We start from the raw sequence: 144179 nt of genomic DNA, 5'->3' as shown, positions 1-144179 counted from the left end.
GTTTAGTTTTCTGCTAGAATCTGTCAATAAAAGCAAATCAATAAAAAAAGAAACATACATATAAATACACACCATACACATGCATATAGGGGCTTCAGATCAGCCCTATTGTGCCGCTGGTCTGTTTGAGTATCATTGTAACTGCTTTCATCTATGACAACAAGGGGCAATGGTTCATCCCACTTCAACCATTAGCTCTAATGTCCTTACAGTTAGTGCATTGTGCTTGATCATGTGTGCAACTTTGCCAGAAAACAAGTGCACTTAAGTGTATTTGCCTATGTTCCCTAGAGGCTGAGTGATTGTACCGGGCACAATCTACTTTTCTCCAGCCACCAAAAATCTTTCCAGGAGCGCGCATGCCAGAACGCAGCAAGAGACGGACTTCACTTGTGTTCATTTAAAAAGAGGATGCTTTGTGGCAGTCTTGTTTTTATTTTCTTTGTGGGTGTTTACTTAAAACGTGGCGTATCTTCATAGAAGCTCATTGCAAAATGTACATGTTTGCCTCGCACTGGGCCTCAAATGACACACTGGCCCTTTTGCCATAGGTTATCATTGGTGCACAGAGCCTTGGTAACGAGGCACAGAGACCTTTCATTGCTGCACACAGAAAAGAAGAATTAGAGGGATCATTGTTCACAACCGCTGAACTATTACTTCAGTTTTCCGTTTTGTCTTTTTATACGCCCTGTTCATTTATTTCCTTCTCGTTTATTATTTTGTTATTGTTTTAGAGATTGTGGTTCTTTTTATCTGCAGTGTGCTGCATCCTGTGCAGTCACTGCTTATAAACTAGGCAGTTATCTTGGAATAGTACTGCCAATAGACTATCATTGTGTATCACTCTAAGATGGCCAACACGTTTCTCCTAAACATGGTGCTCATGTTATAACTTTAAAAAAACAATGCAGTTTGTACAATACATGGCAGGACCTGCTGCGATTTTTGATTTTGTTATTGAAAGCATACTGTTTAGCTTTTGTTCTAAATTATCTTGTATAGGCTTGTTTAGTTTTGTGTGTATCTTGGTGTGGCTTGGTAAATCGGTGAATGCCCAAATGAGGCGGAAATACTCCATGTGTGCAAGGATGAGTATCAGAGTGCAGTAATTAAGACATATTGAGAAACTAAACTCAGCACTGACTGACGAGGCACTTTCAGTTATAAACTGGACCTGCTGACACTGTCAATACTTGTTTATATCTCTTTGCTTTCAATATGGAGTGCTATCATAATTCCAGTGTGAACATTAAGGATAAGAGAGAGACAAAAACCCCACTTTACCTGGTGCACAGAGAAGAAACCACAGAGCTGGAATGGGCTGAAACCCAAAATGAGAAAGAAAGGGATCCGGAGGGCAAATGGGATTAGACTTCATCTTAAAGTACACAAACGTATCAACAAGGTTAGTGAGAAGTCAAAAAGGGGTTTCTCTCAGCTTCCTGTTTTAATAACAAAAACATTCAACAGGAGTGAACGACACCATTCTTAAAACTGGAGTCTCACAGAAAATTATAGTGAGACCCTCATCAGCTAGTTTTCTTCAGAGATATGTTGTCTCCACTGGTGTACTAGTAGCCGGTAGCTTCATCATCGGGTCTTCTCTCCGCCAGGACGGAGAGTCTGTTGGTGTAGGGACATGGTGGGATCTGTGAAAGGTGCAGTGAAATAAAATTACTTCATATCCCTGAAAGGTGCTGCATATTAAAACTGGGATAGGGGTAAGCTTAAAAAACAGTGAGATATGTTTTGGAATAAGTCATATATCCTTCACATCTATCATTATGGTTGATAGGCATGTTTCAGCCTGCTTGTGCCTGGATAGGTCGTCGCCTTTCTTCGGGACCTCAAAATACCAGATCCCAATAGTACCAGATAGGACGATACCCACAGGAACTCAATAGTAAGTGAATTGACTCACTAAGACTGCGAAGAGAAATGCCATTCCCTTGCTGAGGGGTCAGCTGTGCCCCATAGGACATGGGGAGGAGGCAGGAAAAGGGGAAGCTTTGTTAGGCTTCTCGTCTGTACTCAGCTAGCGGCATCCTCCCCAAACTAAAGTAGCTAGGAGTTGAACACAACAATAGAAACAAGTGTTTTCCTCCTTAAAGTAGTCTGTCAACACCTAACTGCACCAGCCCAATATATGGTCATCACAGCAAACAGAAGCAAGCCCGGCAAAAAGAAAACATGCCTGCCGTCTTGACATCCTCATAACTACTAGATGGGACGTGGAGTGTCGACATCTGGATGTTCAGTGTGCTCCATTTTGGCAGAGGAATATGCCTCTGAACAGAAACATCAAACAATGGATGGATTAGCCTCTAGCTAAAAATATTTGATCCCAAAATTCTGGAAATGTTATCTGCCAGATAGAAACCAGACTTCCGTTCGAGTTATTTCACTAGTCTAGTTTGATTTTGTATATTATTTGTTTCTAATACTTTATTAACATTTTATAACACTACAAACTGAAGAAAAATATACCTAAATGTTTATTTATAATTTACGTTAGCCTGATATTTTAATCTATACAACAATATGTTATACTTCAGTTTGATTAAACGTGGTCATTGTTAGAATGTGTTTGTGGTTGTGAGATTTGTAAGACTCATAATGCCTTCCTGGTCAATGTTCCATCCATCAAGAACAATTGATTTGAAGACAGGACCTCCTTGACCAATAAAGTTTTCAACTATTCAAACAGTATGCGTTTGACAGAAGTGTATATATGTATTTAATTTACTGTTTTTTGTTCAGCAACATGGGTTGTTGTATGGTTCTTACAAATATAGCAAGGCTGTGTATTAGACCAACATGAACTTTCCAATATAGCGACTTATTCCATATAAACCACCAGTAAGTCGTGTATCTCAGCTTGCTCACAGTCCCACATCCAAACCCTAAACGGTTTAGGGTAGAGGTGTTGTTGGCAACCTCGAATTTGACACTCTATCCCCAAGGAATCCATGGAAACAGGTTTAACACTTTTGTTAAACACTCTTGTACACTCAAGGTAAACACAAGAAAGATACAAAAAACATTTTCAAAACATTTATTGAAATGATCATATTCTCATGTGCTGTGATTATTAGAAAGATGATACATACTATGGTAATCAGCATATTTAGAATGGTGAGTAATATAAACAGTTCAGCCATGAGAATGCCAACATTTGCATACTCCGATCTGTGTCTAATACTATACTAAAGAAAGCATAGCGGGAGTACCCTCTGCCAGATCAGTTAGGATTGTCTAAACTCCATACCTTGGTATTAGTTGTCTGAAAGCCATTATAGGTTATCCTCCTTGACAGGATGGAGGTAAGAGTTAGCAGGGCTACATCTCAGTCACAGCTCATAGAGATTCTGTGAAAGTCCCAGCGTAGAAGTGCTCCTCCCACTGAATAATAGCACGGGAGCTGTTTATATAATAAAGGAGTACTCTTGTCACACTGTGAAAGAGACATAGAGCAGCTCATTCATATTGTCTAGCTAAAATGAGTTGTCTCCTAACAAGCACACTAAGAAAGCAAACAAGTGACATTATTTTCTAAAATGTGTGATCCCCCCAACTAGCTGTACAGAGTACAGGGGGTCAATGCCTATTAGAAATGCACATACAGCACATTCACTCACTAAGTGTGGCAAAGGTTACTATGGAAAAGAGATGTCAACTAAAGGAGCTGAATCTAAAATGGCAACTGAATGTAAGCCACGTGACAGGGTCCACTTTTCATAACCTCGGAACACTGGTGATATAAATAAGTGATGTAATAAGTGTGTAGGGAGAAATGAGTAAGTTGAAGTCCTTTTGGTGGCTCATACCTTATGCTGGAATGCCCCTCTTGCATTGGGTCGCCCTGTTTCTCCCTTATTTGTTATTTGCAAAGTGGTGGTAACTCTGCATTTCTGTTTCTTGCATGGCAAACACAGCATATTTAGGAGTTGTCTGGCTCCTTCTAGCATCACCACAATTTTGGTACAATTTGCAGGTACTTTTAGGGCATTTTTTTTCTGATTTTATGTGTTTTCTTTCACACCTTTATTTTAGTTAAACTTGACTTTGCCACTATATTCACAGTGAAGCAAAGCCTGAACTTCTGGATAGATTTTACTGGACTCTAATTCATTATTTGTATTGCCCCCATTTTTATGGGTGCTATCCTCAGCATTCGCCCCACCCCCTTCAAGGCTTGGATGCTGGCATGTCCACAGGGCACATGCATGCTGCGGGCGTGCCTCTGGCACATGAAAGGCAAGTCCATCTGCGCCCGTCCATGCCTGGACGGTACCACAGGTGCTGCAAGTTTCAAATCAAACCCTACTTGCATGTTACTCTCACGCTCAGCCTATAGATCTCTATTCCACAGGTATTAAGAGGGACTGTATGACAAAGCTTAATCTGCACAATATTACAGTCAGTGACTGTCCCAGTTGCAACTTTCATTTCAACATGCTTTGTGCTCCTAGGACACCCCTTTTCATTAAAAAAGGGAGAACACAAAGCCATAGAAAAGGACCCCAAGAAGCGTAAAAACATCTTGGTGCTCTAATTAACACCCACTCACTTATTAAACATTAAACTGAAATTGATGATCTGATTCTGTCTTCGCTGCTGGATTGTTGGTTTATAACGGAAACATGGGCCAAAGAAGACTCTGGAGCTGATCTGGTTGAGGCGATCCCATCAGGATATGTCATTTCCAGGATCAATCATCAGGGCCGTAGAAGAAGCGGGCTAGCAATCATAGCATGTGATGCCTTTATTTCTCTGAGCTAGCTCAAACCTCCATCAGTACCACTTTCTCCGGTCTCCTAGTGTATTGTCCTCAGGACCCACAATCTAAATTCACTGCAGCTTGGTGTCAGGCTTTGGAACCTTTTCTTGTGCACACAAAAGTGACTATTCTTGGTGATTTAAACTTTCATTTTTATGATTCCACTTGTAAAGACTTGTTCAGCCTACTTGAACTTATGCAAAATTTTGGATTTTTCCTCTTGGTAAAATCCCCAACCCATTTGGCAGGTGATACCCTGGATGGTATATTCACAAGTCATCTTGTCTTGATTGTTGATAACGTCCTCCCCCTTAGCTGGGTAGATCATCAGGTGATCTCATTTAGAGTTAACTTCTTGCAACCTATAGCAGGGGTGGGTCCTACTTCTTCCAAATCTATATCTTGCAGGAACCTGAATAAGATCACCTCAGATGGCCTGGAGCCAGCGCTTAATTTCCCGACAGCTAGCTCTGACTGCTCTTTTACTTATGCAGCAGAAGACATTCAAGACTGGATTAATGCAGCTCTAGACATTGCGGCTCTTTTGAAAATCAAAATCTTTACTAGAAACAACCCCACAGCTACTTGGTTTCTCATATGAATTCAAGACCTTAAAACAGCAATGTCATAGACAGCAGCGTAAATGGATGGCAAACATAGGCCCTCATTATGAGTCTGGCGGTCTTAAAACAGCCAGACTCGCAGTGGCAGTCGGACTGCGTGGTCATGGTGGTCCGATCGCCCCATTAGGACTTTGGAGGAGCCGCCATGGTCCGACTGCTGACACCACCAGGTTGCCACCAGTTGACAGCCTGGCGGTCTCGGCCGTTGTAATCTGCCAGGGTGGCGCTGCATGCCCTGGGGATTATGACTCCGAATCCACCAGCCTTTTCATGGTGGCTGACCCGTCGCACTGCCACATTGCCGCCGGCTCAATTACGAGCCAGCGTCAATGTTAAGGACCCCTTTCCGGCTGGGCTGGCAGGTATAAACGATGTTTTCACCCGCCGGCCCAGGGTGCCCAGCATGAGGCCAGAGGTGTGCTGGCTGCACTGGCGGTCAGATGGCGGTACGGGTATGGCAGGCACCTCCGCCACCCGCCAAACTCATAATGAGGGCCAAAGTCCCTGCAAAAAAAAAGAAGCACAAGATTCTCTTATTCTTCCATTGTCTTGGCTAAAGCACCCTTCTAGACTGAGAACATTAGGTCAGCTAACAACGCTTCTAGCAACTTTTGAAAGTAGTGAAGGAATTGTCCAATCCTCCTGTTCACTGCTCACTTAACTCATCTCCAGAGTTGTGTGATAGAGTAGCACTCTACTTTCATGGTAAAATTCTCATCATCTATTCTGAATTCAACTCACAACTTTACAGCTGGTCCCTGACCGCATTGCTGATTTTTTGCAGAGAGTGTTCAATCTCACATTACAATCAGGAATTTTCCCTACTTCCTTGAAGGAAGCGATCCTCACTCCGAAGAAGCCCAATGGGGACTTGGATGATTTGAAAAACCTTTGCTCTATATTCTTACTACCTGACCCCGCCAAGATGCTGGAAAAATACATCAATCAGAAACTTGTAAAATGTATTGATACCCATGATATGCCGACCCATCAAAGAATGTGTTTAGGAGTGGCCGTAGTACAGAGATGGCATGTATCATGTCTGCGGATAATATCCGTCGCCAGGTTGATAAGGGTAAGGCAGCTATCTTGATGCTGCTCGACTTGTCTGCAGCATTTGACACCGTCTCAGCCTTGTGTATGGTCCAATAACTACAGAAAGTTGGTGTTAGTTGGACTGCCCTTAAACTTCTCCACTCTTTGCTATCTAATAGAGTGCACATTGTCAGCTGTGGTGCTTTCTGCCTCTCTTGTGGGGTGCCCCAAGGCTCATCTCTTAATCCAACTCTTTTTAATCTGTATGTTGCCTCTCTTGCTGTTCTGTTGCGTTCTTTTGGTTTCCACGTTTTATCCTATGCAGATAACACACAAGTTATTTTATCTATCTACGACAATCTTGCTGTTATGCAGTTCACACTTTGGTAAGAGGACTGCGTGTTTTCACCGAGCATGAGAGACTGAGTGCAACCCACGTTGCTTGGTAGCTGTCAGCCCAACTCCTGGCTAGCTCACAGTGCCTCACACAAACATCCAAACATGTTGGGGTGAAAGGTTATTAAGGCAACCTCAACATTACACTCTGAATCCTCAGGGATGTCATGGAAACAGATCATACCCACTTCACTAGATTACTCACACATGCTAAAGCAAAACACAAAATGCGTACTGGATTTCAATGCCTTAATTGAAGCAATCACATTCTGGTATAAAATGCATGTGGTGCGATAATTAGGCAGATGAAAGAAAGCAAGGTGACCAACGTGACAGTCAAAGTGAAGAAGATGAATAACCCCACCATGTTGTGTGTTTCTAGATGGTCTAGAGGTTCTGACCAAAGCCCTATGTCTAGATCTGAGAGCATAGTGCTTGTAACCCTCTGTCTGGCCCGACTTAAGGAATTAGGTCCGGACCCATATCTGAATCGAATAGCAGGGGTCTGCCAGTTTATGGTTTGCAATCCTCTTGGAAGGCTGAGAAGTCAGTACCCTTAAAGTTGTCCATCATGTAGTATGCATCCCAGGATGATCATGATCAGAATGCCGTCTACCCTCCTTGGGCCTATGTGTAGTTTCTATAATGTCCATACATTGTTTGGACAACAGTTTTGATGTAATGCAATGACTCGGCGATAGAAGCTGGGTCCTGGGCTGGCAACATGAGTTAGCTAATGATGCACTGCATGTAACAGCCTTGGACAACAAGTACAGATGATATGCGGTACAAATGTTGATTAAATGTGCAGCATGAAGCTTCCCTTCCTAGAATGAAGCAGCTGATAACATATGTAAAAATTTATAAATGCAAGTGCTGAAAAGCAGGTTCTCTAAACATCAATAAAAAAGTGTATTAAATTAAAAAGGACACTGCAGAGCAGATTAAAGACCCGTCCTGCAAACACAAGTTGTTGAGGGCACGCTTTGCGCTTAAGCCAGGATCAATTCAAAGCAACTGGGTGTATTACCAACTAGGGACTATCTAACTCAAACCCCAGGCTTGCGGCAGGATCAGAGCCCTGTGATTGCAGTTTCGGAGGGACAGACAACCTAGCCCACTTACCCCTGTTTTGCAAAAAATCTACTCAGTGGCGGTGGCTCCCACCCATTTTGAAGTCTTGCTGGGTAAAGTGTACTAAAGCTGCATTCACGCCCTGTACTAGGCCTGGTGACATTAGTGCACACAATCCTGTAGCGTCTTATATATGGGCCCCATGCCCCTGCTGGAGAGAACTGCCAACTAAGCTCAGTCTGGCTGAACGATAACAACACCTTGAGCCATTGGCGCCTTGCATTTGGGCTAAGCGATTACATAAGATAAAACCTGGCACTTCTTTTCTCTATTGAGCAACTTACTGCAGATCTCACAACGTGCGTCACCAGCCAGCCTTTTTTTTCCAAAGCCTTCAAAGCACAACCACTTTGTTACAACCTGGACTTGCACTGGTAATCCATTTGGCTGACTACTGTGAACAGAATAAGGCATTCAACGTATTGTGCTGCTGTAATGTTTAGATGATCATGCTGTATGTGTATTTTAATTAATTTTGTTGTGCCCATGAATTACATGAGGGACTTAACATGATTGTGCATAGTTGTGAAGTTATTAGCTGACCATCTTGCACATGATTTTATGATGTATTTTTATCTTTCATTATTTGTTTTTTTACCTTATTCCTTATTATATTTATAATTGTTCTGTCTATTGCAACACCGACAGCTCAAACAATAAAGAAATAAATAAAAAAGGGTACAAGCCATGGAACTAAGCTAAGACAGGGGTGCCTAACCCAGTAACTAAAAGGTTCCTTCTTTGTGGGGTGCCCCAGCGCTTGTCCCTTAGTCCAACTATTTTTAATCTGTATGTTGCCCCTCTTGCTGAGCAGGTGCGCTTTTTTGGTTACCAAGTGTTATCCTATGCAGATAACACACAAGTTATTGTATCTATCTTGCCTTCGTGGTTGAGCGATTCAGCCAGTGCCTGTCCAGCATCTGTAGCTGGATAAGAGATAACTTTTTTAAAACTTAATGCAGACAAAACTGAGGTGTTACTGTTCAGAACTCAGGATTCCATCTGGTCTGACATCTGGTGGCCACAGGCCTGTGGCCCGCTACCCACTCCAATGGGTCAGCTAAAAATCTTGGTGTTATCTTCGATAATGCTCTTAGCTTTAACACACAGGTCAGTTTTACCACCTGCACATGTTTCTTTATCATGAGGAATCTGAGGGAAATGTTTCCTTTCATTCCCCTGGAAATGCGGCAATCAGTTATCATCGCTCTTGTCACCACTCGTTTGGATTATTGCAACACTTTTTATCTCAACATCAACAGCCCTTCTTTGCCTAAACTTCGAATGCCTCAGAATGTGCCTGGCCACCTCAGTCTTAACATTCCTAAGTGTCTCTCATTCATAGATAGGTTTCATTCCCTTTGCTGGCTCACAGTCAGAACACTTATTATGCTCATGGCGCTTTGGTAACTGGGCGTAGCATTGCAATATACAGGGCCTTGTAAGGGTGTAATGGAGTATGTCTTTTAAGATATCAAGGACCTTTCTTCCAGTAGGCTTTAAACTTGATGATAGCCGATTCAGACTTAGGCCCTCATTCCGACCTCGGCGGTCTTTTTGAAAGACCGCCGAGGTCCCTCCAGGCCGAAGACCGCCAGTGTTGGCGGTCTTCCACCAACCATATTATAACTGGTGGCGACCCTCCACCATTTTTTGGACGGAGAGACGCCAGCAGCCATACTGGCGGTTGGCAGTGTAGTGGAGGCTGCTCCTCTGTCACCGCCACGTCATCAGAACACCGCCCACCGAATTACGTTCCAGTATTTGGTGTGGCGGTGTTCTGGTAACAGGGTGCTGGTGGCGGAGCAGCCCCCATGGATCCTGTTCCCTCCTGGAGGACCACCGAAGCAGGTAAGGTGATCGTCTGACAGGGGAGAGGGTTGGGGGGGTGTTGTGTGGTGTGTGCGTGAATGGGGGGGTGAGTGTGAGTGTTTAGAGGGGGGGTGTGGGTGCGTGTATGTTTGCGAAGGGGTGTGATGTGTGTAGTGGGGATGTAACGTGCATGTATGTGTGCATGTGTGCTTGTAAGTGCGCATGTATGTGTGTGAGTGGTGTGTGCGTGCGTGCGTGCGTGCGTGAGTGGAAGGATGGGGGGGTATGTTTGGGAGGGCCTATGGGGGTCAGGGAGTGGGGTGGGGTGGGGGCCCGACCACCTTTGGGAGATGTAGGGGGGTCGTGGTTGTTAGGGGTGAACTCCTGAGAGGGGGAACGGAAAAGGGGGAGACCCCTGTCAGTGCCAGGGAATGAATTCCCTGGCACTGATAGTGCCTACTGCCATGGATTTGGCGGTTCAAAATCCACGAAATCCATGGCGGTATGCGAGGTCATGATCACGCAGGCAGGCTGGTGATGGCTGCCGGGCTGGAGACTGTTGTCTCCAGCCTGGCAGTTGTTATCGCCGTGGTGGACGGTTTGGTACATTGGCAGTTTGGCATGTGCCAAACCACCAATGTCATAATGGGGCAGTAATTACCGCCTGCCTGTTTGCACTCCTACCGCCAAGATTGCACCGTCCGCCACGGTTGTAATGAGGGCCTTAGTATCCTTCACTGCTGGGCAATGAACCTTTTTGGGAGCCTTTTCTACACAGTGCTGCAGTAGTCTAACCATACCATTACCAAAGGTCTGGTCAACTCCCCCATGTGGCTTTGTCAGCAGTTTGGGATGATACGCTGAAGAAGGGGGAGTTGTCGGTTGATTTCCCTGACCATTGTTTCACTTGGCACACAAAAGAGAATTCAGATTTCAAAAATGACTCCACGATTTCTTGCCTTCGATGCTTTACTTTTATTTATTTGTTTGATATAGTGCCGACACGGCAACACAAACAAAACAAAATACAATATACAGTTTATAGTTTACGTTTCTATAGTAGCCCGACTCCCACATACAAAAACATTTCAGCAAAACATTAATATAACAATAACGTATTCAGCGGTAATTCAATCTTTTATAATCATTCCAATCAATACAAAGTCAAACAAAAGTTAGTCTAAAATCATTTCAGTTTGCTTAATTGCGTTTGGTAAAATATTTTCCAATCCCATAACATAATTTTGTTTTATTACATTACAAACTTATTTGTAAGGGATCGCAAATATGGTGAACACTTAAAACTCTAAAAATTACGAGTAGTAGACTTTTCCATCCCACAAGAAAAGTTCTACAGAAGACAATTAGATGACCCAGAGTTCACGGAAAGGGATTAAAAAAAGGACAAATAACAGTTTCCATTCCTGATGATTCGGTGACCCACATTTTATAAAAGCTGACACCTGCCAAGCCTAATCATAAGTGACCACCTTCTAACCATAGAGCCCTTAATGTCACCGGACTAAGGTTGTAAATTATTGCCATAATTAGTAGCTAATAAATGAAACAACTTATTTCTCGTACCTACATCCTCTAAATTACAGTGTCTAGATTTATCCTCAACTACTGGCTTTAAGACACTCTTTTGTTGGACTGCAGATGTACCCCGTGTGTCAAAAGAGGGTGTGAACCCAAGTCTGTCCTTAATACTCTGTAAATTTCTCATTCAGGATGCTGATGTAGTGATCTGTAAATTATCTTTAATCAACAGCCTTAACCAGCACTCTGATGCATTCCACAAACCAGGCACAGTAATTGAGAATACTTTTCTGGTACTTATTTATTATATTTGTCAAGCCCAATTCCAATCTCTATTTACTATTTACTGTAACCCTGGGGAGATTTAACCATCTTTTCCAAACGTTCATTTTTGATATCCTAAAGTTGTTAATGTGTTTCTCCAAGAGAACTTCACTACCACGCAGGAGCACGTTTATTAATTTAGTATTATAAGTTTCTTCAATCACATCTGCAGATATATGCCCCAGTTTGTATCCATTTTAAGCAATGCCCTGCAATTCAATCAATCAATCAAACATTTATAGCATGTGGCAAATCATCCGTGAGGGTCTCGAGGCGCTGGAGCTGTATGCTGCTGCATGGATGTATGATCATTGAACATCCAGGTCTTTAGTTCTCTTCTGGATCACTGGGGTGACTGTGTAGTCCTTAGGTGCAGGAGAAGGTTGTTCCACGCCTTGGCTGTCAGGTGTGAGAAGGAGGTGTCTGGTCGGTTGGTGGAAGGTCTGCTGGTCCTTCGTTGTGCAGGGCCTTGTAGGCTTGGGTCAGCACCTTCAACTGGCATCACTTCTGAATCAAGAGCCAGTGTAGTTTCTTGAGAGGGGGTGTAATGTGGGTCCTTTGGGGATATTGAGTATGAGTCTTGCCGCTGAGTTCTGTATTGTCTGGAGTCTCTTCAGGAGACGTAGTGATTTCTTCGTACAGCATGTTTCCGTAGTACAGTCTGCTGGTGATGAGGGCCTGTGTGATGGTCTTTTTGGTGTTTGCTGGGAGCACCTGAAGAGCTTGTGGAGCATGCGAAGGGTGTAGAAGCAGACGGTTGAGACTGCATCAACTTGTTTCTTCTTGGATAGCTTGCTAAACAGAATGATGCATAGGTTGCAGGCATGGTCTGTTGAGGAGGGGGTGTGCCGAGTTCTGTGGGCCACCATGCATCAGTCCATGGCAAGGTGTTGTTCTCAAAGATGAGGACTTCTATATTTTTTGGTGTTGAGTTTGGGGCAGTTGTCCTTTATCCAGTCAGCTATATTCATCATGCATCTGTAGAATTTAGCTTTAGTGGTGGAGGGATCGTCAGACAGTAAGAGGATGAGCTGTGTGTTGTCGGCATAGGAGATAATGTTGAGTCCGTGTGATCTGACGGTGATGGCCAGAGGGGTGTTGTAGGTGTTGAAAAGGGTCGGGCTGAGGGACGATCCCAGTGGGTCTCCACAGATGATCTTCTTGAGGCCTGAGGTGAACGGTGGGAGACGGATCCTTTCAGTTCTGCCAGTGAGGGACAAGGCGATTCATTTGAGCGTGTTTTCATTGAATCCCAATGTGGTGGAGTCTGTTGATCAAGATGTGGTGGAAGGCGGTGTCAAACATGTCCAGGAGGTTGAGGGCTGCTGTTTCTCCACAGTCCAGGAGGGCTCTGATGTCATCTGTGGCTGCAATGAGGGCTGTTTTAGTGCTACATGTAGCTCAAAATACGGGTTTGGAGGGGCCAAGGAGGAAAAGTGGCCTTCTAGGTGTTGTATGAGTTGCTGGTTGGTTTTCTTGAGGAATGTTGCTGGATAGAGGAGCAGAGAGATGGACCAATAGTTCTTCAATTCGGCTGGTTCAGCATATGTTTTTTCAGGAGGGCCCTCACTTCAGCATGTTTCCAGACCTCTGCAAAAGAGGCCATGATGATGGAGGTAATCAGGGCCTTCCTTAGCTTGTTGACGATTGTCTTGCTTTCATGGTTGAAGATGCGGTGGGGGCAAGGGTCCGTTGCTGCTCCCAAGTGTACGGAGTTCATGATGGAGATAGTGCCTTGTGTGGTGAGGAGTTCTTAGTGGATGAGAAGGTATTCTGGGTTCATGTTTGTGCATGTGAGCTGGTTGATGCTGTCTGCGGCGAAAGGTTGGCATGCAACGTTTTCGTAGATGGCTGAGATCTTGTCATGGAAGCAGTCCGCAAGGTTGTCGCACAGTTCCTGGGAGGCAACAATGTCATTCTCAATGACTACGGGATTGGTGAACTCTTTCATGATGGCAAAGAGCTCTTTGCTGTGGTTTGTGCTGGCTTTGATGAAGTCTGCTAGTGCATTCTTCTTGGTTTCTTTCAGAAGGCAGTGGAACTAGGTGAGATTGGTCCTGAAGGCAGCGCAGTCCTCTGTTTTTTTTTCTGACACACCACTTCCTTTTAAGTTGTCAGCAGTTGCATTTGATGATTTGATGGAGTGCAGCTCCTCGCTTGCTCTTTTGCATCATTCTTTGACCTTGGCTGCCTTGGTGGGGGCAATGGCATTGGCACATTCTGTGATCCACTGGGAGAAGCTCTTTGCTGCTTGTTCAGGGTCGTGTGTAGAGTCTGGGAGGTGGGAGCGGAGAGTGCAGTTCCACTCGTCTTCTGATACCTTTTTCCAGTTTCTTCACATGGATCTGGGGGGCACAGTGCTGGGATATGTTGGTCCTGAGATGGTGAAATATATGCTGTGGTGGTCGGACCAGGTGAGTGGTGTGGTGTGGATGTACCTGACTCTGTTGCTAGAGGTGAGGATGTGGTCGACCATGTGTCCTGCGATTTGGTAGGATCAGTGATGAGCTGCTTGAGGCCGATGTTGTTCAAGCTTTTCAGGAGTTCGGTGGAGTCAGCCTTGCAGGGTTTGTTGAGGTGGAAGTTGAGGTCCCCTAGAAATATGTAGTGCTTGGAGCTGATTGCTTGCAGGGCAGTGAGTTGTAGGATATTGTTACAGAAGCTGGGGCATGGTCCTCGTGATCTGTAGGCAAGGGTGCCTTTGATGGTGATTTTTCCATCTGTGTGGAGTTGCAAGTTGAGGAGTTCCATTACTGATGTCGGGTCATCCGGGGATGTCGTGCAATGGATGGTGTCCCTGTAAAGGATGGTGATTCCACCTCTGTGGTTGTTGGTTCTGTCCTGGTGTGTTATCTTGTCATTTCTGGGATGGTGGTCGCGATGCCTGCTGCAGAGGCGGGGTTAAGCCATGTTTCTGTGAGGAAGGTGATGTTGAGTGAGGGAGGAGATCGTGTCCCAGACTTCAGTGGTGTGTTTAACTAGTGAATGTGCGTTGAGTAGGATGCAATGGAGTTGTGCCATGGTGGTCTCAGGCAATGTGCTGGGTGTATTGGTTGCTTCGTTGCTGAAGGTGAGGCAGCAGTGTTAGCAGAAGAAGGGTCCTCTGGTGGTATATGGGGATGTGCGGCAACAGTGGCTGTCGGTGTGTCCGAGGTCCAGGGCTCAGAGGTCAGTGGCAGTGTATCTTCGTGGGATGGAAGAGCTAGGGGTCCTGACACTGGGCACAGTCTAGGCTCCTGCAGATCGACTTGCTTTTGGCATGCCGGCAGAGTGCCCACGCTGAGGCCTCCATTAAGTAGGAGGAGGGAGGGGTGCTCAGAGGCAGTGGGCGGGGCTAGGTTGAAAAACAGGTGGAAGGCGGAGATGGCGATGGGGAAAAAAAGGAATGAACAGTGAAAAAAAGGAGGCAAAAAGCAGGATAAAGGCCCTCATTATGACATTGGCGGTAAATCTCACTTACTGCCATGCTGACTGCCGCCAACATACCGCCGCCGCTGCGGATACCTGCTTACCATATGATACACACATATCAATCCGTCACTATACAGCCACAGACACAAGTCCGCCACACCAAAGGTCAGTGATAAACTGGCGGTATCAAAACCCACACCGTTCTCCAACAGAACAATGCCCACAACATTATTACCCACGAATCACCACAGCGGACATTCAATGGCGGTAAACCATTGGCGGTACATACCGCCGTACTCAAAATACACACACTCAAACAAAACAGCACCACATTGGACAATTCAAACTACACACACCTGACACACATACACACATACACACACCACACCCACACCACTATAAAACACACACCTACATTACCCACAACCCTTTATGACTACACACAATTGCCAACAGAGAGAGACAGCAAGACCACCCACACAACCAGAGCCACATACCACCATCACACACCCCAACACATCACCCTAGACACCCTCACCCACACCACTCTCACTACACCCATGGAAACCACAACAACACCCCACATTCTCTGAGGAGGAGCTAAGAGTCATGGTGGAGTAAATCATCTAGGTAGAGCCACAGCTATTTGGAGCACAGGTGCAGCAGATAACCATTGCTAGGCATATGCAGCTATGGCGGAGGATTGTGGGCAGGGTCAACGCTGTGGGACAGCACCCCAGAACAAGGGCTCAGGAAGAGGCGGAATGACCTATGGGAGAAGGTGCGTTCCATAGGAGCAAGATACCGACTCGCTGTACAGAGGATGGGCGGTGGACCCCCACCTCCCTCCCCCCCAACTAACAGCATGGGAGGAGCAAGTCTTGGCAATCATGCATCCTGAGGGCCTGGCATGTCAACTCTGTACTACTACAAACCCTCTACCTGCATGCCATCACATACCCCCATCCTCACCCTCACTCCCATCACTCCACCACCTCCCACACACCCCACCATCACATCCCATCCATCCATCCCAATCCCAAGCCCTGCATGCTATACCAATGCATGGACACCACTCACAGACCTGCATGGACACCTATCACTAAAGCATGCACACCAGAGGGACACAGCTAGCCCACAAAATAACAACTCACACAAGGCAAAGCTGCCGGGGCAATAACACCATAGAGGGCAACCTCCACCCATGCACAATATGTCACACACAGAAACAATAACACTGCATTTACATCCCCAGGTATCCCAGCCAATGTCACTGGAGAAGAGGTGACAGCAACATCCAGTCCCCCCTCAGAAGAGGCCCACAGTGGTGACAGCAGCTCTGCTCGCCTGGATCTGAATGACCAACCTGGCCAATCAGGGACCTCCAGACAGTCGGTTACTCAGGCACAGTCTCACACCACCACAGAGCCTTCCCCCCTCAGGAAACACCACCACAGCACCCACCCAGCGGGCACATGCCTCTGTCCCCAGGTCATTTAGCAGTGTGTCTACCACTACAGGGACCCCAGGGCACCCCACAAACCCAGGACAATCAGGAACCTGAGGTCAGTGGCAGTGGGGACACGGTTCAGGGGACCGACGCACAGGACAACAGGGAAGCTGGGAGGACTGCTGTGTGCCAGGGGCAGCACAGGCCCAGAGAACCGACTCTCCAGGAGGCACTCATTGCGATCCTGGGAGCATACCAACATTCCCAGGATACGCCGGGCCAGATCCTGGACAAGTTGCAGGAGAACATGTGGCTGCAGGAGGGAGAGTAACTGGGGATCAGGAAGGACTTGAAGTCCATTAACACCGCCCTGGGTCCCATTGTAGGGGCGCTGGCAGACATGGCCAACAGTATGAGGGAGGCAGTATCACACCAGCGGGCCCCTGCCACTAGCCAGACTACTGAACAACCCTACACCTCTGCTGCCGCTAGTGGACAGGAGGCCCCTCCACAGGACCAACAGGCCACCAGCACCCCTCTCCCTGCAGAAGGAGAACCATCCCGCTATTGCATAGGCTCTCATTATTCTAATGAGACTACTGGATTTTGAGTGGCAGAATCGCCTGCGGTGTGGAGACTAAGGCCCTCATTACAACATTGGCGGCAAAAGCCGTTTACCGCCGTGCAGAAGACCGCAAACACACCGCCGCAGCAGCAAAATTCCGCCACAGTCATTATGACCCACTGCTCGGAATCCGCCAAAATTCAGACACCCACACAAGTCCGCCACACCAAAGGTCAGTGATAAACTGGTGAAAACAAAACCTCCACCGTCACGCCAACAGAAATACACCCACACTATCACGACACACAAATCCACGTGGCGGTCTTTCAACCGCGGTATTCCATTGGCGGTACACACCGCCGTGCTCAAAATACACACACTCTTACAAAACACAGCCACATTGGACAAATCGAAATACACACACTTGATAAACTTACACACACCACTCCCACACACCCATTACAATATAAAACACACACCCACATCACCCACAAACCCTTATGACAAAATTACCCAGAGAAGGCCAGAGAGAGACACTACAAACAACTACCAAGCATCCACAGGCACACAATACCATCACCCACATAACTTCCACGCACCGCACACAACACACCACTAAATATCACCCCACTTATAACTACACACACCACCCCACACATCTCCCACACCCCCCATGGCACGACACCCCAGGTTCTCTGAGGAGGAGCTCAGGGTCATGGTGGAGAAAATCGTCCAGGTAGAGCCACAGCTATTCGGATCACAGGTGCAGCACACCTCCATAACTAGGAAGATGGAGCTATGGTGCAGAATAGTGGACAAGGTCAAAGCAGTGGGACAGCACCCAAGAAATAGGGATGACATCAGGAAAAGGTGGAACGACCTACGGGGGAAGGTCCGTTCCGTGGTCTCCAGACACCACCTTGCGGTACAGAGTACTAGCGGCAGACCCCCACCTCCTCCCCCACAATTAACAACATGGGAGGAGCAGGTCTTGGTGATTCTGCATCCTGAGGGCCTTGCAGGAGTAGATGGAGGAATGGACTCTGGTAAGTCAAATCTTAACTATTACATCCCCTACTCTACTTGCATGCAATCACATACCCCCACCCTCACCCCCATCACTCCAACTCCTCACAAATGTCCCAACATCACAAACCACACATCCTAACACCAAGCCCTGCATGCAGCAACAAAGCATGGACACCCATCACCAAAGCATGGCCACTGCACATACCCATTTACACCCCTAAACCACCATCACACAAGGACCCACACAGGAATGCAAGCACTGGGGTACACGGTCACCCACCCATTGCACACCATGGCACACACAGATGTAATAAACATCCTTTTATACCCCTACCCAATGTCACCAGACAGGAGGGTCCACACATGTCCACACCACCAACAGAAGAGGCCCACAGTGATGACAGCAGCTCTGTCCAACTGGATCTTGATAACCAGCCCGGCCCATCTGGGACCTCAGGACAGTCGGTTCCCCTCACACAGTCACAGGCCACCACAGAGCTTCCCCCCTCTGGAAACACCAACACAGCACCCACCCAGCAGGCCCATACCTCAGTCCCCAGGACATGTCAATCAGCAGTGTGTCCACCACTACAGGGAACCCAGGCTAACCCACCACCCCAACAACAACAGCAACCTGGGGGCAGTGGCAGTGGGCACACGGTCCAGGGGACGGAGGCCCAGGAACACAGGGGAACTGGGAGGGCCGCTGTGTGACAGAGGGAGGACAGGCCAAGGGAACCCACTCTCCACGAGGCCCTCTCTAAAATCATGGGAGCCTACCACCATTCCCAGGAGACGATGGCAACGGTACTGGCCAAGTTTCAGGAGACCCAGCGCCTGCAGGAGGAACAGTATATGGGCTTCAGGAAGGAACTCAGATCCATCAATTCCACCCTGGGCACCATCGTAGGGGTGCTGAAGGAAGTCCTCAACACCAGGAGGGACACTGGCACAACAAGGGGCCCCTGACACTAGCCTGGACGATGAACTGCCCACCACCTCCGCCGGCGCTAGTGGACTGGAGGCACCGCCACAGGACCACAACACCAGCACCCCACCCCCTGCAGATGGAGAACTACCCCGCAAGCGGTCCCTGACATCCAGGACAAAGACAGAGAACAGTGCCAAGACCCCCGCCAAGAATTGAGACCACTCTGATTGTCATCCTTTTGTCCCACCTTGTCACCCTGTCCATCCTCAAACTGCCCCAGCTCCACTTCCTATGCCCATTTGGGCTATGCACCTGTGAGACTAATAGACTGGACTCTGCCATGGACATTCCTCCACCATCACCCCTCACCATTTCACAACCCCCTCCAATATTGAGCACAGAAATAAACACCCTTAAATCACAAAACAATCTGGAGTCCGTATGTGATTTCGAAAGTCTGTGAAATCGTAAGGGAAAGTTAAAACTCAGTGACCATACACAGGGTGAAAAGGACAGACAGTAGAGAGGTAGTAGTGTTAAAGTACATGTAGTAGGCATGTTTGTATTCTTACCTGTGTGTCACTGGAAGTATTGCAGGATAACCGAGTTCCTGTTGTCGATGTCCTCTTCTTCTGCTTCCTCAACTTCACTGTCCACAGGCTCCACAGCTGCCACAACACAGCCATCTGCACCATCCTCCTGCAGAAAAGGCACCTGTCGTCGCAAAGCTAAGTTGTGAAGCATACAGCAGGCAACGATGATCTGGCACACCTCCTATGGTGAGTAGAATAGGGATCCACTTGTCATATGGAGGCACCAGAACCTGGCCTTCAGGAGGCCGAAGGTGTTCTGCCTTCCTACTTATCTCCTATCGGAGCTTACAGAACCTCTCTGGAATGCACTTCTGAGTTCAAAGAAGACCTTTATTGTTGTTAATTCTTCCCCACCCACAAGTTCTTGAGAGACGAATTAGTAGATTTCAAGCACAAAGTAGTTGCAGCAAGAAAACAAAATATATCACAGTACTTCTCAGTTGCAATGTACACAGCAGATATCTATTATATGATTATAGTAGCAAAGCATAAAAGTCAAAATTCATCACTGTATGAGCAAGTAGGACCTATCTTCAGCTTCATCTTTCTGGGGTCTGCAAGTTGATGACTCCGGTCAACTGCGAGAAAGAGATTATCTACCCACACGGGAGACTGGCAACTGACGTCTAGCTCCAGCCTGAAGTCAAGCAGATTCGAATCTAACTCACTGTAGCCCAGAGTCATCCTTACAAAAGTGTGCCCCCTCCTCTCAGACTGGGGAAAACTACACAAGCCTTTGGCGACTGGCCAGATTTCCTAGACTTCGCCTATTCCCAAGCCTGAGCAGAAAGGAAAACACCAAATGTACTCTCCCTTATCAGGTCTAGTCTGGTGTGAAGAAAACAGCTTGGTCCATCTTGTGGAAAAACGTAGCTTGGAAGAATACAGACATCTGCGATGTTTCAACTGCAATGTCTAACTCCACGTTAAAGCCAATAGGCAGCTAACCTAAATATCAAATGTAATGTCTAATGTCATGTCAAAGCCAATAGGCAGCTAACCTAAATATCAAATGTAATGTCTAATATCATGTCAAAGCCAATAGGCAGATGAACTGAATACAAAATGTAATGTCTAATATCATGTCAAAGCCAATAGGCAGCTGAACTGAATACAACATGTCAAAGCCAATAGGCAGAATACAGAATGTAATGGCTAATGCCATGTCAAAGCCAATAGGCAGCTAAACTGAATACAGCATGTCAAAGCCAATAGGGAGAATACAGAATGTAATGGCTAATGCAATGTCAAAGCCAATAGGTGGCTAAACTGAATACAAAATGTAATGGCTAATGCCATGTGAAAGCTAATAGGCGGCTAAGCTGAACAAAACATACAGGGGGTCATTCTGACCTTGGCGGTCCATGACCGCCATGGGGGAGTGCGGCGGAAGCACCGCCAACCGGCTGGCGGTGCTTCCTGGGCGATTCTGACCGCAGCGGTAAAGCCGCGGTCGGAAAAGGGGAGCCGGCGGTTTCCCGACGGTTTCCCGCTGGCCCAGGGAACCCGCCATGGCGGCGCTGCTTGCAGCACCGCCATGGGGATTCCGACCCCCTTCCCGCCAGCCTGTTTCTGGCGGTGTCCACCGCCAGAACCAGGATGGCGGGAACGGGTGCCGTGGGGCCCCTGGGGGCCCCTGCACTGCCCATGCCACTGGCATGGGCAGTGCAGGGGCCCCCTAACAGGGCCCCACAAAGATTTTCACTGTCTGCTTAGCAGACAGTGAAAATCGCGACGGGTGCCACTGCACCCGTCACACCCCTTCAACTCCGCCGGCTCCATTCCGAGCCGGCTTCATTGTTGAAGGGGCTGTCCCTCTGGGCCGGCCGGCGGTCTTCTGGCGGTCGCCCGCCGGCCCAGCGGGAAAGCCAGAATGGCCGCCGCGGTCTTTCGGCAAGAACCGCTTGGCGGGCGGCGACCGCCGCGGTCAGAATGACCGCCACAATGTGCTACTGGTGAACATTGAGCAACTAATATGCGCAGTGGTGAAACACAAAGTCATTGGTCAAACACAATTAATAGCATCACATTCCACCCTATGACCAATGAATTCTGTTTCACATATCTCATGTTTAAAAAAAAAAAAAAAAAAAATCAGCACAAAAAAACATTATCAGCAAATCAGATTTGAATGATCAAAGCAATCACTGTAAAGCAATGGAAGTGGATTAACATAAAGATCTCAAAACCTTTCACATCAGATACATCTACACAGAAAAGACTGAAACTTATATACTCTGATTTAGATAATAGTGTCTCTAAAATAGCAACTTGATGTAGCATGAGTTCTACTCTTGTAAAGGAGCACGGTCCACCTGAAAGCTTTGCTGGAAGGTAAGTGAAAGTCAGAGTTCCACACGAAAAAACACAGACAGTTAACTGTTAAGGTTGCTTAGTTCCCGTGGAAGAATGTAGTCAAACAAGTTGAACTTGAACTGAAGGCGCCATTTGCGCAAAATGGATCCATGGTGCTTGCACTTTACTCAATCAGGTTCAGGTTGGGGGTTCGGTCCCTTACCCGACCCCACACGCACACACCCGAAGGGGGACCACACAGCACACTCAGGGACAGTGGCAAAACATGGTAGGATCTGCACAAGAAAAAAGTATGTATTTTCTTGCAAATAACATTTGTCATTTGAAATGTACCCTTCCTCTCCCTGTTTTATAATCAGCAGGACGTTTTTGGGGCCCTTCGTTATGATTTCTGCAGGTTCTGGAGGGTCATCTGGGGCTTCAACCCACACCTCAGCACTGAGGTTTTTATCTGCTGCACCACAGCTTCCCTTTTCTTGCACTGTCAGAAGGGCTGGGGCAGACTCCTTCTTTACCAAACCTCCATTCACTGCATTTTTGACAAGTTGGGCCATTCTGTCTCCAATTTGTATGAATGAATCAGATTCTTTGCTAGTTATCATCATAATTTTGATTTCTCCTTGGTACTCTGCAGCAATCACTCCCCCTAAAACCGGATCAATTTGCCATAACTTTCCTGGTAACTTTCCTCTCTCCAACTGCTCTGTGACTGCTTGTGGGACAGATTTCTCTTGTGCGTGCTGCACAGTTTTTATCAAATCTAGGGGAATGTGCATCTCTCTCATCTCTGCCCACCTGTAAGTGGCTTTTTCTCCCAGCTGTTCACATTTCTGGTGCACCCACTTAGCCATCCCCACTAAGTCAGAATTCTGGGTGAACACTTCAGACTCTGAATTTTTCTCTTTAACATCTGCAAGGGAATTGAACCAGTTATGTACAGTGTAAAAATGACACATCTCAAGCAGCTCTTGCTTTAAAATCTGACACACATTGTACAACACTGTTCCTTCTCTTGTGCTAGAAAACAACATTTCAGTCAATGAATCATTAGTCAAACAAACAGGCTTTTTATCCTCAGGAGACACGAATTCAAATGGTACACTCAATTTCACTGGTGACTCTTTTACCTGTGGTACTCTAGCCCTGTCTTGCAGGCACCAGATCCAGTGTATGATCCTAGCTAGGGGCACTCTTTTCTTCCCCTGTTCCTGATTTACATGTAAATCAGTGTTTCCCTCTTGCACTGCGCAGAAACCTAAAGTCTGCATTATTTAATTTGCCAAATCACAAGCGCGCAGCTGCATATAATTTTTCCTAGTGACCATATACCAAAGTGTTAGGATTTCACTAAGATGAGGGCTATTCTGTTTCCAAAAATCAAACAAGCTAATGAAACTTGGTGTCTCTTGCTTAGTGCAAACAGTAAGAAACTCTAAAATGTTTTGTTTTACTTGTGCATTTTGCGACTGTACCTCGTAAATCACATTCTGAGCTCTGTTCTCTGTGTTATCAGTTAAGGAATGCTCTTCGACTGCCAAAAAACCTGGCTCACACGGAGGCTCAGACTGGCTCACAGCTGTCTTAACCCCCTCATTACTGGAATGGGAAAAGACAGATTCTTCTAAAACAGCAGTTTTATAGATTTCAGCATTATCTTGCATTAATGTATTCTGGCTAATTTGCTCACGTAAATTCTTATTTTCATGTTCCAACTGCCTACATCTCTCCTGCATTTTTCTGTAAGCAGATAAAAGTATCCAAACCCTTCTGTCAAAAACAAAAGGAACATCATTTCTTTCAAAAGGCACATTTTCTAAATATGCTTTATCACAGAAAGAAAACATGTTTCTCACAGCACCATCAGGCAGTTTAACTACACATGCATTTTCAAACATGGTCTGCCGTGCTTCTGTAATTCTCTAAACAACAAAAAACAATTACACTTTTAAATTGTGCACCTAGAAATCTATAATTCGACTTTCAAGACTGACGGCTACGCCAAAATGTTCTGCCTTCCTACTTATCTCCTATCGGCGCTTACAGAACCTCTCTGGAATGCACTTCTGAGTTCAAAGAAGACCTTTATTGTTGTTAATTCTTCCCCACCCACAAGTTCTTGAGAGACGAATTAGTGGATTTCAAGCACAAAGTAGTCGCAGCAAGAAAACAAAATATATCACAGTACTTCTCAGTTGCAATGTACACAGCAGATATATATTATATGATTATAGTAGCAAAGCATAAAAGTCAAAATTCATCACCGCATGAGCAAGTAGGACCTATCTTCAGCCTCATCTTTCTGGGGTCTGCAAGTTGATGACTCCAGTCAACTGCGAGAAAGAGATTATCTACCCACACGGGAGACTGGCAACTGACGTCTAGCTCCAGCCTGAAGTCAAGCAGATTCGAATCTAACTCACTGTAGCCCAGAGTCATCCTTACAAAAGCGTGCCCCCTCCTCTCAGACTGGGGAAAACTACACAAGCCTTTGGAGACTGGCCAGATCTCCTATACTTCTCCTATTCCCAAGCCTGAGCAGAAAGGAAAACACCAAATGTACTCTCTCTTATCAGGTCTAATCTGGTGTGAAGAAAACAGCTTGGTCCATCTTGTGGAAAAACATAGTTTGGAAGAATACAGACATCTGCGATGTTTCAACTGCAATGTCTAACTCCACATTAAAGCCAATAGGCAGCTAACCTAAATATCAAATGTAATGTCTAATGTCATGTCAAAGCCAATAGGCAGCTAACCTAAATATCAAATGTAATGTCTAATATCATGTCAAAGCCAATAGGCAGCTGAGCTGAATACAAAATGTAATGTCTAATATCATGTCAAAGCCAATAGGCAGCTGAACTGAATACAAAATGTAATGTCTAATATCATGTCAAAGCCAATAGGCAGCTGAACTGAATACAACATGTCAAAGCCAATAGGCAGAATACAGAATGTAATGGCTAATGCAATGTCAAAGCCAATAGGTGGCTAAACTGAATACAAAATGTAATGGCTAATGCCATGTGAAAGCTAATAGGCGGCTAAGCTGAACAAAACATACAATGTGCTACTGGTGAACATTGAGCAGCTAATATGCGCAGTGGTGAAACACAAAGTCATTGGTCAAACACAATTATTAGCATCACAGAAGGTCCGCTCTATAATCCTCCTAGTTCGCCCATGGGCCTCATTATAGCGTTCCTCTGCCCTTGTCCCGGGATTTCTCACTGGGGTCAGTAGCCATGACAGGCTGGGGTAACCAGAGTCACCTGCAAATGGCGAGGGCAACTGTTAGACACACACTAACCTGTAGGGATATCCCCAGACCCAGATAACCATTCCCACTGACTTGCTTCCAGGTGCTCACCTAATAGCCACACACGGTGCCTCTGGAGTTGACCCATCACATAAGGGATGCTGCTATTCCGCAGGATGTAAGCGTCATGCACTGAGCCAGGGAATTTTGCATGAACATGGGAGATGTACTGGTCTGCCAAACACACCATCTGCACATTCATGGAATGATAACTCTTCCAGTTTCTGTACACCTGTTCCCTCCTGCGAGGGGGTACCAAGGCCACATGTGTCCCATCAATGGCACCTATGATGTTGGGGATATGTCCCAGGGCATAGAAGTCACCTTTCACTGTAGGCAAATCCTCCACCTGAGGGAAAACGATGTAGCTCCGCATGTGTTTCAGCAGGGTAGACAACACTCTGGACAACACGTTGGAAAACATAGGCTGGGACATCCCTGATGCTATGGCCACTGTTGTTTGAAATGACCCACTTGCAAGGAAATGGAGTACTGACAGCACCTGCACTAGAGGGGGGATTCCTGTGGGATGGCGGATAGCTGACATCAGGTCTGGCTCCAGCTGGGCACACAGTTCCAGGATTGTGGCACGATCAAGCCTGTAGGTGATGATCACATGTCTTTCCTCCATTGTCGACAGGTCCACCAGCGGTCTGTACACCGGAGGATGCCGCCATCTCCTCACATGTCCCAGTGGACGGTGCCTATGAAGGACAACAGAGAGCACAGAGTCAACCAACTCAGAGGTACGTACCCACAGCATACACAGAACAGGAATCATAATCCAAAATTTGGCCTTTATGAGTGTTGAGGCAGGGCCTAGGTATGTGTGACGCAGTTAAAAATTAAGCCATGTGGGCCCTTGAAATGGCGGCTGCCTGACCTGTAAAGTGGGACAATGGGATGTGAGGTAACTGCGCTGCCGTTGTACACCGTCGCGGTAGGCGGTCGAAGACCGCAGCGCAATTCTGCATTGGTTAACATTGGACCCTATGGATCCCAGGAGCCAATGACGATGTCGCAAATGTGACCGCCATTTTCTATCTTTTCAATCACTCGATACCTGATCTTCGACAGGAGAGGACCTACACTGCAAGTGCTGCTGTGACCTCGGTCTGGAAGAGACAATGGCTTGTGTGTCTGGGGAAAGGGCCCCTGCCTTCACATCGGAGGAGTTGGAGAAACTCGTGGATGGGGTCCTCCCCCAGTACACGCTACTCTACGGTCCTCCAGACAAACAGGTAAGTACACTGGCAGCATGCTGTATGGGCTATGCCTGTGTGGAGTGGGGTGGATGAAAGATGGGGGGGAGATTGAGGCGTGCATGAAACGACGGTGAGTGCATGTGCCACATGGCAAGGGTAGGGATGGGGGCCAATGACTGTGACGGTGCAGTTGGTAATAACTTTTCTTTTCCCCCTGTACAATTCATGTAGGTCAGAGCCCACCAGAAAAAGGATATTTGGTGTGCCATTGCCAAGGACATCCGGACCCTGGGGGTCTACCACAGGTGGAGCACCCACTGCCATAAGCGATGGGAGGACATTCGCCACTGGAGCAAGAAGACGGCGGAGGCCCAGCTGGGGATTGCCTCCAAACGTGGGAAGGGTGCCCGTCGCACCATGACTCCCCTGATGATCAGGATCCTGGCGGTGGCGTACCCGGAGTTGGATGGGCGCTTGAGGGCATCACAGCAGCCACAAGTGGGTGAGTACAGTCACATTCTGCTGGTTTTGCACGCAGTGGAGGTGTCTGTGTGGGGAGGTGGGCTGTGGGTTTCCCTAGGCCAGGGCGAGTGTGCTAGTTAGGTCCCCTTGTTCTGGCAGACCCTGTGGCACCCCACCCCACCTGTGTACAGTGCCAAGTACACCTAGTCAGGCTCCAGTGACATCCATGTGTGCAGATGTGGGGCATAGCCTTGTAGGACATGTCCCAGGGATTGAACAGTGGAGCCCAAGTGTGCGGCATAGTGCAGGGGGCTTCTGTGTCTGTCATATCCGCCAACGGTAGCGGTAATGCATGCACTCAACATGTCTTTCTTCTGTCGTTCTCCCCCTTTTTGTGGTCTCCCTGTTCGTGTGTGCATTAGCATCATCAGACGGAGGAGCAGTGTGGTTCTAAAAATTCTGGACCCATGTAATTTACTTTGCCACAGCAGTACGATTTTAGTATCAAAAGACCGATAATGACTAGTACACTAAGCATGAGCATTTTCGCTCAATTCCAGCAGCGTTTTCACCTCGAAATCGCCATTTTCGTCCTGCACTCGTGACTCCCATTTTATACACGCCAGCCATTTTTAAAAGTTGCCCTCACATAGGCTTATAATACAGTCAGATTTGATTCCAAGGACACGTACACCTTGATTGACTTTTCTCTGACCTGGGCAAGCTGGAACCATTGCCTCAGGCCAAACCTGTTTGGTCAGTCCCTCTCCCAGTGGCCGAATCAGATAGCATCAAGGCACACCATGCCATAAAACCCTTATTATCGCTCACACACCCTGCCTAATCTTGCTCACACCAGCACCTGCTCTTTTCTTCTTCTTACTTTACGAGGGGGAGGTGCCCGTTTTTATTGGGGGTCCACACTTATCTGATGTAAAATACTAGGCCTTGCCGGGTAATTTATTATGGGTTGGATGACATGAAATATGAGGTTTCATCATGACACTGTTTTTTCCTTTGTAGTGAAAACATGTGAATGACCAACCAAAATGTCAAGAATGTTTGCCTGAAGCTTAAAAAACTGTATATAAGGAAACCTGACTTTGCATTGAAACACAGTCTCCTGAGAACATACAAACCGTGCTGTTGTACTTCTAGGACGCTTGTCACTTGGTTGCAGCCAATAAATTCGATCTTTGACTTCACTTAGAAGACTCTGAGTTTCTGTGGTCTGAATCAGGAAAGTACCCGAGGTCTTTGGGTGTACCCTGGCACCACTGGGTTACCGGATCAGTACCGGTTCTGAAAAACCCAGTACCTCCGTTGGCGCCCAACGTGGGGCGATACCAGCGGTACCGGTCCAAGCCTGAGGTCTGTGGGGAGCTTCGTGTGAAAATTCTGGAGGAAGGCCGCCACTTCATTGACCCCTGCATGTCGACGTGGTCCGAAAGTCTTTGCTGCAAGGTTCTCCGCTTCCCGACGGCTACGAAGGACTGCTGCCCTGGCTATCGCCCTGATTTGGACCCTTGATGTTTGGTAGAGCGAAACGATAAGACGAGTCTTCTGGTGACGTCATCGATATTTTCAGTTAAGTATAAGTGGAGCGTCTCCCAGTCCTTAGTTGGACACTTGGTTTGGTCCTTAGTTGGACATTTGGTTTGGTATCCCTTCGGGATCACTTTGATTTGGAACTTGCAAGTACCAAAGCCGAAGGACTCGTGTATTCACGAGACTATCGTAAACGATAATCCTTTGAAGTTTGAAGCTAGACTAGTGAGCGAAGATGCCTGGTCTTAGCAGACTTGGAAATTTGTTTTGTCTTGGTTGTAAAAGGGACTCCCGGTTAGAGGACTCATGTCCGGTTCCTCCGATTGGAACTCCAACCTATGAACTATATGTGAAGCACGGAGTGGGCCTCATCACGTTTAATAAAGTATGGGTCCGCTATTCTTGGAAATAAATGTCTGTGAGGCTGTTTTTGCAGTTTTTTGGAACACTATTGAGAAAAGTTTTCTTTTCTCTTGTAAATATGACTTACAACTAGGATCTGCAAACGGTTCTGTAAGTAAATTGCGACGGCGCTATTTATGAAAAATGGCTAAAGCGCGCTGTATTGTGTGTCCTGAGTGTTTTCTGTTTATATCTGAAATGAGCTCAATGTGTGTTTGTGGGTCTTCTTGATGTTTTCAGTTTGTTAAGTAAAATGTTGGTTAATTAATATTAAGTAGAAACTTAGAAAAAATTCAGAAATTAACCATGAGATGTGCTAACATAGCTATATGTTGCTCTTTAATTTATAGAATGAGCAATTTTGCACATATACAAAACTGCCGTTAAATGCTTAATAAATTAGAAAACACATTCAATAGATATAAATAGGGCCCCAAAAAAAAACGAAATTATCTATTTTTGCAAAAAAATAAATACATTTACAGCATTTTTCTTAGATGCATTGTATTAGATGTTCACAGGCAAACTTTTCAGCTGCAGTATATTTGATAGGAATGTTCAATTCAGCCAGCACTTTCCCAGTTAAACACGGGTGGAATTTTGCATAACCTTCCTTTTAAATGAAAGTGGCGCAAAAATGTGACGCATTTCAAGTTAGGCTTATGCGCTTAGGCTTGTGAGTTAATGTATCCCAAATAATAGGCAAGGGATGCAGCTTGCTTTTATATGTGGAATTATCACAAAAAAAAGAATAATTGGGTTTTTTTTTTTAAAAAGAAAATTATTAATTATGGAAAAATTATTTAAAAAATAAGTGCCTTTCAAAATCGTTTTTTAATATTTATAAAGCTTAATACCTATACTATGACCTCCTAGCATTAAAATTTAATTTAAGTTATGTTGCACCGCTAAAATGACATTTGTATGTGCAATTTTCCCTTGGCGCAGGAGCAAACAAGCTCATTTCTATAAAGTATAAGTTAATATTTTCAATGGCTGACTCATGGATTGTAATAATAGACATTCTGGTAATGCATATTATGCCAGAAAATTGTAGGATATTGATTTTTAATGCCTAAAATATCAAAGTCGATTTTGGGCAAAAGCACTGTTTAAACTGCATTTTCTTTCATTCAGAGTACTTTTTAAAGTGTCTCAGGCTTCAGTAAATGCATACATTTAGGTTTGATATATATTTGCAGGTTGTGCCTTCTTATGATTCAATGAGTCAATGTGCCAGTACAAAGGCTTGTTTTAATATCGAGGTTGAAGGTTCTAACTTCAGCTGGGCCTACTGAGACGTTCATTCATTCGAGGTTGATGAAATATGTACCATTGCATGGGATTGCAACAAGCATTTATTCTAACAACTGGTATGTGTGTTATTAAGGTTTGTGAATTATTCACAGTAAATGTAGTTTAATAATCTGGAAATAGAGATAATTTTTTTTAGCGCCTAAAAAGGAATTTTTTTTTTTTTTAAATAGAGTGAATTATTGTAGGTTAGAAGGAAAACAGGAAGGCCTACTGTCTTTGACAGATTCAGAGTGGCAGAAGCTAGGAGAGCTACAGAGGCTGGCTCAAGTCACGCTGCTGAGATGCTATCTTTAGTTTTCCCATAAACAATGGAGGAGGCTGTCATGTTGACACTTGTGACCTTTTAAATTAGGGCCTTGTCTCTGTGAAATGCAGAATGACCCTACAGGCCTCTAAAAGTAGGATTTCTGGTTTCTCCAGAAGAACATCAATACAATTAAAGAACTTAATTCCAAAGGGAAAATATAAAAAAAAAAGGGGTTTCTTCGAAAGTCCCAACATCATGTTAAATGCTCTGCAGAACTGATACATTTGTGTCTCCACTCTAAAAAAATAAAATGATGCCTGCTAGTTGCTTTTATTTGACAGAAAACGAAGTGTTGCATTAAGTCTTAGACAGAAAATAAGATGCAGCCCTTTTCTAAAATTTTGAAGGCTACATGCCTTAATGAGAACGATTTACCAATTAAGACTTATTTTTCACAGTGGAAATTGTAGGTGCCAAATTAATATTGAGTGTCAGTGTAACAATTTTTACTTTTAGAAAGGTAAAACTAAGGTGGCTTGATGTTGCGAAGTAACTGACAAGAGGGTAACAGTTAAGTAATGGAAATTTATTTTCGTGTATTTGGTCCTATCATGAATTGTTCTTGCTGGTCCTGTATGTTAGAAGAGAAACAGTAAAGTTATATTTGACAGCAGATTTCCATTGCCTGGTGATCTACTGTCAAAAGGAGGGTAATGATTTTAAACCTGACAAATTAAACAGGCCCAAATATTGGGTTTTGGGCTGCAGGTTTACAGTGCATAAAGTACATGACATGGTGTTGTGTGTCACCGCTTATTCACACATGCTATTGTTTTGTCTATGCTTTTTGTGCTTGATACACAGCAAGTATATCTGATAGCTTGACGTTTTGTGCATTTTTATTTGGTTTTTTTTTGCATGTTTGTTGCTGCTTTTTTATACTATTACAAGCTCCCCTGTGTTGTGAGGGGATGGTCATGACGATGCCCATCGCTACGCAACAGTTGGTTGAACTTGTTCTAGTTACTAAATTCCACAGATAATGATATTTCATGCTGTGAACATAAGAGACAACACTTCACCAGAGCATGTCTATTTGGCTATAATGGTATTGAAGGAAAATAAAAAGAGATATACAGGATCAAAGTGTGTCACCTGCAGTTAGTCACGTTACTGCCCCTTCCCTTAAAGGAACAGGCAGCCCTACATTTATGTAGCCTTGATTGGACCTAAGGATGAAATTATAGATCTGTGACTCAAGGTGGCCTAATTTCTATATTACATTAGTTAAGGTTGTTCTGTTTCCTAAGTAGCATATGGCTTTTGTTCCTTAAAAGAAAACCAGGTTTTCATTTTTTCCTGAAGAAGGAACTGAAACATTAGCTAGGAGTACCGTATATGGTGTAGTCACCAACGGTAGGGTTAAAATTTGTGTAACTTTGGCCTTTGTGTATCACCTGTACTCTCGGTGTTGTGTCACATGCCTGACTATCACCCAAATAATTTTTTTGTTCTTCCTATAGATTTTTTCTTTTGTTACTTCCCCTGACCAATGTCGCATCATGCTTAGTTATTGAGATTTTAGCTATGTCCTAGTCCCATTTCTCTTTTTCAAATTCCTTTCAGCAGTCAGACCTTTTATTATTATTGATGTATTGTTCAGGTTCACATTTCCAGACTGCAGTGATGTACCAGGGACCCCCATGTTATCTATAATTCCCTTTGGTATGACCAGACTGGTTTTCAAGAATTTGCATTAGGCCTGCTTCAATGTTTTCCAGCCTGACTGTCAGGGTAGCGATAGACTGGTTAACTGACTCAATATTATAGTAAGACAAGTTTTCCATCTCAATAGGAGATATCTTATGTTTACCTTTTTGAACATGACAAATTTTTCAATGTCTATTTTAATTTGGTTTTCGGTTCCCTTCTGTTCCTGCTACTTTAATTTTTGGTGGGATCAGATGTGTCCTAATCATGCAAATATCAGGACCCTCTAGTTCTTGTCTTTTTGTTTGCACATTTGACTATTAGCCTGTGTATTGCATAGTGCACCTGATGCACAGTTTTTAAAGGAAGGTTTCTACATGTCCCTGATAATCGGTATCATGTGATTTCTCTATTGAGATGTTCTAAGATAAGGAGGAACACCTAGACTTAATCATTGAGGAAAATATGTGTTTACCCCATTAGACAATGCCACTGTGTGAGGAAATCCATTCAGATAGAATTCTCATGTATCTATAGATGGCAGAGAATAATGGAGAGAACCCAATTAAAGATGCTAGAGACCCTGTTTTGCCCTTCTGCCTTTGTCTTTGTATTTTATGCCCATGGTGTATGGCTACTCCTTTGAAGATTGCAGACCACCTGCTTGCAGTCCCCTTGTTAAAAACCATGAACAGTTTTTGTACTAAATTGAAGGGAACTAACAACTGTGGCACATTTCCTACGTCACTAGATTCTGCAGGTATCAAGTCATAATAACCTGCAGGACATTGATTTAAGCCTAATTCCCATCAGTGACAGCTACAGATGAAAGACGGACGTTTTGGCCCTACAGTCTCAGCACCCAGAAAGTAGCAAAGCTGGACAGCGATCGCCAGCGCATGGTATCGTACTTGCTCCATCAGACGGCGTTGGACATCACAAAACCAAAGTTTCAGTGTAAAATAGCTAAAGAGAAGGATTCCTGTTGTTGATGGCAGAGCTGTTTTGAGGTTTCATTTCTCTACCTGTCATGTGCTGGTAACCTCTGACAGTGTGCAATCCCTTGAGCCCCTTGGCCTGAGTTTTGGCCACACCCCCCCTTTTCTTTGCTCCAACGGAAGAAGGGCAGTGCACCAGAGATTTCAAGTTTGGAAAAAGGCACTATATTGTGGTGCCCATGAAAGAGCAGCTTGAGCGTCCTCTGACACTAAATAATGAATGTTGGAGTCTGAAAGTGCTGCTGAGCTTGAGCTATTTCCCAATTAATGGTGCTTGGGTCTGCACAAGATGATTTGTGCCCTTGATCAATGAAGAGCACATTGTTTGTAGTGTCTGCCACAGAGGAGAGACACTGGTGCATTGCTTTAAGACATTGAGACTTTCGAGTGAGCTGTGGGTGTTTGCCAGGAGGGCACTCCAACTAAGCAGTACTTTTCTCACGAAGAGGCCTGAATTGAGAGGCCCATGCGAAAGAAAACAACAAAAGAAAATTTGATGGACAATAGAAGCCTGCCAGAGAGGCTTTTTGAACGGACTCTGGGCATAATTGGTTTCACAAGAGGTTTCCGTGTGATTGTATAGACTAGGTGTTAGGAGACTGATTGTTTTGCTGGCATTGTTTTAAAGTACTATTCTGTTTAGTAAAAGCAGAATAAAGTCCATTTTCTGTGGAAAGAGTACCCCCTTTTCACCTTAGAGCATTGATGAGAGTCACCACTGTTCCACCTGAACATACCAAAATTACTGAAATGCAGAGGAGCCCTACAAATGTTATTAGATAATTTTAGGATTTGCTTTTTGGTTAGGGTTGTGAAAAATTATTATTTCATTTGTAATAGTGGTCACTACTTTCTCCCGTTGTCTATATGTTCTTAATAACGTGTTTTCTAGTGTCTTTTAAGCATGACGTTGTCATTTATGGGTGGGATTGTTTTTCTCTACTCAATTGACTTCTGCACCCACTTCCCAACCTATGTCTTTTCCTACTATTGTTTCTTTGCACCCTTTTCACCCTTTTCCTGAACATGAGCAGGTTAGAAGATCAGAATTCGTAAGCAATTATTTTGTACAGCTTCTGCATCAACACTAGTTAGTAGTGAACATCACTAATTGTTGGGTGTGTGATCTTATGCCACCTACTGCAGATAGAGGTATTCCTTACTTTGTCCTGCCATATGTGGCCTCTGTGTTACATCATGCATAAGGAAACCTGCACCAAGAGACGAGCTAAATACTAGGATGATGTTACAGCAACATCTCAACGACTTTAGAAACATAGACCTGGACTCAGATTAGCATGAGAATAGGTTTATTGCCTATGTAAGGGCAAAAGGAGGGTTTGTGGTTCTAAAAATTCTGGACCCATGTAATTTACTTTGCCACAGCAGTACGATTTTAGTATCAAAAGACCGATAATGACTAGTACACTAAGCATGAGCATTTTCGTTCAATTCCAGCAGCGTTTTCACCTCGAAATCACCATTTTCGTCCTGCACTCGTGGCTCCCATTTTATACACGCCAGCCATTTTTAAAAGTTGCCCTCACATAGGCTTATAATACAGTCAGATTTGATTCCAAGGACACGTACACCTTGATTGACTTTTCTCTGACCTGGGCAAGCTGGAACCATTGCCTCAGGCCAAACCTGTTTGGTCAGTCCCTCTCCCACTGGCCGAATCAGATAGCATCAAGGCACACCATGCCATAAAACCCTTATTATCGCTCACACACCCTGCCTAATCTTGCTCACACCTGCATCTGCTCTTTTCTTCTTCTTACTTTACGAGGGGGAGGTGCCCGTTTTTATTGGGGGTCCACACTTATCTGATGTAAAATACTAGGCCTTGCCGGGTAATTTATTATGGGTTGGATGACATGAAATATGAGGTTTCATCATGACACTGTTTTTTCCTTTGTAGTGAAAACATGTGAATGACCAACCAAAATGTCAAGAATGTTTGCCTGAAGCTTAAAAAACTGTATATAAGGAAACCTGACTTTGCATTGAAACACAGTCTCCTGAGAACATACAAACCGTGCTGTTGTACTTCTAGGACGCTTGTCACTTGGTTGCAGCCAATAAATTTGATCTTTGACTTCACCTAGAAGACTCTGAGTTTCTGTGGTCTGAATCAGGAAAGTACCCGAGGTCTTTGGGTGTACCCTGGCACCACTGGGTTACCAGATCAGTACCGGTTCTGAAAAACCCAGTACCTCAGCAGTGGCACTGGAGCAGGAGGGAGCTGCATCCCACATGGCCCTGGAGGGCGAGACTACGGACTCGGAGTTCACCAGTGGGACGGAGGGCGAGGGGAGCTCCTCGGCGGGGACAGGAGCTGAGACCAGTGATACGGACTCGTCCTCTGATGGGAGCTCCCTTGTGGTGGCGGCCACATTTGTGCCCCCGCATCTACAGGTGCAGCCGCCACACCCCCTACCGGAACCGCCCTCCCAGCAGCCCCTCAGCCTTTGCCCCGTGCCCGGTCACCCAGGAGGGTGGGCATCAGGCCCTGCCCCAGTCACCCCTGTTGCCCTCAGTGAGGAGGCCATTGACCTCCTCAGGTCCCTCACTGTTGGGCAGTCTACCATTTTGAATGCCATCCAGGGTGTAGAAAGGCAGTTGCAACAAACAAATGCATTCCTGGAGGGCATTCATTCTGGTCAGGCGGCCCTTCAGCGAGCTTTTCAGACTCTGGTCTCAGCACTGATGGCAGCTATTGTCCCTGTCTCTAGCCTCCCCCCTCCAACTTCCTCCACCCAAGCCCAATCCCCTCTACCTCAGCCTATCCCAAGCACACCTTCAGACCAGCATGCACACACGTCAACACACAAGGGAAGCTTTGGCAAACATAAGCACCACACATCCCACAGGCACTCACGCAAGCATCACACACATGCAGACACACCAACATCCACTGCCTCCACTGTGTCCCCTTCCTCCTCGTCTCCCTCCTCCCTCCCAGTCTCGTCTCCACCCACACCTGCATGCACTACATCTACAGCCACTACTTCCATCACCAGCACACACACCACCACACCCCGCTCACGTGCACTCACCACCCCCACTACCATTCACACTTCCCTTGTGTCCTCTCCCAGTGTGTCTGTGACGCCACCTCCCAAGATACACAAATGCAGGCACACACCCACCCAACAGCCATCCACCTCACGACAGCCTCCAGCGCATGCACCTTCACCCAAAGTCACCAAACGAACACCTCCTACAACCACAACCTCTTCCTCCACTCCCAAACCCCCTCCAGCTACCCATCCCAGTGTTCCCAAGAAACTTTTCCTGTCCAACCTTGACCTTTTTCCCTCACCTCTCCCACCCCGTCAGTCTCCTAGGGCTCGCCTCTCTAGGTCCCAACCTAGCACCTCAGCCACAACATCTCCGGGACCAGTGGTGCCTGAAGTCACCGGAATCTGGAGTGCACCGGGCAGCAGGGCAGCCAGTGTGGCACGGAGCCACAGCACGGACAGTCCCCCACCTGTGAAGCATCAAAAGTAGGCCAGTGCCCGGAGGGAGAGGGGGAAGACTCCAGCCACCAAAGCCGCTCCCAGGGGTACAGGTGGGAGTGTGGAGTCAGCTGCGACACCTTCCAAGGTGGGGAAGGGCCACAAGAAACTCAGCAAGTCTGGGAAGAGTAGCACGACGGAGAAGACTGCCATCATCCCCGCTGCCCAGGAGGCCACTGCCATCATCCCCGCTGCCCAGGAGGCCACCGCCATCATCCCCGCTGCCAAGGAGGCCACCGCCATCATCCCCGCTGCCAAGGAGGGCACCGCCATCATCCCGCTGCCCAGGAGGCCACCGCCAGCACCAGCCCAACTGGCTATCGCCAGCACCAGCCCTGCTGCCCAGGAGGCCACCGCCAGCACTAGCCCTGCTGCCCAGGACAGGACCGCCAGCACCAGCCCAGCTGCCCAGGAGGCCACCGCCAGCACCAGCCCAGCTGCCCAGGACAGGACCGCCAGCACCAGCTCAGCTGCCCAGGAGGCCACCACCAGCACCAGCCCAGCTGCCTAGGAGGCCACCACCAGCACCAGCCCAGCTGCCCAGGACAGGACCGCCAGCACCAGCCCCCTGGGCCATAAAGGACCACCAGCACCAGCCCCGCTGGGCCATAAAGGACCACCAGCACCAGCCCCTCTGGGCCACAAAGGACTGCCATAAAGGACCGCCAGCACCAGCCCCACTGGGCCAGACAGGACCGCCAGCACTAGCCCCGCTGGGCCAGACAGGACAGCCAGCAGCTGAGTCACTGCCAAGGACCCCGCCGCCACAAGCACCGCTGAACAGAACACTGCCACCACAAGCACAGCTGAACAGGACACTGCCGCCACAAGCACCGCTGCCAAGGACACCGCCGCAAATGAGCGCAAATGAGCCCATGAGCGCCAAGGTCACTGACGCTACTGAGTCCGTCACGAGCAGAATGAAGCACTCTGGGCACAAGGCCCCCTCCAGAACCAGTGGAGAGATACATCCACTACCTCTGTCCTTGGCAGGATGAAGCACTCGGGGCACAAGGCCCCCTCCAGAACCAGTGGAGAGATACATCCACTACCTCAGTCCTTGGCAGGATGAAGCACTCTGGGCACAAGGCCCCCTCCAGAACCAGTGGAGAGATACATCCACTACCTCAGTCCTTGGCAGGATGAAGCACTCTGGGCATAAAGCCCCCTCCAGAACCAGTGGAGAGATACATCCACTACCTCTGTCCTTGGCAGGATGAAGCTCTCTGGGCACCATGCCCCCTCCAGAACCAGTGGAGACTGTTATCCACTTGAGAGACTGTGGCTTTGCACTCCCCAGGATGAAGCAGTGGGCAACCCACCCACTGTAGAGACTTAAGAGACTGTGGCTTTGCACTCCCCAGGATAAAGCAGTGGGCAAACCACCCACTGTAGAGACTTGAGAGACTGTGGCTTTGCACTCCCCAGGATGGAACAGTGGGCAACCCACCCACTGTAGAGACTTGAGAGACTGTGGCTTTGTACTCCACAGGATAAAGCAGTGGGCAAACCACCCACTGGAGAGACTTGAGAGACTGTGACTTTGCACTCCCCAGGATGGAACAGTGGGCAACCCACCCACTGTAGAGACTTGAGAGACTGTGGCTTTGCACTCCCCAGGATTGAGCAGTGGGCATGTGGCACCCTCGTGGATTTGGCGTTGTGCACTCAACCGGCTGAGGTGCCCCCCCTTTCCCTTCCCCCTGAGGTGCCTCTTTTATTGCTATCTGATGCCCCTGCAGTGTTCTCTCCGTCATGTTCGGGGATTGAGTGTGGGCCTCGCCCATGCCGTGTAGGGCCAGTGTTCCACGGACTTCAATGGAGCACTACCTGGACTACTATTCTTGGTGTATATATTTGTTTATAGTGTATATATATTTTATATATATATGGATTTTAATATATTTCAATGGTTACACTCATTTGCTTTTGTCTTTGCATTCTTCTGGGGGGTTTGGGGGGTGTAACTGTAATGTAGCATGCTGTATTAGTGTGTGTGTTGTGGTGGGTGAGGGTGGGGTTGGGGGTGTTGCGTGTGTGTTTCCCAGTTTTTTCCCTCCCCCTCCCCTGTGTCGTAGGTGCAGTACTCACCGTGGTCTTCGCCACCGGCATTCGTGCTCCTGGTAGAGGAGCAAGAAGATAAGGGCTGGCAGGATCTGGAGCTCGGGTTCCATGGTGTCCGGATTCCTCGTGGGGTATGTAGAGGTGAGCGTTTTCCCTTCGAAGTCCTGTTTCCGCCGTGTTTTTGTTCGCAGTGAATCCACCCCGGAAAATGTGGCGGATTGGTAGGCTGTGATGCTGTGGGCGGTATATTGTCCTCCGCCTGTCGGTTGGCGGTGACCGCCGTGCTGTTTGTTTGTACCGCCGTGGCGGTCGGAGTGTTAAAGTGGCTGTCTTTGTTGGCGGTCTTACCGCCGCTTTAACACCGACCGCCAGGGTTGTGATAACCACCTAAGTCTAACCCACTACAGGTGACACCTGTCGTTCCAATCCGGGTTCTTCTCCGGCTAACTAGCAGTGCCTCATCTCTACCCAAGGGCAGGGATGATTGGGCAGCAGAGCGCATGACATAACTGGTTTCTCAGGGAAGCCGTGGTCACTCAGGTCTCATCCGTTTATCTCAGTTACATTAGTCTCACATACACAATGACAAACAGAGGCAGTATATATTTCAATAATGCTTTAATAAAGCGGTTGCATCTTAGATAGCAAAGCGTGGACTGCAAAAACCAGGACGATACAGCATCACAAGATTAAAATTGTGACAAGGAGAGTAAAACATAAAGATAATGCTACCATATTGTCACTTGAGTCAACAGACTAATTCCTACCTAGGCTACGATAGAGCACAGTGTGTTAAGCTCTAATTCTGCCCTTCAGGTTCCCCTAGGAAGACATCATCCCATACCTGAGCAAAGGCCTGAAGTCTGCAAAACAGCTGTAGCAAAGCATTCGGCAATCAGCATACAGTCGTGGTTCACTGTATGGAATCTCCTCTAACGTGTAAGGGTCAGGGAAGTGTTTTTATAATAAAACAGCTGGTGTTCTAAGATAATGTCCCTACATAAGAATGTGTATTTTCTATGAATGTCTGAGAGTAAACTTATACCACGTTCACCGGCAACCTATCCTCCTGTAGCCTTGAAAGAAGCACAGAGTGAGCAAGAATGTCTTGTTTGAGAGCAGAGTGCTGGCCTAGGCAAAACAGTCAGATAGAGAGAAAATAAAACAAGACCATAAAAGTGGCTACTGCAACAATAATAAAGCAAAGCCGAATAAAATACATCTAGGTTAAAGTGCACAGCGGCAGGCCTAGTATGTTAAAATAATGTGCATGGAGCTATAACTAAAATGGCTACACAACACCGCAAACGTTCCCTACGATCCAGGCAGTAGCCAGAGACTATTCCCTAGACCCCCACCAGGAAATGAGACTCTCCTGATTGTCACCCTTGTGTCCCACTCTGTCACCCTGTTCACCTTGAACTGCTATTGGTCCCCTTCCTATGCCTCCTTGGACAATGCACCTGTGCTACCAATAGACTGGACTCTACCTTGGACTTGCCTCCATCATCCCCCCAGCCCATTGCACTTCTCCCTTTTCATCATAGCACAGTAATAAACACACTTTGAAAAAATACAAGTATGGAGTATGTCAAATGATTTAAGTATGTATTCGTGTAACAAGGTTTAAACATTGAAATCCAACTGTACAGCAATGGTTACATAGGAAACACCTGTAGTTGGCTGCAGTGAACACACCAGGAGTGAGAGTGGGGCACCAACATCTGCAAAAAGAAATGCCAAAGGGTACAGTGAGTGGCCACAGAAGTAGGAATTCACAGCCTGCCAGTGACAATGTCAATCATTAATCTGTCAATGAAATGTGAAGTTACACTGTCTTACCTGTGTGTCATTGGAAGTATTGACGAATCACTGCAGTTCTGTTGTCTTCATTCTCATCCTCTGCCTCCTCATCTTCACTGTCCACAGGGTCCACTGCTTCCAAACGTCCATCTCCAGCCTCCTCCTCCTGCAGAAAAAGCACATGGGGTCTCAAGGCAAGGTTGTGCAACATACAGCATGCCACGATGATCTGGCAGACCTTTTTGGGTGAATAGCACAGGGATCCACCTGTTAGATGGAGGCACCAAAACCTCGCCTTCAGGAGGCCAAATGCACGTTCAATTATCCTTTCTTGTTCACCCATGTGCCTCATTGTAACATTCCTCTGCCCTTGAATTCCTCTCACGGGTCAGTAGCCATGAGAGTTTGGGGTAACCAGAGTCACCTGCAAATATAGAGGGACAACTGTTAGCCACACACTAACCCTTATGGCCCACACCATACCCATACACCAACATCCACTGGGTGGGAACCAGGGCTCACCTATTAGCCACACCCTGTGTCTCTGGAGTTGGGTCATCACATTTGGGATGCTGCTATTCCTCAGGATAAAAGCATTATGCACCGACCCAGGATACTTAGCATTGACATGGGAGATGTACGAGTCCACCATACACACCATCTGCACATTCATCAGTGGTTGCAATCTATGGGGCAAAAGAGTGAGTAGCCGGTCATTATCTGTACATTGTAACCTCTTGAGTTCAATGCATGATGTGATTTTTATAATTTATTAGTAGCATATGTCCTGAATGTATAATTGTGAACTGTGACACAGTTAGGATCCATGGCCTGCTCCCCCCCCCTCCGAAATGGCGTCCGCCTGTCCTGTATGTAGGGACAGGTGGAAGTGAGGTAATTCCGCTGACGTTGTGTGCCGTTGCGGGGGAGGTCAGAAACTGCTGTGCAACTCCTCATTGGTTATCATTGGGCCCTGTGGGGTATAGTAGCCAATGGTGATGTACGCCGGTGGTGACGGTATGCACCGCTGCAGACGTCACCACCATTTTCTATCTGTTCACTCACTTGCTACCTGACCTTCAACAGGAGAGGACCTACACTGCATGTGCTGCTGTGACCTGTGTCTGGAACCTACCATGGTTCATGTGACTGGGGAAAGGGCCCCTGCCTTCACCTCGGCGGAGTTGGAGAGGCTGGTGGATGGGGTCCTACCCCAGTACCGACTGCTGTACAGGCCTCCAGACCAACAGGTGAGTACACTCTGAGCACGATGCATGTGGCATGAATGCGTGGAGTGCTGTGTGTGAAGGCCTCGTGTTGGGGAGGGTGGGTGCAGGGACCCTGGGCAGCATGTAGCATGTATGCTGGGCCATGTCTGTGCATAAGGGGATGGGAAGGGATAATTTGGGCCATGAGTGTAACAGGCAGGATGGTCTGACTAATACCTTGCCCTGTGTATATTTCTGCTGCAGGTCAGCACCCATCAAAAGAAGGGTATATGGCATACCATTGCCAAGGACGTGCGGACCCTGGGGATCTACGGCAGGTGGAGCACCCACTGTCGGAAACGGTGGGAGGACCTGAGACGCTGGGCACGGAAGACGGCAGAGGCCCAGCTGGAGACGGCCTCCCAATGAGGAAGGGGTGCCCATCGAACCCTGACCCCCCAGATGGCTGGCATACTGGCAGTGGCCTATCCAGAGCTGGATGGGCGCTTGGGGACATCACAGCAGCCATAAGTGGGTGAGTACAGTGCCCATCATCACTACTTATGCCTGGTGGGTTTGTATCCGGGTGGGGGATGTGTGCCTGTGGGTGCCCCTAGGCCAGGCCTGACACTGCAGAGTAGGTTCCATGTTGGGCAGGGTTCTGATGTGAATTTCCTCGAAACTAGCTAGTAGGCATCCACTACTGGGCAGGGCTGTGTGGGTCCTAGGTATGCTGCAGTTAGCGGTATGTGTCCCTCCTCATGCCCTGGTGACTAGCATTGCTACTGGTAGTGCATTGCTTAGTGCGTAGGGCTGTTCCCTGTGTGTGAGTGTGTTGTGTATGCCAACGGTGTTGTTGGTGCAGCAATTGACCAAGTGTATCCTTTGTCTCTCCCCTCCCTTTTTGTTTTGTCACCCTCCCTTATGTGCATTAGCATCATCTGGCAGAAGAGCAGTGGCACCAGCGACGGAGGGAGCTGCATCCCACAGAACACAGGAGGCAGACGTCACTGACGGTGAGGGCACCAGTGGGATGGAGGGCGAGGGGAGCACCACGGCAGAGATTGGAGGGGACAGTTCGGACACGGATACCTCCTCCGATGGAAGCTCCCTGGCGGTGGCGGACACCTCTGTGCCCACCCCAGCTATAGGTACAGCCACCACCCCAGTACTAGCACCGCCCTCCCAGCAGCCCCTCATCGAGTTGCCCATGCCCGCTCACCCAGGATGGTGGGCATCTCATTTGCTCCAGGAACCTCAGGCCCTGCCCCAGTGAGCCCTCTGCCCTGAGTGAGGAGGCTATTGACCTCCTGCGATCCATCTCTTTTGGGCAGTCAACCACTGTGAATGCCATCCAGGGGCTGGCAGCCCAAACGCAACAGTCCAATGCATTTCTGGAGGGCATTCACACTGGCTTGGCGGACCAACAGAGATCAATCCAGGCTCTGGCCTCCTCTCTGATGGCAGCCATTGTCCCTATATCCACCCCCCTCCAACTTCCTCTACCCAATCCCATTCCCCTCAACCCCAACCTATCCCAAGCACACAGGCAGACGAGCATGCACACATGGCAACACACAAGAGTGGCACAGGCAAACACGAGCACCACACATCATCCCACAGGCACTCACACAAACACCATCCAGATGCAGACATAGCAACATCCACTGCCTCCACTGTGTCCCCCTCCTCCTCGTCCTCCACCTCACTCCTGCATGCACTACATCCTTATCCACTACCACCATTAAAGCACACCTATCAGAGCACACACCTCACTGGCAGTCACCACCCCCACATCCATGCACACGTCCCCTGTGTCCTCTCCCACTGTGTCTGTGCCCCCTTCTCCCAAAGTACACAAACGCAAGCACTCAGACAGCCAACAGCCATCCACCTCACAACAGCATCCAGCCCATGCACCTGCACCCAAACACAGCAGAAAGACACCTCCCACAACCACTCCCTCTTCCTCCACTCCCTAACCTTCTCCCTCTTCCCACCCCAATGTCCCTAAGAAGCTTTTACTCTCCGCTGTGGACCTCTTCCCTACCCCTGCTCCCCCCGATCCTTCACGTCTGGCCATGGTGTGTAAAACCCAGGCAAGCACCTCAGCCACCCAGTCCAGGGGCCAGTAGTGTCCACAGCAACTCCTGGTGGGAAAGAATAATCCCGGGCACCAGGCAGCCACCCGGAAAGGGTGCCTGCCCCTAGTCCTGCCAGGAAGGGCAAGGAGCCACCCCAGCTGCTGAAAGGAAGGGAAAGGTGCCACCCACAGCTGCTGTAAGGAAGGGAAAGGTGCCACCCCAGCTGCTGAAAGGAAGGGAAAGGTGCCACCCCCAGATGCTGTAAGGAAGGGCAAGGAGCAATGTCCAGCTGCTGCCAGGAAAGGGAAGGAGGAATCCCCAGCTGCTGCCAGGAAGGGCAAGGGGCTTGCACCAGCAGGCAGAAAGGACAAGGGGCCTGGTGGTGGGACTCAGTCGAAGCCCACACCACCAGCCATGGTGGTGCAGCCGTCCAAGGCTGCAGGGGATGGGCTGGAGCCTCCCGCCCACCACCACCAGCTCCACCAGCAGCACCGCCCCCAGCACCACCACCAGCAGCAGCAGCACCAGTGGGCAGCCATCAGAGGCTGCAGGGGATGGGCTGGATCCTCTCCCCACCACACCACCACGTCCACCAGCAGCACCGTCCCCAGCACCACCACCAGCAGCAGCATCATCAGTGGGCAGCCATCCAAGGCTGCAGGGAATGGGCTGGAGTCTCCCCCCACCACCACCTCCACCAGCACCACCACCAGGAGCGGCAGCACCAGTGGACAGCCATCCGAGGCTGCAGGGGATGGGCTGGGGCCTCCCCCCATCTTTCCAGCAGCACCACCACCACTGCCACCACTGAGCAGCCGTCACCGCCGGCGGACAGTGTGTATTCCTGCATCCATGAGCTGTTGTGCGGGCTGCCCCTGCAAATCCTGTGGGTATGACACCCAGCTGAGAGACTGCGACCTTGCACTCCCAAAGATCAGCATAACAGGGCACAATGCCCCCTCCAGAACCAGTGGAGTAGCCATCCACTCACCCCATCCTCCCCAGGATGAAGATAACAGAGCACGATGCCCCCTCCAGAACCAGTGGGGTAAAAATCCACTCACCCCATCCTCCCCAGGATGAAGATCACAGGGCACAATGCCCCCTCCAGAACCAGTGGGGTAGCCATCCACTCACCCCACCCTTCCCTGGATGAAGATCACAGGGCACAATGCACCCTCCAGATCCAGTGGGCAAGTCACCCACTTGAGAGACTGTGGCCTTGCACTCCCCAGGACCAAGCACAGGGCACGTTGCCCCCTCCAGGACCTGTGGATTTGTTCCATCTTCCGGCTGAGGTGCCCCCGTACCCTGTCCCCCTGAGGTGCCTGCCTATTTTCGAACTGATGCCCCTGCAGTGTTCTCTCCGTGTTGTTGCAGTTGACAAGTGGTGACTAATGTTTATCCTTCAATGAACCTATTTTTACTGGGACAGATTCTGTTACCAGGTTGGACAATTGTGTATTTGCTATGCCTACAACCTGAATTACTAGAGCCTCTCAAATGGGAATTGAAAGTACCTGCCTCAATTGGCTTTCCTCATATCTGAGTCAAAGAACTTTTCAAGTCCTGGGTCAATCCCACTATTCTGATACCTTCACGCTGACCTGTGGGGTTCCACAGGGTTCTTCATTAAGCCCTACGCTCTTTAATATTTATATGGTCCACTTGGCAAAGATCGTGGAACCCCATAGATTGTCTATTGTATCTTATACCGATGACACTAAATTGTTTTTTTCTTTTTCTACTGGGACCGGCTCAGATTTCGCCTCTCTCTGTTCATGCCTATCTGTTGTCGCTTAATGGATGTCAAATAGCAACTCAAGTTAAATGAGGAAAAAACAGAGGTTATGTTGGTAGGAAATGTTTCATGTTTGAAGCCCCCTGCCTTAGTCTCAGCTGGACTAAATGACCTTCCCTTGCCCAAAGATAATATAAACAGTCTCGGTTTTTGGCTGGACTCTCGCCTCACAATGGAATGCCACTCAAAGAAATTAGCGGCTACTTGCTTTTACTTACTGAGGACCTGTAGGAAGATTTTCACATTTCTTCCCTTTGTAGCTAAAATGCTCATTGTCCAGGCCCTGATACTGTCTTGCCTAGACTATGGGAATGTTTTGTTCTTCAGTTCTACTTCCTATGTGCTAAAGAGACTACAGGTGGTGCAGAATGCTGCTGCCGGCCTTCTAACGGGTACCCCGAGACACCACTCGGCTAAATCTGCTCTGTGTTCCCTTCACTGGCCCCCCATTGAACAGCGCATTAACTTTAAAGCCGCCTGCTACGTGCATCGTGCACTCCACAATAGGGGTCCGGCCTTTCTCATGCATATTATAACTCCTTACAACCACCAGAGATCACTCAGATCTTCCTCCGCTTCTTTGATCAATATATTTCAGTTTAATAAAGTAAGATGGGGAGGCAGGTTGTTTGCCTTCCACTCAGGTCACCTATGGAATTCTGTACCACTGGAGCTTCGATCAGAAAACTCAGATCTTCACTTTCGTAAAAAGCACAAGACCTCTCTTTTTCCTTTATAGCCTGTCAGCTTTATCTGTTCAATGGTCCTGCATTAGCGCTCGGAGGCCTGCGGGTAGCCATGTGCTCTACAAATATCTAATAATACTACTACTACTACTAATAATAATAATAATAATAATAATTTTCCTTCCTGAAAGGGGGAAATTTACTTCTGCTGTTCTTACAGTGTAACGTGGAGCCCCACTATCAACCAGAAATGACACCTGGGGGCCCATTACATCAGCATTTACCTAGGGACCACATTAATCTACTTCTAAGGCAGCACCTTGCATGCAATCCTTTTCATCTGAATAATCCACTTGGAGAATGTCTGAAAAATCCTCATCACTCAGATCCATTAGGGAAACTGTGATTCATGTCCACATTTGCAACCTGATTTAAATTCTTCAGAGGAACATTTATCCGCTGTTGAGTCATCGGAGCTTGTGGTAGCTGCATCTGCTGTCTTTGGGGCACATTTACATTCTGCACTCGGGGTCTTGGAACTCTCTATATTTGAACCTGACTACTGCCTTGTACTTGAACAGCTCCTTTATGCAGTACCTGACTATTAATGTTATTAAGGGGACACTCCATTCTCCAATGTCCCAAATTTCCAAAAGCTTTTTCTGCTTCAATTCCAATTGATCACTGAAGTATTTAACATACCACAGGATTTCTTTTACCGGTTTGTTCTGCTAACAAATCAAATGCTGCTGAATCATTACACTTATTTCTGGTTTCAATCCTTGCACAAATCTGAACACAAAATGACCCATATCTGTATCTCCTATGGTTTCTGTACCACTGTAATGTTTGAAAGCCTGCAACAATCTCTCATAATAGGAATGAATCGACTCCTTTGATTCCTGAGTCGTTCAGTCAATTCTCACCCATTCAAACTATTTCAAAAACACCTTGGCCCTCATTACAACCCTAGAGGTCGGTGATAAAGCGGCGGTAACACCGCCAACAGGCTAGCGGTGAAAAAATCGGAATCATGACCACGGCGGAAACCACCAACACAAACAGCCACTTTAACAAACCGACCATCACGGCGGTAGAAACAAACACCGTGGCGGTAACCGCCAACAGTTAGACGGAAGACAATGTACCACCCACTGCATCACAACACGCCTGTTCGCCATCTTTTCCGGGGCGGTACCAACGCCATCAAAAGCACAGCGAAAACAGTACTCTGAAGGGAAACAACTCACCTCTCGACACTCAAGGAAGAACCACAACACCATGGAGCCCAAGCTGCACTTCTTCCCAATGCTGGTGTACCTTCTCATACACCTGGAACACAAACGCCGGCGAAGACGACCACGGTGAGTACTGTACCTAGCACACAAGGGAGGAGCGGAGTAAAAAGAGAGTGACACACACACGCAACACGCAACACGCTACACCCCTACCCCTACCCCCACCCTCATCCACAACACCATAGATACAAACAGATGCAACATTACATACATACCCCGTAACCCTCAGAAATAATGCAAGGAGAAAAGGAATGGAGTAAAATGAGTGTAATAGTACAGTCTTAGAAAAATATGTACTTAAATCAAAAAACAGTATGTACAATTTATACAATATATACAAAAGGAGGGACAATGCCCACTCCAAAATGTCCGTGGCCCGCTGGGCCACAACACATAGGCCAAGGCCACACTTGGCTCCTGCCTCAATACGGAGAGAACACTGCAGGGGTATCAGGTCGAAAACACATAGGCACCTCAGGGGGACCGGGAATGGGGGGGGCCCCTGAGCCAGAAGATGGTACAACGTCACTGGCCTAGAGGGGGCTCCATGCCCACTGCTTGGTCCTGGGGAGTGTAAGGCCACAGTCTCTCTAGTGTGTGGTTTGCCCACTGCTTGGTCCTGGGGAGTGTAAAGCCACAGTCTCTCAAGTGGGTGGTTTACCCACTGCTTGGTCCTGGAGTGCAAGGCCATAGTCTCTCTAGTGGGTGGTTTGCCCACTGCTTGGTCCTGGGGAGTGCAAGGCCACAGTCTCTCAAGTGGGTGGTTTGCCCACTGCTTGGTCCTGGGGAGTGCAAAGCCACAGTCACTCTAGTGGATGGTTTCTTCCACTGGTTCTGGAGGGGGCCTTGTCCCCAGTGTGCTTCATCCTGGCAAGGAGGGGCTGAGTGGATGTCTTCTTCCACTGTTTCTGGAGGGGGCCTTGTGCCCAGTGTGCTTCATACTGGCAAGGAGGTGCTGAGTGGATGGCTTTTTCCACTGGTCCTGGAGAGGGCCTTGTGCCCAGTGTGCTTCATCCTGGTAAGGAGGGGCTGAGTGGATGGCTTCTTCCACTGGTTTTGGAGGGGGCCTTGTGGCCAGTATGCTTCATCCTGGCAAGGAGGGGCTGAGTGGATGGCTTTTTCCACTGGTTCTGGAGGGGGTCTTGTCCCCAGTGTGCTTCATCCTGGATGGTGCAAGGGCACAGTCTCTCTCCTGTGTGGCACACCGAAAGGTGGTGTTACAGGGGCCAGGACACACTGCAGCCCATGTAGTCACCACCACACACTGCTCGCCGGCTGTGACGGCTGCTCAGTGGATGCCAGTTGTGCTGCAGGTGGCGGTGCTGTCAGTGGTGGTGGTAGTTTCCAGGCCTTCACCTGCAGCCTCGGACGGCTGCCCAGTGGAGCTGCTGCTGCTGGCAGTGGTGCTGCTGGCAGCGGTGCATGTGGCGGTGCTGGCCACGGTGCAGGTGGTGGTGCCGGCCACGCTGCAGGTGGCGGTGCTGGCAGTGGTGGTGGTAGCCTCCAGGCCTTCACCTGCAGCCTCGGACGGCTGCCCACGGGGGCTGCTGCTGCTGGCAGTGGTGCTGCTGGCGGCGGTGCATGTGGCGGTACTGGCCACGGTGCATGTGGCGGTCCTGGCCGCGGTGCAGGTGGCGGTGCTGGCAGTGGTGGTGGTAGCCTCCAGGCCTTCACCTGCAGCCTCGTACAGCTGAAGTGCCATGGCTTGTGTTGTGTGCCCCTTCCTGCCCCTGGCAGATGGTGGTGCCTCCTTGCCTCTGCCACCTGGTGACTTTTTCTTGCTGGCTGGTGGTGCCTCCTTCCTTTTCTGGCTGGTGTCCCCTTCTTGCCCTTGCTAGGTGGCAGACCCTTCTTGGCCTTGGCAGGTGGTGCTGGCACACTGGCTGGCCTGACGGGTCCCTCCTTGGAGCCTCTCACACCTGCAGTAACTGCAGAAACCACAGTGGCCGTGGACTGGGTGGCTGAGGTGCTTGGCTGGGTTCTGGCCACCCTGGCCCAAAGTGAAGGACAGGGGGGAGGGGTAGGGAATAGGTCAAGTATAGCGAGGAAAAGCTTCTTAGGGACACTGGGGCGGGAAGAGGGTGAAGGTTTGGGAGTGGAGGAAGAGGGAGTGGTTGTAGGTGATGTCAGTCTTCTGTGTTTGGGTGCAGGTGCATGGGCTGGATGCTGTTGTGAGGTGGATGGCTGCTGGGTGTCTGTGTGCTTGCGTTTGTGTACTTTGGGAGGAGGGATCACGGATACAGTGGGAGAGGACACAGGGCACGTGTGCATGGATGTGGGGGTGGTGACTGCCAGTGAGGGGCGTCTAGTGATAGGCGTGCTGGTGATGGAGGTAGTGGATGAGGATGTAGTGCATGCAGGTGCGAGTCGAGACGTTACTGGGAGGGAGGTTGATCAGTATAGGGAAAGGTGCGGAAGACATTGTGACGCGAAGGGTTAATTTGCTTGAGCAGTGTAGATGAGTGTAATGCCTGTTGAAACCCCCCCAAACATCGTGAAAAAGTTCATGATATTATTTTCAAGCTTGTTTGTGTAGAAGACTCCGTCTCAACCTTGAGAACGAGAGTACAGGGAGAAGATGGAATGAAAACAAAGGCTGGAGAAGGGCAGAGCAGCCAAGTCCTGATAACATAGCTAGAAAATGCCAGAATGAGATAGAATCCAAGTTTCGAGTTATTTAAGCACTGAAGTGTGGGTGAGGGATTTCAAGCTCGCAGATGGAGTTGTGAAACCTGCCATGGCTCAGTGCTGCCTCCCTGTTTGCTGACCGTGATGCCTTAGGGGGAGAGAGGTCCAAGCAGGCGGTAGAGGGCTTCCCAGCATTTCGTGGACTAAGTTAAGTTCCACACAGGGATGAAAGGCCTTTGTTTCTCTGCTCTATTATTATGACTGATTATTTATGCTTGCACTGTGTTTATAACCTGAAGTATTCAGCTCGTTTATATCTTGCGTAGTGTGAACCTGCTATTATAACTGAAACATGCATTTTGGTGTGCAGTAAATCAAAGCTTATCTGAAGTATTCAGTTTGTTTATATTTTGCCTCCTGAACATCGTAGTGAGAGCCTGCTGCAGTAATTGAAACATGAATTTTGGTGTGCAGTAAATCAAAGCTTATCTGAAGTATTCAACTCATTTATATTCTGCTTCCTGAATATCGTAGTGTGATGCATTTTGGTATACAGTTAATCAAAACGTATATCTGTCAATGAACTCTTTGTTTATATATATATGCATAGATGCTCTTTGTAGTGTACTTATACATAAATAGATGCTTTTCATTGCTATTCTTATTCTACTATTGTTAATGTGCTAAATGCCTACATTTACCTGCAATTCTAGTAAAGCTAAATTGTATTTATAATTGGCGTGTGGTCCTTCATTGAGCGTCCTTATTGACTTATACCGAACAGGTGTCAACCAGTCACCTGGATAAGACATTTGGTACCAGAAGTGGGGCATAAGTCAATAATGCCTCTTTGGGGACGTAAGAAAAGTGAGGCAGAGACCGGAAGGCAGCATGGGGCAGAAGCCAGATCCATTCCCGGGTGATTAGCAACTGACCCATTCTCTGGTGTGGCAGGATTCCTGAACCGGTGGGCAGCGCCGGTGTTATGGGAGGCATTAGATGAGAAAGTGACTCCTCTCTTAGTGGAAAATGCGGTTGAGAGAGTCAAGCTGAGAGGGGCGAAGCTGGAGCTGAAAGCAGCAGGGCAAGTGGGATGGCTTTTCCTGTCTGCGCTCCGTACGGTATACAGGAAAACATTAACACAAGATGCAGAGATAAGAAAACTGCGGGTTGAGGTTGCAGCCTTGCAGGAAAGGCAGTTACTTATGAAAGAGACCATAGAAAGTGCAGTGACTCAGGGTGATCAAATGGAGGCAAGGTGCACCGCATTAGTAGTACGAGTAGCAAAACAGAAGAGTAGGCAGAAGACTAAAATGCCCTCAACTGTGCAAGTGAGGGCACTGATACGCAAACAGAAGAGTAGGCAGAAGCCTAAAATACCCTCAACTGTGCAAGTGAGGGCATTGGTACGCAAAGAAAATTGGGATCCAGATACTTGGGATGGAACAGTCTCTGATAATGATGACTGGAATTGGGAGGATGAGGTGGAAGTACGTGTAACAGAACTAGGTGGAGTTGAAAGTGGAGAAGGACGTGTAGGTGAAATTGAAGGTGAAAAGGGAGTGAATGGTGGGCAAATACAGAATTCTCATTTGGTAAGAGATTATACGCAGAGTGAGTTGTTGGAAAAAACCTGTATGTTTAGGCAGATGCCTGCAGAGCCTTTGTTTAAATGGTTGGTGAGATCGTGGGACACTGGAGCAAAAGATGCACTACAGAATCCTTTTACGTTAGGTCCCATCACAGAAGGAGACCCATTTGAGCTGGACATGATAGTACAGGATGATGTAGATGATGTAGTGATGTGGAGCCTATGGCAGACGCAGGGAAAAAAGAGGGTGCCACAAGATTGGGCCTTAGTGGAAATAGAACGCATAACTGATGATTGGCCGTTCACTTTAAAAACATGGGTCTCCTTACTAGGTTGGACAAGAGAAGGAGGGGTTGGCAATAAAGTAGACAGAGCGCAGGAGTTTGCCATCGTGAAGTGGAAATGGTATCTGCAGCAGAGGGCAAAACCGGGACCAGCAGGAGTGTCAAAGTTACAAGAAGATAAGCTAGGGGCAGTGGACTTGCAGGCAATGGCCCCTGCGTCAGAGCCCTCTGAAATGGAATCCTCACCATTTAAGACAGCCCCGCCTTTTGAACAACTCACCGAAGAAGAACGGCAAAATGCATGGTTCACAGATGGTACCGCCCGGTACTATCAAGGAAAAAGACAATGGCAAACAGTTGCATTCCAGCCTGCTACAGAAACGATGTTTCTGCGAGGAGGGGATAATGAATCAAGCCAGCTTGCAGAACTGCAGGGGGTAGCAGCAGTGATCGAACAAGCCCCCATCGGAGAGAAAACATTTGTGTGCACTGACAGTCGGGCCACTTACCAAGGACTAGTAAGCTGGGCCCGACTTGGCGCAAGGATGGATGGAAAATTAAAGGCACCCCCATTTCGGGAGGCGAGGAGCTATGGGAAGAGATGTGGGAGAAAGGGCAAAAATGTCAAATCTATGTGGGACATGTGGATGCCCATTGCCCATCGGACACCTCACTTGCATCTCTATTCGACAACACCGCAGATCAGATGGCCAAAACACGAACAGTGGTCATCAATGAGGAGGCTTAAGCTCCTCTAGCAAACTGGGCCCATGCAACATCTGGACATCTAGGAGAGAATGGCACTTATGCATGGGCACAGCAACAACTGATTCCAGTTACTAAAGAACGGGTACAACAAGCAGTAAAAGAGTGCCCCACATGCAACCAGATAAGACAAATGCCCCTGCAAAAGAAGCCTAGCAGCCATATCAGAAGAGGAACCGCAGCTGCTACAGTGTGGCAATTGGACTATATTGGGCCGCTACCAAAGGAAGGAGGAAACAACTACGTATTGACCATGGTGGACACCTACTCTGGCCTTATGTTGGGTATGCCCTGTAAGTCTGCAGACCAAAAGTCCACTTTGCGAGGCATAAACTACCTGATAAAACATTATGGGGTACCTGATGAAATCCAAACAGATAGGGGCACACACTTTTCAGATAAAACAGTGCAGGATTGGGTGCAGGAACAGAGAATTCGGTGGATTTTACACCTTAGTTGGTATCCACAAGCTGCAGGCATGATTGAGAGATATAACGGATTGTTGAAAGAACAGCTAACAAAGTTATCAGCACATCAGACTCTAAAAGGATGGAGTAGTAATTTAGACAAAGCCTTGTTCGAATTGAACAGCGAGTTGGGCAGCAGACTCCTTTCATTCGGATGACAGGGCATGATAAAGAAATCACCCACACAATGATTGTCTGGAAAACAGACCCTCGAGCTCGATTACCTTTACAGGCTACTTCTGGCAGTATAGGACTGGACCTGTTTGCTCCAGAGGATGGAGAAATACCCGTAGGGCAGGTGAAAACTGTTCCCTTAGGAATAGGAGGAATAGTACCACCTGGAACATATGGTAGAATTGCCCCTCGATCCAGCCGAGCCATCAAGGGAGTGTCGGTGCTAGGGGGAGTCATAGACCCAGATTTTAGAGGAGAGGTTAGAGTAGTATTACTGAACCAAGGAGATGCTACTGTATCGTATCAAGCACATGACAGACTTGCTCAATTGATTTGTGAACAAGCGTATACCCCCCACATTGAAGAAAGATCTGCCCCCGATAACACCCAGAGAGGTGAGGGAGGATTTGGAAGCACAGGAAGAAGACTATGGGTGCATCATCCAGGGAAAAAGCCAGAGGCAGAAGAGATATTGAATCAAGGGGTGGGGAGTACGTATATTGTACTTTTAAAGAACTCTAATGTACCTGTATTTGTACCTGCAGTGAGACTTACCCCACGGTCATAAACGATGACATCTGAGTTGATGATAGCATAGAATGCCGTTATGGACCTTCATGTCACTTGTGCACCTCAAGCCGCTAACGTAACTGATGACCAGGGAAATGTTTCACTTTGCAACGTGGAGGTACCTAGAGGCAAGTGGATGGCTGCCAAAGCTGTGACCTGGAAGGTAACTGGACAACAAATCCGACATGCCAACGGACTGAACAAGGTGAAGGGGACGCCAGCAACAGTACAGGCTTTGAGTTATATGCTAAACATGATATGTAAATATTGTGATACCAGGACACATGGTGGTTGTTACAATGAACAATAGAACATCAGCCTTCATGTTTTATGTAACCGAAAGACGCATGGTTAACAACTTAAGCAACGTTTCCATAGTGCGATATAGAGTAGGATGTAAGCAAGTTCTGCATGCAAGCATAATTAATCGTATTGTGTTACAGATAAATATTGCCAAGGGGAATGTCTCAAAGTATGATCCATTATGTGCACCATGGACACCACAGTTATGGCCCTTGCCAAAGTTACGCAATAGAAGAGATCTAGGGTCCTTGATAGCTGGGACCACCGGCATCGAGGTAGGGCCACTGAATTCTTTTGATGTTGAAGACATTAGGAATAAGCTATCTTCTACAGGATATAGTACAGGAGAGGCCATAAAAGTAATTTCTCAATGGGGCCCACACACTCACAAGAAGCATGGAAATTACTGTGTGGGTTGTATCGCGATTGGCAATGGCATAATTTCACTTAAGAACAATTCAGAAAAAAAAAAAGCTTTTAAAACCGACAAGCAGGGTCCAAGGGCATCCAGTGCATACTATGGCAAAGCATTGTTAATCTACAGTATGCTGACTTTAACGTAGAATAGGGACAGCCTCAGGGTGAATATTGGAGACAACAATTGCAGTTGCCTGAAGAAATATGGGTAAAGCCCATACAGTTTCATGGTGAGGAAGAAATGTGTTATGCTCTTTTTGATATAGTAAGAAGTGATTTTCCTCGTGACATATGGTGCCCCTTTATATTGATCCCCGTAGTGATAAGTAAAAGAATAGTGGATACCTCACACTGACAAAAAGTAGATTGATTCAATAAATCACACTGTAGATCCCACTAGATGTGCAGATTGGTCTAAGGGGTGGGTATGTACCCACACTGGACGGGTGCTAGATCCATGTCTTCACACAATACCGGGAGAATGTGAATGGTTACCTTATCCTATTAAATGGCACAGACTTATATCAGATAGGGACAGAGAGTATATGTTATGTCATTATTCATCCCTTACTTATTAACTGATTTATACAAACCACCGGAGAGCAAGTAATGTGTATGCACAATATTACCAGCATTATTGACATAAGCACTCACATCTTGTACCGATCGACTAAGTACACCATAACCACATTACAGACGCAAATGAGTGCGCAGTTAGAGTGGAACATCTCGCTTGTTGTTAAGCTACCCAGATTAGAGGCAATCAGGCACTACGCACAAGTTACCTTTGCTAAATTTGATATGGCAGCTAAATACACCAAGGATACAGCCATGCTGATGACCATAAACGCTAAACAGCTTATGCACACTGCTTCATGCATCCAGCAAATAACTGAGCATCATAGGTATTACATCTTCTTAGGCTGGGCACTAGGAGCTATGAAGACGCTAAATATAGTGTAACAACAGCTAATTTGGTTATTGATTGTTTGTGTTACGCTAATGACTATACTATGTAGACTATATGTATGCACAAAAAAGCTTCATACTAAAGATGCAGGCGCTTAGAATAACGCTGACCAGTATTAGTAGCAACCTAGCTAGCGGAATGTCAAAGTAAATGATATCCATTTCAACATGCATCACGCTCATCTACGGGGTGGAGTGATCAGTATAGGGAAAGGTGAGGAAGACATTGTGACGCGAAGGGTTAATTAGCTTGAGCAGTGTAGATGAGTGTAATGCCTGTTGAAACACCCCCCCAAACATTGTGGAAAAGTTCATGAAATTATTTTCAAGCTTGTTTTTGTAGAAGACTCCGTCTCAATCTTGAGAACGAGAGTACAAGGAGAAGATGGAATGAAAACAAAGGCTGGAGAAGGGCAGAGCAGCCAAGTACTGATAACATAGCTAGAAAATGCCAGAATGAGATAGAATCCAAGGTTTGAGTTATTTAAGCACTGAAGTGTGGGTGAGGGATTTGAAGCTCGCAGATGGAGTTCTGAAAGCTGCCATGGCCCAGTGCTGCCTCCCTGTTTGCTGACCGTGATGCCTTAGGGGGAGAGAGGTCCAAGCAGGCGGTAGAGGGCTTCCCAGCATTTCGTGGACTAAGTTAAGTTCCACACAGGGATGAAAGGCCTTTGTTTCTCTGCTCTATTATTATGACTGATTATTTATGCTTACACTGTGTTTATAACCTGAAGTATTCAGCTCATTTATATTTTGCTTTCTAAACCTCGTAGTGTGAACCTGCTATAATAACTGAAACATGCATTTTGGTGTGCAGTAAATCAAAGCTTATCTGAAGTATTCAGTTCGTTTATATTTTGCCTCCTGAACATCGTAGTGAGAGTCTGCTGCAGTAATTGAAACATGCATTTTGGTGTGCAGTAAATAAAAAGCTTATCTGAAGTATTCAACTCATTTATATTCTGTTTCCTGAATATCGTAGTGTGGTGCATTTTGGTATACAGTTAATCAAAACTTATATCTGTCAATGAGCTCTTTGTTTATATATATATGCATAGATGCTCTTTGTAGTGTAGTTATGTATGAATAGATGCTTTTCATTGCTATTCTTATTCTACTATTGTTAAGGTGCTAAATGCCTACATTTACCTGCAATTCTAGTAAAGCTAAATTGTATTTATAATTGGCGTGTGGTCCTTCATTGAGCGTCCTTATTGACTTATACCGAACAGGTGTTAACCAGTCACCTGGATAAGACAGAGGTGGGTGACGAGGAGGAGGGGGACCCAGAGGAGGCAGTGGATGTTGGTGTGTCTGTATGTGAATGGTGCTTTTGTGAGTGCTTGTGAGATGAAGTGTGGTGCTTGTGTTTGCCTGAGCCACTTCTGTGTGTTGATATGGGTGATTGCTGGTCTGAAGGTGTGCTTGGGATAGGCTGGGGTTGAGGGGATTGGGACTGGGTAGAGGAAGTTGGAGGGGGGAGGCTAGAGACAGGGACAGTGGCTGCCATCAGTGCGTTGGCCAGAGCCTGGAATGCTCTCTGTTGGGCCACCACGCCAGAGTGAATGCCCTCCAGGTATGCATTTGTTTGTTGCAAATGCTCTGCTACACCCTGGATGGCATTCAGTATGGTTGACTGCCCAAAAGAGAGGGATCTCAGAAGGTCAATAGCCTCCTCACTGAGGGCAGCAGGGCTGACTGGGGCAGGGCCTGAGGTGCCTGGGGCAAAGGAGATGCCCACCCTCCTGGGTGAGCGGCACGGGAAACACACTGAGGGGCTGCTGGGAGGGCAGTGCTGGTACGGGGTGGTGGTTGTACCTGTAGTTGGGGTGGCCACAGAGGTGTCCGCCACCGCCACGGAGCTGCCTTCGGAGGAGGTGTCGCTGTCGGTAGTGTCCCCTCCTGTCTCCGTCGTGGTGCTCCCCTCTCCCTCCGTCCCACTGGTGCCCTCACTGTAGGAAAGTACCATCTTGCCTGGCATGTTACCCCCATTTTTCACTGTATATATGTTGTTTTAGTTGTATGTGTCACTGGGACCCTGGTAACCCAGGGCCCCAGTGCTCATAAGTGTGCCTGTATGTGTTACCTGTGTAGTGACTAACTGTCTCACTGAGGCTCTGCTAATCAGAACCTCAGTGGTTATGCTCTCTCATTTCTTTCCAAATTGTCACTGACAGGCTAGTGACCATTTTTACCAATTTACATTGGCTTACTGGAACACCCTTATAATCCCCTAGTATATGGTACTGAGGTACCCAGGGTATTGGGGTTCCAGGAGATCCCTATGGGCTGCAGCATTTCTTTTGCCACCCATAGGGAGCTCTGACAATTCTTACACAGGCCTGCCACTGCAGCCTGAGTGAAATAACGTCCACGTTATTTCACAGCCATTTTACACTGCACTTAAGTAACTTATAAGTCACCTATATGTCTAACCTTTACCTGGTAAAGGTTAGGTGCAAAGTTACTTAGTGTGAGGGCACCCTGGCACTAGCCAAGGTGCCCCCACATTGTTCAGAGCCAATTCACTGAACTTTGTGAGTGCGGGGACACCATTACACGCGTGCACTACATATAGGTCACTACCTATATGTAGCTTCACCATGGTAACTCCGAATATGGCCATGTAACATGTCTATGATCATGGAATTGCCCCCTCTATGCCATCCTGGCATTGTTGGTACAATTCCATGATCCCAGTGGTCTGTAGCACAGACCCTGGTACTGCCAGACTGCCCTTCCTGGGGTTTCTCTGCAGCTGCTGCTGCTGCCAACCCCTCAGACAGGCAGCTGCCCTCCTGGGGTCCAGCCAGGCCTGGCCCAGGATGGCAGAACAAAGAACTTCCTCTGAGAGAGGGTGTGACACCCTCTCCCTTTGGAAAATGGTGTGAAGGCAGGGGAGGAGTAGCCTCCCCCAGCCTCTGGAAATGCTTTGTTGGGCACAGATGTGCCCAATTCTGCATAAGCCAGTCTACACCGGTTCAGGGACCCCTTAGCCCCTGCTCTGGCGCGAAACTGGACAAAGGAAAGGGGAGTGACCACTCCCCTGACCTGCACCTCCCCTGGGAGGTGTCCAGAGCTCCTCCAGTGTGCTCCAGACCTCTGCCATCTTGGAAACAGAGGTGCTGCTGGCACACTGGACTGCTCTGAGTGGCCAGTGCCACCAGGTGACGTCAGAGACTCCTTGTGATAGGCTCCTTCAGGTGTTAGTAGCCTTTCCTCTCTCCTAGGTAGCCAAACCCTCTTTTCTGGCTATTTAGGGTCTCTGTCTCTGGGGAAACTTTAGATAACGAATGCATGAGCTCAGCCGAGTTCCTCTGCATCTCCCTCTTCACCTTCTGATAAGGAATCGACCGCTGACCGCGCTGGAAGCCTGCAAACCTGCAACATAGTAGCAAAGACGACTACTGCAACTCTGTAACGCTGATCCTGCCGCCTTCTCGACTGTTTTCCTGCTTGTGCATGCTGTGGGGGTAGTCTGCCTCCTCTCTGCACCAGAAGCTCCGAAGAAATCTCCCGTGGGTCGACGGAATCTTCCCCCTGCAACCGCAGGCACCAAAAAGCTGCATCTCTGGTCCCTTGGGTCTCCTCTCAGCACGACGAGCGAGGTCCCTCGAATCCAGCGACACCGTCCAAGTGACCCCCACAGTCCAGTGACTCTTCAGCCCAAGTTTGGTGGAGGTAAGTCCTTGCCTCACCTCGCTGGGCTGCATTGCTGGGAACCACGACTTTGCAAGCTACTCCGGCCCCTGTGCACTTCTGGCGGAAATCCTTCGTGCACAGCCAAGCCTGGGTCCACGGCACTCTAACCTGCATTGCACGACTTTCTAAGTTGGTCTCCGGCGACGTGGGACTCCTTTGTGCAACTTCGGCGAGCACCATTTCACGCATCCTCGTAGTGCCTGTTTCTGGCACTTCTCCAGGTGCTACCTGCTTCAGTGAGGGCTCTTTGTCTTGCTCGACGTCCCCTCTCTCTGCAGGTCCAATTTGCGACCTCCTGGTCCCTCCTGGGCCCCAGCAGCGTCCAAAAACGCCAAACGCACGATTTGCGTGTAGCAAGGCTTGTTGGCGTCCATCCGGCGGGAAAACACTTCTGCACGACTCTCCAAGGCGTGGGGGATTCATCCTCCAAAGGGGAAGTCTCTAGCCCTTGTCGTTCCTGCAGTATTCACAGTTCTTCAGCCTAGTAAGAGCTTCTTTGCACCAACCGCTGGCATTTCTTGGGCATCTGCCCATCTCCGAGCTGCTTGTGACTTTTGGACTTGGTCCCCTTGTTCCACAGGTACCCTCAGTCAGGAATCCATCGTTGTTGCATTGCTGATTTGTGTTTTCCTTGCATTTTCCCTCTAACACGACTATTTTGTCCTTAGGGGAACTTTGGTGCACTTTGCACTCACTTTTCAGGGTCTTGGGGAGGGTTATTTTTCTAACTCTCACTATTTTCTAATAGTCCCAGCGACCCTCTACAAGGTCACATAGGTTTGGGGTCCATTCGTGGTTCACATTCCACTTTTGGAGTATATGGTTTGTGTTGCCCCTATCCCTATGTTTCCCCATTGCATCCTATTGTAACTATACATTGTTTGCACTGTTTTCTAAGACTATACTGCATATTTTTGCTATTGTGTATATATATCTTGTGTATATTTCCTATCCTCTCACTGAGGGTACACTCTAAGATACTTTGGCATATTGTCATAAAAATAAAGTACCTTTATTTTTAGTATAACTGTGTATTGTGTTTTCTTATGATATTGTGCATATGACACTAAGTGGTACTGTAGTAGCTTCACACGTCTCCTACCATTATCTATCAGCCTAAGCTGCTAGACACCCTATACACTAATAAGGGATAACTGGGCCTGGTGCAAGGTGCAAGTACCCCTTGGTACTCACTACAAGCCAGTCCAGCCTCCTACATTGGTTGTGCAGTGGTGGGATAAGTGCTTGAGACTACTTACCACTCTTGTCATTGTACTTTTCATAAGAGAAAAATATACAAAACAAGGTCAGTGTATATACACATAGCCAAAAAGTTTTGCATTTCCTCTTTTCACTCTTTTCTAAGTGCTGAAAAGTACTTCTAAACTTTCAAAAAGTTCTTAAAAGTTTAAAAAGTTTTTTTCTGTCTTTCCAAAAAGTTCTGAAAACTTTTTTCTCTTTGTCTATCACTTTAACTCTCTCAAAAAAATGTCTGGCACAGGCCAAAAAGTTGAACTGTCCAAACTTGCATATGATCACCTTAGCTGGAAAGGAGCAAGGAGTCTCTGCATAGAGAGAGGTTTGAGTGTAGGGAAGAATCCTTCCTTAGAACTGTTAATTAATATGCTTAGAGTACAGGATAAGGCCATAAGTGCCCAATCTGTGGAAAAAGTAGCTAATGGTTCTCAATCTGATCCAGGGACTCCCCCAGGAAAAGGTTCAGGAAAGAAACTTCTTAGCCTGCCCATTACTAGACAGTCTAGCATAGTTGGTACAGAGGTTGAATCACATCATACTGATGATGTGCTCTCACATTATACTGGTAGCCAAGCTGTTAGGGTGCCCTCTGTAAGGGACAGGTCTCCTTCTGTTCATTCCCATCATACCTCTGTATCTAGAAATGTCCCTCCCACCCACCCTGATGACAGATTGTTAGAAAGGGAGCTCAATAGATTGAGAGTGGAGCAAACCAGACTGAAGCTCAAGAAGCAACAGCTGGATTTGGATAGACAGTCTTTAGAAATAGAGAGGGAAAGACAGAAAATGGGTTTAGATACCCATGGTGGCAGCAGCAGTATTCCCCATAGTCATCCTGCAAAAGAGCATGATTCCAGGAATCTGCATAAGATAGTTCCCCCTTACAAGGAGGGGGATGACATTAACAAGTGGTTTGCTGCACTTGAGAGGGCCTGTGCTGTACAGGATGTCCCTCAAAAGCAGTGGGCTGCTATCCTATGGCTATCATTTACTGGAAAAGGTAGGGATAGGCTCCTTACTGTAAAAGAAAATGATGCTAACAATTTCCAAGTTCTTAAGAATGCACTCCTGGATGGTTATGGCTTAACCACTGAACAGTACAGGATAAAGTTCAGAGATACCAAAAAGGAGTCTTCACAAGACTGGGTTGATTTCATTGACCAGGCAGTGAAGGCCTTGGAGGGGTGGTTACATGGCAGTAAAGTTACTGATTATGACAGCCTGTATAACTTGATCCTGAGAGAGCATATTCTTAATAATTGTGTGTCTGATTTGTTGCACCAGTACTTGGTGGACTCTGATCTGACCTCTCCCCAAGAATTGGGAAAGAAGGCAGACAAATGGGTCAGAACAAGAGTGAACAGAAAAGTTCATACAGGGGGTGACAAAGATGGCAACAAAAAGAAGGATGGTAAGTCTTCTGACAAGGGTGGGGACAAATCTAAAAATGAGTCTTCATCAGGCCCACAAAAACACTCTGGTGGGGGTGGTGGGCCCAAATCCTCCTTTAATCAGAACAAGGAAAAGAAACCATGGTGCTATTTATGTAAGATAAAAGGCCATTGGACAACAGATCCCAGTTGTCCAAAGAAAGGCACCACAGCTCCTACCACTACAACCCCTACTGCTACACCTAGTGTCCCTACTAATAGCAGTGGTGGTGGGAGCAAACCTACTAATAGCCAATCCAAGGGAGTAGCTGGGCTCACTTTTGGTAATTTAGTTGGGGTTGGTCTGATTAGGGAGACCACAGAGGCTACTTTAGTCTCTGAAGGGGCTATTGACTTAGCCACTTTGGTTGCTTGCCCCCATAACTTGGAGAAGTACAAGCAACTAACCCTAATAAATGGTGTTGAGGTCCAGGCCTACAGGGACACAGGTGCCAGTGTCACAATGGTGATTGAGAAACTGGTGCACCCTGAACAACACATACTTGGACACCAGTACCAAGTAACCGATGCTCACAACATAACACAAAGCCACCCCATGGCTGTTGTAAATCTCAACTGGGGGGGGGTATCTGGTCCAAAGAAAGTTGTGGTAGCTTCAGATTTACCTGTAGACTGTCTATTAGGGAACGATTTGGAGACATCAGCTTGGTCAGATGTGGAGTTGGAGGCCCATGCAGCAATGCTGGGCATCCCAGGGCATATTTTTGCTTTGACAAGGGCTCAGGCCAAAAAGCAAAAAGGACAGGGAAGCTTGGATCCTGGAACAATGGACCAAGTGCTCCCTAAAGCTAGGGCTAGTAGAAGCAAACCACTTCCTACTATCCCTCCCTCTACAGTGGATTCTACTTCTGAGGAAGAAGAATTCCCTCCCTGTGCAGAACCTACACCAGAGGAGCTGGAAGCAGACACTGCTGAGCTTTTGGGTGAAGGGGGGCCTGCCAGAGAGGAGCTGAGTGTGGCACAGCAAACCTGTCCCACATTAGAGGGTCTCAGACAGCAAGCTGTCAAACAGGCTAATGGGGATGTCAGTGACTCACACAGAGTTTACTGGGAGGACAACCTCTTGTACACTGAGCAAAGGGATCCTAAACCTGGAGCTGCCAGGAGATTAGTGATTCCTCAGGAGTACAGAAAGTTCCTCCTAACACTGGCACATGACATTCCCTTAGCTGGGCACCTGGGTCAAATGAAAACTTGGGACAGATTGGTACCACTGTTTCATTGGCCTAGGATGTCTGAGGACACAAAAGATTTTTGTAAGTCCTGTGAAACCTGTCAAGCCAGTGGCAAGACAGGTGGCACTCCAAAGGCACCCCTTATCCCACTGCCTGTGGTTGGGGTTCCCTTTGAAAGGGTAGGGGTTGACATAGTTGGCCCCCTTGACCCTCCTACTGCTTCAGGCAATAGGTTTATCTTGGTGGTAGTGGACCATGCCACAAGATATCCTGAAGCTATTCCTTTAAGGACCACTACAGCTCCTGCAGTGGCAAAGGCCCTCCTGGGAATATTTTCCAGGGTGGGCTTCCCAAAGGAAGTAGTATCAGACAGAGGAAGCAATTTCATGTCTGCATACTTAAAGGCCATGTGGAAGGAGTGTGGTGTAACTTACAAGTTCACAACACCCTATCATCCACAAACAAATGGACTGGTGGAGAGATTTAATAAAACTCTCAAAGGCATGATTATGGGACTCCCTGAAAAACTCCGCAGGAGATGGGATATCCTTCTACCATGCCTCCTTTTTGCCTACAGGGAGGTACCCCAGAAAGGAGTGGGCTTCAGCCCCTTTGAACTTCTTTTTGGACACCCTGTTAGGGGTCCACTCACACTTGTAAAGGAGGGTTGGGAACAACCTTTAAAAGCTCCTAAGCAGGATATTGTGGACTATGTACTTGGCCTCAGATCAAGGATGGCTGAGTACATAAAAAAGGCCAGTAAAAACCTTCAGGCCAGCCAAGAGCTCCAGAAGCAATGGCATGATCAGAAGGCTGTTTTGGTTCAGTACCAACCAGGGCAGAAAGTGTGGGTCTTGGAGCCTGTGGCCCCAAGAGCACTCCAAGATAAATGGAGTGGTCCACACACAATTGTTGAAAAGAAGGGTGAAGTCACCTACTTGGTTGACTTAGGCACTGCCAGGAGTCCCCTTAGGGTGCTCCATGTCAACCGCCTGAAACCCTACTATGACAGGGCTGATCTCACCCTGCTCATGGCAACAGATGAGGGACAGGAAGAAGACAGTGATCCTCTACCTGATCTCTTCTCTTCCACAGAACAAGATGCTCTTGTGGAAGGTGTAGTTTTGGCTGATTGTCTTACTGCTGAGCAGAAAGATAATTGCATAAATCTCCTAGGACAATTTTCAGAACTCTTCTCCATTGTGCCAGGCACCACTTCTTGGTGTGAGCACACTATAGATACTGGAGACAGTTTACCTGTCAAAAGTAAGATCTATAGGCAGCCTGACCATGTCAGGGACTGCATAAAGCAAGAAGTTCAGAAGATGTTGGAACTAGGAGTGGTTGAGCACTCTGACAGTCCATGGGCTTCTCCTGTGGTACTGGTACCAAAACCCAATTCTAAAGATGGAAAGAAGGAAATGAGGTTTTGTGTAGACTATAGAGGTCTCAGCTTGGTAACCAAAACAGATGCTCACCCTATACCCAGGGCAGATGAGCTAATAGATACACTGGCATCTGCCAAGTATCTAAGCACTTTTGATTTGACTGCAGGGTATTGGCAGATCAAAATGTCAGAAGATGCTAAACCTAAGACTGCATTTTCTACCATTGGAGGACATTACCAGTTTACTGTAATGCCTTTTGGTTTGAAAAATGCACCTGCCACTTTTCAGAGGTTGGTGAACACAGTCCTGCAAGGGCTGGAAGCTTTCAGTGCAGCATATTTGGATGATATAGCTGTCTTTAGCTCCAGCTGGGATGATCACCTGGTCCACCTGTGGAAAGTTTTGGAGGCCCTGCAAAAGGCAGGTCTCACTATCAAGGCTTCAAAGTGCCAGATAGGGCAGGGTAAGGTGGTTTATCTGGGACACCTTGTTGGTGGGGAACAGATTGCACCACTTCAGGGGAAAATCCAAACTATTATTGATTGGATTCCCCCTACCACTCAGACTCAGGTGAGAGCCTTCCTAGGCCTCACTGGGTATTACAGGAGGTTCATTAAGAACTATGGCTCCATTGCAGCCCCTCTTAATGACCTCACATCCAAGAAAATGCCTAAAAAGGTATTATGGACAGCAAACTGTCAGAAAGCTTTTGAGGAGCTGAAGCAGGCCATGTGCTCTGCACCTGTCCTGAAAAGCCCTTGTTACTCTAAAAAATTCTATGTCCAAACTGATGCATCTGAATTAGGAGTAGGGGCAGTCCTATCACAACTTAATTCTGAGGGCCAGGATCAACCTGTTGCTTTTATTAGTAGAAGGTTGACCCCTAGAGAAAAGCGTTGGTCTGCCATTGAGAGGGAGGCCTTTGCTGTGGTCTGGGCTCTGAAGAAGTTGAGGCCATACCTGTTTGGCACTCACTTCATTGTTCAGACAGACCACAAACCTCTACTTTGGCTAAAACAAATGAAAGGTGAAAATCCTAAATTGTTGAGGTGGTCCATATCCCTACAGGGAATGGACTATACAGTGGAACATAGACCTGGGAGTAGCCACTCCAATGCAGATGGACTCTCCAGATATTTCCACTTAGACAATGAAGACTCATCAGGTAATGGCTAGTCTTATTGTCCTTCGTTTGGGGGGGGGTTGTGTAGGAAAGTACCATCTTGCCTGGCATGTTACCCCCATTTTTCACTGTATATATGTTGTTTTAGTTGTATGTGTCACTGGGACCCTGGTAACCCAGGGCCCCAGTGCTCATAAGTGTGCCTGTATGTGTTACCTGTGTAGTGACTAACTGTCTCACTGAGGCTCTGCTAATCAGAACCTCAGTGGTTATGCTCTCTCATTTCTTTCCAAATTGTCACTGACAGGCTAGTGACCATTTTTACCAATTTACATTGGCTTACTGGAACACCCTTATAATCCCCTAGTATATGGTACTGAGGTACCCAGGGTATTGGGGTTCCAGGAGATCCCTATGGGCTGCAGCATTTCTTTTGCCACCCATAGGGAGCTCTGACAATTCTTACACAGGCCTGCCACTGCAGCCTGAGTGAAATAACGTCCACGTTATTTCACAGCCATTTTACACTGCACTTAAGTAACTTATAAGTCACCTATATGTCTAACCTTTACCTGGTAAAGGTTAGGTGCAAAGTTACTTAGTGTGAGGGCACCCTGGCACTAGCCAAGGTGCCCCCACATTGTTCAGAGCCAATTCACTGAACTTTGTGAGTGCGGGGACACCATTACACGCGTGCACTACATATAGGTCACTACCTATATGTAGCTTCACCATGGTAACTCCGAATATGGCCATGTAACATGTCTATGATCATGGAATTGCCCCCTCTATGCCATCCTGGCATTGTTGGTACAATTCCATGATCCCAGTGGTCTGTAGCACAGACCCTGGTACTGCCAGACTGCCCTTCCTGGGGTTTCTCTGCAGCTGCTGCTGCTGCCAACCCCTCAGACAGGCAGCTGCCCTCCTGGGGTCCAGCCAGGCCTGGCCCAGGATGGCAGAACAAAGAACTTCCTCTGAGAGAGGGTGTGACACCCTCTCCCTTTGGAAAATGGTGTGAAGGCAGGGGAGGAGTAGCCTCCCCCAGCCTCTGGAAATGCTTTGTTGGGCACAGATGTGCCCAATTCTGCATAAGCCAGTCTACACCGGTTCAGGGACCCCTTAGCCCCTGCTCTGGCGCGAAACTGGACAAAGGAAAGGGGAGTGACCACTCCCCTGACCTGCACCTCCCCTGGGAGGTGTCCAGATCTCCTCCAGTGTGCTCCAGACCTCTGCCATCTTGGAAACAGAGGTGCTGCTGGCACACTGGACTGCTCTGAGTGGCCAGTGCCACCAGGTGACGTCAGAGACTCCTTGTGATAGGCTCCTTCAGGTGTTAGTAGCCTTTCCTCTCTCCTAGGTAGCCAAACCCTCTTTTCTGGCTATTTAGGGTCTCTGTCTCTGGGGAAACTTTAGATAACGAATGCATGAGCTCAGCCGAGTTCCTCTGCATCTCCCTCTTCACCTTCTGATAAGGAATCGACCGCTGACCGCGCTGGAAGCCTGCAAACCTGCAACATAGTAGCAAAGACGACTACTGCAACTCTGTAACGCTGATCCTGCCGCCTTCTCGACTGTTTTCCTGCTTGTGCATGCTGTGGGGGTAGTCTGCCTCCTCTCTGCACCAGAAGCTCCGAAGAAATCTCCCGTGGGTCGACGGAATCTTCCCCCTGCAACCGCAGGCACCAAAAAGCTGCATCTCCGGTCCCTTGGGTCTCCTCTCAGCACGACGAGCGAGGTCCCTCGAATCCAGCGACACCGTCCAAGTGACCCCCACAGTCCAGTGACTCTTCAGCCCAAGTTTGGTGGAGGTAAGTCCTTGCCTCACCTCGCTGGGCTGCATTGCTGGGAACCGCGACTTTGCAAGCTACTCCGGCCCCTGTGCACTTCCGGCGGAAATCCTTCGTGCACAGCCAAGCCTGGGTCCACGGCACTCTAACCTGCATTGCACGACTTTCTAAGTTGGTCTCCGGCGACGTGGGACTCCTTTGTGCAACTTCGGCGAGCACCATTTCACGCATCCTCGTAGTGCCTGTTTCTGGCACTTCTCCAGGTGCTACCTGCTTCAGTGAGGGCTCTTTGTCTTGCTCGACGTCCCCTCTCTCTGCAGGTCCAATTTGCGACCTCCTGGTCCCTCCTGGGCCCCAGCAGCGTCCAAAAACGCCAAACGCACGATTTGCGTGTAGCAAGGCTTGTTGGCGTCCATCCGGCGGGAAAACACTTCTGCACGACTCTCCAAGGCGTGGGAGATTCATCCTCCAAAGGGGAAGTCTCTAGCCCTTGTCGTTCCTGCAGTATTCACAGTTCTTCAGCCTAGTAAGAGCTTCTTTGCACCAACCGCTGGCATTTCTTGGGCATCTGCCCATCTCCGAGCTGCTTGTGACTTTTGGACTTGGTCCCCTTGTTCCACAGGTACCCTCAGTCAGGAATCCATCGTTGTTGCATTGCTGATTTGTGTTTTCCTTGCATTTTCCCTCTAACACGACTATTTTGTCCTTAGGGGAACTTTGGTGCACTTTGCACTCACTTTTCAGGGTCTTGGGGAGGGTTATTTTTCTAACTCTCACTATTTTCTAATAGTCCCAGCGACCCTCTACAAGGTCACATAGGTTTGGGGTCCATTCGTGGTTCACATTCCACTTTTGGAGTATATGGTTTGTGTTGCCCCTATCCCTATGTTTCCCCATTGCATCCTATTGTAACTATACATTGTTTGCACTGTTTTCTAAGACTATACTGCATATTTTTGCTATTGTGTATATATATCTTGTGTATATTTCCTATCCTCTCACTGAGGGTACACTCTAAGATACTTTGGCATATTGTCATAAAAATAAAGTACCTTTATTTTTAGTATAACTGTGTATTGTGTTTTCTTATGATATTGTGCATATGACACTAAGTGGTACTGTAGTAGCTTCACACGTCTCCTAGTTCAGCCTAAGCTGCTCTGCTAAGCTACCATTATCTATCAGCCTAAGCTGCTAGACACCCTATACACTAATAAGGGATAACTGGGCCTGGTGCAAGGTGCAAGTACCCCTTGGTACTCACTACAAGCCAGTCCAGCCTCCTACACTCACCGTTGGTGGATTCGGCCTCCAGGCCCATGTGGGATGCAGCTCCCTCCATCGCCGGTGCCTCTACTCCTCCACCAGATGATGCTAATGCACACAAGGACAGGGCGACAAAACAAAAAGTTTGGGGAGATACAGAGAATACACTTGGTCAATGCCGGCAACAACACTACCGGTGGCGTACACAACTCTCAGGGAACAGCCCTATGCACTAGGCCATGCACTACCAGTTACAATACTAGTCACCACCCTCTGGGGTACAATGCCTAACACCATTAGCTGCACACCTGAAACCCACAGGACCCTGCCCAGTAGTAGATGGCCACTAACATTATTGGGGTTGGAGTGCATCTGAGCTTGCACATCATTGAACATATCCTGCCATGTTCGCCCTGGCTTAGGGGCACCTACAGCCCACATCCCCCACCCAGGTAATACCTTAACGCGTGCAAAGTCATGATTCTGAATCTGTACTCATCCCCTGTGGCTGCTGTGAAACTTTCAAGCACCCATCCAACTCCGGATAGGCCACCTCCAGGATGCGGATCATCAGGGGGGCCTGGGTACGACAGGCAGCCCTTCCTTGTTGGGAGGCCAGCCCCAGCTGGGCCTCCTCCATCTTCCTTGCCCAGCGGCGCAGGTCCTCCCACCGTTTGCAGCAGTGGTTGCTCCACCTGTCAAAGAACCAGAGGGTCCGCACCTCCTTGGCGATGGCACGCCAAATACCCTTTTTCTGATGGGCTCTGACCTTCAGAAAAAATACAGCAGAAAAGGTATTAGTCATACCGTCCGGGCTGATATACTCATGGCCCAACATATCTCCCCATCCCCTTATGCACATACATTGACTACCATACATGGAGCACTCTCCCCAGGGCCCCTCAGAACCCCCCTACACAAGGCTTACACACACAGCAATCCATACATTCATGACCCACGCATTATGCTCACAGTGTACTCACCTGTTTGTCTGGAGGACCATAGAGTAATGTGCACTGGGGTAAGACCCCATCCACCAGTCTCTCCAACTCCTCCGAAATAAAGGCAGGGGACCTTTCCCCAGACACTCGAGCCATTGTCGCTTCCAGACACAGGTCACAGAAGCACTTGCAGTGTAGGTCCCCTCCTGTTGAAGGTCATGTAGCTAGTGAGTGCACAGATAGAAAATGGCAGTCACATCCACAGCGGTGCGTACCGTCACCCCCGGCGTACATCGAAATTGGCTCATGGAACCCATAGGGCCCAATGATAACCAATGCGGTGTTGGGCAGCGGTCAGTCGACCGCCGACCACAACGGCGCACAACGCCAGCGGAATTATCTGATTTCTACTTGTCCCTCCTCACAGGTCAGGCAGCCGCCATTTCAGGGGGGCACAGTCCTTGGCACCTTACTGCATCACAGCAGACTTTGGCACATCAACTGACTTTTGAGTTCACATACTGTTCAGTGAAGGAAAAAATGCATATTACTGTTGAAATATGTGTGAATTTGATCTTCTGCTTACCGTTTTTCACCCTAGAGTTCAACCACTGAGGATGAATAGGAGATGGAGACACCCCCCATGTACAGACCCCTGGTGGACCTTGCGACAATGGAGGACAGGCACATTATCCTGACCTACAGACTTGATAGGGCCACAATCCAAGAACTGTGTGACCAATTGGAGCCAGGCCTGAGCTCAGCTATCCGCCACCCCACAGGTAATCCCTCTAGTGCCGGTCCTGTCAGTGCTCCATTTCCTGGCAAGTGGTTCCTTCCAAGTGACAGTGGCCACGGCATCAGGGATGTTACAGCCTATGTTCTCAAATGTGCTGAACAGAGTGTTGTCTGCCCCGATTAAACACATGCGCAGCTACATCGTTTTCCCCCAGGTGAAGGATTTGGCCACAGTGAAGGCTGACCTCTATGCGCTGGGACATATTCCCAACAGCATTGGTGCTATTGATGGTACACATATTGCATTTGTCCTCCCCCCACCGGAGAAATGAACAAGTGTTCAGAAATAGAAAAAGCTTTCACTCTCTAAATGTGCAGATGGTGTGTTTGGCGGACCAGTACATCTCCCATGTCAATGCCAAGTATCCTGGCTCTGTGCATGACGCCTTTATCTTGAGGAATAGCAGCATCCCATATGTGATGCCTCAATTCCAGAGGCACCCGGTGTGGCTAATAGGTGAGCTCCTGGTCCCCATCCAGTTGATGTAGGTGTATGGGTGTGGGTTTGGCCCTAAGGGTGAGTGTGTGGCTAACAGGTATCCCTCGATATTTGCAGGTGACTCTGGTTACCCCAACCTCTCATGGCTACTGACGCCAGTGAGGAATGTCAGGACAAGGGCAGAGGAACATTAAAATGAGGCACATGGGTGAACAAGGAGGATCACTGAGTGCACCTTTGGCCTCCTGAGGGCCAGATTCCAGTGCCTCCATCTGACTGGTGGATCCCTGTACTACTTACCCTAGAAGGTGTGCCAGATCATTGTTGCATGTTGCATGTTGCATGTTGCATGTTGCACAACCTGGCCTTGAGAAGCCAGGTGCCTTTTCTGCAGGAGGATGAGCCTGGGGATGGTCCTGTGGCAGCGGTGGAGCCTGTGGACAGTGATGAAGAGGAGGCAGAGGAAGAAGATGTGGACAACAGAACCACACTAATTCAACAGTACTTCCAGTGACACACAGGTAAGGCACTGTAACTTCACCTTCCATTGCAGTTTTGTGTTGGACATTGAACATGTCAGCCTGAATTCCCTATTTCTATGGCCACTTACTGTACCCTTTGGCATCTTTATTTTCAGATCTCTGTGCCCCACTCTGGCTCCTGGTGTATTTACTGTTGAATTGCAATGTTTACAGTTTGTGTAGCTAATACATTTGTGAAACATTGACAGACTCCATATTTGATTTTGTTCCAAGGGTGTTTATTTAGGTGCTAATAAGTGGAGGGGGCATTGCAATGGGCTAGGTTGATGATGGAGGAAAGTCCAGGGTAGAGTCAAGTCTATTTGTATCACAGGTGCATTGTCCAAGGGGGCATAGGATGGGGAGCAATGGCACTTGAAGGTGGACAGGGTGACAGAGTGGGACACAAGGTTGACAATCAGGAGAGTCTTATTTCCTGGCGGGGGTCTTGACAATGTTCTCTGGCTTCTGTCTGGATCGCAGGGACCGTTTGCATGGTGGTTCTCCTTCTGCAGGGGGTGGGGTGCTGGTGGCCTGTTGTTTCTGTGACGGGGCCTCCTGTCCACTAGCGTCAGCAGAGGTGGAGGGCTGTTCTTCGGTTTGGCTAGTGTGCCACTGCCTCCCTGATGGTGTAGGCCATCTCTGCCAGCACCCCTGCAATGGTGACCTTGGTGGTGTGGATGTCCCTCATGTCCTTCCTGATCCCCAGGTACTATCCCTCCTGCAGCCACTGGGTCTCCTGCAACTTGGCCAGTATCTGGCCCATGGTCTCCTGGGAATGGTGGTATGCTTCCAGGATATTGATGAGTGCCTCGTTGAGAGTCAGTTCCCTGGGCCTGTCCTCCTCCTGTCGCACAGCAGTCCTCTCAGCTTCCCTGTTGTTCTGTGCCTCTGTCCCCTGAACCGTGTGCCCACTGCCACTGACCCCAGGTCCCTGATCGTCCTGTGTTTGTGGGGTTGTCTGGGGTCCCTGTAGTGGTGGACACACTGCTGATTGACATGTCCTGGGGACAGAGGGATGGGCCCGCTGGGTGGGTGCTGTACTGGTGTTTCCTGAGGGGGGAGGCTTTGTGGTGGTTTGGAACTGTGGCTTGGTCACCGACTGTCCAGAGGCCCCTGATGGGTCAGGTTGGTCATCCTGATCCAGGCATGCAGAGCTGCTGTCATCACTGTGGGCCTCTTCTGGGGGGGACTGGATGTGGCTGGCACCTCCTCTCCGGTGACGTTGAGTGAGGGTCCTGTGGGGATGTAAATGCAGTGTTATTGTTTCTTTGTGTGCCATCTTGTGCATGGATATGTTTTCCTCTATGGTTGTTATTAGCAAGGCACCTTTGGGTTGTGTGAGTTGTGATTGCTTTGGCTAAGTGATTGTAACTTGTGTGCATGCTGTGGTGATGGGTGTCCATGCAGGTCTGTGATGGGGGTCCATGCATTGGTGTTGCATGCAGGGCTTGGTATTGGGATGAGTGAGATGTGATGGTGGGGTAAATGTGAGGTGGTGGAGTGATGGAGGTGAGGGTATAGGTAGGAGCTTGTGATGGCATGCAGGTGGGGGGGTGATAGTAATAGAGATTTGATTTACCAGAGTCCAGTCCTCCTGGTACTCCTGCCAGGCCCTCAGGATGCATGATCACCAAGACTTGCTCCTCCCATTGTTTTAGTTGTGGGGGAGGAGGTAGGGGTCCACCGCCAGTCCTCTGTACAGCTATCTGGTTGGTCATTACAACCTTGGCGGACGGTGTTAAAGCGGCGGTAAGACCGCCAACAGGCCGGCGGTAAAAAAGTTTGAATTACGACCGTGGTGGAAACCGCCAACAAAGACAGCCACTTTAACACTCCGACCGCCACGGCGGTACAAACAAACAGCATGGTGGTCACCGCCAACAGACAGGCAGAGGACAATGTACCGCCCACACTATTATGACAGGCCAATCCGCCACCTTTTCCGGGGCGGATTCAACGCAGATAAAAACACGGCGGAAACAGGCATTTCGAACGAAAAACGCTCACCTCTGCACACTCCACGAGGAAGGAGGACACCATGGAGCCGGAACTTCATATTCTCCCTGCGCTAGTCTTCCTGCTCCTGTACCAGGAGCACCAACGCCGGTGGCGAAGACCACGGTGAGTACTGCACCTACGACATAGGGGAGGGGGTAGGGAAAAAACAGGGACACTCACACGCAATACCACAACCCCCACCCTCACCCACTACAACACACACACCAATGCATATCTATACATTACAGTAACACCCCCAACCCCCCCGGAAGAATGCAAAAACAAAAGGAAATGAGTGTAACCATTGTAATATATAAAAAATCTGCAAGCAAAAAAAATATATAAATATATACACTATTAACAAAATATACACCACGATTAGTAGTCCAGGTATTGCACCATTCATAGTCCGTGGACCACTGGGCCCAAAATGCATGGGCGAGGCCCACACAAGATACCCGAACATGACGGAGAGAACACTGCCGGGGCATCAGATAGAAATACAACAGGCACCTCAGAGGGAAGAGAAGGGGGGGGAACTCAGCCGGATGAGTGCACAACGCCAGATCCACAAGGGGGCTCCATGCCCATTGATGTATCCTGGGGAGTTCAAAGCCACAGTCTCTCAAGTCTCTACAGTGGGTGGATTGCCCACTGTTCCATCCTGGGGAGTGCAAAGCCACAGTCTCTCAAGTCTCTACAGTGGGTGGATTCCCCACTGCTGCATCCTGGGGAGTGCAACTCCACAGTCACTAAAGTCTCTACAGTGGGTGGACTGCCCACTGTTCCATCCTGGGGAGTGCAAAGCCACAGTCTCTTAAGTCTCTACAGTGGGTGGATTGCCCACTGAACCATCCTGGGGAGTGCAAAGCCACAGTCTCTCAAGTCTCTACAGTGGGTGGATTGCCCACTGTACCATCCTGGGGAGTGCAAAGCCACAGTCTCACAAGTCTCAACAGTGGGTGAATTGCCCACTGCTGCATCCTGGGGAGTGCAAAGCCACAGTCTCTCAAGTCTCTACAGTGGGTGGATTGCCCACTGTTCCATCCTGGGGAGTGCAAAGCCACAGTCTCTCAAGTCTCTACAGTGGGTGGATTGCCCACTGTTCCATCCTGGGGAGTGCAAAGCCACAGTCTCTAAAGTCTCTACAGTGGGTGGGGTGCCAACTGCTGCATCCTGGGAGTGCAAAGCCACAGTCTCTCAAGTGGATGCATGTCTCCACTGGTTCTGGAGGGGGACTGGTGCCCAGAGTGCTTCATCCTGTGCAGGACAGAGGTAGTGGATGCATGTCTCCACTGGTTCTGGAGGGGGACTGGTGCCCAGAGTGCTTCATCCTGTGCAGGACAGACGGAGTGGATGCATGTCTCCACTGGTTCTGGAGGGGGACTGGTGCCCAGAGTGCTTCATCCTGTTCAGGACAGAGGTAGTGGATGCTGTTCTCCACTGGTTCTGGAGGGGGACTGGTGCCCAGAGTGCTTCATCCTGTGCAGGACAGACGGAGTGGATGCATGTCTCCACTGGTTCTGGAGGGGGACTGGTGCCCAGAGTGCTTCATCCTGTGCAGGACAGACGGAGTGGATGCATGTCTCCACTGGTTCTGGAGAGGGACTGGTGCCCAGAGTGCATCACTCACCCCGTGACGGCCCCAGTTGCGTCACTGCCCCTGTCGCTCATGGGCTAGCGGTGCTTGAGTTGGCGGTCCTTGCGCTGTTAAGCGGTGCTTGAGTTGGCGGTCCTTACCCTGTTCAGCGGTGCTTGCCCTGTTCAGCGGTGCTTGCCTTGGCGGTCTTTGCCCTGTTCAGCGGTGCTTGCCCTGTTTAGCGGTGCTTGAGTTGGCGGTCCTTGCCCTGTTCAGCGGTGCTTGCTCTGTTCAGCTGTGCTTGAGTTGGCGGTCCTTGCCCTGTTCAGCGGTGCTTGCCCTGTTTAGCGGTGCTTGCCTTGGCGGTCTTTGCCTTGTTCAGTGGTGCTTGCCCTGTTCAGCGGTGCTTGAGTTGGCGGTCTTTGCCCTGTTCAGCGGTGCTTGCCCTGTTCAGCGGTGCTTGCCTTGGCAGTCTTTGCCCTGTTCAGCGGTGCTTGCCCTGTTTAGCGGTGCTTGAATTGGCGGTCCTTGCCCTGTTCAGCGGTGCTTGACTTGCCGGTCCTTCATTGCCCAGCTGGGCTGTGGCTGGCGGTCCTTCATTGGTCAGATGGGCTGTGGCTGGCGGGGCCCTCCTGGGCAGCTGGGCTGTGGCTGGCGGGGCCCTCCTGGGCAGCTCGGCTGTGGCTGGCGGAGCCCTCCTGGGCAGCTCGGCTGTGGCTGGCGGGGACCTCCTGGGCAGCTGGGCTGTGGCTGGCGGGGTCCTCCTGGACAGCGACGATGGGGCTGGCGGTGGCCTCCTGGGCAGCGACGATGGGACTGGCGGTGGCCTCCTGGGCAGCGACGATTGTGCTGGCGGTGGCCTCCTGGGCAGCGACGATGGGACTCGCGGTGGCCTCCTGGGCAGCGACGATGGGGCTGGCGGTGGCCTCCTGGCCAGCGCTGATGATGGCGGTCTTCTCCGCCGTGCTGTTCCTCCCAGACTTTGCAGGTTTCTTCTGCCCCTTCCCTACCTTGGGAGGAGTCACAGCTGAGTCCACACTTCCCCCGGGACCCCTGTGAGCGGATTGGCTGGCTGGTGTCTTCCCCCTCTCCCTCCCGGGCACTGTCCAACTTCTGGTGCTTCACTGGGGGGGGACTGGCTCTGCTGTGGCTCCGTGACACACTGGCTGGCCTGGTGGCCGGTGCACTCCACATACCTGTGACAACAGGCACCACAGGTCCCGGAGATTTTGTGGCTGAGGTGCTAGTACGGGACCTATGAGTTGGACGGTAGGGTGGTGGGAAATAGGTTAAGGGTGGACAGGAAAAGTTGTTTAGAGACACTGGGACCGGTAGCTGGAGGGGGTTCGTGAGTGGAGGAAAAGGTGGTGGTTGTAGGAGGTGTACGTTTTGTGGCTTTGGGTGCAGGTCCATGCGCTGGAGGCTGTTGTGAGGTGGATGTATGTTGGGTGGGTGTGTGCCTGCGTTTGTGTATCTTCGGAGGGGGCGTCACAGACACACTGGGAGAGGACACAGGGGACATGTGAATGGTAGTGGGGGTGGTGAGTGCACGTGAGCGGGGTGTGGTGGTGGGTGTGCTGGTGCGGGACGTAGTAGCTGTAGTGGTAGGGCATACAGGTGTGAGTGTAGACGAGACTGGGAGGGAGGAGGGAGACGAGGAGGAGGGGGACACAGTGGAGGCAGTGGATGTTGTGTCTGTATGTGTGTGATGCTTGCGTGAGTGCCTGTGGGATGTGTGGTGCTTATGTTTTCCTGAGCTTCCCTTGTGTGGTGAGGTGTGTGCAGGCTGGTGTGATGGTGTGCTTGGGATAGGCAGAGGTACAGGGGATTGGGTCTGGGTGGAGGAAGTTGGAGTGGGGAGGCTAGACACAGGGACAATGGCTGCCATCAGTGCTGAAGCCAGAGTTTGAAAGGTTTGATGAAGGGCAGCCTGACCAGAATGAATACCCTCCAGGAATGCATTGGTTTGTTGCAACTCCCTTTCTACACCCTGGATGGCATTCAAAATGGTAGACTGCCCAACAGTGAGTGACCTGAGGAGGTCAATGGCCTCCTCACTGAGGGCAGCAGAGGTGACAGGGGCAGGGGCTGAGGTGCCTGGGGCGAAGGTGATGCCCACCCTCCTGGGTGAGCGGGCACAGGGCGAAGGCTGAGGGGCTACTGGGAGGACGGTGCTGGTAGGTGGGGTGGCGGCTGTACCTGTAGAAGTGGGGGACACAGATGTTGCCGCCACCACAAGGGAGCTCCCATCGGAGGATGAATCTGTGTCATTGGTTTCAGCTCCTGTCCCCGCCGTAGTGCTCCCCTCACCCTCCGTCTCACTTGTGTATTCAGAGTCCGTAGTGTGGGCCTCCATGGCTATGTGGGATGCAGCTCTACCGTGCTCCGGTGCCACTGCTCCTCCGCCTGATGATGCTAATGTACACAAGAACAAGGAGACCGCAAAAAAAGGGGGGAGGGGGGAACAGAAGAAAGACAGTTTGAGTGCATGGCTTACCGCTACAGTTGGCGGACAAGACAGACAGAAAAGCCCCCTGCACTACGTCGCGCTGTTCGGCTCTACAGTGCAATTCCTGGGAAATGGCCTACAAGGCTATGGACGACATCTGCACACATAGATAACACAGGTGCATGAATAGCTGTACTTGGCACTCTACAGAGGTGGGGTGGGGGGGCCACAGGGCCATGCCTTACGAAGGGGCCTAGCCTACGGAACTCTCCCTGGCCTAGGGAAACCCACAGCCCTCCTCCCCCACCCAGACCCCTCCACTGCGTGCAAAGTCAGCTGAATTAGAGTGTACTCACCCCCTTGTGTCTGCTGTGATGCCCTCAAGCGCCCATCCAACTCAGGGTAGGCCACCGCCAGGATCCAGAACATCAGGGGGGTCATGGTTTGAAGGGCACCTTTCCCACGTTGGGAGGCCATTCCCAGCTGAGCCTCTGCCGTCTTCTTGCTCCAGCGGCGAATGTCCTCCCATCTCTTCTGGCAGTGGGTGCTCCGTCTGTGGTGGATCCCCAGGGTCCGGACGTCCTTGGCGATGGCACGCCAAATATCCTTCTTCTGGTGGGCGCTGACCTACATGAAATGTACAGGGGAAGAAGAGAAGTTATTATCAACTGCACCGTCAAAGTGAGTGGCCCCCATCCCTACCCTTGCCATGTGGCACATGCACCCACAATCTTTAATGCACTCAGAACTCTGCCCCATTCCTTCTTACAACCAGACCTCTACACACAGGCATAGCCCATACAACATGCTACCTGTGTACTTACCTGTTGGTCGGGAGGACCGTAGAGTAGCGTGTACTGGGGGAGGACCCCGTCAACGAGCTTCTCCAACTCCTCCGATGTGAAGGCAGGGGCCCTTTCCCCAGACGCACAAGCCATTGTCTCTTCCAGACCGAGGTCACAGCAGCACTTGCAGTGTAGGTCCTCTCCTGTCGAAGATCAGGTATCGAGTGATTCAACAGCTAGAAAATGGTGGTCACGTCTGCGGCGGTCACGTCCGCGGCGGTCACGTCCGCGGCGGTGCGTACCATCACCGCCAGCGTACATCGTCATTGGCTCCTGGGACCCATAGGGTCCAATGTTAACCAATGCAGCATTGCGCCGCGGTCTTCGACCGCCTACTGCGACGGTGTACAATGCCAGCGCAGTTACCTCACATCCCATTGTCCCGCTTTAGAGGTCAGGCAGCCGCCATTACAGGGGCCCACATGGCCTAATTACACAACTGCGTCACACATACCTAGCCTACTCTCAACACACATACAGGCCAGATTTTGTGTATAAATCGTGTTCTGTGTAGACTGTGGGTACATACCTCTGAGTTGTTTGACTCTGTGCTCGCTGTTGTCCTTCATAGGCACCGTCCGCTGGGACATGTGAGGAGATGGCAGAATCCTCCGGTGTACCAACCGCTGGTGGACCTGTCGACAATGGAGGAAAGAAATTTGATTATCACCTACAGGTTTGACCATGCCACAATCCAGGAACTGTGTACCCAGTTGGAGCCAGACCTGATGTCAGCAATCCGCCATCCCACAGGATTCCCCCCTCAAGTGCAGGTGCTATCAGTGCTCCATTTCCTTGCAAGTGGGTCTTTTCAAACAACTGTGGCCATGGCATCAGGGATGTCCCAGCCTATGTTTTCCAACGTATTGTCCAGAGTGTTGTCTGCCCTTCTGAAACACATGCGGAGCTACATCATTTTCCTTCAGGTGGAGGACTTGCCTACAGTGAAAGGTGACTTCTATGCCCTTGGACATATCCCCAACATCATAGGTGCCATTGATGGGACCCATGTGGCTTTGGTCCCCCCCCCCACAGGAGTGAACAAGTGTACAGGAACCAGAAGAGTTATCATTCCATGAATGTACAGATGGTATGTTTGGCCGATCAGTACATCTCCCATGTGAATGTCATGTTCCCTGGCTCAGTGCATGATGCCTACATCCTGCGGAATAGCAGCATCCCTTATGTGATGGGTCAACTCCAGAGGCACCGTGTGTGGCTATTAGGTGACTCTGGTTACCCCAACCTGTCATGGCTACTGACCCCAGTGAGGAATCCCAGGACCAGGGCAGAGGAACGCTACAATGAGGCCCATGGGCGGACTAGGAGGGTGATCGAACGCACCTTCGGCCTCCTGAAGGCCAGGTTTAGGTGCCTCCATATGACAGGTGGATCCCTATTCTACTTCACCAAAGAAGGTGTGCCAGATCATCGTGGCCTGCTGTATGCTTCATAACTTGGCTTTGTGACGACAGGTGCCTTTTCTGCAGGAGGATGGACCAGATGGCGGTGTTGTGGCAGCTGTGAAGCCTGTGGACAGTGATGAGGAGGAAGCAGAGGAAGAAGACATTGACAACAGGGACTCAGTCATCCAGCAATATTTCCAGTGAAACACAGGTGAGAATACATTCCTGCCTACTGCAAGTACTTTTACACTTCTACCTCTATCCTGTCTGCCGATTTCACCCAGTGTATGGCCACTGAGTTGTCACTTTCCCTTACGGTTTCACAGGTGTGGGTCCCACTGTGTGTCATCTGCTTAGATTCCTCATGGACTAGATCTGTGTGACATAGGTATGTTGACATTACTATTTCCTGAAAATGGTGTCACTGTAATTGCAAATACACTATTTCGAAATCACAGACAGACTCCAGATCTTTTGGTTCTTTAGGTGTGTTTATTTACATACAAAATATTGGAGGGGGAAGTCAAATGGTGAGGGGTGATGGCGGAGGAATGTCCATGGCAGAGTCCAGTCTATTAGTCTCACAGGTGCATTGCCCACATGGGCATAGGAAGTGGAGCTGGGGCAGTTTCAATATGGACAGGGTGACAAAGTGGGACAGTGGCTTGACAATCAGGGTGGTATCATTTCTTGGTGGGGGTCTTGGCACCGTGCTCTGTCTTGTTCCTGGATCTCAGGGACCGTTTGAGGGGTGGTTCTCCGTCTGCAGGGGGTGGGGTGCTGGTGTGGTGGTCCTGTGGCGGTGCCTTCTGTCCACTAGCGCCGGCGGAGGTGGTGGGCAGTTCATCGTCCATGCTAGTGTCAGGGGCCCCTTGTAGTGCCACAGTGTCCCTCCTGGTGTTGAGTATTTCCTTCAGCACCCTTACGATGGTACCCAGGGCGGAGCTGATGGTTCTGAGTTCCTCCCTGAACCCCAAATACTGTTCCTCCTGCATGCGCTGGGTCTCCTGAAACTTGGCCAGTACCGTTGCCATCGTCTCCTGGGAGTGGTGGTATGCTCCCATGATGGAGGAGAGGGCCTCGTGGAGAGTGGGTTCCCTTGGCCGGTCCGCCCCTTGTAGCACAGCAGCCCTCTCAGTTCCCCTGTGTTCCTGAGCCTCCGTCCCCTGGACCGTGTGCCCACTATCACTGCCCCCAGGTCCCTGTTGTTGTTGGGGTGGTGGGTTATCCTGGGTTCCCTATAGTGGTGGACACACAGCTGATTGACGTGTCCTGGGGATGGAGGTATGGGCCCGCTGGGTGGGTGCTGTGCTGGTGTTACCAGAGGGGGGAAGGTCTGTGGTGGCCTGTGCCTGTGTGAGGGGAACCAACTGTCCTGATGCCCACGATGGTCTGGGCTGGTCATCTAGATCCAGGTGGACAGAGCCGCTCTCCTCACTGTGGGCCTCTTCTGTGGGTGGAGTGGAAATTTCTGGACCCTCCTGTCTGGTGACGTTGGGTAGTGGTCCTGCAGGGGTGGAAAAGCATGATTATTGCATCTGTGTGTGTTATGGTGTGCAATGGGTGGGTGACCGTGTACCCCAGTGCTGGCATTCCTGTCTGGGGGCTTGTGTGATGATGGTTTAGGGGGGTGTATGGGTATGTGCAGTGGGCATGCTTTAGAGATGGGTGTCCATGTGTTATTGTTGCATGCAGGGCTTGGTGTTGGGATGTGTGGTTTGTGATATTGGTACATTTGTGAGGAGCTGGAGTGATAGGGGTGGGGGCGAGGGTGGGGGTATGGGATAGCATGCAGTTAGGGTGGGGGATGTAATAGTTAAGATTTGACTTACCAGAGTCCATTCCTCCACCGACTCCTGCGAGGCCCTCAGGATGCAGAATTGCCAAGACCTGCTCCTCCCATGTTGTTAGTTGTGGGTGAGGAGGTGGGGGTCCGCCGCCAGTCCGCTGAACTGCCTGGTGGTGTCTTGAGACCACGGAACGCACCTTCCCCCGTAGGTCGTTCCACCTCTTCCTGATGTCGTCCCGATTTCTTGTGTGTTGTCCCACTGCGTTGACCCTGTCGACTATTCTTCGCCATAGCTCCATCTTCCTTGCAATTGAGGTGTGCTGCACCTGGGATCCAAATAGCTGTGGCTCTACCTGGACGATTTCCTCCACCATGAACCTGAGCTCCTCCTCCGAAAACCTGGGGTGTCTTTGCCGTGCCATGGGGTGGTGTAGGTGATGTGTGGGGTGGTGTGTGTGCTGATAAGTGTGGTGATATGTAGTGGTGTGTGGTCTTTTGTGCGTGGAAGTTGTGTGGGTGATGGTGCTGTGTGCCTGTGGCTGCTAGTTTGTGGATGGTGGTGTCTCTCTCTGGCCTTCTCTCTGTAATTGTGGTCGTAAGGGTTTGTGGGTGATGTGGGTGTGTGTTTTATATTGCAATGGGTGTGTGGGAGTGGTGTGTGTATGTGTATCAGGTGTGTGTATTTCGAATTGTCCAATGTGGCGTTGTTTTGTATGTGTGTGTGTATTTTGAGCGCAGCGGTGTGTACCGCCAATGGAATACCGCGGTTGAAAGACCGCCGCGTGGATTCGTGTGTTGTGATAGTGTGGGCGTATTTCTGTTGGCGTGACGGTGGAGGTATTGTTTTCACCAGTTTATCACTGACCTTTGGTGTGGCGGACTTGTGTGGGTGTCTGAATTTTGTCAGATTCCGAGATGTGGGTCATAATAGCTGTGGCGGAATTCCGCGGCCGCAGCGGTGTGTTGGCGGTCTTCTGTACGGCGGTAAGCGGCTTTTACCGCCAATGTTGTAATGACCCCCCTGGTGTCTTGCAACCACAGAACGCACCATCCCCCGTAGGTCGTTCCACCTCTTCCTGATGTCATCCCTTGTTTTGGGGTGCTGTCCCACGGCATTGACCCTGTCCACAATTCTCTGCCATAGCTCCATCTTCCTAGCAATGGACATCTGCTGCACCTGTGATTCGAATAGCTGTGGCTTTATCCAGATGATTTCCTCCACCATGACCCTTAGCTCCTCCTCTGGAAACCTGGGGTGTCTTTGTGGTGCCATGGCTGTAGTCTGAGTGGTATGTGTGTGTGTGTGTGTCAGGTGATGGGCTGGGGTGTGTGCTGTGAGGTACGTTGATGGTCTGTGGGTGATGGTGTTTTGTGGCTCAGATTCAATGGGTGCTTCTGGCTTGTCTCTCTCTCTCACTTGCCAAAATCTTAGGGTCGTAAAGGGTTGCGGGTAGTGTGGGTGTTTTATATTGGTGTGGGTGTGGTTTGTGTATGAGTGTCAGGTGTGTGTATTTTGTATTGTCCAATGTGGTGTAGTTTTGTTAGTGTGTGTGTATTTTGAGTGCGGCGGTGTGTACCGCCAATGGTTTACCTCAGTTGAATGACCGCTGCGGTGATTCGTGCATCATGATGCTGTGGGCGTATTTCTGTTGGCGTAACGGTGTGGGTTTTGGTACTGCCAGTTTATCACTGACCTTTGGTCTGGTGGACTTGTGTGTGTGTCTGTATATTGGCAGATTTCTATGTGTGGGTCATAATACCCGTAGCGGTCGCGCTATGTTGGCGGCAGTCAGCATGGCGGTAAGCCCACTATCACTGCCCCCAGGTCCCTGTTGTTGTTGGGGTGGTGGGTTATCCTGGGTTCCCTATAGTGGTGGACACACAGCTGATTGACGTGTCCTGGGGATGGAGGTATGGGCCCGCTGGGTGGGTGCTGTGCTGGTGTTACCAGAGGGGGGAAGGTCTGTGGTGGCCTGTGCCTGTGTGAGGGGAACCAACTGTCCTGATGCCCACGATGGTCTGGGCTGGTCATCTAGATCCAGGTGGACAGAGCCGCTCTCCTCACTGTGGGCCTCTTCTGTGGGTGGAGTGGAAATTTCTGGACCCTCCTGTCTGGTGACGTTGGGTAGTGGTCCTGCAGGGGTGGAAAAGCATGATTATTGCATCTGTGTGTGTTATGGTGTGCAATGGGTGGGTGACCGTGTACCCCAGTGCTGGCATTCCTGTCTGGGGGCTTGTGTGATGATGGTTTAGGGGGGTGTATGGGTATGTGCAGTGGGCATGCTTTAGAGATGGGTGTCCATGTGTTGTTGTTGCATGCAGGGCTTGGTGTTGGGATGTGTGGTTTGTGATATTGGTACATTTGTGAGGAGCTGGAGTGATAGGGGTGGGGGCGAGGGTGGGGGTATGGGATAGCATGCAGTTAGGGTGGGGGATGTAATAGTTAAGATTTGACTTACCAGAGTCCATTCCTCCACCGACTCCTGCGAGGCCCTCAGGATGCAGAATTGCCAAGACCTGCTCCTCCCATGTTGTTAGTTGTGGGTGAGGAGGTGGGGGTCCGCCGCCAGTCCGCTGAACTGCCTGGTGGTGTCTTGAGACCACGGAACGCACCTTCCCCCGTAGGTCGTTCCACCTCTTCCTGATGTCGTCCCGATTTCTTGTGCGTTGTCCCACTGCGTTGACCCTGTCGACTATTCTTCGCCATAGCTCCATCTTCCTTGCAATTGAGGTGTGCTGCACCTGGGATCCAAATAGCTGTGGCTCTACCTGGACGATTTCCTCCACCATGAACCTGAGCTCCTCCTCCGAAAACCTGGGGTGTCTTTGCCGCGCCATGGGGTGGTGTAGGTGATGTGTGGGGTGGTGTGTGTGCTGATAAGTGTGGTGATATGTAGTGGTGTGTGGTCTTTTGTGCGTGGAAGTTGTGTGGGTGATGGTGCTGTGTGCCTGTGGCTGCTAGTTTGTGGATGGTGGTGTCTCTCTCTGGCCTTCTCTCTGTAATTGTGGTCGTAAGGGTTTGTGGGTGATGTGGATGTGTGTTTTATATTGCAATGGGTGTGTGGGAGTGGTGTGTGTATGTGTATCTCGAATTGTCCAATGTGGCGTTGTTTTGTATGTGTGTGTGTATTTTGAGCGCAGCGGTGTGTACCGCCAATGGAATACCGCGGTTGAAAGACCGCCGCGTGGATTCGTGTGTTGTGATAGTGTGGGCGTATTTCTGTTGGCGTGACGGTGGAGGTATTGTTTTCACCAGTTTATCACTGACCTTTGGTGTGGCGGACTTGTGTGGGTGTCTGAATTTTGTCAGATTCCGAGATGTGGGTCATAATAGCTGTGGCGGAATTCCGCAGCCGCGGCGGTGTGTTGGCGGTCTTCTGTACGGCGGTAAGCGGCTTTTACCGCCAATGTTGTAATGACCCCCCTGGTGTCTTGCAACCACAGAACGCACCATCCCCCGTAGGTCGTTCCACCTCTTCCTGATGTCATCCCTTGTTTTGGGGTGCTGTCCCACGGCATTGTCCCTGTCCACAATTCTCTGCCATAGCTCCATCTTCATAGCAATGGACATCTGCTGCACCTGTGATTCGAATAGCTGTGGCTTTATCCAGATGATTTCCTCCACCATGACCCTTAGCTCCTCCTCTGGAAACCTGGGGTGTCTTTGTGGTGCCATGGCTGTAGTCTGAGTGGTATGTGTGTGTGTGTGTGTCAGGTGATGGGCTGGGGTGTGTGCTGTGAGGTACGTTGATGGTCTGTGGGTGATGGTGTTTTGTGGCTCAGATTCAATGGGTGCTTCTGGCTTGTCTCTCTCTCTCTCACTTGCCAAAATCTTAGGGTCGTAAAGGGTTGCGGGTAGTGTGGGTGTTTTATATTGGTGTGGGTGTGGTTTGTGTATGAGTGTCAGGTGTGTGTATTTTGTATTGTCCAATGTGGTGTAGTTTTGTTAGTGTGTGTGTATTTTGAGTGCGGCGGTGTGTACCGCCAATGGTTTACCTCAGTTGAATGACCGCTGCGGTGATTCGTGCATCATGATGCTGTGGGCGTATTTCTGTTGGCGTAACGGTGTGGGTTTTGGTACTGCCAGTTTATCACTGACCTTTGGTCTGGTGGACTTGTGTGTGTGTCTGTATATTGGCAGATTTCTATGTGTGGGTCATAATACCCGTAGCGGTCGCGCTATGTTGGCGGCAGTCAGCATGGCGGTAAGCCCACTATCACTGCCCCCAGGTCCCTGTTGTTGTTGGGGTGGTGGGTTATCCTGGGTTCCCTATAGTGGTGGACACACAGCTGATTGACGTGTCCTGGGGATGGAGGTATGGGCCCGCTGGGTGGGTGCTGTGCTGGTGTTACCAGAGGGGGGAAGGTCTGTGGTGGCCTGTGCCTGTGTGAGGGGAACCAACTGTCCTGATGCCCACGATGGTCTGGGCTGGTCATCTAGATCCAGGTGGACAGAGCCGCTCTCCTCACTGTGGGCCTCTTCTGTGGGTGGAGTGGAAATTTCTGGACCCTCCTGTCTGGTGACGTTGGGTAGTGGTCCTGCAGGGGTGGAAAAGCATGATTATTGCATCTGTGTGTGTTATGGTGTGCAATGGGTGGGTGACCGTGTACCCCAGTGCTGGCATTCCTGTCTGGGGGCTTGTGTGATGATGGTTTAGGGGGGTGTATGGGTATGTGCAGTGGGCATGCTTTAGAGATGGGTGTCCATGTGTTGTTGTTGCATGCAGGGCTTGGTGTTGGGATGTGTGGTTTGTGATATTGGTACATTTGTGAGGAGCTGGAGTGATAGGGGTGGGGGCGAGGGTGGGGGTATGGGATAGCATGCAGTTAGGGTGGGGGATGTAATAGTTAAGATTTGACTTACCAGAGTCCATTCCTCCACCGACTCCTGCGAGGCCCTCAGGATGCAGAATTGCCAAGACCTGCTCCTCCCATGTTGTTAGTTGTGGGTGAGGAGGTGGGGGTCCGCCGCCAGTCCGCTGAACTGCCTGGTGGTGTCTTGAGACCACGGAACGCACCTTCCCCCGTAGGTCGTTCCACCTCTTCCTGATGTCGTCCCGATTTCTTGTGCGTTGTCCCACTGCGTTGACCCTGTCGACTATTCTTCGCCATAGCTCCATCTTCCTTGCAATTGAGGTGTGCTGCACCTGGGATCCAAATAGCTGTGGCTCTACCTGGACGATTTCCTCCACCATGAACCTGAGCTCCTCCTCCGAAAACCTGGGGTGTCTTTGCCGTGCCATGGGGTGGTGTAGGTGATGTGTGGGGTGGTGTGTGTGCTGATAAGTGTGGTGATATGTAGTGGTGTGTGGTCTTTTGTGCGTGGAAGTTGTGTGGGTGATGGTGCTGTGTGCCTGTGGCTGCTAGTTTGTGGATGGTGGTGTCTCTCTCTGGCCTTCTCTCTGTAATTGTGGTCGTAAGGGTTTGTGGGTGATGTGGGTGTGTGTTTTATATTGCAATGGGCGTGTGGGAGTGGTGTGTGTATGTGTATCAGGTGTGTGTATTTCGAATTGTCCAATGTGGCGTTGTTTTGTATGTGTGTGTGTATTTTGAGCGCAGCGGTGTGTACCGCCAATGGAATACCGCGGTTGAAAGACCGCCGCGTGGATTCGTGTGTTGTGATAGTGTGGGCGTATTTCTGTTGGCGTGACGGTGGAGGTATTGTTTTCACCAGTTTATCACTGACCTTTGGTGTGGCGGACTTGTGTGGGTGTCTGAATTTTGTCAGATTCCGAGATGTGGGTCATAATAGCTGTGGCGGAATTCCGCGGCCGCGGCGGTGTGTTGGCGGTCTTCTGTACGGCGGTAAGCGGCTTTTACCGCCAATGTTGTAATGACCCCCCTGGTGTCTTGCAACCACAGAACGCACCATCCCCCGTAGGTCGTTCCACCTCTTCCTGATGTCATCCCTTGTTTTGGGGTGCTGTCCCACGGCATTGACCCTGTCCACAATTCTCTGCCATAGCTCCATCTTCCTAGCAATGGACATCTGCTGCACCTGTGATTCGAATAGCTGTGGCTTTATCCAGATGATTTCCTCCACCATGACCCTTAGCTCCTCCTCTGGAAACCTGGGGTGTCTTTGTGGTGCCATGGCTGTAGTCTGAGTGGTATGTGTGTGTGTGTGTGTCAGGTGATGGGCTGGGGTGTGTGCTGTGAGGTACGTTGATGGTCTGTGGGTGATGGTGTTTTGTGGCTCAGATTCAATGGGTGCTTCTGGCTTGTCTCTCTCTCTCTCACTTGCCAAAATCTTAGGGTCGTAAAGGGTTGCGGGTAGTGTGGGTGTTTTATATTGGTGTGGGTGTGGTTTGTGTATGAGTGTCAGGTGTGTGTATTTTGTATTGTCCAATGTGGTGTAGTTTTGTTAGTGTGTGTGTATTTTGAGTGCGGCGGTGTGTACCGCCAATGGTTTACCTCAGTTGAATGACCGCTGCGGTGATTCGTGCATCATGATGCTGTGGGTGTATTTCTGTTGGCGTAACGGTGTGGGTTTTGGTACTGCCAGTTTATCACTGACCTTTGGTCTGGTGGACTTGTGTGTGTGTGTCTGTATATTGGCAGATTTCTATGTGTGGGTCATAATACCCGTAGCGGTCGCGCTATGTTGGCGGCAGTCAGCATGGCGGTAAGCAACACTTACCGGCAATGTTGTAATGAGTATCCTTGTCTTTTAGAAAGCCAATTACTTTGTAATACTTTTTCATTACCTCTTCAGGCGCACCTGTTACCTGATCTCTTGGAGGTTCACTTTCAGGCCAATCAGCAAAAACCTTGTACTCAGTCCAAAGTTCACTTGAAACCACAATGTCAAACAGCGTATTCAAATCTTCCAACAGGCATTTTGAATGTTTCACAAACCTTTCTGTCTGCTTATACCATTCCACTGGCTTTGCTCTCAATTTTGGGTAATCATTTGTGAATGACAAAATATCACTTCCACTCCAAGGTACATGAACATACCCTCCACCTGGTATCTCTCTCATAGAAGTATTTCTACATTTTCCTCAGCTTGATTTGCTCATATTGGAGGCACATCTGGCTTTGCTTTCTTCTGATCTCTTTTCTTTGCCCGTCTACCTTCCCACTTATCTAACACTCAACCACTCATAAATGTATGTAATCAATTCTATAATGTGCTTTTTATTCCAGGAGATCTCATGTTAGCTATGTCTTTGACACTGAGCTCCAATCTGTAACTTCTCTTTACAGGCTTTGATTTCTCTAAATCCACATCATATTTGTCGGCAACTTCAGATAACCATTCATAAGCCTGTCCTGCACATTGGGTAATGTCTTTGCACACAAATCGCAGTTCATCCTCTGTGTAAGTCTCTAATTGGGCTGTGTCTAAAGTTCCCACTATCATCTCATTTAATTCCAGTTTCAATCTAGACACATTCAATGACGATTCTCTATAAGGAATGTTGTCTACTTTCACACTACAATTTGCTACACCTATTGAACCTTCAGGATTCAAGTTATTTAATCAGTCATTTAATTGCTGTGCAGCAAAACCTCACAAACTCAAGGGATTATTCTGCAACACTTCTGCTCTTGAAGGACCTACAATCTGCTGATTTGGGGTATTTGCAATAGACATTATCTGGTGTGTCAAAAAAGTATTCTTCCATGTGGTGTATTGCAATTACCATTTGCCATCTGTTCTGATTGGTGCACAAAGTAAGGTGAGGATCTATGGGGAAACCTCGCATCAGCAGTAAATCCTGTCTGACTTCTCGATGAAGTTAGATCCGAAATCCATGTAGGGGTTAATGGTCTTGGAAGAGAATTAATTTCCTCAGTTCCTGAGTCATTTGAATATATACTGATCTCTGTACACTATTTGGTGTCATCCCCTTGGATGTAACTGAAATATCGGGAACAGTCAAGACTTTTAAGGAATGCGCAATACTTCCAGACATATTTGGAACATACAAAGGAACAACTGGGCCCATAGTTGCAGGAACTGTTAATGCATCTGGGCCAATGTATTTCGTCTTGTTCTGGGGAATTGTCATTCCTATACTTTGTCCTGACAAGGCAGTATTGAAACTTTGCTCTGTCAGAGAAACAGTTGGTATGGGCTGATTTGGGCTAAACATTTGCAAGGGTGGACTCAGACTAAAAGTTTGCATAGGTGAATTCAGTTTAGAATTCAGCATAGTCTGATTCACATTAGGATTCTGTCCATGCTGAACTGTGCTAAAGCTCTGAACTGGGTGATTCACACTAAAAATCTGTGGCACTGAGTTCACAGATGTATCTGGCACTATCTGATTTGGGGTTTATGCAATTGGCGCGATAGACACCTTAGGGATTACATCTTGTACAACCTTACTTGGTGCTCATACTCCTACAGAATGATACGTAGGTGGACAATTTAGCAATATCTAATTTACAAACTCATCTGAATCACTCCCATATGTCTCAGTCTTTGTTGTCTCTGTTGTCTGTTTTGTTTACCCTGTCCTTTTCTTACCCTTTGATTTAGTACTTTCTCCTTCTTCACTCGAAATAGCTGGATACAATCTAGTTCCCTCAATAATCTCTGCTCTCCAAGCTTTCTGCACCTCATCCTATTTTGCTTCCCCAAAGTGTCTTTAATGCTCTCTGTGTGCTATTCCCATAGCTTCTATTTCAGTTTCTGATGTGCTATGTGTTCCCAAATATTAAGGGCTTTCAACTGTGCAGGTCTCGGACGGTTTCATCTCATAAAGTACTCGCCTCAGATTCTCAGGAATTCTTATATTAAAAGTTCTGTAGTGAGGAAGTGCTAATGCATCCTCTTTCTCAGTAATTTTGCACTACTGTTCAAGCCACAAACATGCATTTGACCTTTTCCGGACACTACATAATGAACTGGATCACCTTTGGGTGGGAACTCTATACCCTCTCTAACTGGAATAACTACATCTCCTCTCAATGCACATTTATTTGAATGCTTTAAAAAGCTTCATTTTCAATCAAATTTAATGAATCACAATAAACTTTTTGTTTGAATCATGAAGTAACTGCAATCCCACAATCCTCTTCTTAAAATTCTCAACCAGTAGCAATGCAGCACTGTCCATCAATACTAGCACGGCTTCACACCAACCAACCTATACTAACGCGACTCACAATGACGTCAAGCTCACTCCTTTCAGCAACTCATTTGCTTTGCAATTGTCTTTCACACAATCGCTTCACACACACCTAATGCAAAATATTGCGAGAAAAAAGAAACCAACAATGCCTCCTGCTTACCACAGGATAGAATAAACAAATACTTCAAAGCAGTAGGTGGCTACACGGTCGACTATAGTTTTCTCAAATACACAACAAATGAGACTTGACCAGCAAACCTCACTCCAGTTGATACAGATCCCCCATGTGCACTCAGGATTCACTTAATACCAACCAAACCCACATTCACTCAAGTAAAACTGTGGGCACTGTTGATGACGTATCACAACAAGCACCTAACTGCAGACAATAAATCAACCAAGTATCTTTTACATTTGTGCGTTATCCTGGGATCATAGGCCATGACGCACCCGTCAACAACGTGGACATTTTTAGCAACAAGTGCTACAATCACACAACTTCAGAAACTCCGCAAAACACTTCACAGTATCAGACTTTACCGCAATTGTAGACTAAAAGCAATGCAAGCGCAAACACTCTCTCGCAGGAATGACTATGGGACTTCATCAATCTTTGGAACAAACCATGGGACAGAATTCAGGGTGAGCAAAATTTTGAATGGGCAATCACATTGGGACCAATCTATCTCCCCAACACTATGCCTAACTTGGCCTCCAAGCTTGTGGGACAAACCACTACTCTGCTACCAGTTTTGCTGTACCATTTCTCCTTAGCAGGATAATCCTTTAAACAGAGTTGAGGAATCTTTGGACCCAGCATTAGGGTGTGGAGGAAAAGTCATTAAGTTACACAGCAAATCAATTCAAATATAACAGCATGACCAATGTGGCCACACAAGGAAAGAAAAGTTCAATCAGGAGTAAAGTTAAGGGATTTTATTACAAGCTCAAACTCAAAGTCATATAGACAATTCTGTGGGTGAAATTATAAAGATACAGAATCAACCGGGATTGACCAAGGTGATGAAAAAGATTCAAGTGAACTAACATTATCAGAACTAAACATTTGACAAAAAATCAATACAAAACATCAAAAGAATCACCTAATGTTCAGTAAACAAGCATTGTTCAGTTCTTACAAACATCAAGGCAGTTTGAAGTCATCTAAGTTTAGTTAGTTTGGGCAAGGAAACCCCCTATAGATTAGCCAATCAAGGATTAACATGTTCCGGCCTAACACATGTGTTCAAAATGCACAAAAAGGACAAAAAGAATTTGGAAAAAGGAAATCTGGGTTAACAGGTCACTCAGTAAAGTGGGCAGAAAGTAAGTCAAAGGAGAAGGCATCAGTGTTTCAGAAGCTCGGTCAAGAGTCTCTGGGTCAAGGGAAAAAATCTCTAAATCTCATCAAGACAATCCAGAAAGGCAAGGGTAAACAGGACTGTATCTTTCAGAATCCAAGGGGTTCAGCATATGGCAAAAAGTGGGAAAAATCTGATCAAAGTCCAGTTTAGGAATGGTATATTAAAGTTCATGGGGCAAGATGATTTGTTAACCCATCACTCCATATGACGCAGAAGATGTAATACCCAATAAAAATCAATCATGCGACACTGGCTGCAACATTGCCGAAAGTTCCCATTGCCAACAGGTAAAAAATATTCCATCTGGTATCATCCATGCAAATTGAAACATATGCAACCAGTTCCACAGTTCCGAATGTTCTGAACTTAAGGCCAGATACACAAGCTCTCTATGCTTAAAATAATAGAACATCTATTATTAAGCTAGCTTCCTAATGAGAATTAAATCTGAAAGAAAAGTTCACGTTAACAAGAATGACTAAACATTTTCTGCACAGTCACAAAACAGCGCCTTGCAGACCTCACTAAGGCTAATGCAAATGAATTAAAGCAGCAAATGTATTTATGCATTTAATATGCATTTAGCTTTCTAGGCCCATAAATTTAATATTAATAAGCTACCAAATTTGTTCAAGTTGCAATAAATTAAAAACAAAAAAGATTCCATTGACCCTTTCTTGTAACTAAAATATATGACTGTATTGTCTATATTTGCATATCACTTTTAAAATATTTCCTACTTGAAATCTATTATCGTTTTAAAGCAGACTGTTAATATCATAAACTATAAGATGGAATCAAATCAGTCTGTTAAACATAAACTTACACAGCTGTACTGCAGGCTTTTAGTCTGACTACCTACAGTGAAAACATGTTAATATTGCTTTCAGTGCATCACTTTACATCAAAACTATTAGTACTTTGATTCACATAATGCATAAACTATCACATATAGAGGATCCCTGTGACATGAGGGACAGTAGTAAAATGTCTGCTACATCACAAAGCAGCCTTCATTATTAATCCTACATACATGGTGGGGACCCTAAACTGGAGGTGCACCACCCTTTGTGTATCCAAGCAGAACACACACACACAACTCTATTAGACTCAGGGAGCAACAAGCTAACTACAAGAGGCCAGTTAGTACACAGTAGGAGGCATGAGGTTTTCCGGCTGAAGTGCAGATAAAAAGGCCTGTACCTCAAGGTTGTAGATAAATTGCCTCTAACTGTTTCTCATGTCATGACCTTGTTACAGGGTGGGCAAAACACTCACAATTCAAATAGCCAAGCAGACTCTTCTTGGCAGCCCAAAGATAATATTTACTAACTGTGGTGACAGGGAGAAAAACACTACAGGCTGCACCTCAACCCGCTCAAGCTACTGCTGTGTTTTTTCTCCAATGCATGTTCGCAGGCAGGCCTTTTTATACAATTCAATAAAATGCTTTATTACATGTAGTGAATAATTGGTAATTGCAGCCTACAGATTTAAGAAGAAAAAAAATACCTAAAGAGATGTGATCCTATAACCCCGAATTTCTGAACTCAATCATTACACATTCTTCGTTATACTTTTGAGAATGCTTAATAGCAGGGCATTCTTTGGCCTAAGAATGCATGGGTGTTTCATAGTAGATATAGGCGGTCATTCTGACCCTGGCGGTTGAAAACCGCCAGGGCAGAGTGCCGCGGAAGCACCGCCAACAGGCTGGCGGTGCTTCATGGGCAATTCTGACCGCGGCGGTATAGCTGCGGTCAGAAAAGGGCAACCGGCGGTTTCCCGCCAGTTTACCCCTGCCCCAAAGAATCCTCCATGGCGGCGCTGCTCGCAGCACCGCCATGGGGATTCCGACCCCCTTCCCGCCATCCTGGTCCTAGCAGTTCAGGATGGCGGGAACGGGTGTCGTGGGGCCCCCTAATAGGGCCCCATAATGATTTTCAGTGTCTGCCTGGCAGACACTGAAAATCGCGACGGGTGCCACTTCACCCGTCGCATACCAGCAACTCCGCCGGCTCCATTCGGAGCCGGCTTCATCGTTGCTGGGGCTTTCCCGCTGGGCGGGCGGGCGGCCTTTTGGCGGTCACCCGCCCAGCGGGAAAGTCAGAATGACCGCCGCGGTCATTTGACCGCGGTGCGGTCTTCTGGCGGTCTCCGCCCGGCGGGCAGCGCCCGCCGCCCGCCGGGGTCAGAATGACCCCCATAATGTCCTTAGAGTATATGCTGGTAGCATTGTGTGCCTATGTCCCCTGTGTGCTCGGAAATTAGTTTCTTCCCTGCACCCATTGTTTAATCAGAGCACCTGTGTGCTCTGGGCTAATTTCATTATGGACCTATTGTCTAATCAGGCCACAATCTGTTTGAAGGCACGGAGTGTGTGCCGGGGGACTTGTGTGCTGGTATCTTACATACTTTTGGGTCAGTTAGACATGAGCTGGCCTTTAACTAAAAACCCTTTCAAGTTTCCTATTCCACTACATTCTTGAGTGAACTTTTCACCTTGTTCGTGTCAGTGTGGAAGTTCGGCCTAAACTGTTTTTTAAGAATGAACAGCTGCGTGGTTTCTGCTTGGGCCTGATGTTGCATGATATTTTTGTGTTTCATATTTTCAACATCACGTTTATTTTTTACATTCTCTGCAACCCTAAACCATCATCACACAAGGTCCCACTCAGGAATGCAAGCACTGGGGTATACGGTCACCCACCCATTGCACACCATGACACATACAGATGTAATAACCATCCTTTTATACCCCTGCAGGACCCCTACCCAACGTCACCGGACAGGAGAGTCCACACATGTCCACACCACCAACAGAAGAGGCCCACAGTGATGACAGCAGCTCCGTCCAACTGGATCTAGATGACCAGCCCGGCCCATTGGGAACCTCTGGACAGTCGGTTCCCCTCACACAGTCACAGGCCACCACAGACCTTCCCCCCTCTGGAAACACCAGCACAGCACCCACCCAGTGGGCCCATACCTCCGTGCCCAGGACACCACTACAGGGAACCCAGGATAACCCACCACCCCAACAACAACAGGGACCTGGGGGCAGTGGTAGTGGGCACACGGTCCAGGGGAAGGAGGCCCAGGAACACAGGGGAACTGGGAGGGGTGCTGTGCAACAGGGGGCGGACAGGCCAAGGGAACCCACTCTCAACGAGGCCCTCTCCTCCATCATGGGAGCATACCACCACTCCCAGGAGACGATGGCAACGGTACTGGCCAAGTTTCAGGAGACCCAGCGCCTGCAGGAGGAACAGTATATGGGCTTCAGGGAGGAACTCAGAACCAACAGCTCTACCCTGGGCAGCATCATAGGGGTGCTGAAGGAAGTACTCAACACCAGGAGGGACACTGTGGCACTACAAGGGGCCCCTGACACTAGCATGGATGATGAACTGCCCACCACCTCTGCTGGCGCTAGTGGACAGGACACCCCACCACAGGACCACCACACCAGCACCCCAGCCCCTGCAGAGGGAGAACCACCCGCAAACGGTCCCTGAGATCCAGGACAAAGATAGAGCACAATGCCAAGACCCACGCCAAGAAATTAGACCACCCTGATTGTCATCTTACTGTCTCATTTTGTCACCCTATCCATCCTTAAACTGCCCCAGCTCCACTTCCTATGCCCCTTTGGACAATGCACCTGTGAGACTAATAGACTGGACTCTGCCGTGGACATTCCTTCACCATCACCCCTGACCATTTTACAACACCCTCCACTATTTTGCACTTAAATAAACACCCTTAAATCACAAAACAATCTGGAGTCAGTCTGTGCTTTCAAAAATGTGTATTAGCAATAACTGTGGCAAAATGCTATATCCAATGTAATGTCAACATACCTATGTCACACAGCTCTAATCCATGCGGAAACAAACCAGCGGTCACACAGTGGAGCCACATCTGTGAAATCGTAAGGGAAAGTGACAACTCAGTGACCATACACTGGGTGAAAACGACAGACAGTAGAGCGGTACTAGTGTTAAAGTACATGTAGTAGGCAGGTCTGAACTTTTACCTGTGTCTCCCTGGAAATATTGCTGGATCACTGAGTCCCTGTTGTTCATGTCTTCTTCATCTGCTTCCTCGTCTTCACTGTCCACAGGCTCCACAGCTGCAACAACACCGCCATCTGGACCATCCTCCTGCAGAAAAGGCACCTGTCGTCGCAATGCCAAGTTATGAAGCATACAGCAGGCCATGATGATCTGGCACACCTTCTTTGGTGAGTAGAATAGGGATCCACCTGTCAAATGGAGGCACCGGCACCTGGCCTTCAGGAGGCCGAAGGTCCGCTCCATCACCCTCCTAGTTCGCCCATGGGCCTCATTGTAGCGTTCCTCTGCCCTTGTCCTGGGATTCCTCACTGGGGTCAGTAGCCATGACAGGTTGGGGTAACCAGAGTCACATGCAAATGGTGAGGGACAACTGTTAGACACCCACTAACCTGTAGGGTAACCCCAGACCCAGACTACCATTCCCACTGACTTGCCTCCAGGTATTCACCTAATAGCCACACACGGTGCCTCTGGAGTTGAACCATCACATAAGGGATGCTGCTATTCCGCAGGATGTAAGCGTCATGCACTGAGCCAGGGAACTTGGCATTCACATGGGAGATGTACTGGTCTGCCAAACATACCATCTGTACATTCATCGAATGATAACTCTTCCGGTTTCTGTATACCTGTTCACTCCTGTCGGGGGGGGACCAAAGCCACATGGGTCCCATCAATGGCACCTATGATGTTGGGGATATGTCCCAGGGCATAGAAATCACCTTTCACTGTAGGCAAATCCTCCACATGAGGGAAAACGATGTAGCTCTGCATGTGTTTCAGAAGGGCAGACAACACGTTGGAAAACATAGGCTGGGACATCCCTGGTGCTATGGCCACTGTAGCAACACAAAAGGATGATGGACGGAGTGCTTACAATGCAAACACTCACCCCCAGTCACAGATCTGGGTTTAATCCATGTTCTTTTGCTCACCATGCCACCCCAGTTTGGACCCAGCCATATGCAAATCAGTCTTGACCCTGTTCCTCATGGGAACAGTCCAGCCCGAACTGCCAGGCCAGGTCCTCCCTGGACCGGAAACAAGCATCCTGGGACCGGTTTCGGGGTTTCACCCCTCATCAGCCAGGCTAGCTTGATTCCAGTGGCACAGTGAGCAAGGGACCCACGTCTGGGCATACCCTTCCCACTTAGGGCAACTTTAGCAACACAAAAGGATGATGGACGGAGTGCTGACAATGCAAAAACTCACCCCCAGTCACAGATCTGGGTTTAATCCATCGTTCTTTTGCTCACCATGCCACCCCAGTTTGGACCCAGCCATATGCAAATCAGTCTTGACCCTGTTCCTCATGGGAACAGTCCAGCCCGAACTGCCAGGCCAGGTCCTCCCTGGACCGGAAACAAGCATCCTGGGACCGGTTTCGGGGTTTCACCCCTCATCAGCCAGGCTAGCTTGATTCCAGTGGCACAGTGAGCAAGGGACCCACGTCTGGGCATACCCTTCCCACTTAGGGCAACTTTAGCAACAAAAAAAGGATGATGGACGGAGTGCTGACAATGCAAACACTCACCCCCAGTCACAGATCTGGGTTTAATCCATCGTTCTTTTGCTCACCATGCCACCCCAGTTTGGACCCAGCCATATGCAAATCAGTCTTGACCCTGTTCCTCATGGGAACAGTCCAGCCCGAACTGCCAGGCCAGGTCCTCCCTGGACCGGAAACAAGCATCCTGGGACCGGTTTCGGGGTTTCACCCCTCATCAGCCAGGCTAGCTTGATTCCAGTGGCACAGTGAGCAAGGGACCCACGTCTGGGCATACCCTTCCCACTTAGGGCAACTTTAGCAACACAAAAGGATGATGGACGGAGTGCTGACAATGCAAACACTCACCCCCAGTCACAGATCTGGGTTTAATCCATCGTTCTTTTGCTCACCATGCCACCCCAGTTTGGACCCAGCCATATGCAAATCAGTCTTGACCCTGTTCCTCATGGGAACAGTCCAGCCCGAACTGCCAGGCCAGGTCCTCACTGTTGTTTGAAATGACCCACTTGCAAGGAAATGGAGCACTGACAGCACCTGCACTTGAAGGGGGATTCCTGTGGGATGGTGAATTGCTGACATCAGGTCTGGCTCCAACTGGGTACACAGTTCCTGGATTGTGGCACGGTCAAGCCTGTATGTGATTATGACATGTCGCTCCTCCATTGTCGACAGGTCCACCAACGGTCGGTACACCGGAGGATGCCACCATCTCCTCACATGTCCCAGCGGACGGTGCCTATGAAGGACAACAGCGAGCACAGAGTCAAACAACTCAGAGGTACACACAGTCACACAGGTCACAGTTTACCCAGAACACCAATCATACACAAAAGGTGGCCTGTATGTGTGTTGAGTCTAGGCCTAGGTGTGTGTGACGCAGTTGGAAATGAAGCCATGTGGGCCCCTAAAATGGCGGCTGTCTGACCTCTAAAGTGGGACAATGGGATGTGAGGTAACTGCGCTGGCGTTGTACACCGTCGCGGTAGTCGGTCGAAGACCACGGCGCAATGCTGCATTGGTTAACATTGGACCCTATGGGTCCCAGGAGCCAATGACGATGTGCGCCGGCGGTGACGATACGCACCGCCGCGGACGTGACCACCATTTTCTATCTGTTCAATCACTCGATACCTGATCTTCGACAGGAGAGGACCTACACTGCAAGTGCTGCTGTGACCTCGGTCTGGAAGAAACAATGGCTCAAGTGTCTGGGGAAAGGGCCCCTGCCTTCACATCAGAGGAGTTGGAGAAGCTCGTGGAAGGGGTCCTCCCGCAGTACACGCTACTCTACGGTCCTCCAGACAAACAGGTATGTACACAGGGAGCATGTTGTATGGGCTATGCCTGTGTGGAGAGGGCTGGATGGAAGAAGGAAGGGGGGAGAGTGCTGAGTGCATGAAAGACGGTGAATGCATGTGCCACATGGCAAGGGTAGGGATGGGGGCCAATCACTTTGACGGTGCAGTTGGTAATAACTTCCCCTGTACATTTCATGTAGGTCAGCGCCCACCAGAAAAAAGATATTTGGCGTGCCATCGCCAAGGACCTCTGGACCCTGGGGGTCTACCACAGATGGAGCACCCACTGCCGTAAAAGATGGGAGGACATTCGCCGCTGGAGCAGGAAGACGGCGGAGGCTCAGCTGTGGATGGCCTCCCAACGTGGGAGGGGTGCCCGTCGCACCATGACCCCCCTGATGTTCCGGATCCTGGCGGTGGCCTACCCGGAGTTGGATGGGCACTTAAGGGCATCACAACAGCCACAAGGGGGTGAGTACACTCTCATTCTGCTGACTTTGCGCGCAGTGGAGGGGTCTGGGTGGGGGAGGTGGGCTGTGGGTTTCCCGAGGCCAGGGCGAGATCCGTAGGCAAGGCCCCTTCGAAAGGCAGGCCATGTGGCACCCCAGCCCACCTCTGTAGAGTGCCAAGTACACCTAGTCATGCCCCTGTGTCATCTATGTGTGCAGATGTCGTCCATAGCCTTGTAGGCCATTTCCCAGGAATTGAACAGGGGGCTTCTGTGTCTGTCGTGTCCGCTACAGTAGCGGTAATGCATGCACTCAACATGTATCTCTTCTGTCTTCCCCCCCCTTTTTGTGGTCTCCCTGTTCTTGTGTGCATTACCATCATCAGGCGGAGGAGCAGTGGCACCGGAGCACGAGGGAGCTGCATCCCACATGGCCCTGGAGGGCGACACTATGTAGTCTGAATTCACCAGTGGGACGGAGGGCGAGGGGAGCTCCACAGCGGGGACAGGAGCTGAGACCAGCGACACGGACTCGTCCTCTGATGGGAGCTCCCTTGGGGTGGCGGCAACATCTGTGCCCCCCACATCTACACGTACAGCCGCCACCCCCCCTACCAGCACCGCCCTCCCAGCAGCCCCTCAGCCCCGTGCCCGCTCACCCAGGAGGGTGAGCATCACCTTCGCCCCAGGCACCTCAGGCCCTACCCCAGTCACCCCTGCTGCCCTCAGTGAGGAGGCCATTGACCTCCTCAGGTCCCTCACTGTTGGGCAGTCTACCATTTTGAATGCCATCCAGGGTGTAGAGAGGCAGTTGCCACAAACAAATGCATTCCTGGAGGGCATTCATTCTGGTCAGGCGGCCCTTCAGCGAGCTTTTCAGACTCTGGCCTCAGCACTGATGGCAGCCATTGTCCCTGTCTCTAGCCTCCCCCCTCCATCTTCCTCCACCCCGACCCAATCCCCTGTACCTCAGCCTATCCCAAGCACACCTACAGACCAACATGCACACACGTCAACACCCAAGGGTAGCTCAGGCAAACATAAGCACCACACATCCCACAGGCATTCACGGAAGCATCACACAGATGCAGACATAGCAACATCCACTGCCTCCACTGTGTCCCCCTCATCCTCGTCTCCCTCCTCCCTCCCAGTCTCGTGTACACTCACACCTGCATGCACTACATCTACAGCCACAACGCCCCTCTCCAGCACACCCACCACCATACCCCGCTCACGTGCAGCCCCCACTACCATTCACACGTCCCCTGTGTCCTTTCCGAGTGTGTCTGTGACGCCCCCTCCCAAGATACACAAACGCAGGCACACACCCGCCCAACAGCCATCCACCTCACGACAGCCTCCAGCACATGCACCTTCACCCAAAGTCACCAAACGTACACCTTCTACAACCACCACCTCTTCCTCCACTCCCAAACCCCCTCCAGCTACCCATCCCAGTGTGTCCCAAAAACTTTTCCTGTCCACCCTTGACCTCTTTCCCACACCTCCCCCACCCCGTCCATCTCATAGGTCCCGAACTAGCACCTCAGCCACAACATCTCCAGGACCAGTGGTGCCTGTAGTCACCGGAATCTGGAGTGCACCGGCCACCAGGGCAGCCAGTGTGGCACGGAGCCACAGCACAGACAGTCCCCCACCTATGAAGCATCAGAAGTTGGCCAGTGCCCGGCGGGAGAGGGGAAGACTCCAGCCACCAAAGCCGCTCCCAGGGGTACAGGTGGGAGTGTGGAGTCAGCTGTGACACCTTCCAAGGTGGGGAAGGGCCACAAGAAACCCGGCAAGTCTGGGAAGAGCAGCACGGCGGAGAAGACCGCCATCATCCCCGATGCCCAGGAGGCCACTGCCAGCACCATTCCAGCTGACCAGGAGGCCACCGCCAGCACCAGCCCAGCTGCCCAGGAGGCCACCGCCAGCACTATCCTAGCTGCCCAGGAGGCCACCGCCAGCACCATCCCAGCTGCCCAGGAGGCCGCTGCCAGCACTATCCTAGCTGCCCAGGAGGCCACCGCCAGCACCATCCCAGCTGCCCAGGAGGCCACCATCAGCACCATCCCAGCTGCCCAGGAGGCCAGCACCATCCCAGCTGACCAGGAGGCCGCCGCCAGCACCAGCCCAGCTGCCCAGGAGGCCAGCACCAGCCCAGCTGCCCAGGAGGTCACCACCAGCACTAGCCCCGCTGGGCCATGAGGGACCGCCAGCACTAGCCCCGCTGGGCCATGAAGGACCGCCAGCAAAAGCCCCCCTGGGCCATGAAGGACCGCCAGCACTAGCCCCGCTGGGCCATGAAGGACCGCCAGCAAAAGCCCCGCTGGGCCATGAAGGACCGCCAGCACTAGCTCCGCTGGGCCATGAAGGACCGCCAGCAAAAGCCCAGCTGGGCCATGAAGGACCGCCAGCAGCTGAGACCCTGCAATGGAGACCGCCATCTCAAGCACCGCTGAACAGGGCACCGCCGCCTCAAGCACTGCTGAAGAGGGCACCGCTATCTCAAGCACTGCTGCACAGGGCACCGCCATCTCAAGCACCGCTGAACAGGGCACCGCCATCTCAAGCACCGCTGCACAGGGCACCGCCATCTCAAGCACCGCTGAACAGGGCACGGCCTTCTCAAGCACCGTTGGCCCATGAGCGGCAAGGGCACTGATTCAACTGAGTCCGTCACGGGGTGAATGAAGCACTCTGGGCGCAAAGCCCCCTCCAGAACCAGTGGAGAGATACATCCACTACCTCAGTCCTTAGGAGGATGAAGCACTCTGGGCACAAAGCCCCCTCCAGAACCAGTGAAGAGATACATCCACTACCTCTGTCCTTAGCAGGATGAAGCACTCTGGGCACAAAGCACCCTCCAGAACCAGTGGAGAGATACATCCACTACCTCAGTCCTTAGCAGGATGAAGCACTCTGGGCACAAAGCACCCTCCAGAACCAGTGGAGACTGTTATCCACTTGTGAGACTGTGGCTTCGCACTCCCCAGGATTGAACAGTGGGCAAACCACCCACTTGTGAGACTTGAGAGACTGTGGCTTTGCACTCCCCAGAATTGAACAGTGGGCAAACCACCCACTGTAGAGACTTGTGAGACTGTGGCTTTGCACTCCCCAGGATTGAACAGTGGGCAAACCACCCACTTGTGAGACTGTGGCTTTGCACTCCCCAGGATTGAACAGTGGGCAAACCACCCACTGTAGAGACTTGTGAGACTGTGGCTTTGCACTCCCCAGGATTGATCAGTGGGCAAACCACCCCTGTAGAGACTTGTGAGACTGTGGCTTTGCACTCCCCAGGATTGAACAGTGGGCATGTGGCCTCCTCGTGGATTTGGCATCGTGCACGCAAGCGGCTGAGGTGCCCCCCCTGAGGTGCCTGTTTAGTTGCTGTCCGATGCCCCTGCAGTGTTCTCTCCATCATGGTCGGGATCTTGTATGGGCCTCGCCCATACCGTGTGGTCCCAGTTTTCCACAGACTTTCTTAGAGCACTACCTGGACTACTATGCTTGGTATATATTATGTACATGGTGTATATATATATTTCTGCCTACTTGCTTTTATTATATTACAATGGTTACACTCATTTTCTATTGTCTTTGTATTCTTCCAGGGGGTTTGGGGGGTGTAACTGTGATGTATTGATATGCATTAGTGTGTGTGTTGTAGTGGGTGGGGGTGTTGCGTGTGTGTGTCACTGTTTTTTCCCTCCCCCCTCCCCTGTGTCGTAAGTGCAGTACTCACCGTGGTCTTCGCCGCCGGCGTTCGTGCTCCTGGTAGAGGAGCAGGAAGACTATTGCAGGGAGAATTTGGAGTTCCGGGTCCATGGCGTCCTCGTGGAGTGTGTAGAGGTGAGCGTTTTTCCTTCGGGATTCCTGTTTCCGCTGTGTTTTTATCCGCAGTGAATCTGCCCCGGAAAAGGTGGTGGATTGGCCTGTCATAATAGTGTGGGCGGTACATTGTCTCCCGCCTCTCTGTTGGCGGTGACCGCCGCGATGTTTGTTTGTACCGCCGTAGTGGTCGGAGTGTTAAAGTGGCTGTCTTTGTTGGCGGTTTCCACCACGGTCGTAATTCCAAATGTTTTACCGCCGGTCTGTTGGCAGTCTTACCGCCGCTTTAACACCGACCGCCAGGGTTGTAATGACCACCTACGTGTCTTGGTGTAGAGATAAAATGACAACATGACATGACCCACGCAATATATGTAAGTGACTCTTCTGGCAGACCTTACAGCCCTAAGGCAGGGTGCCATTCAATTTGCTATGTGGAATAGTGAGTGAATTTAGCTAGTTCCGCCCGTAGTAATAATTATATTTAGGAACATTTATAAAAAGCGAGTTTCGATGAACAGGTCTACTTTTATTCAATATGGGGGTCATGAATAATACTGCATCTAGTGAACTATAACTTCTGGTATACTCGATTGGGGGATTTGATAACGGCATCTCTATTTTGATTTACTACACCGGTGCACAAGAAGGTGGGGTATTTAAACTGGGTGTCCCGCGCGCTGCTTGTTTTGCTGGATTTCACGCGTATCAATATTGTTGTATTGCCCAACCTGTGGAGGAACAAGAGGTATCAGAATGATGACTTTGCTATATACTGTGAGGTTGCATGGTTGTGGCATTTTTTCACTCATAATATATACATCGGTAAATTATGAGAAGTTTGTGTATGCACCAGTGCACAAGAATGTGGGGTATTTAAATTGGGTGTTTCACGCGTTGCTTGCTTTGCCGGATTTCACACATGCCGATTTTGTTGTACTGCCCAACCTGTGGAGGAATAAGAGGTATTAGAATTACAATTTTGCTATACATTATGAGGATGCCTGGCTACGGCACATTTTTTTACTCATATTATTATACATATCAGTAAATTATGAGAAGTCTGTATATGCGAACCAGGCACTTTGCGCGTGGTCTGCTCTGTTGGATTTTGTGTACAATGATATTTATGTACTACCTGATTTAAGGAGGAATAAAAGGTATTAGATTGCTTGCACTTAGGAGAGGTGCATGAGGCAAATACACTCTTCCTTTTAAATATTGTTGATAAAATGGTGCTAGTGAGTAGTTAATGGATATAGTGAAGATGGTACACTTTTCTGATTATATAAGGAGGAAGGGGAACTAGCGGTATTATCTTTATATGTAAAATATGTTTTGGATTAAATAATATAAGATGTGTACTTCTTACTTGTAATGGTAACTTTTGGATATTATTTGGAAATTAGGATTATTTTTAATTTGAACTGGTGATATAAGATTATTTCTCCCTTGTATTAGATACTTACTTTGGAGGTACCAATGACTTAAGAGCAATGATTAAATTCATCAAATTTGAGGCCAATTGTTTAGGTAGGTTCAATGAAATTGTTTCTAACTATGAACTATAAATTGGTAGGTGTACACATAGGGGTGGGGCTTTTTATTACATAATTATAAGGTTTGGACAAATGGTTTTAAATTATCACTGGCGAATGAATTGTGCCATATTAAGGCTCGGTGTAACTGATAACACTTAGAATGATGATTGTGGGGGTGTTTTATTTATAATGTTTAAAAATATTTTATAGATATAAACTTTCTTGTATTGATTTTTTTGGGGATATTTTTTGATGATGTTATAGTAATGTGTATATTTGTCATTGTATGGGTGTTTTTATTGTATATTACTTGTATGTTTTTTTTATATATAGTTTTAATATTTGGATATCAGTGTCTTTTTTACAATTACGACAGTCCCTTGCCGGTTTCTTCTCTTTCAAAGTATTGTGGAAATGTATGTATGTGTTATAATATTGTGATCCATTGTTTGTTTATATAATAGTGTATTTATGTTTATTTTGTATTGATATGTGTTTTATTGAATGTGTGTCATATATGTTGTATTACAGCCCTGAAGAAGTACTATGTGAAAGGACGAAACGCGTTGGCTGTTGCTGTTGCTGTTGTGAATTCATGTATTATTGGATAAGAGAGAGGAAAGAAAAAAAGAATAAAAAGAAGATTTACACAATTTCAAATCAAAGAATTGGTCATTCTATATTACTGGCGGTGGTGCACTACCATTGTTCTAAATTGCATTATATTACATGTGTGGGCACAGCTGCAGGAGCAGCTATGCCCCTGTTATGCCTTTGTCGATTCTCAGACATAGCAAGTGACCAATGAAGCCATTTTAAGTATATGTGCTAGACACTGCTCATTACGAGTTCCCCAGCTACATGATGGCTTCACTGAAGAGAGGATAGTTTGGTATCAAACAACTTGTATTAATAAACACTCACTGAATCCAGTGATTGATTTATTAATAGATGCACACAGAGAATACCCCAGAGGTGCCCCCTGAAAACCTACCAACCCCTAGCATGGTCACTGACTGGTGAAAACCTGTGCAGCCACCTTAGACGATGTTCTGGCCTCCTGGGGTGAGAGCCAATGCTCACAAAGGCTCAGAACAAAAGCCTGCTTTGGACGGAGGTGATAACACCTTGCCCAGGCAGGATGGACATTCAAGGGCAGGGAGTTTCAAAGGCATTACCACCTTTGAAATATGACCCAGGCCTCTCCAAATGGTAGAGAAGGCCAATCCCCAGCCAACTTCATGCCAGTCCCACCGCTAAGGTGGATGAGCTGAAGTGGACACTACTTTTTAAATTCATCCATCTTCTTTGAACAAAATTAGGTCAATACTGTAAAGGGCTATGCCCACTTCCCAGAGGAAGTGGTCATAAGAAGGGTGTAGTCACCCTAAGGTGAGTAGCCTATTGGCTACCACTTGGCACCCCTGTAACACCCCTGAATTCAGTATTTAGGTGGCACCCCTGAACCCTAGAACTCAGATTACTGATGACCTAAGAAGAGCAGGACACTACAGCATCACACTAGCAGAGAAGACTGCAGAAACCAACTGACTTGGCCCCAGCCTTACCGGCCTGCCTGCAGCCCTCAATGATCCTGCACCAAAAGATGGCCTGTCCTGCAGCCCAGTGATCTCCAAAACCTTCAGAGGAGTGCCTTCATTCAATAAAGACCAAGATCTCCCAAAAACAGCAGATCTGTTTAAGAAGAAACCAACTTTAAAGAAAAAGAACTCTGCCTTGAGGAACTGCAAAATGGCACCCGGACCCACCTCTGCACCTGACACCCACGGTCCGAGTTAGAGCGGCCCACCAGTCCGGTGAAGGCTCTCCAGCGATTCTGAGACCAAGTCCACCATGGGTTGACCCGTGCTGGACTCTGCCTCGAAGCCTGCAACCTCAATCCGAAGACTCCCCCTGACGTGACCGCTCAGTAAATTGTTTTCTGACATCAAAAGACAGCCCCGCATCCAGAGCCCCAAGACTTTGGGGAGCTGGACCGACGGTGTCTCTGAGTCCTTCAACATCTGACCTTACCTGGGCAGCTGTGGGTTTTCTTCATTCCGCCTCCTGACCTGAGCCTGCAGCCTTTTTCCAAAACGGACCTCCCCCTTGACTTGCAATGGGGTGCCCAATGCTGTGTTGTCACTCTGCACCCAGCTTAAACCCGACCTTAAGCCCCAAAGACTGGCTTTGTATGTATCTGTGGATTGACTCAAAGTCCCCAATATAAAAGAAGTGGGAAATGGCTTGCCGATTAAAACAATTGCAGCGCCTCATGTTTCAATCAGTCCATCACTGGGCTGTGCGGAAATAGAAAAAATTGTGTACTGTAATATCGCCAGTGGATGCGAAGTCGGGTGGGATTGGGAAGTAGCCACAGCTCCCGCAAGGGGCATGGAGGGGTGGTTGGACTCAGGAGATTGTAATGATTCTTTAATTACATTTTTAGCCTGGAACGTGGCAGGTTTGTGCTCCAAAACAACTAACCCTGAGTGGTGCAGCCTTACAGCTCAACACCATATCATCCTGCTCCAGGAAACGTGGGCATCTTTAGCGACCCACAGACCGGGGTATATGACCTTCCAGAAGGTTGCACTCCCATCTTCATCTGCGAGAGCTTCGGGGGGACTAATAATCTGATTGAAGCAAGATCTGTTCCCTAAGTTGAAGGAGCTAGCGTGCCCCACTAGTGATATACTAGCAGTGGAGATGGAAATTAGAAACCCAAGGGGGTACACTCGCATAGTGATCGTAAATATCTATATTAGACCTGGGCCATGAAACACACAGATTGCCATGCTGAATCTCCTATCAGATTCTCTGAACCAGCTGCCAGGGGGACTAGGCATAATTATTGCAGGGGACTGTAATATGCAGCTAAGTTGCAAGGACGATTACCCACAAGAAAGCATTCAGTTTGCAGACACTTGGGATGAATCAGGCCCGGTACAAGAAATAACAAAGCAACCAGGGGGAGTGGTAGCCGTATTAGAGAATTTAATAAACAATATGAGATTAAGGGCCAGATGTAAGAAGGCGTTTGCGAGTCCCGTTTGCGAGGCGCAAAAGCCTCACCAGTATGCAGAAATGCATTTTGCGAGTCGGATCTGACTCGCAAAATGCATTTCCGACTCGCAAATAGGAAGGGGTGTTCCCTTCCTATTTGCGACTCGCAATGCAATTCAATTTTATTTGCGACCGCGAAAGCGGTCGCAAATGGAATCGCAGTTACCATCCACTTGAAGTTACCCTTCCCCTTTGTGACTGGAATTTTTTTTTTTTTCAGAGCTGGCAGTGGTCCAATGGACCACTACCTGCCCTGAAAAAATCCGAAACTAAAGGTTTCGTTTTTTTTTTCAAAGTGCAGCTCGTTTTCCTTTAAGGAAAACGGGCTGCACGTAGAAAAAAAAAACTGCTTTATTAAAAAGCAGTCACGGACATGGTGGTCTGCTGTCTCCAGCAGGCCACCATTCCCGTGAGTGCCCATACTCGCAATGGGGTCGCAAACAGCGACCCACCTCATTAATATTAATGAGGTGGGTCTTTGCGACCCCATTGCGAGTTGCAGAAGGTGTCTGAGACACCTTTCTGCATACCAAATTGCGACTTGCAATTTGCGAGTCGCAGGGACTCACAAATTGCAAGTCGCAATTTGTATTTTTGCTACATCTGGCCCTAAGGGTAGTAAATGGGAATACCAAGTCGGATACCCCAGCTATGCCCATGTATAAAAAAGGACCATACATGAGTCACCTGGATTACATTTTTGTTGATGACATCCTTTGTCATTCCATTACTGATATGGCTGTTGCCCCTAGGGTTGATAGTTACCACCAAGCTCTCTGCACAGTTTTTACACCCTCCATATTTAATAGAGCAATTTAACTAAACGGGTGATGGGTAATAATTCAACAGTGACTATTGGTTATAAGAATGTAAGGTGGGAAGCTGTGGCAGATGACATGAAGTTCCAGGTTGCAATCTATGATGCAGTTAAAACGGCTTTACTCCCCCTGAAGTATATTGATTTTGCATTAGTGGATCTCATTAATTTGCACTGCTCCTTGGTCAATAGGCTGAGACCTCGCTTTCTGGTAGTAAGAGAAAGAGGGAAAACCATGGATAGATCGTTGAGGTAGTTCTCTAGTTCTTGCCGACAGGCTAAATCATAGTTGTTGAGGGCGCTACAGAAAGGGAATCGTTAGGAGATAAGAGTAGCAAGGTCTTCATACAAAACAGCGTTAAACATTGCTAAAAATTAGTGGGAAACTAAAAAATGGAATGCCCTGGTTGGTGCTCTCCAAAAGGGGGACACAAAATTGTTTTGGAAACTGGTGGTAAAAAAGAAAGATCCTCAGAAAGTTGAGAATGACCCAGTAATCCGGCCAGCAACTTGGGTGTCACATTTTGAAAATCTTTATAGGGTGGATTTGAATAGACGCACCAGTGTATACCAACCAACATCTGTATGGCTTTGTACTCCCCAAATTTCATTTTCTAGGAAAGCAAATTCGCCAAGTTTTGGTCTGTGCTATTTCTATTTGTAAGAAACTACTTTGGCCCTCCAAACACTGCGCAAAGGGAAGGCTCCTGGTCTTGATGGTGTCCCAGGCGATTTTTATTTATCCCGACCTAGAACTTGGTGTCTGTACTTAAACACCCTTAGCAATGCGATCCTGAGAGGTGGTGAGCTCCCCCCAACATGGCGATGAGCAATAATAGTCCTCATTTATAAAAAGGAGGTCAGGGAATCACCAGCCAATTATAGGCCAATAAGCCTAATTGATGTGAGCCAGAAGGTATTTTGAAAGCAGGTTCTGACTAGACTGCATACATGGATTGAGGATTTTCAGGTCCTCTCATATTTTCAGGCAGGATTCAGGAAAGGGGTTAGCACAACAGACCAGGTATTTAGATTCAATCTCTTTTGCTGGAAATACCTGAACTTAAATAAGGACCACCTGTACGTTGCTTTTATTGATTTGAAGTCTGCTTTTGATCTGGTCCCTCTGGATTTGTTATGGAATGTTTTGGAGTCTTAGAATCTCAACAGTGAATTACTGAGACTGATAAAACATCTCCATGAGGGAACCTATGCCCAGGTTCGGTGGTCACAGGGTAGTGACTTGACAGCTGCTATTTCCATTGCAAAAGGGGTCAGACAGGGGTGTGTATTGGCCCCTACTCTGTTCAGCATCTTTATCAATGGTGCAGTAGATCAGCTGATGCGATGTAACCATGATGCCCCCAAGCTAGCAGGAGCCCCGGTTCCTATCCTTATGTTTGCTGATGACAGCCTACTGATGTCAAGAACCCCATTGGGCCTCCAAAATGAATTAGATGCTTTTGCTAGGTTCTGCGAAAAGAGGGGCCTTGAAATAAATGCAGACAAGACCAAGTTCATGTCTTTTAACCCGCAAAAGACCTTTAGGGGGAAAATGATTATAGGTGGCCAATTTATAGAACGAGTCAGCCAATTTGACTACCGGGGATCAGACTTTCAGACGATCAACAATGGTCAGCACAAATCGAAAAGAGTGCCTCTGTCCTCCGGCAGAGGTCTGCAATGATAGGAAAGAAAATTAACAACTCCGTAGAAGGGCACATTTCTCCGGCTATCACTGTATATAAGGCTGCGGCAGTGGCGGCCACAACCTATGGTGCCGAGCTCTGGGGCCATTGTAACTCCAGGATTCTGACATTGGTTGAAAATCTATTTATACGTTTCTTGTTGCGCTTGCCGATGAGTACACCTCTTACCCCCCTTAGATTTGATTTAGCGCTAACAAGATTCATAATGAAATTGCTTTGATACCACTTATGTATTGGCTGTGCCTTTGGTCTTCTGATCACTTGGCTCCCTACCAAGCAGCTGTACCAGAGCTACTAGCTCTCGATGGTGCAATGTCAATTCCTTGGTTTAAATAACTTAGAGATATGTGTTATCATATTAAAATGGAGGAGGTGTGGAGAGTTCCTAGCGATTTAACCAAGGAAGTAAAACCACGTATAAAGAGATGTTTTTGGGAGATGGTTTTGATGCAGATTTGGTCCAGCCAGGGGCAAGGTAGTAGGACAGCACAGTTTTAAGATCATAAATGTTCCCCAAAGTTTGAAACTTATATGGATAAGGTAAAACCATCTTACATTAAAAGTCTTTTTATCAAATTTAGACTAGGGACTTTGCCGCTAAAGATGTTTACCACAAGGTGGAACAAGATTGATTGCAACTCAGGTTTTTGCTACTTCTGCCCAACGCAACCTGAGACCCTTGCACATTTTGTTTTCTTTTGCCCTAGATACTCAATTCCTAGAAGGAAGTGGATTATTCCCTTATGTAGATTGCTTGGGATAAGAAATTACAGGGCATCTTTTCGCATATTGACAAGTGATGCAAGTGATAAGGTAGTCTTTGCAGTTGTGAGGTATCACCAATTTGCATGGCTGTAAGATCTAGAGAACTCTGACTTGATTGACTTGCTAATTTGCAAAGACACCTGGTCGATTGTTGATTAATTTGTAGGATTTAGGTAGAAAGGTTTTTAATTGTATAACATTATTGAGTGTTCTTAATTGGCTCTAGTTTTAATGTATATATGTTTATACTATTTTATTGTTTTAGGGTTTGGTTGGGACATTAATTCTATGGCACTTTATTTCCATCCGAGCTCTTATGATTAATGTGCGTACGTATTTATATTTTTTACTTGGATGCTTTTATGGCTTTTAGCCGAAATAAAGACTTTACTATTGACTGGCTTTGTATGTCAAGTACTTACCTGAAAAACTGCATTCTTGTTTTCTTCCCATAGGTTAACATTGAAGACTCTGAAAGGTGAACTGTCAATTTTTGAAACTGAAAAGTATTTTTAATTTAAAAACTGCTTATCTTATGACGAAGTTCTTTGGTTCAAATCATATATAAAAGTCAATGTTATTTTTAGGGGCGAGCGCAAAGCACTCCGTCCGGTGTTGTAATCTCGCTTTAAACCATGCCCATGACATGTCAGTCTCGGTCATTGGTTCGTGGGCTTGCCTTTTAAAATCTGCTTGCTTTCATTAGTGAAAGGCATGCATAAGTCACGCCTTTTCCAGTGTTTAGCCCTCCTCGAGCGCAGCGACCAAGTACTGAAAACATAAGAGGCTCCACGTTTTCCGTCCAGGTTCTGGACTACTTTTTTTCTTTTTTGCAGCGCGATCTCGCTGGGCAGAAGTCGAGCGCTTTGCATGGCATCGATCCTGTTACATAGTTAGTTGCACTTTTATGGGTTACGTAGATAATTGCACTTTTGCTGGTTACATGGATAATTGCACTTTTGACAATAGGTTTCACTAGGAGTGAACTTTTATTTGCCTTTGTGTGTCTGCGTTGCGCTGATGGTGGCCGTCAGCTCGCTTATGTGAAACTTATACTTTTCAGTTTATATGGCAAGAAAAGCCCAGTTAGTTATGTGAAACTGTTTTATTTTCATTTTCAATTTATGTGGCAAGAAACGTGTGGTTAGGAGTTTACAGTGCTAATTGCTCTAGCTCAAGCGAGACCCATTGCATTGCAAATGCTTGTTCTAATTTGGTCTCAGATTTATTCTTTCAATGTATGTCTCATTTATTGCCTCTGTGAGTACAACAAATGCTTAACACAACTCCTTGATAAGTCTAATTGCTCGCCCACGCTACCACAGCTAGAGCATTAGACCTATATATTTCTGCCTCTGCAAACCTTTGGGGATCTACTGGACATTCTGCACTGTGACTCTCATTTTCGTGCACCAAAAACAGAGCCAGCGGCCTATAGCAACAAAGGGTCCCAGGAACTCACCAGTTAACCTCTGCTTACCAAACCCCTCCCACACCCTCAGTGGGCGATATATGCCTTTCCTTCATAGAGAGGCCAAGTTACATCTGTAGGAAAGTATTGCATACATGGCAATATTTTAGACCAAGAAAGTGGGAGATTTTGACATAAGTTCTTGGGCATGCGCATTCCCAGTTGACTTCTATTGAAGCAGAGGCAATTTTAGGTGGGAGACAGCTAAAATAAAGCCTTTTTGGCTTCATAAAGCAGAAGTCTCCCACCTGGATCGATTCTGTTCTCCTGTGTGATATGGGAGAGTTATATCCACCCTGTGAGATAAAACGCAGTGCAAAGATGTTCTTGCTGCAACGTTAAAGTAGGTCTTGGTGATAAAATGACGTACTCATGATAATAATAATACTATGCCATTTCTAAAGCGGGCAGCTACATCATATGAGATACTCAATGCTAGGTACAGGAAAACCTCCTGCCTAAATGAATTATTAGACCCCCACAGAACTTGAGCTAACAAACACAAGTTTTTAGTCTTTTTCTGAAAGACCAAGTGCTGAGGCAGGGACATCACTGCTGACGGGCAGCAGTGGAGTGGTGCACACAAAGTTTAAAGTGCGCATGTCACTTTGGCCGGCTGTCTTGAGACAGCCAGCCAGACATGAACACTTTAAACCTCTCCACTAAAGCAGTCTTAGACAGCTGGGTGGAGAGCAGACACAGGTCTCCAGTGCTCTTGTGGGTGCTGACAGAGGCCGCTCCGTTTAATCCTGGTGCTTCTTACATGCCGATTAACAGCATGAGAACAGCGTCAAGATTGCTTAGAGGAGTTGGTTCAGAGACCCCTTGATGCTGAACTTTAGGACTGGAGATGGTGTTTTTTTGTTTTAATTTTCTTTACTGTTTAATTTATTTTTATAGACTCTGACTTCGGGCTGAACTCCAACCAAGGTACAACACATTGCAATAGTCTAAGCTAGACACAATCAAGGCCTGAACTACTGTTTTATTGCAGACTCTGGCAATAGACACAAGATTTTCCTCAACATTTTGATCACACAGCTGTGAACAAGGAATCTTACGTTTTAACACAATAAGCCCCTGAACCTAAATCCAAAACCTTAAATACCAGATCGCAGCAATATGGCCAATATTTACGCTTTACTATAAGAGCACAGAGTTAAACTTAAAAACATAATTAAAATATGACTAGTGCGAAGTTTGTATTTATAATAAAAAATGGCCCATTAAATAAGCACATAAATTGGATAGTCGACTGAAAAATAGTACATACTTACAAAACTGCCCTTTCTTTAAGGATAAGAATACATAACAGCAACCTTCCCACTTGAGATTTATCTGCAAATAGTTTGTGTATTTATAAATAGAATACAAATGTTCACTTCCACGCACAGCTATCAGGAAAGTGCTTCTTTTTTGCGCGTCCCATGAATATCTCCGGCTAAGTCTTCTTGGGGTTCCATTTTGTGGGCACTTGAAGCAAAGCTGCAGTTTATCGATGTCGCCCCAGCAATAAGGAACGGGAGCCACAGAATGCAGGAGAGCCCTACAGTCAGCGGCCACCATTTTTAGACTTCAGCAGTACAAATGCAGTTGCTTAGAAGAATGCGCCCCCTGCGTGCGCTGGCTGGATTCAAAGGATGTCCTTTACACTGATTAACTTAAGGTCCGCGGGCAATTAGTCTGGATTTTTTCGACTTGGCTTCAGAGAAGGGTTATTGGAATCGGAATGTGTAACTAGGGCGCTCTTCCTCGGAAATTGTTTGATGGTCCTTACAGGTTCCCTGGAAACTCAACGGCGTGGCAAGTGCCTTTAACTTCTCAGATGAGATTTTCTCAATTAGTGCCATATTTTAATGAGTGACTCACGCTGAAGAACGAATCGATTTTTAACTGGTTCCGGTTAAATATATCATTTTCCTCATCCCAGTCCTTATTTTACCAGTCTAAACTGGGCCCACATAATTCTTAACAATTCGTTGCCTTTAGACTGGTACAAACAGGATACACTTGAGCAGTTATGAGTTCTATCTGAATGACAAGTTCACACTTTAGTAGAAGTGGGGGCGCTCCTACCTGTTGTATACACGTCAACATTTTACAAGGGGAAAGTGGGGGTTTTTGAAAAAAAATAAGTAGAATATTTTTCCCTCTCTTACATGCATTGAATAAGAGGCAAAATAAAGCCATGTGTGTGCTTTCAAAAATCGGGAGTCTCCCGCCGGAATCCGGCCTGTTGGTATGTGTGCTGTTGTGGCCTACATTTTCTTACTGCTCTCCCCAGTTTTTGGTCTGGCTTTTGGTTAGGTGTTAGCCTAGACCCTTCGATTTTACTACTCTTATATGTATGATAAACATATTTACAGGGCTTTTAGCCAGCCCCCTACATCCATTGGTCTGTTGTGCTATCATTCACATTTTTCTGCAGCCCACTAAAGCTCACTTCAACTATTGGCTAACTTCTCCGTGGGTGATGGCATGCAGCTCTGTTTGCAAGGAGCACATTCACAAAGTAGTTCTTTTTACTGTCACGGAGTACTCTAACAAGGTGTCTTTTTGAGACAAAAATGTTTTTGCTTTTTTATATTGTCATCTTTTTCTTTACTGACAAAGGTCCAGCAGTTTACAAAAACAATGGCGCAAACAAAGCCAAAAGGCTTACAGCCGATGCCAGACTCATTGCCTTTGCCAATGCTTGTTATTAATGCACTGATGGTGTGTTTCTTTCTTTAGATTGTCATACATGGTGTCACAAAGTTAAGGTCTGTGCACGATGGAGTTGTATAGTTGTTTGTCATTCAATTTTGTTAGTAAATTCTTCGTTTTTCTTTGGATATTCTTTGCCAGGTGATCGTTCCCAGTTCTTCCCACAAACACCTTTATGTCTTTGGGAGACCTCATGGTACAGATTCTTTAAAAAAGTACATATAATAAGTAGTGAACAAAGAACAGACTTTGAGCCAGCCCACCTTATCCATTAGCTTTCATTAGCTTTTCATGGTTTGCCATTGCTTGGATGGGATGTCCATCAATGCCATGGCATTTTCTGGATGGCTACATTGGCCATGTACGTTCCCATTTTTATTCCCATTGATCTTTGTCATTTGGTTAGAATGCAGAAGCAATATGTCAAGTACTTTGTAATTCTGAGCTAGTGTGTTTGTTTTTATGTATTTACCTTAATAATGTGAGGACATTTCTATTGCTGGTTTATGACTTTTTGTAGGGAGTGTGTCCTGTTTGTCTTTATGACAGGCTATGCATATTAATTTGTTTAAAGAATTTATTCACAAGGTAAAGCCATGCTTGTACTCAAGCTTTCTTACAGATGCACTGAAGAAATGTATGCCTGTCAAGTTCACCATATACAACACGAACCTAATCTTTTGAGTCCTTTTTATAATATTTTTCTTTGAGGTTGCACATTAACTGTTCAAAGGTATTTTGTTTAAACAATTGCCATATTTCTAGCTTCCATATTGTTGTAGCCAAGAAGTTGTGTAATTATGAAATTTTCTTTCTAGGCCAACTGGAAGATAGCCACACAAGGTTACCAAACATTTACCGAAACCTTCTCCTCATAAAAAAAGCCAGACCTCCTGGCTTTACCACTCTGTGCTTAAAACACGTGTCCTATTGACTTTGCCAATGCCTGTTGTTGGATGTTGTTGCTGAGTTCAGTTTTTTAGTTGGATGCTGCTAAGTTCTTTGCTTTTGCCATTTGTTATAGGTGAGAGGGTGCTTCTTCACATCAAAAAGGTAGCTAATCTCTAGGCTGTATTGCCCACTGCCTAACACCTTGCTTCGTTACAGCCATTCCAAGGGTGGCTTATCCACTATCTGATCCAGTTCACTGCCTGACATCACATTACATGTTCCTGCACTTCCTCAGCGGAGTTCCCTCTCCTCCTTTGGTGTTGTTGATTGTGAGATTACAATGGTCTGATTAGTTGATGATGTAACTGAACTAATGTGCTTTACTTGGTAGTAATAGTTGCTGCTTTTCTGAAACAAGGGCCAATTAATTCCTACAAACTGTCGCTCCATAAGCATCCAACCGAAACCTGATGTCAGTCTCCATACAATCAGTGATCATTAAGCAGAAGGACCCCTTTATGATTAGCCCATTACCCCACTGAACGATCCCAAGCGAATTACTGCTTATTCAGAAAGAAGATGAAACTATTCTTCCTCAGACAGGAAACTGATGTACATATTTCAGGTAATGGCAACAAGTCTTAAATTCTCTGTGGACTCTCAGGAAATCTTCCTCGAATCACATCCGGCGTAATACAATTGAGGAGAGCCTTGTTAATGTAGCACCTGTCCTCAGCGCTATTTGTATGCTGTGTAGAAGGCATCAACCTTGTGGATCCTGCGAACGAGAAAAAACTATGGATATATGTTGCCACTGCTATGTATACCACACACCTTTTAGTAAGTAAGGCCAAAAACGTAACTATCTCCACTTAAGCAGAGTCCCTAAGCAAGGAGGTATACATTTTCAGGTGGAATTAGGGAAAGGTAGGAGACCCAGCGAACAGTAGGACCGAGACAAAACAGGGTACAAACAGATAACCTCCCTCCTGTACTGGTGTCTGCAGAGTTTTTAACTGTGTCGATCACTTTTAATGCAAAACTCGTACATGTAGTGTCTTCTTCGGGTAACAATTCCTACTTGTCCTTGAATGATATACAGTTCAATGCGCAAAACCTAGCGACTTGATCCGCATATCCATTCTCTAGTGACACGTAGTCCTGTGACTTTAGATGTGCACTGCATTTTACCACAGCAATTTCTTCAGGCATTTGAATTGCATATAACAACTCCTTTATTCTCTCACCGTTTCTCACTGGTGATACAGTAGAGATCAGAAACTCTCTGCGACCACAATTGGCCAAAATCATGAACTATTCCGAATCCATACTGGCTATTTGTGTAATTTGTGACTCTCAATTGAGTAGAATACACTCCTCGAAGCCAGAAAGCTTCTAAGGTGCCTGTAATTGTGCACACAGCATATCCTGCTCTCAATGTTCCTGTACTGTCTCTCAGACAAGAACCATCAATAAAAACAATTTGGTAATTTTCTTCTAATTGGGTATCTCTAATGTCAGGTCTCGGTTTTGTGCACAACTCAGTTACTTCAAGACAATCATGTTCAACATCTTCCTCCTTCTCAATTTCAGTAGTATCACTTGGAAGTAAAGTTGCCAGGTTCAGCACTGTACATATTTTCACTAAATACTTGTCTAATATCTTGTCAGCCTAGCACCAGTCAAATATTGGGTTTTCGTCCTTGTCAGTAAAATCTCAATCGAGTGAGGCACTGTTACAGTCAGGGGATATCCCATCTCTACTCCATCACGCTATGAAACACTGTGACCAACTGCAGCAACTGCTCGCAAACAACCTGGTAAGTCTGCTGTAACTGGGTCGAAAGTAGCTAAAAAATATGCTACTGGGCGATAAGTACCTCCATGGGCCTGAGTCATGACAGACAATGAACATGCATCACGCTCATGACAAAACAATGTGAAAGGCTTTGTGTAGTCAGGCATACCCAAGGCTGGAGCTCTGCACAAACTCTCTCTCAACTCCGTGAACACTTTCATCTCATCCTCATCTAGCACTATGGGATCTGTGACATCTTTATGAGTCAGCTTCTACAATGGTTTTGAAATTTCCGAAAAATTTGGATTCCATTGGCGACAATAGCCACCATTCCCAGGAACATCCTAACATCTCTCTGTGTAGTCGGGGGGTTTATCTGCAGTATCATTGCAATCCTCTCTCAGGATATTTTCCTCAACCCTTTCTCAATTTGGTATCCCAAATACTTGACTAACTTCTGACAGTGCTGCAGTTTCAATGGTGACACTTTATGACCATACTTTCCCAAATGATTCAGCAGGGCAATCAAGTCGTACTTACACTCGTCCCTTTTCTTGGATGCAATCAACAAGTCATCGATGTACTGCACCAAAGTCGATTGGAAAGGCAATTCTAATGACTCCAAATTCTTCTTCAAGATCTGATCAAACAAGGAAGGTGACTCTGAGTACTCTTGAGGAAGTCTACACCAGCAGTAGACCCTAAGAATTTGAAACTGAAGAGAAACTGGCTACCCTCATGAAGAGGCACATAAAAGAATGCTTGTGACAAATCAGCTACTGTGAACCATTCTGCATCACATGGAATCTGAAATATTATTACAGCTGGGTTGAGCACTAGGGGACAATATTTGCCCACAATGTCATTTATTTTTCTCAAATCCTGAACAATTCGAACCTTCCAACATGGCTTCTTCAAACACATTATTGGCGAATTACATGGGCTGCTCAATACTTCTTTTAGAACTCCCTGCTTCACAAAATCTGCAATTATCTGAGCCACTTTCATCAGAACATCTTGCAGCATATTGTACTGTGGAAGCTGTGGGAAAACTGCATTCGGCTTTAAAGTAACTTTAATCAGCTCCACTCCTTAGATTAAACTCACTCCTTTCCCTGTCAAGTCCCACACATTTTCTTGTACTGTTCCCTGCAAATCGGAATGAAGCTCTCTTACTGTAAACATTGGGAAAAACACAATCAAGGGGTACTCGTCATTTATAATTCCACACGCAGTTTCTGGGGCTGGATCTTCCTCATCATCACTATTTGTCTGGATCTCGATTCCATCATTTGAACAAGTAATCAGACACCTTGTCTTACACGGCAAGTCCCTTCCCAGTAGGGATTCCGGACTTGAATCGCAGACCACAAACTTATGCAGTCCCTGGAAATTGCCAATTTCAACTTGCACTGGGTCTGTAATCAGGTTTGTCAAATACTGATTCACTACTCCCACAACCTGAACTGTTCTTCCTAAAAGGGGCAGATTTGGGACTTCTGCACTTCTCACAGTAAAGCGTGTAGCTCATGTGTCAACCAGAGATGAGACTTTGTGACCCGTTACCTTTCCTCTCACATAGGGACCCCTCTGATCTATTTCTAAAGAAGCCGCAAGCACACATGGCTCCTCATCCAAACTATCACTCATCCAATCACTATTTATTTCATTGTCACTGTGTAACGGGAATTGATGCACAACATTACTACTTCTGTCTTGTCTCTGACCTGTGACCTGTTGAGAAAGCATCATCTGTTGCTGCTCCTTCGGGGCGTGCGGTATCTGCATTTGCTCTCTAGGTACCATGAGAACTTGCTTCTGCATCGGATGCAACTGTGATACTTGTGCACAGGGCATTTGCACCTGCTGCATGGGCTGAAAAATGTGCATCTGATTCACATTATTCTGGAAATTTGGATTTGGACCTCTCATTTTGGGTCCTCTCATATTTTGAAATGTATTGACGTCATTACCTTGCTGAACAACACCCTCCTGCACCATCATCGGACACTCCCGCTTCCAGTGTCCCACGGCTCTGCAAATGTGACACAGCAATAGCTTCTTCATTCCCTGCACTTCATTCTGAACCACTACAGTATTAAAATCCGGACCACGACTCATATTGCCTCCACAACCCCTACCTCTTATCTGAGGCTGAAACATGACATTCCCTGCTGCTGCGGCATCTGTTGTACAAAAGTTCCCTGCACTCCTGTTTGAGCTGCCTTAATCTGCATCACCATTGCCTTCTCTTTCAACTTTTTCTGCTTCAACTCAATCTCGTTACTACAGTATTTCGCATACCTCAACACCTCATCAATCGGCTTCGCTTGCCAGCAAATCAAATGACTCTTAATTATCTTACCTATCTCAGGTCTCAATCCTTCCATAAACCTAAACACAGAATGCAGCATGTCTTTCGGTTCGATTGCTTCTGATAGCACGTCAGAACCTTGATAAGTAAACTTACAAAGAGACACGCCTAGTCCGATGGACCTTTTGACCACGTTCGGGGACTTCCCAGTACGAGATATCTTTCTGGCATCACAAAATCAATATATCAATAACCCAATCTATATTTTTAGAAATTAATCAACAAGTTAATCAATAACGCTAATAAGAAACAATAAAGTGAACACACCATGACCTTTTAGTCATGAATAACCACACCAATTTAGTTAAGTGTTAGGATATTTATTCCCTATTTGTTACAATCTAATAATCATCTCCAATAATCTCATTAGCAATCAATCTCATTAGTAACTCTTCAAATTTTATAATTAGAACACAATTAATCAATGCATAGAGAAGATTCTTTCAGCATTAACACATCATTAATAAGAACAGCTTAGCAAAGTCTCAGAGTACAAGATTCAACAAAGCAAGAACTCAGACATTTGTCTATTTGCGTCCGGTATTTGTGAACACCTTAACTAACCTCGAATTAGCAGCAACATGTTGGGCTTCATGCAAAACAATTTAGCAAACACAAATTTGGAAAACATCTAATTATGGCCTCTATCAAAGAGCAGTTGGTACCTAGAAAGAAATGGAAAACAGACAATTACAATTTTCATCAGATAGTTACCCCTCCAACGAATCAGCAAACAGCGTCAGTCTTCGTCCTCAGGACACCAGTCGATTCACCATCAGCAAAGATAGGACAGGGCAAAGTCTCAGTATGGCATAGCTAAGGAATAAGGCTCTTCCCTCCTATGGAGGAGAAGTAAACATCAGGTAAGAATTTGATAGAGGATGGTTTAAAGTATTGGGAAGAATAATCGGTAAAGTCTCAAAAGAATGGCCTAAATGCCTCAGTAAAATGGCGAAGTATGGCTTGGAGTGGAATGTCTGAATAATGGCTGATTTCTCCTCGAGTTATGCGGTTAAATCAAAACTGTCGAACTAGCCCTTAATTCCCCATTGGATAATATCTGGTGCATCATTATCTCTGTCCAATAATTCTCCACGCACTTCACTAGAATTTTCCACAGAACACAGTTCTCATGTCGTTGATTGGCCCATGTTATTGACGCCTTCATCGGTTGGAATGTCAGGTAAGAAAAGTTACACTTTACGTTCCAGTCAGTAGTCCCATTGTTTCTCCTACTCCAGGCAGCCTTGCACCTGTTACGAATTACACTGTTGCATTCAGCAAGAATGTCTCCTTGTGCAAGTCGGGTCCCATGAAAAATAATTTACTACGGCTACACACACATCTAACTTCTGGAAAAATACAGCGTTGTGTCCTTCATAAAGACAGCACATTGCACGTTAGGAAAAACACAGTTTAATATGAGACCAGGCAGCTAGGCCCAGACCCTCCCTACACTAAGCACTAGTAATTTAGTTAACAAACCCCTAATATATGACTCTAATTATGAAATGCTAATACAAATTCAAAACATTAGTACATTATTAATTCAGCATTAAAAATTTGTCTTCGTATACATTGGTAGTCACTCCCCGTGGGCACATTTCAAACGTGTGCATTATTTTCTACATTAACACATTTTCTATGCAGCTTCATTACACAATATATTGCAAGCTTTTCATGTTAATATTGCTTATACGAACACACTCCAACAATCCCTCCTCTGATTACTTTTGTCATCACAGAAACTTTACCCCAGAAATTTTACATATTAAAATTCTCTCATCTCAATTTCCTCTCTTAATCGTTCCCCCTGTGATTTTGCCCTGAATAATTTTTCCTTTGTTTTTCTTTCCTCCTCTTATTATTTTTCGCCATTTTCAATTTTATTCATTTACTAATTTTACATGCCACCCACAATCCAAATAAGCAAGCTATAATAATCGATATCCCCTGTATTATTTTAGACAATGTCCCATGCCAAATACTACTAAACCAATTTCCCACTGAAGCAAGTCCTTTCCCAACCTTTTCCCAAACACCTGGTTCTTTCAGTTCCTTCAAGTCTGTACTATCCCTAGTCAAGTTAGTAAGCATACTTCTAATCTCATTACTATTATCTGGTATGGAAGCACAGCAGTGACGCTCATTAAGCATCTTACAAACTCCGCCATTTTTTGCTAAAAGAATGTCTAAAGCAAGCCTGTTTTGAGGAGTCATAGCCCTCTCCGCAGTAAGTTCAGTATCCATCAGGAGTATAGCCCCTGTAAAATTTGTCAGCATGTTATCCACAATAGTAGACAACTTTCGAATCTTTATGGAGTTTAAGATAGCTCCCACTGAAGGAATTATCGCCCCAAATATGTCTCCTACTACAACAGCAGCAGTTTCTCTCTTCTGTCTAGAACGATGTAATTCAGACAATTTCGGAAACCTTTTCAAATCGTCAAGTTGATATAGCTTTGGGAAAACTAACCCCAAGTAGCATGTACCATACCATCCCTTTGGAAGACGGTAATAAGCATTAAGTCCACATATATAATAGATCCCAGGAATCGCTGGATCCTGTCAATTTAACATGAACTTACATTTACACTGAAACAAAAACACATGCTTACATTCACTCGTTCCCACAAACACATTGTCATAATATGATTTCGGCTTATATATGCAGAGCTTACCTATGTGTAGTGCATCTAAAGCTAACTTCCCCTGTTCCTAATTGCACTGTAACCCTCACTACTACCAAAAGCTCGCTGCTGCAATCCTTTCTCCAATTTACCCTTCAATGCCCTTCTTCCATCTTCCGTGTGGTCTAAAAAGCTTTCCTCTACAGGTGTAAGCAAACATGTCAAGTTATTTCGATGTGCATACGATGTACTAATTGTTAATGTTGCCTCGAAGAATCCTTTAACTAACTTTATACTATAGTACTTAGCTACCCCATTCAAATCCTCTATGATAGGCACCTAAGAAAACACAAGATCATGGTTCGAGTAAAAATACTGGATCTCTTCTTGGTTATAGAATCTTGATAGGTAACCCCCTCTTGTACCGAAACAGGAATCTGTGTGCACACAAAACAATAATTTGCATCCATTTTGTCAACATACTCACTCAGCAAGCGATAGAAAACATAAGTGGATAGTTCCCCTTTTGCGTTAGTTCCCTCATGCAAATATTTTGTATCCTGCTCAAACCTCTCCCAAGCTGTTAGTGCAGTGGTAGTCTCAGGAATAGTAGCATTGTTAGTCTCTCTCTTATCCATTAGTGGCATACCCACAACCACAACTATGATGAATATCACACACACAACACCCAAACCAACCCCCAAATGTTTACAACGCCTACTCCCTCTATTATCCTCTCTAATGTTAGCCATGATCTGTAAAGAATCAGAAAGTGAAGGATGATTCACAGCTCTCAGTTTCTCACCCAGGATCCTTGTCAAATTAGGTTAGCAGCTTGTCAAATCTGGTTTCAAGTGTCAATTCGGGTTATCAGTGTCTCATCCGGTAAGTTCTCAGTCTCTTTTCTCAAATTTTCTCTTTACTTTATTTCAGTTCTTATGCCAATTCAGTCTCTTTGGCTGGACTCAAGTACCAAAGTACTGACCTGGAATCTCTCTATCAAAGCAGAACGCCAAGAACTCTTGTTGCCATTCACCTGACGTTGCATACACGCATTCAGGACCCTCGTACCGTGTTTGCTACTTTCTTTCTTTTCAACTTGCGATCACCCTGCAACTCTCCTTCACTTAGATCTTCTCTCCTTGTTGTGTCAACCTCTTCCTCTATTGCATCTTCGACAACCACCTTTCCCTTTTTTACTTGCAATTCTGGCCACTTATCTCCTGTCAGTGTCTCTCTGGTCTTTGATCTCTCCTGTTGCAGCCCTTCGTCCCCCTCTGACTCTATGGTGTTTTCTCTTGATGGACCTGCAATTTGCTCGGGAGGAGTCGGGCCACTCTGACTCTCTTCCGCCTCAACTCCTTCACCTTCTGGGTCTGTCAGAGGCTCTAGCTAATTTCCATATTCGTCTGCTTCTGGGAGAACGTCCCTCTGATTTGGCTCTCCTGCTGTCTCAGTTGAGATAGGCTCACCGTTACCCCTCTGGGTCTCTTCTCCTTCGTCTCTTACTGGAGTGACAAAGCCGTCCTCAACGGGCTCTCCTTCTGTCTCAGTTCCCCTTCGATCACTCTCCGGTCCTGAGACTTCCTTCTCTGTTGTTGGTATTTTCAACAACTCAACTTCCTCATCAGTTGGACACGTCACCTTTTTCGTGTGACTGGCATGGATCCAATTCGGAATTCCCGCACACTTCACAGCAGTAGTAGTCGTTAATATCACTTGATATGGCCCCTTCCAACGTGGCTCCAAACACGACTTCCTTACGTGTTTCTTGATGGCAATCCAGTCACCAGCTTTCAGATTGTGTCCTGGATCATTTATCGGTGGCAGGGTGGTAGCTTCCACCTGGTGAGAAAAAGAGCGGACCACATCAGCCAGACCCTTGCAGTAGTCCACCACCATATCATCGGTGATATTCACAAGAGCATTCGCAGGCACTGTGGGCAGTCTCATAGCTCGGCCCATGAGAATTTCATGAGGGGACAGTCCTGTTTTCTTGTTAGGTGTATTTCTCATTGACATTAACACCAAAGGCAAAGCATCAGGCCATTTCAAATTCGTGGCTGCACACATTTTTGCCATTCTCGATTTCAGGGTATCATTCATCTGCTCCACTAGTCCTGATGCTTCAGGGCAGTAACTACAATGCAACTTCTGCTCAATGTTCAATGCTGCACACAATAGCTTAACCACCTCGTTGTTGAAGTGACTTCCCCTATCTGATTCTAAAGAGATCGGAAACCTGAAACGTGGTATCAATTCCCTAAGCAGCAGCTTCACCACTGCAAGATTGTCATTTCTACGTGTAGGGTATGCTTCAATCCAGTGACTAAAGATACACACAATCACCAACACATATCTCAGACCTCCACACACAGGCATCTCAATAAAATCCAATTGCATTCTGCTAAATGGACCTCCTGCTCTCCCAATGTGGCTCAAATTCACCACTGTTCCTTTCCCCGCATTCATCTGTTGACAGATGATACACCTATGACAACAAATCACTTCTGCAGCTTGTCTGAATTTCGGATTAAACCAGTCAATTTTGAACAACCTGATCATGGCATCTCTCCCAATATGTGCTTGACCATGGTAAAACCTCGCAAATTGTGACAGGAGACTGTTTGGCAAGACCATTTTCCCTTTATCTGAAACCCACAAATCATCTGGTCTTTGTACAAATTACATCCTAACCCAAGAACGCTTCTCATCTTTGCTGGCACGTCCCTGCAACAATCTCAATTCTTCTAACGTGTCAATCACCCTCAATGCTTAACCTGTGCATGTCTCATTTTCTGTTTCAGGTAACAATTCCCACTGATCCTTTAACGATATACAGTTCAATGCGCACAACCTTGCGACTTGATCTGCATATCCATTTTCCATTGAAACAAAGTCTTGTGACTTCAGGTGAGCACTATATTTAACCACCGCAATTTCATGAGGTAACTAAATCGCGTGCAACAACTCCTTAATTCTTTCACCATTTTTCACTGGCGAACCAGAAGAGGTCAGAAAACCCCTCTGTGACCATAGTTGGTCAAAGTCATGGACAAATCCAAATCCGTATCGGCTGTCAGTATAGATAGTCACTCTCAGCTGGGCAGCGGCATGGCAAGCTCTAGTAAGAGCAACCAATTCAGCCACTTGAGCAGAATATGCTCTCTCAAGCCAAGACGCTTCCAGGATACCAGAGATCGTACATGCAGCGTATCCGGCTCTCAGCACTCCTACTGAGTTTGGTAATTTTCTTCTAATTGGGTATCTTTAATATCAGGCCTCGGGTTGGTGCACATTTCTGCTACCTCAAGACAATCATGTTCTACATCTTCAACATTTTCAACTTCTGTGTTTTCATTTGTAAGCAAAGTTGCCGGGTTCAACACTGTACATCTTTTCAACGTAACATTGGGCGACCCCAATATAATCGTTTCATATTTTGTCAATCTTGCATTTGTCATGTGCTGCGTTTTGGTGCGGGTCAACAGAATCTCAACGGAGTGAGGGACCATGACTGTTAGAGGATGTCCCATCACTATGCCTTCACACTCTGAGGTTTTGACCAACTGCTGCTACTGCACGCAGACAACCTGGTAAGGCTGCTGCAACTGGGTCCAAAGTAGCTGAAAAATATGCTACTGGTCGGTTTACACCTCCATGGACCTGGGTCAGGACAGACAAAGAACATGCATCACGTTCATGACAAAACAGAACAAAAGGCTTCGTGTAATCAGGCATACCTAAAGCTGGAGCCCTGCACATGCTCTCCCTTAACTCAGTAAACACCTTCATTTCTTTTTCTGTCAGCACTATGATATCTGGCCCTTCCTTGACCATCAGTCTCACCAATGGCTTGGAGATGACTGAGAAATTCGGGATCCACTGACGACAGTAACCTACCATTCCCAGAAACATCCTAACATCTCTCCGTGTCGTTGGGGGATTCATCTGTAACAGTGCAGTCACTCTTTCCCTGGACAACTTCCTTGACCCTTTCTCAATTTGATGACCCAAGTACTTCTCCTCTTTCTGGCAGTATTGAAATTTCTTGGGGAACACCTTGTGCCCATTCTTCCCCAAGTGGTTCAATAAGGCAATCAAATCATACTTGCACTCATCCCTCGTTTTGGATGCGATCAACAGATCATCAAAGTACTGCACTAGAGTCGATTGAAAAGGCAATTCCAACGGCTCCAAATCCTTCTTCAATATCTGATTGAATATGGAAGGTGATTCCGAAAACCCTTGAGGAATTCAACACCAATTGTAAACCTTATCCAGGAACTTGAAACTGAAGAGAAGTTGACTGTCCTCCTGAAGGGGCACAGAAAAGAACGCTTGGGACAAATCAATTACTGTGAACCACTCTGCATCACATGGAACCGGCAACATAATCACAGCTGGATTTGGCACCACTGGGCAGCACTTCACCACTATATAATTGATCTTCCTCAAGTCTTGGACAATCTGAACCTTCCCACAAGGCTTTCTTAATCCCATTATTGGTGAATGACATGGGCTGCTCATCACTTCTTTCAATACTCCTGTTTCACAAAGTCTGCAATTAATTGCGCAACCTTTATAAGGACATCTGGTGCCATATGATACTGCAGTACCTGGGGAAACACAGCATTTGGCTTCACACTGACTTTAACTGGTTCTACTCCTTTTATCAGTCCTACTTCTTTCCCTGTCAGGTCCCACACTTTCTCTTGGACTGTTCCCTGCAAGTCTGCCGGGAGATCAGCCACTGTGAACATTGGGAAGAAGTTAATCAGAGGATACTCCTCGTCTGTGGTCTCAGTTTCAGGCTCTGAAACCTGCTCCTCTTCTCCCTCATCATCACTGTTTGTCTGAACCTCAATCTCCTCATTTGAACAGGTGATAGAACACCTTGTCTTGCACAGTAAGTCTCTCCCCAGTAGGGACACAGGACTCGAATCGCAAACCACAAACCTGTGCAATAACTGAAAAGTGCCAAGCTCAACCTCTACCGGATCTGTGATCGGGTTAGTCAGGAGCTGGTTTGCTACCCCCACTACCTTGACTGTCCGTCCCGAAAGAGGCAGTTTCGGAACCCCTGCACTTCTGACTGTAGAGCGTGTAGCTCCTGTGTCGACCAAGAATGAAACCTTGTGACCCATTACCTTCCCCTGAACATAGCACCCTTTCTGATCTACCTCTAAGGATGCTGCGAGTCTACACTCCTCACTATCTGAACTCTCATCCGACCATTCATTGTTTATTCCATTCTCACCACAAAATGGGAACTGTTGCACTGTGTTATTTTGACTCATTCTGTGACCTGTGACCTGTTGAGGAAGCATCACCTGTTGCTGTTCCATTGGCGCTAAAGGCACTTGCATTTGCTGTCTAGGTACCATAGGAACCTGCTGTTGCATTTGTTGCATCTGCATCGGCTGTATACGTGGCACCTGCACCTGCTGCATGGGTTGGAAACCCTGCATCTGATTCATGTTATGCTGAAAGTTCGGATTAGGACCTCTCAGCCTCGGTCCTTTCACATTTTAGAATGCACTGACATGATTGCTTTGTTGAACAACACCCTCCTGCACCATGATCGGGCACTCCCGCATCGTATGTCCAATGACCCCGCAAGCATGACAAGGCAACATCTTCTTCATCCCCTGTACATCGTTTTAAACTACTATAGTGTTCAAGTCTGGACTTCTGTTCACAAAGCCTCCTCGACCTCTGCCTCTCACTTGCGCCTGAACCATCCCGTTTCCTTGCGGCTGTTGCACCATCTGTTATAGACCACCTCCCTGCATCCCTGATTGTGCTGCCATAATTTGCATCACCATTGCTTTCTCCTTCAACTTTCTCTGCTTCAATTCAATCTCGTTACTACAGTACTTTGCATACTGCAACACCTCGTCAATCGGCTTTGCTTGCCAGCAAATCAAGTGGTTCTTAATCATCTGACTAGTCTCAGGTCTCAACCCTTCAACAAATCTAAACACAAGGTGATTCATGTCCTTTGCCTCAACAACTTCTGTACCAATGTAGTGCTTGAACGCCTTCAACAACCTCTCATAATAGGCATGCATCGACTCTTTGGCTTCCTGAGCCGTCCGATCAATCTTTTGCCAATCAATATTCTTCGGCGAAACTCTCTGTTTCAGGAATTCAATCACCTTATAGTAATACTTCATCACCTCAGGAGACAGTGCTCCTGTGACTCTATCCCTTGCCAGTTCTGCAGTTGGCCAATCCACACTTCTCTTGCACTCAAGCCACAAATCAGCCGGAACTATGATCTCAAAGAGAGTATTCAGGTCTTCCCAAAGACATTTCGCAAGTTTCACAAACCTGTCCATCTGCTGATACCACTCTATTGGCTTCTCCCTCAGCTTGGGAAAGTTATTAGTAAATTACAGAATATCACCTGTAGTCCACGGCACATGGACAAGAACCCCTCCAGCCATCTCTCTCATTGGTAACATCTTTACCATACCAGTATCCTGTGGGGCTTTTGCTGGCTGCTCTAAGCAGTCACATTTCCTCTTATCTCTTTTCTTTGCCGATCTGCCTTCCCATTTCTCTAAGGCTCCCCAAACTTGTGCACTCTGCAGTATCTCTTTAAGGTGTGCTTTCATCCCAGTAGACCTCATGTGTTCAAAATCCTCAGGCTCAAAGTCTAACCTGTATCTCCTCTTCAGATGTTTGGTATTTTCTAAGTCTATTCCATTTTTGTCTGCCAAATTTGCCAACCTCTGGTGCACCCTGCTCACTTCTTTGGTTATCTTTGGACACAAGTATCTCAATTCTACTTCCGTGTATGACTCTAGCCTGTTCAGTCCCATGATCCCTTCAACAAGTTCATTTGCCTCCATGCCCAACCTCACAAAATTCAGGTACTCTTCTCCTTCCGTCCTCCCTGCTGCTGCAGGAGTAGACTGTGATTAATTTAACTTCTCTACCAGTCATTCAGCTGTTGGGCTGTCAAACCTTGTAGTGAGATATTCCCAGCCTGTGCTATAGGTGTCTGCGGCATGTTCGCATTTGAGATCTGCGGTGTCAGCAGTCCCAAACCTGATGGTCTCATAGCATCCGGAGGAGCCCCAATTGGGCTAAAGTCTAACAGGGACCTAGATCTCTTGAATGTCGGTTCCATTGAAGTCGTCCCTTGAGAGCTCCCTACGAACCCTCCTCTTGTCATCTCTTGGGTCATTATCCCCTGATTGCATACACTAGGCTTCGCCAGCGCATACAATGGTACTGGCGGACCAACTGTAATGGGCAAAGACATGGCAGCTGGCGGCTGCCTGTTTCCCTTAACCTGTGGAGTATTAACTGCTGTACCTGGGGCAGTAAAGGTGGAGATGGATCAGTCTCAATCAGCTTTGGTCTCAAATATGCCGGCTCTGACGGCACCATCAGATTCGTTGTAGTCTCTAAGACTGGGACATCAGGGTAAAGCCTCTGAACCTGCGGTGGCTGCAACTGAGATTGCATACCTGGAGCAGTGGACCTACTAATTCTACTCTGCACCAGAACTAGTGTGGAGACAGGACTAACCTGCACTGGATTCGTTGTCACTTTGTCTTGTGTCAAACCTGCAGGACCTGTACTAGTACTAGGTCTATTGTCATCTATTGCATATGGTGGTGGTCGGTCATTCAGTAACTGATTAAGGAACTCATCATTATCTGAGTCATCCATCTCTGACCAGGGCTTCTTAGCCTCTTTGTCTTTAGAAGGACTTTTGTCAGTCTTACAAGTGGCTTTCCCCCCTTTGGCTTCACCTTCTTGAGCTATTGCTGGAAACATCCTTATTCCTTCTATTGTTTCTCCCCTCCAAACTCTCTTTGCACTATCCCACCTAGCCTTCGCTAGTGTCTTTTCTGCTTTCCTCATTCTACTCTAAAATTTCTGTTGCTGTTGTCATATTGCCATCAATTCCCAAATTGCTAACGCCTCAAACTCTGCTGGCCTAGAAGGTGGCTTTAGCTCATTTAGCACCCTCCGCAAATTTTCCAAAACCCTTATGTTGAACGTTTCGTGCTCCGGAAACGCCAAACACCCTTCTTTCTCTGTCGCTTTGCACCATTGCTTTAGCCAAAGACATGGCCCGACACCTCTTTCCTCCATTACGGCATAAGCCGGTGTATCTTCTGGCGGTGTAACCTCCCCTACACTCATAGTAATATATGCATCTACCCTCAGAGCGCTCTTTAAAGCCTTGAAAAATGTAATTTTTGCGACTTTTATTTAATTCACAATCGAATCAGGAAGTGACTTTAATTCCCAGAACTCTCTTCGCCTACCTTCTCAATCAATTGCCTCTCAAGGACGGTTGCCAATCCGTGCGCGACCTTTCTCACTAACCGACCTATCCCAGCACGGCTCCAATGACATCACACTCACACACACTGCAGCTGACAAAGTCTTGCGGCCTGCGTTCCTCACTCTCGATTCACACAAAACGAATGCAATATATTGTGAGCACCAACAAAAACTCAAATTTGCCGGTTTACTACAGGAAAGGGTAACACAATTGCTTCAGAACTTTACAGAGATTTCGCTTAGCCTCGGCCGCTACTCTCTCCTTCTCAGATCCCGCATTCGCAAGCAAAATTTGACCCGCAAATTTTACTCTCGACTTGTCAATAGGTTGTTCTAGTGCACTTTAGAACTCACCAAATCTCCATCAAAGTTTTCATTCACTCACTTTTGACTCAAACTCGACTCGTCAATTTCACCATCGACCTATTAAACCACGCAAATTACAACATAAACCAAGTGTTTCATACACTTATCAATATACACCGGAGTCTTAGACCACGCAGGGTCCGTACATCACCAACAACCACATGGACAATTTTTGAGCACAAAGCGCCACACTCACATGAAGTTTGCCGACTTCCCCACTATCATACTGCGGAGTACGCACACTCCTACTAAAACATCATCATTTGGCCTAAAATCCTCACAGACTTCACAATTCACCTGCGGTATGCATAAGCTGTGCAAGCGCAAAACCTACTTCATTCACACTATCACTAGAATGCCGAGAAAATACTCAAACTCCTTTCAGCAAGCTCCGAGATTCCGGGAAAGTCATTCGGGACTTAGGGGCACATCATCTCTCCAATTAGCATCATTGAAAAATAATAATTTTCCCAAAACCCAATTTTCTGATACACCTTGCTTACTTCCAAACCACGCTCATCAATTCATCAATTCCTACCAGACCGCACTGGGGCCCCAAAGGGCCAAACCATTACCTCTGCTACCAAAAACTGATAGCGCGTCAGAACCTTGATAAGTAAACTTACAAGGAGACACGCCTAGGCCGATGAACCTTTTGACCACGTTCGGGGACTTCCCAGTACGAGATATTGTTTTGGCATCACAAAATCAATATATCAATAACCCAATCAATATTCTTAGTAATTAATCAACAAGTTAATCAATAACATTAATAAGAAACAATAAAGTGAACTGACCATGACCTTTCAGTCATCAATAACCACACCAATTTAGTTAAGTGTTAGGATATTTATTCCCCATTAGTTACAATCTAATAGTCATCTCCGTTAATCTCATTAGCAATCAATCTCATTAGTAACTCTTCAAGTTTTATAATTAGAACACAATTAATCAATGCATAGAGAAGATTCATTCGGCATTAACACGTCATTAATAAGAACAGCTTAGCAAAGTCTCAGAGTACAAGATTCAACAAAGCAAGAACTCAGTCATTTGTCTATTTGTGTCCGGTATTTGTGAACACCTTAACTAACCTCGAATTAGCATCAGCATGTTGGGCTTCATGCAAAACAATTTAGCAAACACAAATTTGGAAAACATCTAACTATGGCCTCTATCAAAGAGCAGTTGGTACCTAGAAAGAAAAGGCAAGCAGACAATTACAATTTTCATCAGATAGTTACCCCTCCAATGAATCAGCAAACAACGTCAGCCTTCGTCCTCAGGACACCAGTCGATTCACCATCAGCAAAGATAGGGCAGGGCAAAGTCTCAGCATGGCATAGCTAAGGAATAAGGCCCTTCCCTCATATGGAGGAGAAGTAAACATCAGGTAAGAATTTGATAGAGGATGGTTTAAACTATCAGGAAGAATAAACGGTAAAGTCTCAAAAGAATGGCCCAAATGCCTCAGTAAAATGGCAAAGTATGGCTTGGAGTGGGATGTCCGAATAATGGCTGATTTCTCCTCGAGTTATGCGGTTAAATCAAAACTGTCGAACTAGCCCTTAATTCCCCATTGGATAATATTTGGTGCATCATTATCTCTGTCCAATAATTCTCCACTTACTTCACTAGAATTTTTCACAGAACATAGTTCTCATGTCGTTGATTGGCCCATGTTATTGACGTCTTTATCGGTTGGAATGTCAGGTAAGAAAAGTTACACTTTATGTTCTAGTCGGTAGTCCCATTGTTTCTCCTACTCCAAGCAGCTTTGCACCTGTTACGAATTACACTGTTGCATTCAGCAAGAATGTCTCCTTGAGCAAGTCGGGTCCCATGAGAAAGAATTTTCTGTTGCTACACACACATCTAACTTCTGGAGAAATACAGCGTTTTGTCCTTCTGGAAGACAGCACATTGCACGTTAGGAAAAACACAGTTTAATATGCGACCAGGCAGCTAGGCCCAGACCCTCGCTACACTAAGGCCTAGTAATTTAGTTAACAAACCCCTAATATATGACTCTAATTATGACATGCTAATACAAATTCAAAACATTAGTACATTATTATCAATTCAGCATTAATAAGTTTCATTAGTCTTCGTATACATTGGTAGCCACTCCCCGTGGGCACATTTCAAACGCATGCATTATTTTCTACATTACCACATTTTCTATGCAGCTTTATTACACAATATATTGCAAGCTTTTCATGTTAATATTGCTTTTACAAACATACTCCAACACTTCCTTGCCACTGTACTCATTGAATGCCTTCAACAATCTCCATTAGTACGCATGTATCCATTCTTTCACCTCCTGCACTGTCCTGTTAATTCCCTGCCAATCAATGATTTTAGGCAAAATCCTCGTCTTTAGGAACTCAATCACCTTATAGTAATGTTTCATTACCTCAGGAGATGGTGCACCTTCACTTTTATCTCTCTCTGGTTCACTTGTTGGCCAATTTACAGCTCTCTTTCACTCAACACACAAATCAGCTGGAGCTACTATCTCCAGGAATGTGTTCAAGTCTTCCCATAAACACTTTGCGAGCTTCACAAACCTGTCTGTCTGCTGATACCACTCCACTGGCTTTTCCCTCAGTTTTGGATAATCATTTGTGAACGACAGAATATCACTCCTACTCCAAGGGACATGAACAAGATTTCCCCCTGGGATTTCTCTCATCCATAAAATCTTTACTGGATCCTTTTCTTGTTGTGCACTTTCAGGCACCTCTAGAGAATCTTATTTCTTTTTGTCTCTTTTGTTCACCCATCTGCCTTCCCACTTTTCTAATGCTCCCCAAACCTGAGCACTCTTCAATAGTTCTTTAAGGTGCGCTTTCATTCCGACTGACCTCATGTGTTCAAAAATTTTCTCCTCAAAATCTATTTTGTAACTTCTCTTCAAGTGTTTAGTTTTCTCAATTTCTATGCCATATTTTTCTGCCAAGTCTGCTAATCTCTGATGTACTTTGCCCACCTCTCTTGTGATTCTCGGGCATAAGTGTCTCAACTCTGCTTCGGTATGGGACTCTAATCTATTCACCCCCATTGTTCCCTCGACTAGTTCACCTGCTTCCATGCTCAATCTGAAACAATTGATCTGCTCTTCTCCCTTAGAGATATTCTGTGGGGTATTCAGCTTGTCTAGCCATTCAGTCAACTTCTGAGCTGTCAGTCCCTGTAACAAAATGTTACTCGCTTGAATCGGTGGCACCTGCTGTACCACTGCACTCAGTGTCTGTGGTGTCAATAGCTTCAAGCTCTGACCTGCACTAGGTCCATTTACAGCATCCGGAAGTGCAACGAGTGGAGTAAGATCCAACAATGATCTCGACCCATCAATGGTCTGACCCATAGACGAGACTACTTGCACTTGTTCATCTGGTCCTCTCCTCATTAGATTCTAGGACATTGTTCCCTGTTCATTCATAATTGGTTTCTTCTGCACAAACAATGGTACCGCTGGACCAACAGTAATCTGCAGCGATATTCCATCTGGGGCTGCTCTGGCACCTGAACATTGTGAGAGAGTAACTCTTATACTCTGATTCATCACTGGAGTTAAGTGTAACTGTATTCCTGTCACTGACCTAAACCTTGGCATTTCCTGCGTCTGTACCTGGGGCAACAGAATCGGAGTCGGCTCAGTCTGAGCCAACAGTGGTCTTGGAACCACTTGCTCCATAGGCACCACTAAGTTCGAAGTTGTCTCTAGAATAGGCACATCAGGATAAATTCTCTGTATGGGTAGCGGATGCATCTGTGCTTGAACTACTGGTGTAGTCAACACATTAGATCCTTGCACTACACCCTTGGGTCTGGCTAGTATTAACCTGCACTGTGCTCACTGTTTCCATTGCCTGTGCCGGGGCTGTTGCGTCGACACTAGTACTCGGACCATCGTCATGCACAGCATACGGTGGTGGTCGATCTCTCAGTAACTGCGTAACAAGACCTTCGGCATCAGCATCCTCCTCCACCATGGAAGACTTTCTAATTTCCTTACTCTCGGATGGATCCTTATTAGACTTTCTAGTTACCTTCTTTCTTTCCGTCTCATCTTCCTGCGTAATTGCTGGAAACAACTTAACTCCCTGCAATGTCTCTGCTCTCCATATTTTCTGCTCCCAGTCCCATTTAGCCTCCGCTAAGGACTTCTCTACCTTTCTTACTCTCCTCTCGAATTTCAATTGCTGTTGCTGTCTAGCTACCAGCTCCCAAACTGCTAATGCCTCAAACTGTGCTGGTCTTGGAAGGGGTTTTGATTCATATAGCACCATCCGCAATTGCTCCAAAATCCTCAAATTGAACGTCCCATTCTCAGGGAACGCTAAGCTCCCATTTTTCTCTGTCACCTTGCACCACCCCTTCAACCAAACACATTGCGTGACACTTCGCTCCTCCATTACAATGTAAGCCAGTGTATTCTCTGGTGGTGTAGGCTCCCCTATATTCGCTCTAATGTTGGCATCTTCCTTTAGGGCACTCTTCAATGCCTTGAAAAACTTAATCTGTTCTACTTTTGTACGTTTTGTCTATTCAAATTCAAATTAGGAAATTACTTTTCCTCCCAATAATCCTTTCACCCACGTTCTCAACCAATTGCCTCTCACGGATGGCTGCCAATCGGTGAGCGACTCTTCTCACTAACAAACCTATCCCAGCGCGGCTCTAATGACGTCACACTCACACGTACTGCAGCTGACAAAGTCTTGCGGCTCATCCTCCAAAACTCCAATTCACACAAAACTAATGCAAAAAATTGTGAGCACTAATCAAAAACCAATAACCAAAAACAAACCTGCTGGTTTACTACAAGAAGGTAACACAATCGCTTCAGGAACCTTACGGATTTTCACTGATGGCCCTTTCGCTCATACAGCTATTCCTCTTTCTTCGTCTCCCAGATTCGCAAACAAAATTCGACCCACAAATTTTACTCTCAAGTGATCAATGGGTCTGTCCTGGTGTACATGGGACTCACCAAATCTCAGTCGAAATTTCCTCTTGCCCACTTAACATACATACTGACTTGTTGACCACCCCCAATCAACCTACTAAACCAGACAGATTACAACATACAACCAAGTGTCTCATACACTTTTTCAATATACTCCGGAGTCTTAGACCACGCAGGGTCTGTACATCAACAACCACGTGGACAGTGTTTTAGCACAAAGCGCCACACACATGTGAAGTTCGACAACTTCCCTACTCTCATACTGCGGAGTACACACACTCCTTCTATAACTTCATTTGGAGTACGCAGACTCCCTAAATTCCCTCACATACGTCGCGATTCACCTGAGATTTGCATAAGCTGTGCAAGCGCAACTTATCTCTCTCACTCTATCACTAGAATGCCAAGAACATACCTTACACTACTAGAAGGATCCAGGATCTGGGAAAGTCATTTCTGGGCTTAAGGGAACATCATTTTTCTCTACAAATGCCATTTTGAAAAACAAAATACAAATCTCAATAATACTGAATTCTTGAACTGATCAATCTTAAACTATTACCATAACTAGGGGCACCTGTCCATCGGTCTCCTACCACAACTGTTTACACCTGTCACTCAGTTCTGGACACCTATGGCAAGCCCTTAAAGAGACAAACCATGGGTCTCCCCACCATAACTGTTAACACCTGTCACTCTGCACCAAACACCTATGGCAAGCCCTTAAAGAGACAAACCATCAATCTGCTACCATAACAGTTAGCACGTCGGCCCTTAATAAGTAAACATCCAAGGGGACGCGCATAGGTCTATTAACCTTTTGACTCATTTAAGGTGTTCTTACCATAGCTTCAGTACATGAACAATAATCAATACACAATAATCAATAATCATTAGTCAAATCAATAATCAATGGAGTCAGTAAAATTTGCACACCATGACGCTTCAGCCATGAATAACCACACCTTTTAGTAAAAGTTTAGTAAGTTTTATTTCCCTATTATTAACAATTCTAAAGTCATGTAAATTAATCTTCGATTCTAATCAAACGAAAATAATAATAGTTATCCAAAAGACGTAAGAAACAGGATCTAATCAAAGCTTGAATCAGAATGAATTCTAAAGCAGCACAAATCACTAGTAAAACTAATTTCAGCAAGACTATAATATCCATAGAGTTCAGCAAAATAGTCCGTCAACCATTTGTCTCTGCAATATGTCATTCGTTATGTGAATAGCCTCAACTAACTCAAATTAGCATCAGCATGTGGGGCTTCATGCAAAACAATTTAGAACACAAATTAGGAAAACATCTACCTAAGAAAATCTATTAAGACAGCGCAGTTGGTACCTAGAAAGAAAAGGAACAAAATACATTTCAGTCATATTGTCATATCTACCTATCCACCGTATGGGTCAACAAGCAGAATCAGTCTTTGTCCTCAGGTCATCAAACGATAAGCAGACATCAGGCTCTCAGTCAAAGAGTATGAGCCCAATGACAGAATCTCAAATCTCTTCTTCTCCCACCGTCACTCTAGATCTCTAGTCTTGCAGTCTGTCTAAGTTCCCTCTGTTGCGTTGTTATATCAAAGTCACCCATACTATCCCCTAATTTCCAATTGGTCAATTAATCATATGTTATTACTCTGTCCAACAGTGTGCATATACTAAATCTATGAATTCTAATATTTCACACACATGTCGTTGATTGGTCCGCTTTACAATGTTCTCATCATCCGGCTCGTCAGGTAATCGAATTTATTGAATCTTCATCGCCTGTCAGTGTCTTCATTGTTTGCGTCCTGGGAAAGAACTTCTTGCACATTTTACACACAACTTGTTACTTCACGAGAGACCTCATCTTCTGTCCGTCGGTGCCCATAGAAAGTTTCTGCTAAGCACTTTATTGAAACAGTGAGCATTTCACAGTTAGTTCACTCTCTCAGCATTTTTCATTAAAAGCTAAGAAATACAGCTTCTACATGAGCCTAGCAAAGCAAGGCCAAGACACTTGCTAAGTTAAGGCCTACAATTAGTAAGCAAGAACATAATTCATAACCCATAATATGACATATTACTACCTTAATCTATTACAGTTTCAATATCTTATACATATTAATCAGAAATTAGTACATTTCGTGAACACTGGCGGACATTCTTTGAGGTCACAATTTCAAACGTGCACATTATTTTTCTCTACGTTATTCATTTTCTACAAAATTCATTATTCAAAATACATAAACACTCATTAATAATTTCTAATTAAGACATCTGCTTCAGCAAAGCTGTAAATGATCTGATGCCATTGATTGTCGGCAACAGTCACACAATGAACATAAGCATAAGAATATAAAAGCAAAAGCAGATGTCAACATGAAAACATTAGATACCGTAACATCCTTCTCCTAAATGCGTCAAAAAATATTGCCACTAAAATTGATTCAGAAATAACTTTTACCAGTGAGTCCAATCAGGTCTCTGTTAGTCCCTTACCACCGCCTCAGGTTAACACTAACTTCGGAAGCAGTCTGTTGTGCTGCGGGCTCTTCGTTGTCTTCGTGGGCGCTGATGTGCTGTTTGTGCTCTCTGTGCTATTTCAGTGCTGTCTGTGACTCAGCTAGCCTGCTCGCTTCCAGCTGTTTTCTCCTTGCCTTTCAGGGAGTAGAGTACCGACGATGGTAGTGCAGCAGAGCCATTCCACTGAATCAAAGGGCCGTGGATAGGGTCAGCTGGAGTTAACGTCCAAATTGCCTGGCAATGGCATTATGCAGGCAAGACTAAAGTACAACGTGAGAGGCAAACTGGTGTCTGGATATGTACAGAATGTTCAACAGTGGAAGGAATTATATCTGGATATGTACAGAACGTTCAAAAGTGGAAGGAATTATTCTAATTATTCCGAAAAATAATCTTGGTCATATTCAGATCCTTTAAAACTTTAAAAGTTGTCCCCATTTCCCTATTTTCCAGTTGGAAGGTCATAAGGAGAGGTAACTGCACATTGTATTGTTGAGCTCATAATCGGTCTCCCACTGGACAGAGACTTATTGAACTCTCTGAACTCTTTCAGTTATTTGTCTAGTGAAAATGCTCACTGACTAGTGAAAGTCCAGGGATTAGTTTAATCTAATCCTGATAAATTATTATATTCTTGATACTGAGTGTAGAGTAACGAAAGACAAATCCTTCACAGGCGAAGCGTGATATATGATTTCAGTGCGAGGTTTAATGAGGGATCCACGGCAGGCAAAGAAGCGACTGAACCAGATGAAAGTCAGCCTCCAACTGCCCCACAACAGAATACAGAACCTTAACATAGGAGTTCTATTAAAGGAACGGAATGGAACTAACAGAGTTAAATACTAACAAAAGGTAAAAGAGAAAAGAGGCAATAAGCACAGGCAAATACATGAATACAAATAATAATAAATACCAATGCTACATCATCTTCCTCCTTCACAATGCAAAAGAAAAAAACATATTAACAATGGAAAGTAAACAGCAGCTAAACGAAGGTACATACAAATAATACCTAAACAGAGGCAAATACAAACAATACATGAATACAAATAAGTAGCAAATAAATAATAAATATACTAATATAAGCAATAATCACTGTATTTAGACGGAAGTTTAACAATTCTATGGCAGCGTGTATGTAGAGGTTCTACAGCTGGACCAACCGACGAGGATAAATCAGGAACATCCAGTCCTTCCTGATGACGGGAAAAAAAAACTTGATCCTTGGAATTACTTTGCATGGGATTCGTCTTGTCTTCTTTGTTGATAGGTCTGTCTATAAATATGTCGCTAGAAGTAGCCTCCTCCTCACGTCCAGCATAGACTTGTTTAAAAATGTCAGCTTGTAAAGGAGAAATAGGGATAATAGAGTTTTTATTCCACCACCCCTTCCCCTCTAAAAGTACAGCAGTTTTAGAAACTCTTAAAACCTTTACAGGTAAAGAATATTTGGAAGTTCCTTTGGGCACTTTGCAAGGTTTTTTTATCAGGACATAATCATTCACATTAACTAATATCTCACACACGTTTCTATGAGAATCATAATTACGTTTTTGAATAAGTTGTTTCTCAGAGACTCTCTTTTTCAACTCATTAATATCAACCTTCACCTCCTTGTGAGGGATGGTCATCCATGATGGTGTTAATTTAGATCTAGATTCCCTCCCTCTAAGTAATACAAACGGTGAGAGACCTGTGGTGGATTGTGGTGTATTAAGATATGCCCACAGTTTTTCATTCAAAAATTCTTTAACATTGCAGTTGGTGGCGATGGCTGGTTGAATCCCCTCTTTAAGAATGCGATTAGAGGAAGGACTGTATAAAGCTACGCATGAATGCTTTATGTTGTATTTAACTAAGAAACCTTCTATTTTACTAGAAATGAATTGCACCCCATTGTCAGTGACAATGTTGGACGGTGGGCCTTCTAAATAAAACATAGATGACAGGAATGCAATAACAGATTCTGTGTCAGTATGTTCTACAAAGTCATAATATATCCATTTGGAAAAATAATCGATGGCAACAATCATGTATCTCCTGTTTCTAGGTAAAGTGTTAAAAGGACCAGAAAAATCTACTGCAATACTCTCCCAAGCACCATTGGGAAACGGGATTCTATGCAAGGGTTTAGTCTGGCATTTCCAGTGCTTGTCAGACACCACACAAGAGGTGCACTGATCAACAAAATCCGACACTTGTTTGTCAATACATGGCCACCAGTATTTTTCTTTTAACCTTCTGCAAGTGGCTGAAATGCCTAAATGCCCCTCATGAGCAGCCTTTATAAGCAATGGTCTTAAATCATAGGGAGGAATGCACAGAGAGCCTCTCATGCACACCCCGTTCTCATATGATAATTCAGCAGCCAATTGACAATAGGTGTTGAGTTCCCCACAAAGTTTCTGATGTTTGGGCCAACCATGAGTAATATGAAATTTCACTTTAGACAAAATTGAATCTCTAGTCATCGCAGAATTCCAATCATGTTCAGAAAAAAGACCATCAGAGGATGAAACTACCTCCAATACGCCAATGACACATTCAGTGTCCTCATGCTCAGTATCAAACAAAGGTAAAGGCAACCTAGAAAGACAATCCGCCCTCACATTTTTCCCACCAGGAATGTATTTTACATCTAGATTGAACTCTTGCAACATGGACAACAGTCTTACTAACCGTGAAGAGGCTTTACCTAGCCCATTCCCTCCCATTAAGAAAACAAGTGGCTTGTGATCAGTGTAGAGGGTACAAGCCATACCCCAAATGTAAGTCTTGAACTTATGTACAGCCCAGACACAGGCTAGAGCCTCCCTCTCAATGGTGCTGTAATTGACTTCAGTATCTGAGAGAGATCTAGATGCAAATGCAATAGTGTGTTCACGACCATCCACCCACTGGCCAAAAACTGCCCCTATGCCCTTCATACTGGCATCCACCGCTATAAAGGATTTGGCTGACGATATAAATGGCTTTAAGGCCGGAGCAGATAGTACAAGTCTCTTCACAGCATTAAAGGCTTCCATAACTTCTTCACTCCATTCAAACTTGCTACCTTTTTTTAAGAGGTTTCTAAGGGGTTGCACTAACATAGCATAGCCATGTACGAATCTTGAGTAGTATTCGCAAAGGCCCAAAAATGAGCGAAGCTCATCTTTATTTGATGGGGAAGGTGCATTTAAAATGGCATCTAGGTTCCCCTGTTTAGGCTTAATACCATCAGCAGAGGTTGAATGGCCTAAGTATTCTACGTTCTGGACCAAAAATGTACATTTGTCCTTTTTAATAGTAATCCCATGGTCTCTGAGTATAGTAAACACTTTGTCTAACATAATAGTATGTTCCTCTATGTTCTTGGTGTGTATTAGAATGTCGTCCTGAAAGGCACATACATTATCAAAATCACTAAATAAAGAATCCATTAATTTCTGGAAAACACTCGCTGCAGAGGCTAATCCAAAAGGAAGTCTGAGATACTTATAAGCTCCAAAAGGAGTCACAAAAGTAGTGAGTTCCTGAGAGTCTACACTAAGAGCAATCTGATGATATGCTGAATGCAAGTCAATAGTGGAGAAAAATTTAGAGGTCCCCAAACTAGCAATCATCTCTTGTATACAAGGTAGAGGATGACAATCTACAATTATGTTTTTGTTTAATGATCTTAAATCCACACATAGCCTTAAGTCCCCATTTTTTTTTTTTGTGATAACAATGGGCGAAACCCACTCCGAGGAATCCGTAGGGGTAATTATGCCATCTTTGACTAGTTTCTCTAAAAGATCTTTGAGTTGCCCTCTGACAGAGATAGGGACAGGTCTTACTTAATGAGCCACAGAAATGGCTCCATGCTTAAGCCTAATGCAATGTTCGAAACCTTTTACTACCCCAATCACGTCAGCAAATACTTCAGGGTATTTCATAGTAAAAGATTCCGAAATGTTGGTAATGGGCAGGCTGATTTCTGATACTTCTAAAGGCATTTCCCCTAAGACTATAGGATTGTCAAATCCAGGACGTAAAGTTATGCCTAATTTAGCAAGATCTTTCCACCCTACGATATTTCTACCATCCACAGCTACATAAATCTTAGTCACTGTGCTCCTACCCAAGATAAATAATGTAGATGAAAAATATCCTAGAAGATTAATGTCATGGTTCCCAAAAGCCTTGGGACTAATATCTGCCTCAATTAGTGTTTTATTTAAGGGCCAATGTCTGCGGTAAGTGGTTTCTGCAATGATGGTGATGGGTGAACCAGAATCAGCCATAGCAGAAATTTCAATAGAATCAATAACAACCTGACAAATGGGCCCCTTAATACTTCTAACCGTAGTAACATCCACAGTTAGCACAACATTAGATAAAATATTTGTACAGTCATTTACACCACCATCCTCCACCTGATCACATTTAGCATATACATTACTGACTTTAACTCTGGCATTATAGTTAACAGGTTTGTAATTATGGTTATGTTGCCTACAGACAACCTGAAAATGGCCAATTTTCTGACATTTCAAGCATTTTTTCCCCAATGCTGGACACGACTGATTGTTGCTTAAATGATTGTGTGACCCACAACAGAAACATATTGGTACATTCTTACTAAATTTTGTAGTTCCCTCCTTTATATAATTAATATCAGAATCTGCTGTCATTTGGTTAACCATTATGCCTTCAACATGTCCAGAAACTAATTTGGAAGTAACAATGGATCTCTCAACGGCTTTAGCTATGTCTAATATCTCCTCTAATGAGGGATTACGACGAGCTAACAACCGTTCCTGAATTTCTTTTTGAAGAACAATGAAACACAAACTGGTCCCTAATATGTAAGTCTACTTGATTGCCAAAATCACATCTGGCAGCTAGCACACGTAAATTAGCCACATATTCGTCCACTGTCT

The sequence above is a fragment of the Pleurodeles waltl genome, chromosome 6, assembly GCF_031143425.1.
Source record: "Pleurodeles waltl isolate 20211129_DDA chromosome 6, aPleWal1.hap1.20221129, whole genome shotgun sequence".
Lineage (NCBI taxonomy): Eukaryota > Metazoa > Chordata > Amphibia > Caudata > Salamandridae > Pleurodeles > Pleurodeles waltl.
The sequence above is the reverse complement of the archived record's forward strand: the minus strand, read 5'-3'. Positions refer to the sequence as shown.